Source organism: Choristoneura fumiferana, chromosome 12, assembly GCF_025370935.1.
Source record: "Choristoneura fumiferana chromosome 12, NRCan_CFum_1, whole genome shotgun sequence".
NCBI lineage: Eukaryota > Metazoa > Arthropoda > Insecta > Lepidoptera > Tortricidae > Choristoneura > Choristoneura fumiferana.
Window position 1 is genome coordinate 11,434,946 of NC_133483.1, and position 124,266 is coordinate 11,559,211.

A 124,266-nucleotide genomic window follows, 5' to 3' on the forward strand; every position below is an offset into this window, starting at 1 on the left:
CTGCCATCAGGTCCCTGGTCATTGCCGAACTTCAGTGTCTGTGCGTTAGCATCACCAGAAACCCTGGCGACATAGCGCGAGGGCGGTGCAACGGTGGTCACGGGGCGGTACACCTGGGATAGAAATAAAAGTTAAAAATCCTGGTTATAAGTCAGATTTTTATAGAACAGTACGAAGTTAATCTTTCAATGAGGTGGAGCAAAGGGGAGATAACAATTATATTATATACCTGGGGACGGTACGTGGTCCTCGGGAAACCAGGGAAGCCGGCGAAGGTACTGGCTCGGTTGAAGCTGGCTATCTGCGCATGGGCAGCTGCCAGCATGCAGGCTAGAGCGACAAGCTGTGAATAGGCATATAAAATATGGGTAAGTGTACTATTTTGAATGAAAATTTTAAGGTCCATAGGACGTATAACGTGTGACTTGCCGAAAGCGAAATTGCTAAGGTAAGCTTAAGGATTACCTGAATTGATGGCATGTGGTCACCATGGACACTTATCAAAAGAATCAAAAGGTTCTATACACACAGTCCCCAAAAACACCAGGTATAACAATTTTTTTAATTAATATCCATCTTTTGTTTAGTTTATGGTTAGCTTACTAGGTTTTTTTTCATTTGCTATAGATTTTCTTATTTTTGTAGAATATAAATTGTTTTCTTTTCATTTTAAAATTACTATATCTACTAGAAAAGGTCTGCTTTACATTTTACTTATTTGCAAATAAGGAAAACTGATCGATTTTTATGTCTTCATTAATTTATCGAATGATCGATGCGAAACCTTATACTCAGTGGATGTTTTTAAATTTTATTCCAAGAAATGCATACTTACAGCAAATTTCATTTTGATTTGAATAGTTTGTCTGTCTTCTTTGAACTAGTTTGTTTGAGTGTCGATAAAAAATCGCAGCGGGCATTTATATATCAGAGTGAGATCCACCCACTTCGTACTCTAAATTGCAATAACATTTAAATATTTGATGCGAGACCGAGAAATTGCTTTATTAAATATTACTTGTATAAAGCTATATTATAATTATGTTGATGGTCATTAAAAAAAGCACCAAAAACTAAAGGCGTCAATTTAATTATCTACGAGTATCTATTTTAAGCGGACTGAAAAATCATCAATAAATTATGAAACACATATAACTTGGTCATGTTTCTAATGAATTCAAATATGTGTGGAAGGTGCTCAATGCCATTGACATATAAATCTAGAACCAATAACTGTCGTCTTTGACAGTTTAATGATGTTTTGACACCAAAAAAGTGTCTCGGGCTTTTTAGGCTTTTACAGCAATTAGAATTGTATAATGCAGCGGCAAAGTCGGTTAATGGACTTTGTCAAATATCGTACAATAACAAAACGGTATTTACTTAAGAATAAGCTTATGTTGTTTATCTAACTTAAAGAAGACCAGCAGTTATGTTCTAAATCAATTTGTTAAAACATATGAAAACAGTTTTTTTTTTCGAATATTATGACAAACAATTTCTGCATTTCTTTTTTATTGAAAAATACTTTTACAAAATAAGTAACAGCAACTAAGAAGTCACTTACATACTTACAATTTATACATACAGAAATACTTAATTGAAGCCTAAAAACAATAGGTAGCTATGCTCTTTTTCTTTGGGCAGTCGTGTTTCACCACATACTGGTAATTACTTTGAAAAAACATTTTTCAATTAGTAGACGTATAAAATTTATCTTATTTCTACATATTTCCAAATAAAGAAACATGAACGAAGCCTTTAAAATTCAATGCTTTTTGAACAGCTTCTTTCTGTATTTAGGTACTCTCTTATTCTTATTCCTGTATTTAACTTCCTTTCTTACTGTATTGTAGGTTACTCTGAATCCCATTATTCACCAACGGTTTTTTTAGTGTAAATGTTGGGATATGGAGCTTAGAAAAAACTTCCGCTGAAACTATATCTTTTGTACATATAAGTACAATAGACTGGTTATGCAATTTCCAGATAAAAAAAATAACGAAGGAAAAATAAGTTCGGTGCATCGATATCCTTACTTAAGTCGACAGAAGTTATCTTATAGTTGGCTGATCAACTTGTCTTCCTTATGTTAAACACAAACAGCTGGTTTTACATTGTGAAGTATTTTACAATAATTATGGAGATTATAAGCCCTTTTTTTTGGATATATATGTAAACTATGCCGGCAAAATGGTGCAATACTTTTTTTTTAAATCCTCCATAATCTCCCATAGACGTAAAGTGGGGGGTGATTTTTTTTCTCATCCATCCCTAAATAATAAATAAATATCATGGGACATTTGACACCAATTGACCTAGTCCCAAACTAAACAAAACTTGTACTATGGATACTAGGCAACGGATAAACATAGGTACTTATAGATAAATACAAACTTAAATACATATTAAACATCCAAGACCCGAGAACAAACATTCGTGTTATTCACACAAATATCTGCCCCGGCCGGGATTCGAACCCAGGACCTCAAACTTCGTAGTCAGGTTCTCTAACCACTTAGCCATCCGGTCGCCCTATAGTGTGGGATATCGTTGGATAGGTATTTTAAAACCATCAGGGGTTTGCTAGGACAATTTGTAGATTCATTGATTTTTTTGCGAAATACTCAACTTTAAAGTGCAAATTGTCATTAAAATCGAGCGTCCCCCCCCTCTAAAATCTAAACCGGTGGGTGGAAAAATTTGGAAAAATTCAGGATGGTAGTAAGTATATCAAACTTTCAAAGAAAACTATAACGGCTGAGTTTGGTTCAGAATTATTAGTAGTTTTACTCTTATAAGTCTTAGGTATAAAATATACCTAAGTTTGTAAGATTCCGTATAAAATACGAAATCCTTAGAAGAATATTACTTAATTTTTTCGTAATGGCTACGAAACCCTACTTTGGGCGTGTCCGACACGCTCTTGGCCGGTTTAATTTAATTGACTGGGAGTATAATCAAATTTGTAGCTCCAGGTTCTGCTAAGTCATTTACGTTGTATAAATAATTAGACTGCTCAAATTAAATTACGTCTTATCAAGTAATACCTAGTAATATTTAAAAAGCAAATATTGAACTTTGCTAAAATTATTTGTTCTTTTATCAGGATCATCTACCGATACAGGGTAGAACATAACAAGCAACTTTTAGCAAATAAATTATGTAGGTACTTACAATCAATTTGTAATGACGGAAGCATGGTTAGAGAATCTGACTATAAAGATTGAGGTCCCGGGTTCTCTCCCCGGACAGATATTTTTGTAATGTAATGAATGTCCTATTCTCGAGTCTTGGATACCTACTTATAATATTATCATCTTATAATTACTTATAATTATTATCTTGTTTTAATAATTTTATCAATATTATAAGTAGATTACAATATTATAATTTTATAAGTATTAAAATATAAATACAATAAACTAAACTAACATAATCATCATCCCAGCCTATATACGTCCCACTGCTGGGCACAGGCCTCCTCTCAGAGCAAGAGGGCTATCTAATCAACATATATTTAAGTAATTTATTTATTTATTTATACATTTATTAAGTTTTTAAGTCAGGTAGGTAGTAAGTTTATAGTTAAGTTTTATTTGTGGTTATTTTTTCTTAATATGTGTTTTCTCTTTAATAAATTACATTATTTGAGTATGAATTTATATATTTATCTAAGTTTTAGCCATTACCTAGTACCCATAAAACAAGCTTTGCTCACTGGGATTAGATCAATTGTTATGAATTTTCCCGTGATAGAATGACAGGCACGTGTTACAACCCAAAAACTAACAACGTCAGAAAACATGTGGATGTCTCACCATTTAAAAAAACATCAGTTTCAAAATGCTTTTATTCATTGTTTCACTAGTAACTAACAATTTAATTATTTTTCATCACACTTGCTCGTAAACAGTGTTGACACATGCAGACTACCTTGGTTGCAACCCCCCAAATAAAACCCTCGACCTTAATGTGCTTGTCATGAAACCCGTGGTCGGTAAATGAGTCATTGCCCGTACTAATTTTCATGCCATGAAGCCCAAGGTCGGTAAATGAGTTTGTTACTGCATGGCGTGCTGCTCGTGCTGGCGTGCAGGAGCGCGGCGCGCGCACGTGGGGCACATGCACATGCTGTGGGGGAAGGGGGGCGCGGAGCTGGCGCTGCCAAGAGCGTAGACAACGGTATCGGCAATTATTGAAAAAATATTAGTTTTTCTTTTACAAATATACAATTTTACTCGCAAATGTGATGAAAAACTTTGTATGTCGCACGGGTGGTACTAGAATTACGAACATCGACTCATTAAAGCCCTCAGTCTTCGACTTCGGGCTTCTAATAGACTCTCGTTCGTAATTCCTTGTTTACCGCCCTTAAGACACAATGTACTATTAAGCCGTAAAAGAACAACAGCTTATTGCAGATGGCTGGATGGATGGATTGTAAATTTCGGCAAATGTCATTCAATGTAGAGGTTTTAACCTTCTTGCTAATATTTGATGTTTTTATACGATTACCTCAGGGCTTGTCTATATCAGCGTTGCGAAACTTGTTCTATTTTGCTTATTTATATTCAAGGCCATGAAAATTGTTTTTTACAATAAACTCGCTTAGTTTTAAAAATAAAATAAAACTTTGTATCCACTGCGGCATTGTAAATTATGCCTGAAACTATGTATACGTTGAACTGTTTAAAAGATAGAGCCTGAGTACGCTATATTATCACAATACTCATTTTTAATGCCTATCCCGCGGGATACCTAGTTAAAAAGATAAAGCTACCTTAAAAGTAAAATATCCCTTTTATTCTGTGTACCGTGGCAATTTCGGAAAATCTTTTCGTAGTACTTCGTAACTATCACCCTCAAGAAGTCTGTTTACCCAATTCTAAGGGGCTGTTTCACCATCCACTGATTAGTCTTAACTGGCGGTTAGGTGTAATGCCGTCTCTATTTGTTTTGTTCGAATAGACGGAGATGGCATCACATTTAACCGTCGCTTAACGATAATCAATGGATGGTGAAACAGCCCCTTAATCTCCAACTTTAGTGGTTTAGGCTGTTTGCGTTGTAACGGACTCACTGTTGACTCTTAAGTTTATGCTATACGTACATATATGGCTCTATCCCAAAAAAGTTTAAAGTATCAAAAAATGTTCAGAAAAATCATAGCTAATTGTACTTAGCCAATTACCCTGCCTCAGGGAGGTCACTGAACCTATGAGTGTTTTTTTTTCGACTGGATGGCAAACGAGTAAGTGGGTCTCCTGATGGTAAGAGATCACCACCGCCCCGTGTTCCTGCTAATGTTGAATTTTATTTAAGGGGTGAAGTTCAAAGTCATGTGATTGGAGTTATTTCTCTAAGCTCAACATACAACTACTGATTTCGCATGACATAACATCGTCTTAATTCGTTACTAACTTAAATTTAATTATCAATGCAATCATTTTGCTGCATGCTTACAGCAAGAGCATCAATTTAAGTATAATTCCATGTTGAATGCAAGACTATCGTTATTGGTTTCGGTGAATAATCAGATTAATCTAATGAGTTATTAATTATCTTTAATCCTGTTATGAGAAGATGATTAGAGTAATGTGTCGACAAAGGAAAATAATTTATTCATGTTTTATAATGGGTTTTTTATTAAGGAGTTTAAGATAAATGTTTTTAAATTTATTTATTAACATATTAAATACTAATATTATATTTGTTTTTAAAAAGGTAGCTTATTAGAGTCATGGAAACACACGCACACACACGCACAAACATCACGCCTGTATTCCCAAATGGGGTAGGCAGAGCACACGAAACGTCATGGAAAACCAAAATTAATTTCAAATTTTGTGGAATAGGTACATCTAATGAGAAATTTAATGAGTTATTCTTGTTCACTGATTTCAAAAACAAAGATACAACAAGCTGGCCTTTGAAAATGATTACTAACCTTTCAACACTGAGCAGAACCTACTCGTTTTTAACTTTAGCAACAGCTATAACATTTATGTGAACTAACCTGTCGTAAAGTTTTGATAAGCTATAACCCTCGATTTTTTTTATAGTTCAATATCAATTTAACGTATCATTTATGGATTTTGCTAATCATTGAACTCGTTCCATACAGAGCATTACGATCCAACAGCGAAATAAAATGGTTGTTTCTAATGGGACTCCATGTCTTTTCTAAGAGTCAGATATCTTATAAGTTAGCGAGAAGAGATATCTTTTTAGAGATAAGTTCACCTTCGTAATACTCCCTGTCTATGGTTCCGCGCTAAGTTTGAGGCTATAAGTATCTTTCTATTTTTATTTTTATTTGTAAATTTGCTCGTATAAAACTCATATCCTTCCCAGGCTTCCAAACCTTTGATAGAATACTTTAATCATGAAAGAGTAGCAAACAAACAAATAAACATACTCACTTTCACTATCTCCATGCTATCCTACTATCTATCTCATGCTATACTATCCTACTATCTCTATCCCAAACCACCTACACCATAGCTTAAAATTATTAGGCATAAAATCACACGTTTACACAATTTTACAAAAAGCAAAAAGCTGCAATACATGCAGAATAGTGAGAAAGTTCATGCAACTAGACCCTGAAAATAGCCCTCAGCAATCTTCTTAAAAAATATTTATTCTACAACTCTTGCTACATTTACTTGGTGGATAACCCGTAAATGTAGTAAATACCGGCCTAGAGCTGAGAAAAACAAATCCTTCGAAAATAATAATTCTTTATTTCCATAAAAAGGCACAAGTATCTTAGACTAATATATGTAGTAACTAGACAAAATCGTAAATGAAGTGGGCCACAGCTGCCAAACTAGGTGTGAACCTGTATTTCAGCAGTCGGAGCTCTTCCATGAGGTCAAATATATGTGCTGAAATCTAGCAACAACATAATCCCACAACACTTGTCAAAAGGATTAGAATAGAGAGAACATCATATGTATAACTTAACAGAACTAAAAATAAGAAATAAGAAATAGCAACCCTTATCATTATGTATGTATGTGTGTGTGTGTGTGTGTGTGTGTGTGTGTGTCGAGTGTGTCCGTGTGTCCGTGTGTAGTGTGGGATGACCCCATAGTGAGTACGTTTTGCTCAGGAGTACATACAAATTTGTCCGACTGCCACTTGATTGTTTTTTTTATGTAGCTCTGTCCATCAGAGGACAATTTTTCTAATTTTTAGTGTATTTTTAGAGTATTAATGGTAGAGGAACTATAAAAACGCCATCCGCCTGTAACTCTCATTCGCCAAGTGTCTGGTCTGGAATGAAAATGCGGTAAGGAACTTCGTCTCAAAAAATACTAAATGTATTGTTACATCAAGGTATAATTATATCGTAAACTTTAGTCGTTATATCGTCAAGCATTATTGATATATCTACTTAATGTCAGTTTTAATGCTCAGTCCAAGGATGTTATTTAGGAAGAACTTGGACCGACTAAAACACGTATGATTATAAAACTAACTCAGCTGGTTGGGTTCCGTCAGTAAAATCATCCTACTAATAAAAAATATGAAATTTTGTGTATCTTTGCTATTCTTTCAGGCTAAAACAGTTGAACGGATATGGATGGAATTCAGTGTGTAAGTGGATGTCAGGAATAACAAATAGGCTACTTTTATTTCAAAGCTCTCACGGGAACGGGATTACACATGAAATTCTCGAAATGTCTATCGCTAAGTCCTGAAACTTAAAATTTTGCTCGGGTATGCTTTTTACATCAAAAATGTAGACCGAGGTGTAATTCTTGAGAATAACTTGGAATCTATCAGCTGTCTCAAAGAGAATGAAATACCTTGAAGATGACTGCTTTTATTTGCTCCAAACATGGCTAAAAACCATCTATAATTAAATCAGCTACCGAAAAGCCATCAAAATCAGTTCTTTCGTTTAGCAGCTACAATGGCGCAGATAGATCGATACATAGATAAGCAGTTACCATATAATGACTCTCTTTTTGCGTCGGGGGAAAAAAATCTTGACATAAAATGAAATGGTTCCGTTTTTCTGAAACCCTAAAAATAATGATCTACTTTGACAAATATGAATATTTCATGAGATGTGTTCTACAGTGGACACATTAATTTGATTTGTCAATTTTATGTTGTGAGGGAGGAGTCGTGATTGGTTTTAGTGTCATATTTTAAGCGGGTTAAGTGTTGTTGAATTAATTAAATAGTGACGATGTTATTGTGCACTGCTGTTCTTGTAGGATATTGACTGACATAAAAATCTTAGTCCAAATTTTTCATCAAAAAAGAAAATAGTTATTTGTGCAACAAGAGAGAAAAGTTTTTTTTTGTTGCGAGTGTTGAATTAGCGGGAGCTCCCATTCCAAATAAGCGAAGGATTTTATAATTGAATCACGAGCGTTAGCGAGTGATTCTAGGTTAGAATCCTGAAAACAGCAAGGGATTCAAACACACGAGATGCAAAAAACTTTGGTTTCGTGTGACACATGCAATTTTTCACCTCAGGAGCGAGAACATAATTTAAATGTAACATAGGAATAAAACCACATATACCTACATGTTTACAAAACAACCACATTTTTTTAAATATAATCCGATTATTAAGAAACAAATATAATAATCACAGTTAAAACTCTTACTCAAAAATGATAACTACAGTCGCGATTATATCTATAAAAAGTCACCAGAAAGTTAAGAACAATACAAATTTCATAGGTACTCATAACATGCATTGTAATTTGAACCTAGAACTTCTTGTAGTTCTTGTAAAATATGTCATACCTACTTACTTATTTTTTAATACCGCAATAAGCCTCATCTTTGGGTCATTAAAAAGGTTGAACAATAAACTTATAATCCATACTTCCATACTAATATTATAAATGCGAAAGTAACTCTGTCTGTCTCTCTGGTACGCTTTCACGCCTAAACCGCTAAACCGATTTTGATGAAATTTGGTACAGAGATAGAACAGACCTTGGGAAAGAACATAGGCTGTCTTTTATTGCAAAAAAGAGGGTTTAAGGGGTTAAAATACGTTTATATGGTGGAAGTTTGTCGCTGTCGAAGATGAAACCATGAAACTTGGCATTTAGGCACTTAATAAGAAATAAATCGATATTTGTATGAGCTTTTTTGAAAATTCGACCTGTGAGGGGGTGAAATAGGGAATGAAAATTTATATGGAAGGTCGTCATTGTCGAAGATAAATCGATGGTTCTTTATGAAACTTGGCATTTGAGCACGTGATAAGAGATAAATAGATATTTGTTCAAGAGTTTTTGATAATTTTACCTGTGAGGTGATATTAGCAGAGGGGATGATGCATTGTTAGCAGAGCCTCTAAGCTCAATCGAAATGTACGCAATGTGGGGTCATTTTAGGTGGCTTATTGACATAGGCAGTCAGACAGGAAAAATTATAATTTCCAGATTTTTCTTATTTATTGTGCTATAAGAGCTACCTTTATGCAAAATTCCAAATTTCCAGGACAGCCGGAAGTACCCTATTACTTTTTCTCTTAAGGAGATTTACATGGAAACACCTTTTTAATGACTGTAGCTTTTGATTGCCTTGACTTAGAAGTTTGATTTTTTCACAGCTTTCAGGACTATTGACCTGAGTTTAGGGTTTCAATTTCAACTCGATACCGATACTCCGCGCGTTGACGAGATAAAGGGTATTGACAGACAGACGGACAGACGGACAGCAAAGTGATCCTATCACTTCTTTAATTTTTTCCTTTTGAGCTACGGAACCCTAAAAAACATTTATTCCGGCGCTTTCAAATTTCGACCTACGTACTTGAAAATATGGGGATGAAAGTTCTTAAGGAATTCAAAACAACTTACTATAAGTACATTTATCGGAAATATGTGTAGCTATGCTTAGAAAAATGCAATCTTAATTATAATCCTACCCTCCTAACTTACAATAAAGGACGTAAGGTGTCAAGAGTTCACTATGAAGAATTAAGTAGTCCTTCCAACCAACTGTCCTTCTCAGCCTCGGCATTCATAAAAAACAACCTAATGCTGACTGTTTTTTCAACAGAGAGATAGGAGAAAAGTGGTCTAATTACCTTACCATATTTACCGATGCTTCAAAACTATCAGAAGGAGGCCCGGTAGGTGCCGCTGTGTGGATCCCAAAATACAAAATATTATTAAATTTTAAGCTCCCTTCCGGTAGCTCAGTTTTTTCCGGAGAAGCCGTGGCTTTGCTTGAAGCCATCCTTTTTGTCCAGTCTCACAAAATAAAAAAATCCCTCATTCTTACAGACTCTTTAAGCTGCTTGCAGGATATCCTGAAGCGACCATTCCGTGCTAAAGATAACTTCTGCATCACTTTAAAAATCAAGGAAACCCTTCACAAAACCCACCTCCAAAACCTTGACATAGTACTGGCTTGGATCCCCGGTCATTGTGGCATAAAAGGTAACGAGGCTGCGGATATGTGTGCTAAGGAGGCCATTGAATTAGGTTGTGATAAGTATAAGCAGTGCTTTCCACGCGACGTAAGAGCACTCGCACTTCCTGGGATACCTGGAACACCGACTGGCAGTCTACTCGTCTTCGCGTTGGCAAACATTATGGGAAACTCCAACCTGAGCTTCCCACAAAGTCGTGGTTCTTTATATCTAGAGCGATCCCCAAAAACATCACCTCCACTATCACTCGCCTCCGTCTGGGACATGTATGCACTCCAGTCTTCCTCGCCAAAATACGGGTCCGAGACAATTCTTTATGTGAATGTGGCATGGACGAGGGCACCCTCGAACACATGTTCTTTCACTGCACCAAAATCGTTACTCCCTTATGACCTCCTCCCTCCTGAAATCCCTCGCCCTGTCAATTTAAACTTCCTTCTTGCAATAGCACACACCCCCCTTATAACTGTACTATGTAAATTTATTAAAACTAACAAATTATTTTTGTAGGTAGTTTAACAAATTTCATGTTTGTGTTGTCTTATTTTAGGTTCTCATCCGATTACCGCACACTGAATCTACCGAACAACGACTAAACTGATAGTGTCTTTTCCAACCTCGACATTGGCGGAATCATCGATAGTATCGATGGAGCTATACTTTCAAGAATTGAATTGAATTGAAGTACCTAGTCCTTTTATGTTGGCAGGATAGAATACACGTCGTATTGCTAAAATGTGGCTTCCCGCAAAATATTTATGTTTTACTAAAGAACATGGATGGATGGCTGGATGAAAGAACAAAAAAAATAGTTTATATTTATACTAATGTTTTAAAATAGATTATTTTCAGTAAACCGTAGAAGTTTCTATGTGCTATTATTGGCAAAATAGGTTACATAAAATACATACTTCCCAAAGTTACTATTCCACGTTCCACGCGGACGAAGTCGCGGGCAAAAGCTAGTTTATTATAAATGTTATGAAACATTTTAAATATGTTTTTATTAAGATTTAGATTTCTATTATATAAACATAAATAGATTTGTTACAAATTCATTCAATTTGACAAATATTTATTCCAACTTTAGAGGCAGCATATGGAATTCTTTTATAAAAAAAAAACAAGAGAAGCGGCTTTCATGCAACGAGATTGCATTCTTTATTAAAATATCGGGAAAATTTACATTTTGTAAATATTTCGTTGTCATGTAATTTTTTTCGGTATTGATATATTTTTAATACCATAAATTTTATTTAAGTTTGTAATCAACACATTTGATCCTATCTCTCGCTTTTTTCGTGTTGAAGTGAAAGTGACAGATCAAAGTGAAGTTCAAATATTTGGAATTCAGTGAGTAGACCCAACACTGCACTCAGCATTTACAAAAAAAATTACTTTGTCTCACTGAGTGAGCAAAATGCGATTTTGCTCAGTGATTTCTCATAGCGAAACCTGCCTGTTTGAGGTGCTGAGGTGAAAAATATATAATAATTATTTATATATATATAATTGAATTTTATATTAGAAAAGAACATTGAGTTTAAGATATCATTTTCAGACCTTTCTTTTTTTAAATAATAATAATATCTATAAATATTGATAATATTTAATGCATTTCAATGATTCAGATAAAAAACACTTACCTATTAATTAATAAATATGAAAATAAGTAGTAATAAACAAAATTTGTATGATTAACGACATTAATCAATCATATCAATGATTCGCAATTGCAATCGTTTTGTAACGAATACTAGTAAAATAGTACCTATTCATGATAATTATGATGTAAATTGAATGAAAGACATTTTGAGACTTCTAATAATTAAATTTAAAAAGTTACGTTACGTAAAGTTACGTGGGAAAAAGCACATAATATAAGCATAAGCGATAGTAATGTAAGTTTACTTATAATATAAGCATAAGCGATAGTAATGTAAGTTTACTTATATTAGCTTAGTACTACTTATTAGTGTTTATGACCAGGGACTTATCAGCAGAGTGACAAGTAACCGTTCATACATTATTGTAACAATTAAATCTTACATTAATGACTGTACAAACGGTTCTGCAGTTATAAATCTTTACTTGGCGTGACCGTTCACACCACTGGCAAAATATAAGTAATATTTTATATTTTTTGCATTTGCACTAATACGAAGCATTATTACAATAGTACCTATGAGAAAAATTTAAGTGACAAGTAGCATTATAGTCTTTAATCTCATATAAACCTATCATAAGAGTAAGAGTGAACGATTCTAGGTCGATTCGTGTAGCAATTTTACTTGCATGCAGCTTGGCTAAAAAGATACTTCAGTTAAGACTTATTGCGGTTGATGTTGGTGACACCTCCTGTAGAATGGCCGTTTGATGTGATTGTCATTTTAATATCATGTCAAAAATATTACGGTGCTAGTGTAAATGTATAGTAGATTTTATTAAGTAGCCTCTGTTAGTTTTTCGTTATTAACCGTCTTACGACATAAACTAAGATAATAATTGAACATGTGTTTAATACATCGTTGCTTAAATACTGTTTAAAATTCGATTTTCGCATTAACGGGACTTTTGACTTTTTTGATTTGTGTCGCTTTGGAATTTAAGCAGGGACATGTCAGTTCATAAAAAACTCTCATTTTAGGTAGACATAGTTTATCGTCTAAACTGTCATTTTAGATGAGTAGTCGACCGTAATTCGGTACTTATTCCATAATTTATTAAATGCACAAATCACCATTTTACTCAAAATATTTTCTTCAGGGAATCCAATAAACAGAACGATTCCACGTCTACAACTATTTTATTGCATAAAACGAGTTTTGGAGATGATAATTACAAATGGGAACTTTTCAAAAGGTAAACTCATGCTTTTGGCAAATGGGCACCAGTGGGTTGGAATCCGTTTTCATCAGCCGTGTAATCCACTCGGTATTTCACACCATCGTCGCCTACGTACTCATAGAATCCCTTGGCTCTAGTACCACCCCCATTGACAGCAGGGTCTACTTTCCCAGCTTCTTCTGCAGCGATTCCGTTTTCGGTTTCAAACAAGTAATGATAACTGTCTACGTCAGCTTCGTTCTCCTGTCTGACTATTTTGGCATTTGGTTCGTATCCTGCCCTGGAGTATATTGGGACGGGAGCGTACGCTGCCAAAGGTTTAGGTGTCACTGAGTAGACAAGAGAACGAGCAGTTGGCAGCACGGGAACAGGAACAACAGATGGACGGGCAGTCACCGCAGCCAATGATGAAGCGAAGGGTTCCACTTCAAGTCTGTTAATCGAAAAAAAGTATGGTTTAAAACAGTAAACCTGTGTGTGGAATATATGGACTAAAACCGGAACAAAATACGATTAGAAGATATGAATGTAGACAATGTTATTAATTCATTTTATTAAATTTAGAGAATCAAAGCCGTTCAAAGGTCTTGGATCAAATTGACTGAACGAATCTGTAATGTAGAGCAATAAAAGTTGCCGCTCAATCATGCATTTGGTTGACTGGAAATTACAAGAAACAAGATCATATTTTCCTCTACACCATACTCAATTTTCAGAGGTCAGTAAAAAATTCTCACAAATTGACTTGTTAGTTAAAAATAAATGTGGTCACTGAGGAACAAAATTTTATTGGGACTATCTATTTTACTATTTTACCACCTATTTATAAAACTTACCCATTCTGATCACCGTAGTTAACCACAGGCGTAAACAATGGCTGGTATTGATACGGATTGTATGCCTTAACGTAGAATGGTTGGTACGCGGCGTAGATTGAGTCGTATTTGCCGTTTCTTCCGAACAAATTCCTGTAATTGTTGTCTAGGGCAGTATACACTCTATACTTGTTGCCCGGAGTGCCGTAGTACCGGCCTTCGTCTCCTGGGCGGTACTGCCCGTCGTCACCTCCGTATACCCCTGGCTTGTACTGGCCGTCGTCATCAGCTAAACTGACGCCGAGGACAGCTAATGCGAGGATGGACTATATAGAAGAAAGTTCGGAGATTGTTAAGCCCAGTTTAAAGTTGCATTACATTGCGCCTCTCGATTGACCACCGACAAGTCGTTGGTTTTACGGCCTCGCAATGTAATGCGACATGCACGATTTTTCTTGCAAGTCTAAACCGGGCTTTATGTTTTTACTCGTATCTGGCAACGCTAAATATCAAATTGACAGTTAAAGGCAAAGAAATATATAAAGACAACATAATTTTAATAAATCTTCCACTTTCGCTATATTTAATCATATTTTAGTGGTATATAACGGTATATTACACAAAGAACTAATCCAATTGTTAAATTGAAAGCCAAATCCTTAATTACGTATCATAATCATCACTTCATCACACTTAGAGACGTCGTTTAATAATATAAGTATGTGATAACGATGATTTTCCATTCAGTTTTTTTTCTATTATCAACTTCTACTGTTACTTTTTTAACAACTCATGTTAATTAAAAATTTCACTAATACTTTTTAAAAGTATTTTCTTCTTGCGATTTTAACACATTTTTAACTTACCAAAATCAACTTCATGATAAGAATGTAACGCTTGTAGTGAGCGAAATAATCCGAATGATACACTTTAACCGACCATCGGTTCTTTTATACATAGACCAAATTCAAAAATGGTTAGCAGGAGACATCCGTCTAAATTGCAGAAAATGTAAATTTTATTTGTTATGTTGGCATTCAGCGCGACGTATTTGGGTTGATGTGTGATATATTAAAGCGCCGACCACGTCCATGGCCAACAATTGGATCATTCTCAGGAGGCCTTGTGCCCCCTATTAATTTGATTCAGGTTTATAAAAAAAATCAAAGTAGATACGTCTAAAGCAAAGCCATCGAGACGAGTTATATTTCATCTTTGTCTGACACGTCATTATTAGTACTCATTATTTTTCTCTCTCATGCCATAATTTATCTCTAGTCGTTAGCCCTACTTTAGGTAAACGCATGTAAAATATCAAAAGTTCAGATGAAATGCGCTTGCTTGATAAAAATCAAATAAAAGTTAAGGGGGTCATACAAGAAACGTATTACTTTAAATTTTATTTACAAAGTTCAAATGTTTTGCCTAAGAGCGCGATTCACGTTTGAACGGTTTTTATTTTTTGATATGCAGTATGTTTATCATTCGAGTTTGAGGTTGTACATTTGACCGTTACTGAGATAGAATAAAAACAAAAAAAAACAAGGGGGGAGTAGCGGCGTTAGGGTGGGGTGTTTTGTTATTGTTTACAGTGATACTTTGTGAGCTTAAACAACCTAGGCCTAGTAAATTCAATTTTTCAGAGTTGTACTGTGCAGAACCCTTAGTGCGCGATTCCGACCCACGCTTGGCTGGTTTAATGGATGATTTATATATTTAAATGTGTATTTACCTATGTAAGTAAGGGTACTTGATGTTCAGTAACCATCTCGACTAAATTGCTTATTCGTTTTTGTCTCCGTGAGCTTGTATCTAGTAGGTACTAATAAAACAACACCAATCCAGTAAAAATGCCTCTTTATTTTCAGATTACTTAGATAATTAAAATAATAATTGATTCAATAAATAAAGTATCTAAAGTAGTTCTTATTAATTGCTTACATCGTTCACAATTCTAACATATACTTCGTATTCCAGTTTAAGTTTGTTAGTAAGGGAATTCTCGATTGTGCTAAGGACTTTAGTGCCTTTGAAACTATAGTACGAACCAGGCTTGTCTCCAAGAGCGGCGTTCATTCGTGGTGGATATCTGAAATAATTAAAAGACATAATCTTTAAATATCATATAAGAAAAATTCTTTATTCTAGTGAAAACAATTTATAAATTAACAAGTTTGTTAAAATTATTACTACGAACTAGATTTTTTTTAATGGATCCCCCGCGGTATATGGACCCAAAGATGCTGGCAGCATTTTGTATAGCAATGTTGATACGAGTACGTTGTGCAAAGAAGCTATTTATGTTGTTATTATCATAATTATTTACAATAACTTTGACTGAATAATATTTTTTTTATATCTCATTAAGTCAGCTTGCTAAGAACTTACTCCATTTACGAGTTTTCCTGTTAAATGGTTTTAAAGTTAATTCATCGCGAGCCATAAACGTCCTACTGTTAAATAGATACAAGCGGATTGGGAACTTTAAACTACACCGATGAATTTGTAGATGTGGACAGGTTTTGATACGATGTTTTCCTTCACCATAAAACTCGTGACAAGTTTCAAATGTGATCTCGCACGTAAATTCCGAAAAAACTCAGAGGTATAGAGCCCGGGTTTGAACCTACAATCCTCTGCTTAAGAAGCTATAGCTAAAACCACTAGGCATCCACGGCGTTTTACTTAAACTTCCATAACCTTTATAGAAACTGCAGAAATGAGTATTTGAGTCATTTTGAATTTAGTCTTTTAATTCCCCTGTGAATCATCTAATACCTTTAAACGAGCAATTCCTGTTTATACCATTACAACTTTAATTGTGGTTTACTAATGTTTCGGCGAATAACGTTTGTCAACCTGTTTCATTTCGCAACTTTTCATTTCCCAACTGTTTAATATTTCTGTAACTGTAAATATTTCAAGATTTTTCTAAAACTAGTCTAACCTAAAGGGTTCTACACGATGGCCCTGAAATATTTACAGTTTTAGAGTTTGCGAAATGAAAAGTTGCGAAATGAAACAGTTTACGTTACGTTGCGAAAAGGCAGTACTCGTTTAATTGTATATTAGGGTTCTCATTTGAAAAATAAATAATAGGTATGAAGAAGGTGAATAGGTGTACTATTTTGTGATGGAGATTTATATTAAAGTTTAACTTTAACTTAAAGTTTGCTTGATCGTACTAAAAACGCCCAAGAATAAAAAAAGCTGTGCCTTTTATTTATTCAACAAAGAAATGAGATGGAAAAATGAGCAAATAAACAGATGTGATAACGTCAAATATTGGATATACGAAATAATAAACTCGTAAATACATATACCACTCTGTCAAGATGTCCTGATTTCCAATTTTTTGTGATAATCTTATTTTTATCGTCGACGTCAACTATGAAAATGTTATTTAACACTTTGACTTTTGGATTACGAGCGGTAAAGGTGAACCGATCACTTAATGCCTAATTTACCTGATCTCAATATTTATTGCATTGCGTGGGCTGATCTGTAGGAGTTATTGTTAAGTTAATCAATCTATCGACATACGATTATTGAATGGAAAAAAATGACTTTAGATATAAATAAATTTGGACCAGCAGTTGGCGAGTTTGTTCTGTTTCACAGCGAGGAGCTTATTTACTGTGTCTACAATAAAATACAATACAATACATTAACTGTTTATTGCACACTAACACATAGTAAACAGTACAGAAAACAGTTATATACATAGAGATTTTCTAAGGTAAGCAATAGGCGGCCTACTTATATATTTAAGATTTATTTTCATTCAGTAAGCCTTAAGGTCTCTACTCACTACATCCTATTATATACCATGACCGTAATAGGAACTTATCAAGCAAAAAATATAATATATAAAAATATATATTCTTCGTATTGAAAAGTATGAGATATGTCGCCGTCGCATGCCATGTACAGAGCGTCAAAAACGATGCCGATACACTTCTTATGGGTATGACACGCCGTTGATATCCGTAGTCCGTGTCGCGTTACGGAATTGTGCCCGGTACGCTCCTATTACGGTCGTGGTATGATACGGTGTATTGGATAGAGACCTTCAACCTGCATAAGCATCTAAGCCAGATAACAGCTCAAAAATATCTAATATTCTAACGGGTTCCAGCATACGAGTACATGCGCGTGCTAAGTCGTCGTTTAGCCTATACACGTCCCACTGCTGGGCACAGGCCTCCTCTCAGAACAAGAGGGCTAAGTACTTAAAGAGATAATGTTAAATTATTATTTTAATTGTCCACAATATACATCAAAATTAATTTTGGCTGATTAATGAAGAGCATCCTAAGTTTAAAAAATTGTAAGTTACTAGCTTTTGCCCGCGGCTTCGCTCGCGTTATATTTGGGGTACCATAGATTTCATTTCTACGAATCTTTTTTTCGTGTTTTGATTGATTTTTCGGAAAATTACCTATATGGAAATAAATACAGACAGACGTTTCAGGCAGATGGTGCAAATTTTCGAATTAAAAAATCAACCTACATAATCATAATTCATTCCAACTTTGAACTCCAGCTGTTTCACATATTCAGGAGTAGAATTTCGAAAAACGTTCAAGTGCCTACGCTTTTCTTTTGACCGCAACTTCTTACACGATATAGTTATTAGAAGATTCCCGCGAGATAAGAATTAGTAAATACTATAGAAAGATACACTGTTTTTTTATCTATATAGCTATTTCAGTCTTTCATTAACCCTTAACCAGGCAACGAGGGTTTTATCGAGTAAAGATTATGAAATTCAGGAATTAGTTTATATATGGCTATTAAAGAAAAAATATTTATTATTAAAGAAAAAAACCTCGTGGTCCCTGGGAGTACCTTGTATGGGCAAGTAAAAAACATGTGGTCCATATGAGTACCTTGTCCAACATTTGAAGCATTTGAAGAAATGTGACAGCTTCATTTAGTGGGTGAGATGGTGGTGCAATTGGTGAACATGGTGGTATAATTGAACAAGATGGTGGTGTAATTGAGGTAGATGGTGGTGGAGCAACTGGAAGCGAGGAATTTATGTCAGATGGTGGATCATTTGCTTTATTTTCCAATATTGGAATGTTTGCGTTGCTCAGTGGTGAAACTGGAGCAGTAGAAATGATATCCGCTGGCAGCTTAAGTGTGTTCCCTTCAAAACCAAAGTCCTGAGGTTGTATAAGTTGACTTCTTTGATCAGTTTAGTCACAGGCTCAAGAGAAAATACGTCGAGTAAGTCATCTTTAGGACTACTTTGTAATTCATCTAGCCTGTGGTTGATATTGTCAAAAAATCTATTTGAAAATCATCATCGTCGGTATCTTCATCTTTTGATAAGACCATTCTTTGCAATAGTCCTTCGATATCCCTGTCTTTCAGAGTTCAAGGCCACTAAACAAAAAACCTCATCAATATACCTCCCGACAAATCTGAATGCGTATCGGACAATGATCGTATATGGACCACATAATTCAAATTATCATTACAAGTACAAAAACATTAGTTATGAAACATAAAATGCATTCAGAAAACGTAGAAACTCTCATTATATGCTTAAAAACAACAACCAATACTCACCGGATTATTTTTGGGCATTTTTGGCAATTAACTGCAGAGTGCACTACAAAAACAGCCGTTGTTTAAGGAAAAGTTTCAAATATCGAAACTTTTTTTTTCTTGTGTTTCACGCAAATACTGATCAATCACTAGAAATATTTCTTTTCTATGAGTTTTTGACATATTGTGGTCCTCAGGGACACATTGCTCGATAAAAAAAAAACTAACATAATGTTGTCTTATTAGTACATTGCCTGGTAAAGGGTTAAGTTGTCTGTATTATCAAAATTGAATGTATGTACATAACGGTAAAATTACGTACCAGGTGGTGTCTAGCATATAAATTGTCATTGAAAGAAATTGAATAATTATGATTGGTTATTTGGAGTCTTTTTGTATTTTTTATTTCAACTCCAAATTTGTTACTTTTACGGGTATCCCGTGAAACCATATCGAAAATACAAACTGAGACATGGATGCACAGAAAAACCAGAAAAAGAGACCAGCGCTGGGAATCGAACCCAGGTCCTCAGCAATCCGTGCTGCGTGCTATAACCCCTACACCACCGCTGGACAGGAATTTAGACACGAATTTTTCCTATGCATACATATCTCAGGTTGCTTATTTCTACTACGCTACTTATGCAGCAGCACTAGCGACATCTATGTTTTCGCTCTCATCGAGAGACGTCACATTCTATCGGAACCAACCGCTCACCCAGACAAGAGATGTCGCTACTAAGCAATCAAATTATGATTGGTTATTTGGAGTCTTTTTGTATTTTTTATTTCAACTCCAAAATTGTTACTTTTACGGGTATCCCGTGAAACCATAACCTAACCAACCATAACCTGGGTTCGATTCCCAGCGCTGGTCTCTTTTTCTGGTTTTTCTGTGCATCCATGTCTCAGTTTGTATTTTCGATATGGTTTCACGGGATACCCGTAAAAGTAACAAATTTGGAGTTGAAATAAAAAATACAAAAAGACTCCAAATAACCAATCATAATTTGATTGCTTAATAGCGACATCTCTTGTCTGGGTGAGCGGTTGGTTCCGAAAGAATGTTGACGTCTCTCGATGAGAGCGAAACATAGATGTCGCTAGTGCTGCTGCATAAGTAGCGTAGTAGAAATAAGCAACCTGAGATATGTATGCATAGGAAAAATTCGTGTCTAAATTCCTGTCCAGCGGTGGTGTAGGGGTTATAGCACGCAGCACGGATTGCTGAGGACCTGGGTTCGATTCCCAGCGCTGGTCTCTTTTTCTGGTTTTTCTGTGCATCCATGTCTCAGTTTGTATTTTCGAAATTGAATAATCTTGCAAAGTTTCTTGTGTGTGCCATTAACTTTTGACGAGTTCGTTCCTGCGGAGACGATCCTGGCCGGACTACCTGATGTCACTGCCAGATTATTGTATTGTCACCAGATTTACATAAGTATGCCAAATGTACAGTCTTTAGGTTAATTAGTTTAGCTTGTGCGTTTTATGATTCAGTTAGTTAATCCTCTTTAAACGTTTTATCCCGTGAGAATTTTGGGAAATCATGAAACAGTTTTTAACTGTTAGTGTTATCTACCTGCATACCAAATTTAAGGTCTCATATTTATAATTACGGATTTAGGGCCACTTTGAAGCAAAAATATAAATCCTATTTATTCCCTATCCCGTGGGAATTTCGAAAAATCCTGAAAATGGTTTTTAGCAGTTAGTATTACCTACTTGCATGCCAAATTTGAAGTCTCTTATTATTATAGTTACGGAAATAGAGCCATTTGAAAGTGAAAATGTAAATCCTATTTATTCCCTATCCCGTGGGAATTTCGTAAAATCCTTAAAACGGTTTTTTTATCAGTTAGTATTACCACAGAGTACGTATTACCTACTTGCGTGCGAAATTTGAAGTCTCTTATAATTATAGTTTCGGGAATAGAGCCATTTCAAAGTGAAAATATTAACCTGTCCTCTCCCAGAGGCACAAATTTGTGCCCAAATTCCTTTGATCCTGTTATCCTGGGAGATGATAGATTAATCCCATTTATTCCCTATCGCGTGGGAATTTCGAAAAATCCCTTCTTAGTGTAACTCTATTTCAGTTAAGGTATATATATATGCCAAATTTCAAGCGTTTAGCTTCAGCGGTTTGGGCTGTGCGTTGATATATCAGTCAGTCGGTCTGTCAGTCAGGACTGAATTTTATATATGTAGATTTTAATTTTTAAAATTTATAAGAAAAAATCATAAAATAATTAATTTGGAAACAGAATTGCAATTTTGTTTTACGATAGGGTATAGATCAGTGCTGCAATTGAACCCTAAAGCATCAAAATCTTACTAATATTATAAACGCGAAAGTTTGTATGGATGGATGTTTGGATGTTTGTTACTCTTTCACGCAAAGCTTCTGAACGGATTTGCGTGAAATTAAGCATACAGATAATATATAGGTACCCTATATTAACATATTATAGGCTACTTTTTATCTCGAAATAATGTATGGTTCCTGTGGAATCAAAAAAGGTTTAAGCTACATACCAATTCTGCGCGGTTAAAGCCGCTGGCAAATGCTAGTACACAATAAAATAGAGCTTTAATTACGAAAACAACAATACACACGAATAGGTAAGCCCTTGATTTTTCTTTGATTGTTTTGACCCTTTCAGAGTTTATATGTATATTCATATTATTTTAAATTTGATGTAGTAAAAATCCACCATTTTTAGGGTTCCGTCGTCAACTACGAACCCTTTTAGTTTCGCCATGTCTGTCCGTCTGTCTGTCTGTCTGTTCGCGAGACCGTCAGTACTAGAAAGCTGTAGTTTGGCATGAATATTCATATCAGTCACGCCGACAAAATGGTAGGTGGGCCAATCACCTTTTTTACCGACACTAATCTGTCAGCGAAATTTTTCAAACAATTGCAGATTTTTGAATGAATACATGCCATCCTACGTAAGTTCAACCTATCAAACCGTGAAATATATTGTTAGATGTACGATTTTTTGGTAACGCCAGAGACAATATTGGTAACGCAGGGGACGCCGAAGGTGTCGGTAAAAAAGTTGATTGGCCCAGGTACCTAATATAAAAAAAAATATAAACATAACCTCATATCTTTTTTAATTTCCAAAATAATTTTAATTAATCTTAACAATCAAACGTCCGACCCGTGAAACTCAGAAACCAGCCTCTTCATAGCACCTGGACTAATAAGAGACTCCGGTTGAGCTAAAACTCGAAAACACGCGTTTTCCCGACTTAACTAAGTACATCGATTGTTCGGTCCCAAAAACCCCACATAGCAAATTTCATCGTTAAGCCGTTTCCGTGATTCTCAAAATAAATATACAAAAATTGCTCGTTTACAGGTATTATTAGTATATAATATGCTAACCAAACCTCAAAATGTATAGAGCTGTCAACCTAAACCCATGTTTAACGATTTCATTTTTGAACCCGGGACAGCACATAAGAAGCTGTAGGAAAAAAAAAATTGCACTTACTGAGAACAATGTAATAATGAATCATTTGGAAAAGATTTCAAGTACCAGTAATAAAATGTGGGCGTTTAAACCGGGAATTTCATAACAACCTCACAGGACGATGACCGCTGAGATTTACTTTTATTACCCACTAAAAGCACTCGAAACCAAAATCAAAGAATTCATATAGGTTCTTTACCAAATTAACAGCATTTCATGCATTTTTTAAACGATTATAAGTCTTTCAAACATCCCGGTGTTTGTAGAAATAATTTATGATCTTATCTTTTATTTTATGTTATTTTTTTACTGCATTGACTGTTTTAATAGTTTTTAATATACCGGGTATAGATTATAACAGGAATAATAAATTACAGTACAAGATTTTTATTTCATTACTAAACGTGTCCATATTAATCGCACCAGGAATGTACGAGTAAAGTACAGCAAATTCAAGGCAAAACAAAAACGAAACACCTAACGATTTTTTATTGTCAGTAAACTATATCGCGACTTCCTGTGAAGTTTCACTAGAATGATTAATTTCTCCAAGTCTTAGGAAGAACGTTTTAAGCGAGATGTGGGAACTTTTTCTGCTTTGAGACACATAAGATGCGCTGCTAGGCAGACTTGACATGACACCCCACACTTCAGTCTACTCGTGACCACGGCCACTGTAATGTGGTCGAAACGTCGAGGTAAATATTACTCGTGTGTTTTAGCGTGATAAGTCCTGGGCCCAATTGCATAATAAAGTATAATATTTGTGAATTTCAATACAAATACGCTAATACTTAGCTTGTATTTTGTTATGCAATCGGGCCCTGTTTGTGGTATTTTGCTATAAGTGAAAAATCACGAAAGTTTAAAACGTTACATAAAGAAGTTTATTTAAGAATAAATGTATTTGTTGGTTTGTATTTGTATTATTTAATGTAATTGTGAGACGCATAAGCGACTCAATCGTTATGGCATGAAAATAACTTGAGACCCTGGAAATAACATAGAATAGTTTTATCCCGGAAAATTGCATAGTTCCCGCGAGATCAACAGCTAATTTTGTAAGAATATCATAGTAATTAGGATACTTTCAAAACAAATATCTATTGATCTTTCTCTCCTGAGTTCTTAAAAAGTACGTAATGTTACGTCTGTTATACCTACACTTTTAAATCTATGTAATACAATAAAAATGTTAATAGAAAAATCATTACTTACTGCGTAACGAAATCCGATCCGTTAGTTTGGGGCGTAAGGTAGTGACATTTTACTGCAATTTCTTTGTCAGCATGCACTTTGTTATAATGTGAGGTGCTTCCTTGCGATTCATCCCCAAAGTTAATATAGTCTGTTGAAACGTATTGGTTGACGAGGGCCTTTATAATCTTGTATATGTATGGGTATCTTTCAGCGTAGATCTTGTGTCCTATGTACTCTATTTTGTTTGGTTTGTACGATGCATCTCCATTGCCACTTCCATCACCGTATCTATCGTTTTGGTCTCCATTGTCATCTCTGTTCCCAACCCCATTCCCTCCCCCTTCTCCCCTTCTCCCTTCGTCATCACCTCCACTATTTCCATCACCTTTCCCGTTACCACCATATCCACCATTGCCGCCAAATCCACCATTCCCGCCAAATCCACCATTTCCACCAAATCCACCATTTCCTCCAAATCCACCATTTCCTCCAAATCCACCATTTCCCCCAAATCCGCCATTACCACCGAAGCCTCCATTGGGCCCGACCTGGTGGATATATCTATAATCTCCGTCATCGTCAGGGTATAAACCTTGTCTGTATATATACGTGTATTTGCCTTCATCTCCTCTAATGTATTTACCTTCGCCTGAAGGCCTGTAATACCGTCCGTCATCATAGACACGATACTTTTTCGGGTTATACTTGCCGTCATCAAATTTTAATGACGTGCTGCCAATTGTAGATATAATAGAGAAAAGAAAAACCTGAAATTGAGAAAAAAACGTTGTTACAAGGTCCTGTTGTTCTTCACCTATAGTAGGAATAATATCATTAAAACTGTATCGAAACGACTGGAATACCACCGCTTCGTTTTTAATTAAAATACAAAATGTAGCTTTTGTTAATCGGTTCCCCTTGTTAACGCATATTTTTTGTATCATAATTCTATTTTGCATAATCTGTTTACGCAAAATAGTATATTATGCCGAAACTGTTTTCGCATAACAGTTTACGCAGAATTCTCTTACGCATAACCAATGTAAGCCGAATGGGCTTTACGCATAATTTGTGAATTCCGAATATTGTTTAGGCAGAAAATTACTTACGCATAAATTAGTTACGCAGAAAGTTACTTTCGCATACTTAAAATAACTTTTAACGACTTATTTAATGACCCTGTGGCGAAGTCGATGGAGCTCCGCTTCGCGGAGCTCCTATTCGCCTAGTTAAGGCACTTTGCGCCTTGACAAAATACTAACCTAACCTAACCTACAGTTGAGCAATCACGTTACCTGGGTTTTCTTTATTGCGGGGGGCTTCCCCCCCCCCCCCCCCCCCCCTTTACTGTTTCGCCTATCCAAGTATCAAATATTCATTTTTTTTTCAAAAACCTTCGTAGGATTATGTTTGTTTTTTACATGCGGGGAGCTCCCTTGCGGGGGGCTTCGCCCCTCGTCCGCCTTCTTTATGCCCGTGCCTCTTTTACTGGTGGCTGTTCGATCCATTACAAATACAATTCTTACCTTAATAACCTTTTTTTTTCTAATCATCAATAGTAATTAGGTAATTTATTTTCGGATATAGATTTGGACAGGATTTCGGCCTATCAAAATTCGGCAAATTACATATATGCTAAACAAGATTATGCATAATAAAATTCGGCCATGTCTATATTATGCTAAAATAAATTCGGGTAAACCATTATTCAGCTTATACAGAATTATGCCGCACTAAATTTCGGTAAGCTTAAGATTCGGCGTAAATAAATTATGCTAAACCTGTTATACGTAATCAGTTTTGGACATTAAAAAGTATGCCAAATAGATGGCACCCTTGTTAATCGGTATAAGCAATGGGTAATGTAAAAGCGCACTTGATTTTACGTTACAAAAACACCTTAGATAAGTGTAAAAAAAATCTTTCACGAAATACTGATAAATGTTTTTTTTTCGAAGACACAAAAAACTAATTGAATTCAAGTAGATTCAAACAGGCATCATTAAAAACGACAATCAACGACTTTGAATACTTATACACCACTTAATATTGCACTTATTCAACTTTACACAAAATAACACTTCTAAATAATCAAGTTTTTTAGTTAAATTGTTCAATGTTACTTACGCATTTAACGTGTTGCATCATCTTTTATTTTCACGTGATAAATCACACTTCACACCCGAATTCTGCTATATCCTGAGTTGATCCTGCACGCGAGAGGCTGTTTACTCCGCAGATTTTGCTTTAAATCTGAAACTGGACTGGCCATTACGTCATAAGCAAAAATAAATATTTTAATGAGTTTGATCTTTATTTCCCGAACATCGTATAAGTTTTCATTGTAATTTGATTAACATTTAGATGCGTTATCTTGATTAAAATTTATCATCAAAACGTACCGAAAATTGGAACAGACTTGTCACAATACGTTACGAGGTCAGTTAGTGGCATTAGCATAGGTTAAGGCATTAGGTTTCCGTCGCAACTCTTTTAATGTGTCATTAATTAATAAATCACTCGAGGCACAGGGTTAACTGAACTGTTTTTTAATACTTGCAATTCACAAATTGATTTCAAGACGAGACGACCGACTTACTTGAGTGCGGTTACTCTTGAATGGGGTGAGCGTGGACTTACTTCGCAGGTCGACTTGCATAAAGATGCCACCGCGGTGAGAGCAACAATGAACCTACTGCATTCCTTAGACCTAATTTTATTAAGATTCACGCGGATTCCTGACGCCAATCGATGACACGATATGGAATTCCCTGAATCGGATTCAAATACCGATGCCATGACTATGTTCATTGTGTCGTCAACAGAAGCGTTCAACGGCAACTTATTATTAATAAGTTATTATATGTATTTGACGACCAGATGGCCTAGTTGTTAGAGAACCTGACTACGAAGCTTGAGGTCCCGGGTTCGATTCCCGTGTCGGGGCAGATATTTGTATGAAAAATACGAATGTTTGTTCTCGGGTCTGGGGTGTTTAATATGTATTTTAAATATGTATCTATAATATTTATCCGTTGCTTAGTACCCATAACACAAGCTTTGCTAAGCTTACTTTGGGACTAGGTCAATTGGTGTGAATTGTCCCGTGATATTTATTTATTTATTTATATTGTTATCTAAGTAATAAAAACATGAGAATATTATTCTAGTTTTCATCATAGCATAAGTAACGGAAGTTACTAATCCGTTTCTAACTTTCAAGTACTAAAAGTGCATTGTATATATTGCGGAAAAGCAATCAATATGGACCTCCGCAAAGCAACAACGTCAGAATCAATTGTTTTATATCATTATTAAAGCTAAAACTAATCATTCTTGTATTTTTCAGCAAATACTTGCACAGATTTTTTCAGAAGAGTTAAGTACAGTCCCCCTCCCTACTGCTTGACACGTTAACTAAATAAAATTAAACGGTTTGCAATTTGTGTAGGTACAGATCAACACAAGTACAGTCAATTGCAAGTAAAACTAACCTGCGGTGTTAGTTGACCGTAGGGGGAAGGTTACTTTTCTATGCGGCTCATTAAACTAATTTTTAGTTAAAATTGGCTGTTACTAACCTCAATTACTACAACTGATTTAATGAAGACCTAACGAATCTAATATATAAAATTCTCGGGTCAAAATGTTTGTGACCAAACTCCTTCGAAACGGCCTCCTCCTTCGAAAATTTTTTTTGTATATTCGGTAGGTCTGAGAATGGGATGTAAACTATTTTTCATACTTCTACGCGGACGGAGTCGCGGGCAACGGCTAGTAAATTTATAAATTTCATGATCATAAAAATATATTCTTAGACCAGGTATACAATATAATACATAACTATTTATTGTAGACATCGTAATAAACAGTTTAGAATAATAGTACATAAAAAAATTACCACGGTAAGCAATAGGCGCCCTTATCACTCCAGAGCGATCTGGTCCAGGCAACCTTTGAAAACAGAAAGAAGAAAGAAATATATTTACAAACGACAAGACCGAAGATGATAGACAGTAGTTCATAAGCATGGGTTTAAAAATAGGCAGGGACTTTGCCGTAGATTTTGGTAAAGAGTTCTCGATAAAAAGCCTGGACAGTAATCATAAAATTTATAGTTGAAAACGGGCAATAGACGGGCGGATGGACAGGGGTAAGGAGAAAGTTTTAAGATCATCTTATAGGAATGCCGTGACTATATCGCTCTTTGAGGTAGCATGGAAGTAAAGAGGTAGGTATGTTATTCCCCGTACAATCCCTTTCTATGAAATTTAATAACTGCCAGTCCGTAATCTATAGGTACTAATATTGTAAAGAGGAAAGATTTGAATGTTTGTTTTGTTTGCATTGAATAGGATCCGAAACTACTGGACCGATTAAAAAAAAACTTTCACCGTTGGAAAGCTACTTACACTAACTCCGAGTGACATAGGCTATATTATATTTAAAAAAATGAGGGATCCGTACTAAAACTTCAATAATGTAGCCCAAGGTGTAAAAAAAAATAGTCATAAAATGTCTTTCATCATAAAATATTAAAGATAGAACAAAAAAATGTTCTACAATATTAAAGAATATATCAATATCTACAAAAACTTTGCGATACCATATGTCCAACTATTGTAGTTATGTCACTATTATTACTTTTTTACATTTTAAAAGTTTTATTCATACCTTCGTATTAATCCTTATCTAAATAAATCATTTAATATTCAAGACTGTTTCAATACCTGTGGATTACTTTTGAATTATTCAGATCGGACGTTCCATTCAAAAGATATTATGAATTTAAAAATATCAATCTAACCAAAAAATGCATTTACGTCGACGCGCACCGGTTTCGCGCGGGTCGGGTGTAGTTTTTGAGAAATTAAGCTGAAAAACGTGTGTAAGATGCCCTTAATTAGAGACCTTTTTAGAGTTCCGTACCTAAAGGGTAAAAACGGGACCATATTAAAAAGACTCCACTGTCCGTCTGTCTATCACCAGTCTGGATCTCATGAAACGTGATTATCGTATCGCTATAACAATAAATATTAATAACAGAATAAAATAAATATTTAATTGGGGCTCCCTACAATGAACGATTTTTTTTGCAGCTTTGAAAATAAAGGTTGGGGGCTAACAATTTTGTTTATTTCTGCGCAGGCTAGGTCACGGGAAAAAGCTAGCTTGCTCTAAAATGCAATCTCCCTGGCGAAACGAAACTCGGAGTGGTAAGGCACATTATATACAGACTGCATTCCAACTGCAACGTGACTGCTTACTGCCGACTGCTCATACATTTTCCATGGCAGCCCATAATACCTACCTACTGCACGCAAATTCCACGCTAGCTACAGCTACAACTGAAATGTATCAGTAGCAGTTACGTTGCAGTTTTAATGCAGTCCTTCTGTACAATAACGGGGCCTTACTTGTACTGAATTATTGTCTATTCTGTGATACAGGGCTGATTAATTAAACCTTTTTCTGGGTTTGTTGACTTTTCCCTATTTGTAGTTGAGTATTTTTTTTCTGAACTACTTAACTACTGCAAAATAACTAGAAAACTCGATCGACTACCTCTGAGTTTTGTGATTTTCGTCACTGGGTATATCATGAAGAAAATCTAGACAAAAATCATGTTGTGTCCACACCTTACGGCAAATGCCAACTATAAATTACAACTGACATGCAGAATTTCGTCACTCTGATCACGTGTACAACGTGCATCTGCCCTGATCTTTTTCTTAAAATTATATTAAGGTTTAGTATTTTCCAAAAATTAATTAGTCAGCATTATTTTTATGCAATTGGGAGCTTTTCGTTCCCTTACTTACCTTAACTTTAAAGACTACTGAAGAAACATTTTTTTAGAAAATTAGTCGCTCAAATAAAAAACAATAATGGTCAAATTTATTTCTACTTAGGTACTATATGGTGACAAGATATATGGTAACACCACAGCATGATTTACTGTTGATTAGGTATCTAACTTAGACAAACTTTAGATTACGAGTACTTAGGTACATAAGTAAGTACAATAAGTAGCCTACATTATGAAGCTTCTTAACAGTTTCCAAACACTTTCAGTTAATTTTTTCTGCGTACATATTATCAAATAATATTTACCTAATATGTATTATGTTTGCTATCAATGTCGACCTAATTGGGTTAACATGGGCTTTTCTGTCAAAAGAGTGCTGGCCGTTTTTCTCCTGTCATGTTGTGCAGTATATTTGGTTACAAGGCATGGTTATTTTGGGCGAGGATCTGGTGGATTAATCGGTGAGTGAGACCGCAAGGCACAGCTAGTAAGTTTATTGCCGTCTTTGGTTGAAGCCTCTCATAAAAAGTTGTTCTTATACGACTGAGAGCGACGCGTCCTTGTGAGATGTGGGTCAAAAGAGGACATGTGCCGTGACACTGCCTTATCTGCATCTGGACAAAAATAAACAGCCTTTGTGTCCAGTTAATGTACAGTCGACAGAAAAGTATTCCACAGCAGTAAGGCTTTTTCTATTCCACAAGTTTTTATCTAACTATTTATGTTAGTATGTTTGACTGTGTGGGTCAAATCTTGGGATGGAAGTCGAAATTATTTAACCCACCTGTCAGTGGTTGGGTTGATTTAAAATTTGGTACACTATTATTCGAGGCTGAATGACAATGCAAATATGTACAAAGTCAACAAAAAAATGCATCAATATGCAAACTGTATACCTAGTAGACGGTGTAGTTTGTCAATTGTGGTTTGTTTCTTTTCTTTTGTACAATAAAGAGTTTACATACATACATACTGTATAGGCATTATTTATATTACACGAAAAAGTAAATCTAGTTAATACACAAAAAAAACAATTTCAATATATTATTATGTTATCAGACATATATGACTTACTAGTGAAAATAAACATGTTCATCACTAAAAAAATACAGACTTTATACGCAGTAATAACTTCCATAAGGTAAAATTGACGAACGTACCTAATTTATTTTATTTTCGGGAAACACCTTATGACCTAAAGGTTTCTAGAAGTGCCCCGTCTGTGCTAGCGATTTCTCATAAGTATGACTGGCTCAAAGAATTCTCTGTGCTTTACCTCCTCATACGTTTTTGAATACGTTATAATATGAAATTTTATCAACACTAAGTACCTACTTTAGCGTTCGATCTAAGTGTGTCTTAATCGTGACCAATTTTTAATTATCCATCTTTTTGTTGGTGGGAAAAAGGAAAAATAAAATAAAATAATAACAGTCGCAATCTTTATTCATAGCTGGTTCACTTTCACTGCTTTCGCCAATGCAGAGTACCAAGTCTTTTCTGTTTGCCAAGATCTACTATTAACATTCCTTTACACACTTCGATTTCAGAGTTTGGCAAATACTTGTACGGTCTAACAAAAGCAAATACTTTGTTTGAGATTTTACACAAATAATTGTCCTTTTAACATTTCGTAAACTAATTAGTTTATTATTATTATCAGACTCATCTAGCGACTAGATTCTAGTAGACTTAGAATTACTTGGGGATGTGCGCTCCTGAAGGAACGAAGCCGTTCTCATCAGCGGTGTAGTCTACTCTGTAGGTAATGCCATCAGGGGCAACGTATTCATAGAATCCCTTAACTTTCAAGCCATCGGTTTCAGCGTCGATTTTCTCGACGGCACCAGCCTCTTCTGCGAGAATTTTATTCTCAGTTTCGTATAAGTAACGGTAACCATCAGACTTAACGTCTTCTTCTTGGCGGATGATACCGTGTTTGTATTCGTAGTCTCCGTAGTTGTTCTTGCCTGCGCTAGCGCTGGCGTAAGCGTTTCCTTTGCCGCTGCTGACACCGCTGCCGACTCTAGCGCCACTCCCGGAGCCGAAACCAGCACCAGAACCGAGACCAGCGCCGGAGTTCAAGCCAGAACTGGCGCCAAAACCGCTTCCTGAAGAAGCCGAAGCTGAGGCGGAGGCACCGCTGGCACCAGCACCGCTGCCACCGGAACCGCTACAATAAAACAAAATCCATCATTATAATTTTGAGTTTTAGCAATATAAGTAATTGAATCCTCATTCCTGCAGTATTCAAGTAGATGTACTCGTTATATTATTGGATGGCTGCATAGTAATTAAAACTTAGTAAAACTGTTTTCGAACAGGTTACAGAAAGCTTGTACAGTTTTTCAGACGGACAGCCTGGAAGCGTGATATACTATTATAAAACTTGTGAAACTTACAATCCAGCGTTGCCATCGGGCTTGTATTTGTCGTTGTCACCGGTGTATTGCCCGCCGGGGCCTCCGCGGTCGCCGTTGTCGCTGGAGCCAGAGTAGAAGCCTCCTGGGCCGCCACGGTCGCTGCTTCCGGAGTAGAAGCCACCAGCACCGCCACGGTCACCTCGGTCACCGCTACGGAACCACAAAATTGTTACTTGCTTAAAATTAAAAGCGAAAAAAAAAATTAAACCCTGAGCGGAATATTTGAAGCAAGTTTGAGCATGTAAGGAAAGTCGAAACAACAAATTTTCTAAGCTATTTTTATTTATTAATAAAGTATTTATTTAAAAACCGCATTATTGTCATGGTAATAAAATATATAGAAGACGTATGCAATTTTTGCAGCAGCAGTAAATTTACGTTGACATGTCAAAATTTTAAATTTAAAACTTGTAAACCAACAAAGGGTTATCTCGCAACAGCGTAGGTATGTATCAAGTACTTTATTATTCATTGAGTAATTTAAAAACTCCTCGTTGACATTTCAAAATGCATTATTATCATTTAAATATTGATTTTACTCATCGGAAAAGATTTGTATTTCACTTGTAAATTTAAGAATATGAATTGTGAAAACTACAGTCATCAACCATAAATTACGTGTAAACTATGTTGGACACCCTGTCCTATCGGTACGATCAGAACGGCGTTATAATTGCTAACGAACTTATGTATCCACGATATAATTTTACAACTATCTCTTTCAAAAATTGGACAGATTATTTCTAATTAAGTATTCATAATTTTTACTTATCCATGATACCTTGATAACGCTTTAATTCCGCGAGAGAGCAAAGTGGTAAGGAACATAGTTAATACACTTTTTATTTTAAAGTAAATAAAAAAAATTGTGGAATATAATTTAAATCTTCAGTTCTTACTTGTATTTGCCAGCGTCATCAGGAACGTAACGTCCCGAGTTGTCTGCAGCGGGGTTGTAACGACCCGAGCCGTCGCTATTGCCACCCCTGTACCGGCCGGAGGCGTCGTATGACCCAGCGTTGTACCGGCCGTTGAAAGCGCCAGAGTTGTAGGCACGGTTAGCATTGTAAGCGCCGTTGTACGCGCCGTTGGTGGAGGCAAACGCCGAGGCACTCACGCCGGAGTTGTAGCGGCGGGCATTCGAGTTAAACGCGAAAGGCCTAGAATAAAAGAAAACTTAGAACTCTGCTCAAATCGTCGTGTTGAACATTTTCATCAACTTCGCAATTGACTTACTTCGCCGGGAAATCAGCCGCGAGGGCTGCGCCCACACACAGGCAAACCACCTAGAATAAATTTGATGTTAGTACTCTTGTAATTAATATAAACTACTATTTCCAAGTTACGATCTTTCTCAAACTGAACTAAATGACAAAAAAACACTTACGAAAAATCCGCGCATTTTCGTTATCACCCTCTGGGTTTATCCAACTGAATGTGGCATTTGAACGACGAAAGCCTATTTATACCATTTTATCTTATATCTTATTTTAAGTAGACGATCTTCTTGTCCACTCCGTCTCATTTGCTATGTGTAGCTTGCTGTTTATACATTAGCACAGCGTTTCTCAAACTTGCGTTACCTGTCCGGCTGATTTATTCACTCGCTACTACAGACAATTAATAAAAAAAATATCACGTAACCTCATGACATTTCGCAAGCTAAACGATTAATTACTGTAAACTCTTTGTGAAATTAGGAAATTACTTTGTATGGAGTGTGGAGTCTAAAGCCCAATTTATACCGCGAGCTGAGCGGACTCCGTATGGACTCAGTTTTATGTACAACAATCGGCTGCATGAAAATACTTACGACGAATCTCTATAAAATTGATCGATGTTAGTTGACTAAGTCATTATTGAGTCCGCTCCGTTCGCGGTGCAAACCATGCTTAAAGGTGGACAATCTCCGTGTATGCAAAAATGTCACTCGAAAGGTGTTACATACAAGCGCTACAGTAACAGTAGCAGTGGATACATTTTAAAAGAAGACTGATTTAGATAGCATTTGGCATGGAGATTGTTTGATACCCTGGGATGGACCTTAGGGTAGTTTCATTTGGAATTTTCTCAACAGATGAAGTCCCGGGCATAAGTGTATGAGTAGGAACACCTACAACACTTTACTTATCATCTTTTTTAATTCAAGACATCGTCAAAATCTTACATTTCGCGGAAAATTCGCGGAATTTTGCGTGTAAGGGTAATGCACGTATAAGATGTTTTTAGTACGCTAATGTTTAGTATACCACAAAAACATTAAGTTTACACACGCACACAACACAAAAACATTACGCCTGTATTCCCAAATGGGGTAAGCAGTTACCGCTTCGGAGCCACTTTTAGCAATTTTAGGTTTTAAGTTTGACAAAAACGGTACAATAGTGACACGTTGCTAGCATTTCGCCTAAGGTATACCTTAACTAATATCCTCAGTTGCCTCTTACTACATCCACAGAAGAAATAGAGAGGTGTAATTCTAACCCGACACCACACGACCACACACTACACCACATTGTAAAATTTCAAGTGCAGATTTGATGCTCGAGCGACCTGACGTTTTCTATTTTCTTGTTAGTACGTTTGACCATTTGTTGTATTTCGTTTATTTACAAGTCAGTAAACACTTTCGTAAAAATATAACAGCAGGCATAAGACATTTTAGGGGCTGTTTCACCATCCATTGATTAGCGTGAACCGACGGTTAAATGTGATGCCGTCTCCGTCTATTAGAACAAAACAAATACAGACGGCATCACACCTAACCGCCAGTTAACACTAATCAATGGATGGTGAAACAGCCCCTTAGACTTTGACTTTCTGCGCATCTTAGCGCTTTATTTTGGAATACATATTCTACTTAGATTATGTTACAAAATTTTACACGTTATAAGAATATAAATACAACGGACCCCTAAATAATGAGTAACATGATCACTCATGTGACGTAAATTATGTTAACTATATTTTTAAATGAACCGTAAAGTTTGAGAGCCATATTTAAACTATTAATTAATTATCACCATCATAATACTAGTTCCTACCAAATTCACCAAAGTAGATGATGGAATCGAAAAATTCATCTCCGTCTCGCTGTCACCAAGGTCGATATTTCCACAAGTAGATTCATAGCTATTTTATGATAATCAACAAAATGTGTGTTGTTTTGATACAATAACGTTAAAAGCGTGATTTATGACTAACAAGAATACCTTGCTGAGTTTGATGGGTAGTTTGCGTTAGAGTCCATATCCTGTTTGCAAATTAGTAAGCTAAAAAAAGAGAGTTCAATAGCACCACCAGACGGTTCCTAAAACTCATATGTACCTGTCAGGCGTGCGTAATGTGATAGTGGCTTTGTCTCTAGAGTTCTGTACCTCAGTAGGATAGAACGGAACCCTTATGAATTCTCTTGTTGTGTGACCACACTTAAACTTACTGCAAGTAAATTGAATGAATAATATAATTCTTAGGTATACGGTGTGCGGGAAACTCGGTTACTAGTAAAATACCAGGATTCGAACCGGATGGGGTAACAAAATGAAGTCACACTTTTTGTAAATAAAAAAATAAGGTGGGTCAATCTCATGAAAATTTATTCGTATTACTACTAAATTATTATAATGATAAAAACGTTGCATCGTAAATAATGTATTATTAATGCATGATAGGGCATTTCGAAGGCTGAACCCATTTATGTACGACTACCTTATGCACGCGGTTTTGTCTTCGTTGCTATGCCGCGGGAATTATGTGAAATCCATTATTTCCTTATCTAAGTCACAAAAAGAATATTTATGCTGAATTTCAGCTTCTTATATTCAGGAACCACAAAATTCCGCCAGAACTCTTTTTTAAAGTGTCTTCAAATTATTCCGTAACACTTCAACAGATGATTGGATTAGTTGACTGACCATCACTGCATAATAATATGTTTTCAGGATTTTTTTATCAAGATTGACAAATCATGTCATTTACACTTACTTGTATTAAGGAACTGATGTATATTTATTAGGTGACAGATCTATTATTTTGGTGATTGAATTTTGATGATCAAACTATAATTTAAGATACATGTTTACATTATTCTGATGACTCATACTTAGAGACACTTTTGATTAATATGATGACTGATACATTTCTTAGGGTCAAATATTATAATTAGGCTATTGTCGACTAATGTCACATCTAAACTTACATGACAGAAAATATAGTTCCATATTTAACTAACCAAAAATTAAAAACACCACTAGGTACTTACGTCCCATACGAAAAATTTTACTACGTCATTTTTGGAACAAAAAAAGACAAGGAAAATAATTTCGAATCATAATTTATTTTATTTTACATCTGATATCAAAACATTAATCCATAATATTTTTCATCCAGTGGTGGGCGAGTCCAAATAAACACCTCTGTAAATATTTTCTACTTGAAGTTTTAATTACTTACCTTGTGTTATCCTTATTGCAAAGGAAGCATGTGCCCAGTGTCCAGTGGGATGTAAATAGGTAGGCTTATTAATATAACTTTTATATTAATTTACGAGTATACTTGTTTAAAATGCTACCAACATATTCGCAAAATATGCGAACAGTAACAACAAAACAATTTTGCAATTTTAATGTTAGCCTGTGCCTAATTATTTAAAGCATATAAAATACATAAATTTACATATACATACATTGGTATAAAAAGTGAAGCTTTTTTTTCATATCCGTAAACGGGCCTTTCTATCTACCGTTGTACCCTGAGTTTATCTCTCCGATTTCAACAAAATTTGGGAGGTAGACTCAGTCCATGATTCCGAGCTGGACATCCAGAACACGGAAAAACATGGTCTCCAGTTATGTCAACGTTCAAAATATTGTGTGGATGTGTCAGTTTTGTTACAATTTTTTCTTAATTATTCGTAACAAAACGGAAACATCCATACAATATTTAATCCCTATAAAAATAATCGAAAATGTCATCAAGTGAAAGAAAGAAAGAAAGAAAAAAAACATTTATTGCCCATAAAAAAATACATATTCGTGATAAGGTACATACATTCAGCTACCTATATCGATGGGTCCTATGTATAAGGGCCAAAGTGATTTTTTTCATAGCGTATTAAAAAAGCACTGTTTTTTAATTATTTTTCGAGTTTTCATGGCCAAACTAGATGCAATTTTAACGTAAAAGGGCTAAACGTACGTTTGATACTTTTACGCGGTAAATCCCGGGGCGGTTTTTTTTCTGTGGGCATAACTGCCATTTAGGTCCTTGTACGTCAAGCGGAACGCCGCTACCCCGATGCTACATCGTAATGTGATTGTATTACTTTTTTAAATAACTCCAAATATCTTGGGTAACGTAGTTTTTACCAAAGATTTTAAAGTTGAACGCGTATATGAGCCAAAGTACCACATAGATATTTTTACTGTCTTTTTGAACAGAGTTTATTTCCCGGAAATTCACGTATATGGGCGTATGTACAATAACTTTTAATGATAAAATATTTTATTAAAATTCATTCGTTGTGGTTGAAGGACAGAGTACTATTAGCTAGTGTGCCAAATTTTATAAGTCTCGGATACACCATCTCTGAGTTACGACAGTTTTTGACATTGAAAGCCTGTCCTGTAAAGTAAGGATTTTACACTTAAGCCCTTGTACGTAAGACCCATCGATATATGGCAGAAGGTTCAGGCTCAGTCAGCATGTGCGGTGTGACTATGCTTCACCGCGCTGATTTTCAGCCTGCACAATAAAATTGTGCCCATTCAATGTGATCACAAAAATTGAAAAGGTTGAAAAGCTCCAATAATGAATGACCCTTTATCGTTATTATCCATTAACAGAAAAATCAAACCAGAGTTCCATACGTTTTGTGGTTAATGAAATGATTTGAAGATCGATATAAATTTTACGACGTCTTATTTTATTCCGAATCACGCACTAAAATAAAGTTGTTTTATTGTTCTGGTTGTGATGAAGCTATTATACGATTATTAAATTATTTAACTAGGCGTTTAATATCTTTTGAATAATTTCAAAGCTGAACTGAACTCTTAAGATTATGGGGTCTGTAGATCTTTTGTAAATATCTGGACCATTACTTAATCTCACACCTTAATAGTATAAAAAATATAATATATCGATTATTAATGAACGGACATAAGCCTTGATGTTATTATATATGTATCATCTATATTAACGCTAATGTCATAAATGAGGTGTGGTTAACATTTGCAAGACATCCTGCGGCTAATTTGTGATTTGTAGGTGCTAATCAAGCATGTTTAAAGTTAAATGAAATGGTTAGGTACAGTTTTGTGCTATTAGAATAAAACAAAAAGTGGATATCTCATGGTTTAAATAGCTATCATTTATTGGCCTCTGCGCTGGTAATCAAATTCATTTTTCTTTTCAATGGAAGATGTTTTGACTTATATGAAATCAAATAGAACTACGTTACAATTGATTTTACAAGAAGTTTATAAAACCGGCCTTAACCTAATGGATGCCCCGGTTCTCACTTGAGGACATAATATTATACTAATTTTAATTTCCCCACATTAAGTACCCGAGTTGTTTAATTTTATAAAAAAAAATTTTATACCTACTCCACTTTTAACTTCAATAGCGAGAACTTTTTACTTCAATAGAAATTAAACAGCAATATTAGATATAAATGTTCAATAAGACAAATTTGATTATATTTCGGCGGCAATATCTACTCAACGACTTTTTTGTATTGTAATACAAAGGAAATTTTAAATATTATAGAAAAATCATCTTATAAGCTTGTAAAATGCAAGAATGCTAGGCGGTTGTGTATGAATCTAGCATTTAAATTTTATGACTTAGGTACTAACCCTATTTACATGCAAATCCTATCCTATTATCATAATCCTATTATATCATAGTATTATACATAATCATCCTATTATAAATACAAAAGCTACTGTCTGTGTGACTCTTTCACGCTAAATCGGCTTGACGGATCGTATAATATAATATGAGTGAGTTTGTGAATACGAAGATGGAATTTGTAAAGTTTTTAAAAGAATTTAGTGAATTTACTAGTATATTCCCGGAAATATAAGTCAACTACTAGACCTAAGGGTTCAACCGAACTAAATCACGAGAAAAACGCTAGTTATAAATTATACCCACGCCGATATATACCTTGTTTTAGCAGATAAAGTCGCAGACTTCAAAAGTTTTAACAAAGAGATTTATTTTATAAAAAAAATCGGCCAAGAGCGTGTCGGACACGCCCAAAATAGGGTTCCGTAGCCATTACGAAAAAAATAAGTAATATTTTTCTAAGGATATCGTATTTTATACGCAATCTTTCAAGTTTAGGTTAATTTTATACCTTAGGCTGCTATTTACTTTTAAACTACTAATATTTTTTTCTCATCCAACCCTATAGTGTCGAAAATCGAGTGTCCCCCCCCCTCTAAAATCTAAACCGGTGGGTGGATTAATTTTTTCTTTTTTTCGGCATATTACGATGTGCCCGGTATAGAGCTAGGAATATCGACGAATGCGTTGCTCTAATGATCTGCCATATTGTTTCTCAGGCACATCGTGAACTCGTGATATGCCTGGGCAACTTTTAGGCATATCATGAAATGGCGGCATTTCACGATATATACCTAGGAATTTCGTGATTTGGCGGATTTTACGATCGGCCGTCGACATATATATGGTACTTAAGCCAACAAATGCCTAATTTTTTTTTTATAGTCAGTAAAGATCAAAAACCATCAAAGTACGTTCAATGTAGAGGTGTCAATAAAATGCCTCCGTTGTTGTTAATGCTGCGTCTACATAACATTAATATTATGCTGGTTATGGTTTTGTGTACTACACGTTTAATTGTTTGCGTGTCTTCACTGATGTGTTAATTATTGCTGTACTTGATATTTGCGATGCCTGAATTATTTATCAATCATAAACTATCTATGAAATTACTACAATCATACCTAGTTGCTTGCAAAACGTACAATTTGTAAGCATCCAACATATTTAATATTTTTTATGGATATGACAGCAGATATCCTCGACTAGATCATTGAAATTATCTTTTATAACTCTATACTAGAAGATGGAAATAATCCGTGTCGTCTTCATACATTTTAAATAATGCAGATGACAATCTAAATGAACTGGAGCTGTAAATTCTTTGCCATTATATCAAAGCTATCATTATTATTATTATTGTTTTTTTTCTTACAACATACTTTGTTGACAACGTTGACATTTTATATTTTGTTTCCGAAATCTTTAGGAGTGGGTTAAGTGATGCATGACGCATGACAAAAGCAAAAATATTGAAATTGTAGATAATGCACTGCAATAGCACTATTCACTGCACTATGGCTTTGTCATTTGAAATGTCAAATCCTAAGCTAATGCGGGCTATCGCCGCTAGAGGCGCTAGTGTAGCGAGAGGTCTCCGAAATGTAAAATTTCACTGTATTTGGCTGAGCTACGGGGGTTTATTTATAATTAGAATAATTTTGTGAATATTTTGCAATACCTGATATTAATTATGGCAAATTTGCGTTACGATGCAATGAATGCCTGTGTTTTGAGACAGTTTTGTCGTTCGAAAACCTTTGTCCTCCCTTTTTTTTCGAACAAAACTCAATATTTTTATTGTACGGTTTTAAGGTGTTAAATATGATTGTTTTTTTTTAGAATCTTCTTTTTGTATTTTTTATTTCAATTCCAAATTTTTACTTTTACGGTCATCCCGTAAAACCTAAATTGAAAATACAAACTGAAGTATAGATGCACAGAAAAACCAAAAAAATAAGACGAGCACTGGGAATCGAACCCAGGTCCTCGGCATTCCGTGCCGCGTGCTATACCGCTACACCACTGCACGACAACGGTACAGACACGAATTTCCCCTATGCACCACATAATATCTCAGCTTCAAATAAAATATGATTTAAATGTAAATTTTGTTTTCACGCCCGTAATAACAAACTAACCACTATACTTCAGGAAGGACCTTTGTCTACAGTGGCGCCAACTGGTGAGTTCGAAAACGGTAGCCCTCATTTGTTTAGGTTTCGTTGTTTAAATACCTACAATCAAAAAGGTTTCTTTCCCAGAAATGGTATGAAATGTTGCCATCAAAGACGTCATAGAAAGTAAACCTTTTCGAATTAAAATGTACTTTCTTTTTTTTTTTTTTTGGATAAAATATGGTTTTTCCTACTCCGAATCAAGAGCACAATCGATTCCGATAGTTTAAAAAAAATGTCCCAAAAAAAATATCAGTTTTGCGACGTTTTTTTTCATACACTTAGTATGGGCGTGACAAAACTGACTCATAAAATTTAGTATGGAAAAATGGGGTCATTTTTTTAAACGACCGGAGTCGATTGTGCTCTTGATTCTGAGTAGGAAAAACAATATTTTTTTCCAAAATTTCAAAAAAAAAGAAAGAGTACACTTTTTTTTAAAACGCCCGCATTGCTAATGTCCAGCAAGTAAACTCGAACTGTCCAGGAAGTAAGTATTAAGTTTACTTCTTGGATTGTAACGAGTCCCTTTAAAAATTTGGAACGACCCGTCACAAACAGCGCGTGGGCCAAGCGGCAGTGCTGGGTGTATTAATATTTCGAAATGGGAATGGGAAAAAAAATCGTCATCGTCATTATCACTACCAACCATTATTATCACCATCACTAACAATCATCATCATCATCATCATCACCATCAACCATCACCATCATCATCATCAATATAAAAAAAAATATTAAAATATTAAAAAATAATATCACGGGACAACTCACACCAATTGGCCTAGTCACAAAGTAAGCTTATCAAAGCTTGTGTTATGGGTACTAAGCAACGGATAAATATAATTATATAGATAGATACATACTTAAATACATATTAAACACCCAAGACCCGAGAACAAACACTCGTATTTTTCATACAAATATCTGCCCCGACACGGGAATCGAACCCGGGACCTCAAGCTTCGTAGTCAGGTTCTCTAACCACTAGGCCATCTGGTCGTTAAAAACTATAATATAATATAATATATTCACCACCATCGTCATCATCCTCACCATCATCATCATTCTCACCATCATCATCATTTTTGAGAAAAGCACTATACAATAAGCTTCGACCAGTAATCGCCCTCCTGGCCTCGGATCATTGATGGGCTCACCTGGCGGTTCGGCCATCTAACTTCTACTCGTCCAGAATGGCTTACTTACTGGTCTCTGCAGTAATGTACTATTTCCTGGTGTATCGATTATGTAGAAAAAATGTCTCTCTCTCTTTCTGTCTTTATTAAAATTACAATACAATACAAAAACTCTTATGTCTGTTTATGTAGTAATCTCGCAATACCTTCGAAGTTATGTATGGCATAATATGGTATGGTATAGTTTTTCTTTTATGTTTAATTTAATTTCGAACTTAACTGAAAATCAATGCTGGAGAGCTGAGAGCTTCGTTTCTCTGTGTAACAAACAGGCTTCCTGCTGAGTTTATTTTGTTTAAGCTTAATTATTCAGAATTGCATTTTTAATTCCCAATGCAACTAGTTCCCACACAGGCCCAGTGCTTTTTGAGGAAATATAGATAAGGTTGAAAATAGCCTGAACGGCTTCTTTTTGTTTTGCTCGACTTGGCGGGGGCACTACTGTGCCCCCAGCTATACGTATGTAAATACTTGATTTGTAATAAACAAGGGGACCCGCATGCTCGTTTGCCCATACCTATATTTATTATATACGACAAGCATGTCGGCTCATTATACCTTCAACCTAGTGTTTACTTAGTACCTAAAATTACCCTGCAATAACTGACATTTTAATCTGTATATGCTTAAAAGCGCCTGATTTATTAGTGTGCGAAATACTACTGTGGTATATTTTGCAGAGTTCTTAGTAAAAGGAGTCTGAAATTTATCACTGGTAGTTAATCAAAAGCCTTTGTAATATTATATTTTTAATGTAAATATGAGTACGAATTATACACCTGTGCCCGTACTCGTAGATATTGGCTAACAAACATTGAAAAGACGCGAGTTTTGAAGACAATAAATATTTCAACTCAATAAAATAAATACTGTCTCCATATGAATCATGTTTGAGCCTAAGTAGGCAGGTACCTATATACCCAGGTAGGTTAGGTATATACCTAAGTAGGCATTTCAGGATAAGCTTTGAGCCATGATTTAATCTGGTTTCTGGAAACCCTTAATTAAAATACTGTCTAGTACTTATCAACATTTTTGAGACTAAGAAATAAGAATTAATTTATGCTTTAAGAATTTAAAGACGGAAAACTGTAATAGATACGCGGTAGTGCGTCAAGCCAAGTTCAAAAAAGAAGACTCTGCACCAGTGTTAATATTAGGGATCCCTTTCGTTCGTATATTTTTTTGACCTATTATCATTTGGCATAATTCATTTCGAATAATTTGTATTAGCATAATAGTACTGTCGCATAGTAATACTTTGGCCACTACTTTGTTTGGCATATTACGGTTTTAGAATAATTTTAGTTGGGCTAATTATATATTGGACTAATGTTTATTATATAGGTATATTATTATTTAGGCTAAGTAATCATTATTTGTCATATTTTTCAGAAACCATAAGTTCAGTTCCAACATTTTTATTAAACATAAATTAGGTTTATGTTTATATTCTGTTGTACATAGCTTTTTATAGAATATGCCTACTCTGTGCATACCACTTTACGGGGCTGACATTGTCAATATGTGACAAAAGCCCTTTTAATTAAATAAAGATAAAAAAAGTTAGGTTAGGTTAGAATGTTGTCCAGGCGCGAAACACCTATTCTACGCAGAATAGACCTCCTCCTTCGATCTCGCTTTTGTTAAAATGAATTAATGACTTTTGCTATAGCATTTTTTATTGCCATACTAGAGTTTACCCTCGGCTTCGCACGCGTAGGTGAGCGTGTTCGCGTAAGGTTGTGTTAAGAACAACTGTACAAAACTTCAAGACTATAAATCCAGCGGTTGAAATTTCAAGACTTCTTCCCTATCCCGTGGGAATATCGGGATAAAAGTAGCTTATATGGTGTTCCAGACGGTTAGCTAACCGTCTGGTGTAGGTAGCTACCTACATACCAAATTTCATGACTAAGCCCAGCGGTTGTTATTTCGAGATTCTATCCCTATCCCGTGGGTATACCGGAATAAAAAGTATTCTATGTCCAGCCGTTTCAGCGTGAAGAAGTAAGAAACATACTCACTCACAAACTTTCGCATTGATAATATACTAGCTTTTGCCCGCTATTTCGTCCGCGTGTACTTTAGTTATATATATGTTTTAATTAACCCCCGTTATAATTGTGACATTTGTATCTGTGTGTATAGTGAAGTACTGCCGTAGACGATAGGTAACAGCTTACTAAAGTCTTCGCTATAAACAACATTTTATACCAGTTTTCAAGCTAGTTTATGAAAAGTTTTATGCAAAGCACGAGAGTAAATTAATTATCTCGTGTGCTTCCGGCGAGAACCGAATCTTACTCTAGAACCCGAAGTATATATATTCGAATTTGCACTGTACATAATATTTTGTAAATTAGGTAAAAGATAAATAACAAAGAATATCACACGAAAATTACGCTTATTATAATATTATTGATTTTATTATGCACAACCCGATGAGTAATTTTAAAGTAAGGTACCTACTGCATAATTATTTGTAAATTTATTTCACACATCATTTTAAATATCAATTTAATTTCCACATTTTATGTCTACAGTTTGTATGAAAAACCCCCCTATTTAATTCGCCAACACCATACGGATCATTTTAAATTGTGACCAGCCATATTTTTAGTCTAGAAATAAGGAAGTCTCATAGAAACTCCCCCCTAATAAGTCGAAAGCTACTTCTACTTTCTTTATCTTTGCCTACGCAGATCATTTTTATTTTTAATCAGGACCCTGTAAGAATACAAATTTTCATAATGCTAAGTCCAGAAATGAGAAAATTTCCATAAAAACCACATGGAACCACTTCTGTCTGACTCCATAGATAACTCAAAATCCATCTCGTATTTAGTTTTATACATGCAATCTGTTTCGTCTATGGTTCAGACCGCACTACGGCTAAACCGCCGCGGTTTTTAACCGCGTGACTTGTGAATCAAATAAACTTAAAACCGCCAGTGCGGCCGCTTGCATTAGTTTACTTGATTCACTAAGTCAGTCACTCGGTTAAAAACCGCGGCGGCTTAGCCGTAGTGCGGCCTAGGCCTATTAGAACTCAGTCAGTCAGGGTCCTCTGCCTGTACCTACCCTGCTGCGGGGGAAGGGGGTCTGCTGGTGCTTTCATAATCCAACAACGATAACAATTTCCATCCCCCAAATGTTGTACATACTTTAATTATATTTGTTACAGAATGTGACTCCCGATATTTTGATTCGCCTTAATCGCATGCATCATGACCAAGGGTCCACTGATAAGATTGCGGGTACCATGCCGGTCTACCCTCATTCTATAATATCGGGAGTGCAACAAAGGTATTAAAACGCGACGTCACGCCACGCTTGCAACACGCCATCCGACGCGTGTCAGTACTAATTAGTCCCATATATTTATTATGGTCAGTTGCACATAGAAACACGCGTCGGATTACGTGACGTGGCATCGCGTTTTAGTAGTGTGTCAGCGCCTCAAAGGTAATCACAGTCTACATCCCACAACAGTATCTAATTTAATTAACGTGATTAATTCGTAATTAACCGTGCATCTGTCATTTTATATATGCCTCCATATAATCATATTCAGCTATCTGACATAATACGTATTTTCCTGTTCAGAAGAGAGCTTAAGGGGCTGTTTCACCATCCATTGATTAGTGTTAACTAACGGTTAAGTGTGATGCCGTCTCTATTTGTTTTGTCCGAATAGACGGAGACGGCATCATATTTAACCGTCAGTTAACACTAATCAATGGATGGTGAAACAGCCCCTAAATCTAATATTCTCTACTCTCTCCCTGAACTTATATATATGTTGGTACCGTGGGGACCGTAACTTGGTTTGAGCTAGGTATAGGGGTCTACGCGCGTGACTTTAAACTCAGTTTAAATAAAAAATGTAATTCTTCTGTACGTAGCTTTATTGCTGTTAAAACGAATACTTTTACAGAGTTTCAGCCGCTCAGGCTGTCGGGAGCAATCTGTGCTCCCGGCATGTATACCGCTGTCAATCGTCTTTTAAAATCAAATTCTAGAATCATACAATAAAAAAATACTATCATTATACATAATAAAGTCAATCTAGCGTGCCAGGTGGTCAGTTTTACCACCTGCCAGCGGTATAGGTACAGCCTAGTCCCTACAGTACTTAAATAAGGAAGTTAGTGAGTTCTCCTAGAACATTGTTACAAGAAATTCATTTACACTGCATTGAAAAACAAGTGTTCTTAATACTTGAATATTCAATTACATAGACGACACGTAAAATTCTGGAAAACATACTCATTAATAGCAAGATTAGCATAAAATAGCACCGGCTTTTGACTGGTGACCTCTAAGAACTAGTTTTCTACGTCTAAATGTCAACGGCTATTATTACCTCCTCGTTCGGGTCAACGGGGTCAGACTGTGTGGGCACAAATCTTGCAATACTTCAACATATCTACATTTTTGTTTGTTCATTAGGAAACCTAAGTAATGGATTAAAATGTTTGTTAAGTGTTCAGAGATTTTGTCAATATTAAAAACTGCACTGCCTTGAAAAATATGTTGTTTATATTTTTTGAGTATTTGTATGTGTGTGCATATTTATATGATGGTACGGCGGTTAATTTAGGTAAGTACTATGTATAACTAAGCTCCATTTATTTTAACATTTGAAACTTAACGGTAAAATTTGCACACCTTTTTAAATGAAACAACAAAAATATTTAAAATTGTGTTAACATCTATATTAAAAGCATAATAAATACCTACCGCTAATAAATGTACATGTAGGTATTTTTAGTCCATTTGTGTTCGAAATACCGAGAAACGTGTCTTACAATTTGTCCGTTAATTCAAACCTAAAATTAAATGGAGTATACATAAAGTAATCTAATGTTCTTAATAACATGACTGTAATCTGTGACTCACAGCGCCATCTCCCTAATTGTGCGTGAATGTATAGATCTTGATGTGTGGTCATTTCTTGTCTTGTCCTGAGATGAGTCAACATCGACTTTAACTTGATAACAAACTGCTTTGCCGCTAGATGGAGTATGATAAATAGGCTTGCGAGCTTTGTCTTTCATGAGGTGCACCGTGGACGCTTGGAACTAACCATAGCCCTAATAAGATAAAGATATAGGACATGCCCATAGTGAATTTGGTCAGGTCATACAATAGATACTGTTACTAACATATTTTTTGTGTTTTTGAGATGAACTACAATAAAATTTAAGAATATATTATAATAATAATAATAATAATCCCAGCCTATATACGTCCCACTGCTGGGCACAAGCCTCCTCTCAGAATGAGAGGGCTTGGGCCGTAGTTCCCACGCGGGCCCAGTGCGGATTGGGAACTTCACACACACCATTGAATTGCTTCGCAGGTTTGTGCAGGTTTCCTCACGATGTTTTTCCTTCACCGTAAAGCTCGTGGTAAATTTCAAATGTAATTTCGCACATGAATTCCGAAAAACTCAGAGGTGCGAGCCGGGGTTTGAACCCACGATCCTCTGCTTGAGAGGCCATAGGTCAAACCACTCGGCCACCACGGCTTCCTTAAAAGAATATATTATAAAGTTGAATAATTTATAAATCGATGCAAACGTGTTTGGGGATCCTTAATTTAACCGCAGAGGTATGTAAGAGGTGATAAAAAAAGACTTCCATGTTCAGAATTATTTTCTTTTAAAAAAGTAATAAAAAAATACAAAACGTCGTGGTATTAAAAAAAAACACTAAACAATTGTGCCAGCACAAATCGATTGTTTGAATCGACTAATATGTACTTATGTGTACCTACTTATCGCGCTGAATATGGCACTGCGCTGGCTTGATGATTTGAGATCTAAAGGCTCTACACATAGACAGCGACATCGCTCTTAAGTTAGAAGACATGTACAGTTAATCCCTCAAACTTATAATAGCGCCTCGCATGCTGGTCAGCGTTGGCACAACATGTGGAATAGCCCTAATGTTTTAATTTATCGCCTTTGCTGAGGTTGGGGCGGCGCGGTGGCGAGGAAATCGAGAGATCGCTGGATAGCTGCAGGGATCGGAGGAGGCGTGGGCAGATGAGCTCCTTGGGGCTGGAAACCGTTCTCGTTAGCGATGTAGGTTAGCTGGATGGGTTGACCATCTTCGCTCGTCCAAGACGATTGACCTTCGACTTGAAGGGCGGGCTCTTCCGCGCCAATGTTCTTCAAAGCTCCCTTTTCTTGGGTGTTGATGCCATTGCCGGTTTGGAAAGCATACTGATATGAACCGTCAGGGTTGATCTCACTGCTCTGGCTAACAATAGGAATTACATCTTGAGCCTGGGGCGCTGCCACGGCCACCGCGACGAGGGCAAAGAAAACCTGAAAGTAACCAAGTAGTTAGTTGTTAATGTTTTTTTCTGCAACGCTCCAATTAGTCAGAACGGAAACAATCAAATACCCAACAAACAAATAGACTTTCCCACTGTGACCTTCACACTCTGCCCTAATAATCGTATAAAGAAGTTACTGGAAATTGATAAAGATATTAAGTGAATGATTGGATATAAATAATATAATTGCTATCTTAATCATTAAATTTGCATTAAAATCGAAAGTATTAATATCTATCGCTCATCACAATTCACTTGCACTTACAATGGATTTCATGTTTATATTTGTCGGGTGGAAGCACTAGACAACGATGATCTAACTGTGCTTGATCGGTTTATATACTTGTCTGGGCAATATGCCTTCCACCACGGGCGGGTATTGCACCACTAGGCATGTCAGAGTAAATTCGACGAAATATGTTTGAGACTACTGCAGTCATTCATGCGTGAGCTTGCGTGTCCACAGCAGCCTAGGTTAATTATCAAGATGGTTAAAGCGTGAGTATTGTATTCCGACTTATATTTTTCATACTATAAATGCAAAAGTGAATAGGAGTTTGTTTGTTATGCTTTCACGCCTAACGTTCTCAACCGATCGTAATGAAAATTGGTATGGAGATAGGTAGAGACCCTAAGGACATAGGATAGTTTTTATCCTGGGAAGTTGTGTAGCTTCTGAGGGCGCGCGATAATGGAACTCTTCACATACGATGTTGCTGGCAACTGATTTGGTATGGAGTTAGTGTTGAGACTCTGGGAAGGACACAAGATAGTTTCAACCCGGAACATTGTACAGTTCCGCGGGCGCGTGATGAAACAATTCGCAGGCAAAGTCGCGGGCAACAGCTAGTAGTTTGATAAGTAGGAGAAACGGGATATCGTAAGGCAAAAATAATTTAATTTGTTTTTGCAGGTTGAATTCCGCAAAAGTAAACAAATTCAATTTGGTTTTGAGAGTGTGCGATGTCTTGCTGTTTGGTGTAGTATTTATGCTAGTCTACTAGCGGATTCGTGACCACTTTATGTCTGTTATTTTCTTGTGTTGCCAAAAATGTTTTATAGAATAAGCGAACGCAATCCAGATCAGTATTTCTTCGTCCGTTCAGCGATTTAGATTTTCCGCAGAAAAATTTAATCCTTTATTTCACTCCTTTAGGGGTCAATAAAGACGATTAAGGTTATACATTTGTTTTGCCATGGGTCGCTAAATCTGGTTTGACGTCTGGAGCTTTAGTCATTTTGATTTTCCATACAGCACTTCATCCCTTATTCCGCTACTTTAGGGGATGAATTTCCAAAAACCTGTCGTAAGTGCTCGCCTGCATGATGAAAGGAAGTTTGGTTGAAGATTTCAAGTTGCTAGTCCCAGTAGCTTAGGTTGTATTGATATATATATCAATCAGTTAGTTAGTCATTCATACGGCTTCTTTTATAGCTACATAAATAGGTAATGTAATGTCTATGTAAATGTTCCTGAAAGTTATTCGTTTATAAAATCGTTTGCTAGGAGAGGCACTGCTATACCTACCTTTGTAAACTTTTGGCTTGACTACATTTTGCCCGATGAAACCGAAGATGCTTTTAAACCGGAGGCCCGAAAGCTTTGGCCAATCTCAGATTTTTGGTCAAAAAGAAAGATACACGGAAAACGATATTGGTCGCTTTGGACTTAATTCTGTAAATTTTAGAGCAATTAGGTCTTATACGACCCTGTATAATGGACAAGTCTGCTAGATAGCTTCTTCGTTATCTGCATTTGGCCATCATTTTGGATAAGTAGGCTGTCTCTAGAAAAGCATCAAGTATGTTGCTCTTTAGCTTTCCGTCCCTTAAAACTAAATAATTTGTCAAGTTTAGGTTGATAAATAATCAATTTTAACAAACTCGCCAAAATCTGATTTGACTTTTGAAACAAATACTTAATTTCAATGTTTGTCAACGCGATGAGAATATTAAAATGTAATAATTTATGCAATAGTTTCTATAATCGTGTTGCCTAAAAATGTAAAACACAATAGTTTAACACGTTACCTACAGCAACCGGTCAGGCGAGGATGTGTGGTCTCCGCATTGATTAACACTCAAAATTAAAAATTTATTACATAAAGGATAGTCTCAATTGACTGACTGACCGGCTCAATGCCGCCCAACTGTGAACGCTTGGACAATTAATAAGAATGGCCTTTGTGAAATTGACAGGTGGAGTACGAAGCTGCGCAACAGGAGGATTCGTCTGGTTGTCTGTACTCATTTATTGACTGAAAACTATGGAATAAAACTCAGTAGGTTGTCCACACTTTATTGTCACGAGTGTAAACTAAAATTCTCCAGTAATTCGCAGTACTAACAAAGGGACGCATACTAAGTAAGAATAGGCAAGCCGGCAAACTAAAAAAAACACTGCGCTCGGTTGTTTTATGCGATAAACGCAAAGCGTTTGACGCAGATCAATTTGCATCAGATAATTTAATTACCAAATATTGCCTTACGCGGTGAGCGCAGCGGCAAGCGCATGCATTGCGTTAAACGCAGTTTATCGCATGAAACAACCGAGCCCTTAATGAATCCTGGTGGAATGTACTGAGGTAGGTGGTAAAGTGAGATGAGAGCTATTATAAATAAATATAAATACACAAGTCCTAAGTATTATTTTAAAAGCTCAATAAGACGCTTGTGAAATATTGTAAAAATTTGTGTGCGTCAAACGCATTGCGTTTATCGCATAAAACAACCGAACCCTTAATATATCCTGGTGGAATGTACTGAGGTTGGCGGTAAGGTGAGACGAGAGCTATTATAAATAAAGATCCTTAAGTCCTTAGTATTAATTATTGGTTATTTGGAGTCTTTTTGTATTTTTCTTTTAAACAATACCCCTGGTGTTGCAGATGTTTATGAGCGGTGGTGATCTCTTAACATCAGGAGACCCACTTGCTCGTTTGCCATCCAGTCGAATAAAAAAACTCCAAATTTGTTACTTTTACTTCCTTACTTTTGTCCCTTAGTATTCTTTTAAAAGCTCAAAATAAAACGCTTGTGAAATATTGTAAAAATTTGCTTATTCTCTTTTTTTCTTGGATGTATCCTCAAAGTGTAGGTACATTGAATCCAACATTTTGGTGAGTTTTATAAATACAATATCAAAAAATTCACTAACTTGTTTTTTTAACAGGCATTATACCAAATCAATTGATTCAATATGTTGATTGTGTATAAATATTTGCAAGGTGCTTTATAAATATTGGTACACTCAATTTAGTAGCTTGTGAAGGCTTTTGCCGTTTTTTAAGAGAAAGGAAGGCGGTTATGAGTTATAGGCAATTTTGGATGCCTACATGTTAAAATTAGCACGTTTCAATATACAAAAAAGCATGGATTTCTCAAGGAAAACTTGTGCAAAAATCGTTGACTTGGCAACAGCTGTAAATTTTAAATATTGATGAGTTTATTTCATCAATATCCCCAGTAAAAACAGTCAGCTACTAACCTAACCAACAGAAAGTTTGAAAACCCCCGATATTGCCACTTCAAAGTTCAATACCTCAAAAACGGCTAAACCGATTTTGATGACATATTTCAAAACCATCGCTAGAAAACCTGTTTTAAAAATTAAAAAAACGCGTTCCAATCTGGTCACCCGTTTAAGAGCTACGGTGCCACAGACAGACACACATAACGGTCAAACTTATAACACCCCTCTTTTTGCTTCGGGGGTTAAAAACCGAGATTAACAATTACAGCACATCTTTATAATAATGATTATTGGCTTTTATTTAACTTGGCCTGTTTGTTTTTGGGTCAAATCCTGCAAGTTCATTTGAACCTACCCACATATACAGGGTGTAATCGTTAAGTGTAGCCAGGCAATTAAAGTTTAAACTGATATCGAAAGTACGTTACCCAATGAGTAAAATGACATCAATAACTTTTTCTTAAAACCAGCAATATCCCAATATTAACTTCGAACCCTCCCATACATTTAGTACGCCGTTAATTGAAAGGCTTTATTTTAAAAGGCCAAGTCATTTATCCACCACCATTATCATATTTATGTTTCATGATTATTTTATTTCATGCACTCATGTAGGTATCCATAATATATCAATCAATTATCGTTTTAAAATTTTAAGCAAAGTTCATTTAAAAACATTGAACAAGGGTAAATAGGTATAAAAAATAAATGTCATATTTATTATTTCATGAAAGATAGTTTTAGTATTTTGTTACTGTTTATTCTTGTAAATAATGAATCCTAAACAGTTTTATCTCTTACGGTAGGCAAACAAACAGCCTGAACGAACGTCGTAGGTACTATAAATATATGGGAGCGTTCAAATTTAATATCCTGAATACTTTAATTTTAAAAAGTTATTAATGTGCTTTTACTCATTGAGGGAATTACTTTTGATATCAATTTAAAGTTTTCGAATATCTGTTATATTTGGTTACCTCATGATTCTCTGACTATTTTTAGGCAGATTATTGATTGGCAGACAACGTTTCGCCGAGTAACGGTACGCGCCGATGAATTTGTACGCAGATGTATTGTTTCGCAGACTAACGTTTCGTAACTCAACCTTTAGCAGACTATTTACTTTGCATAAGAGTCAGTAAGCCGAACAACTGTTCACAGAAATTACACTACACATTTTGCACGTTTGGTCGAACAACCTTTCGCTTTTGTAACGGTTGAAGTGCGCATATCAACTTTTCGCATCTTTTCGTTTCGCATGGGGAGTGGCATTCAATATCGCGAATATGACATGTGTTGATTACACTATGGCCTCATTGGCATTTTTACACGCCGTGCTGACCGCGCATTTTTTATGATTTTCTTATGTACCCTCACAAGTTTTAAACGTATAACGCAAGTAATACCTTAAAATTATTTTTGACCATCATTTGTATTTATTTTATATTGGAGTCTAAACAAACCAAGTCGCGATGCTAGTTCGCAGTCAGCTCGGTTCTGGCACTTCGCCGGCCGCTGCCGCGGCACGCTCGCTTCGCTCGCTCGGCTCGTGCGTTGTTGGTGGCAATTCTACCTAACACTCCTCCTCGATAAACGCTCGTCGTCGCACCTAACTACATTTTGATAACGGCTAGTATATAATAGTCAACTCAGTAAAATCCTACCTGTCGTTTGGCGGCAACAAACCGATTTAACAAAAATCAACTGAACATTAAATCTGCTTTACAATATGAATGCTATGTGATAACTCTGCTTATCGTGTCTCCACGAACAGTTAAATCGACTGAACATTAAATCTACTTATCAATATGAATGCCATGTGATAACTCTGCTTATCGTGTTTCAACGAACAGTTGTTCGGTTAACTGAATCAATTACGAAACAAACAGTCTACTAAACGTAAATCTGCTTATCGCTATTCTTCCTACCGACTACTCGGCGAAACGAATAATAGGGGTAATGACGACAGGTCACCGTTATATTTAAGGTAAGATGACAATGTACAAAGCTTGTTTTAAAAATTAAATTAATAACATATTTAAAAATACTAGTCTCTAAAAGTAGTCAGTAAGGAACTAAGAAAAAACTTTGTCACCTATATCTACATAGCTATTACATTTGTTACGCATACGCTGCAGCTAAGTAATAAACAGAATATTAATACTTTAACTAAACTAAACGATTTTATATTGGCAGCTATTGCGGCAGCTTAGTTATAAAAACTTTAATATAGTAAACGAGCTGTGGTACACATTGACACTAATACTGTGAAGTACGATGGGTGGTGCAAAATAACCCAACAGATTGTTTTCCACCCTATTTCATAAAAAGTAGAACGAAAACTACTTAGTAGTCAGCTATTTTTACGCTGACTATACTAGAAGATCCAGCCGCGTTAAACTTATTTGTTATCTACAACTAGGTACGAATAAATAAACTGTCAAGTCTATTTTATTTAAGTGAATATGTACAGCTCGTGGCACGTAAGTGTAGCGCTGACCGTTATTTTCTGCGCTTGTGACAGCCCCGCCCGCCCCGCGCATCGCTCAGTCCCGTGTGATAGATACATCATAAAATCGCCAAAATGTATAAAATGCTGCTATATGTACCAGGTCAGAGATTTTCAGAAGAATCTTAATATCATACGATAAATTTATAGTTGTAGCTGACACAAAACAAAATTTTACTATGGCTTCAAGTACATTAAAAATAATTTGAACAATCACTATAATCATAATATTATTATGAATGCAGCCATCACTTTAAATCTTGCGCTTTATAATATTAGTGACGGCAAGGCCGCCGTTTGGCGCTAAGCAAGTAATGGGCAGTGACGGAGAAGACAATTATGTTCGATCTTAAGCGTAAGTGGCTTGTTTCTCGGTTTTTTAGGTTACATTTTGGAGAATGTGCGTCGGAGCTACACGGTCTTATTCCACCAGCTCCTTTCTTTCACTAGTCGACCAGAAGTAGGCGGGGAATTCACCCTTATGTTGTCAGCATCCCTAAAATTCACACAAAGCGTTTTCGCTCGTCCTTTTAATAAAGGACAACACAAGGGTACTGACAAAGAATTCCTCTCCTTAGCTGTCCGGATAATTCCAGAGTAGCTGAAAAAGTATAGTTCAAAAAGAACAATTATTTTCAAATTATATTTGGTATATTTGTGGCTTGTATAAAAATATAAAATTAAATCACAAACTGATAATGAGTATTATGTTGGAACGCCCAAAAACTACTGTTGGCTGTTTTCAGGTTGAGGCGGGGCGGTGGCAATGTAGGCGAGGGCGCGCTGGATGGCCTCGGGTACCGGCGGGGCGGTGGGGAGGTGAGCACCTTGCGGCTGGAAGCCGTTCTCGTCAGCGGTGTAAGTCAGTTGGATATTGCCGTTTTCACCCGGGTACTGGAACTGGCCTTGGACCTCCAATGCTTCGCCATCTCCAACCTTCTTTAAGTCGCCTTTCTGGTCAGCACTGATCCCGTTGCCGGTCTCGAAAGAGTACGAGTATGAGCCGTCACCGTTGACCTGGCTGTCCTGGCGCACGATCGGGATGGGCTCCGTGGGGGCTTGGGGAGCGGCGAACGCCACCGCGACCAGCATCGACACCAAAATCTGTAAAAACACGAACGAGTTAGTTCTCAGTGCACACGTTTCACTGACACTTTAAATTATATTTTTTGCATCCTAATCGGATGACAATCACGGAACTGAACTGGTATTGTTCTTTTTTCATAATGTTAATCACCAACACGAAAAAATCCATGCGAATATCTACCACTTGGTAACTTACAATGGACTTCATCTTGTTTTATTAGAAGAGTTGAAGGGAAGACGAATGTGTCTCGACTGGTACCGATACATCCTGACAATTTGGCTATTTATAGTGAGCTTCAGTGACCACCTCCTTGCATTTCTAATTTCACAATTCCTTGGTGTGGCGCAAATTGTACGAAATAAGTAAACATTAGATACATTACCTCGAGCCGTGTATGTCAACTTAGCGGGCCAACGTATGTAATGGTTGTTAACAAATCTAACGGAATTCTCATTCGTGTAGTACTGGGCCCTGTTTCTCAAACCAAATTAGTCTAATAATATTAGTGTTTTGTCTCAAAAATTGTATGGAAAAATGAGACAAAACACTAATATTATTAGACTAATATGCTTCGAGAAACTGGGCCCTGGCCGACTGGCCTTAGTGCTTGAGGTAGTGTTTGCAGCACGGCTTGTTAGCGTTACCAAATTCACATTAGAAGTAACGTGACGTAACGGTAAAATCGTAAAAATACCTTATACCTGTAATAATTATAACGTTACTTGATAAATTAACATTACGGTAACGTTACTTAATAACGGTAAAATTTCTTTACACAGTAGCTAATAATTGGACTCGTTAACGTTACCCAATTAAAATTATTATAACGTTAAAAGAGTAACACTATTTCAATCGGTAATGTTTGTTTTAAGTTTTTCCGTCACCATGAAACTAGAAATGGACTCAAAACGTCGGGATCACAATTATAATCGTGAATGCATGATATAATCCGTAAAGTAGTTTAATTTACCATGTAAAAATAGCAATTCTTAATTATTTTTTGATAGGAATTACATAGAAGCACATACATATCGTTGTTCAGTAGATTTAATAGCATAATCAAATGTTCTGATATAGCAGAATGATGACCAGGGACGCCGCTATAATGTTAAAGTGAGAAGTAATCATTTAACGATACTTTTGAATTAACGTTAACAGCTTATAACGTTACCATTTGTATACCGGTAATAAATAGTAAAAGTAACGGTACATCGTTAATTACGATTTAACGTTAAATCTGTTTAACAGAAGTAACGATACCAACTTTTTAACGGTATTTGAAGCCCTGGTTTGCAGTTGCATTCACACGCCGAGAAGTGTTGCCGTGTTCAGTGATCCAGCCAGCTCACAATTAAACTACGCATGAGCGCTCCACGTGCTCCTCGAAGTTCCACGCTTAGCGTAAGACAACATTAACGACACGACGCAATTCACACAACATCCTTCACTATTCCGTCTCAAACTCCCCTACCTCCAAAATCGAAGACGAGTTCCATTAATAAAAATTACTTAACGATTATGGAATTTTCAGTCCAAAATCTTGAAGTTCACAGAACTTATTACCTCATAACGTAACCATTAAATTTATTACCAGTATCTCATCTTATTTAACGGCGTTCAAGTAGGTTAAGTTCGCATTGTAATTTCATGGTTAACATAATTTTGATAATGTATTACGGCTGCTTGTTTCAAATATGGTCTGTCAGCACTCTCTTGTGTAGACAAGTAAGTTGTCAGATAATTTAGTAAGCTTTGTGCGTGTATTAAGATTCAAAATGTGAAAGCAGTTACGCCGTCTCATGTCTCGGCATCTCAAGATGGGATGACGCACCACTGTCTAGAGGTCGGTTTGCTTACCCAATGCCCCAAAGCACAGAATAACTAATAGTACTACCGTACTACTAAAGTAGGTCTAAAATAAGCGTTTCTAATATATCATTTATGACTTTTAAATTTATGTTTTATTTACCCCTGTGACAACTCTAAAATATTACTTTAAAACTTAAAACATACGTAACAAATAACGAACTTTCTTCTCCTTTATTTATTATCCATCTTCATCATCATCATTATCATCTCTTACCAATATACGTCCTCTTGCTCGACGCATGTCGTCATAATGAGAGTGTAAATCAAGGAACAGTGTCTTCCAAATTCCAAGTCCTAACTCCAGTGGTTTATGCTGTACATTGTTTGTCAATCAGTCATTTAGTAACGTTCCTCTAATGTATGTGCATATTTAGTTTTTAGGTTAAAAGTTACTATAGGTACCTATCCTATAAATGGTGGTGGTGGAGTAGAAATGAATATTTTTATTTTACCAGAACATGCATTCTTGCAGGATTCCTATGCAAGTTATAACTAATAAGCAGACATAAAACTAATAATAGTTTTGACTGTCTACGCTTTTTAGTCTAATGTCACTACGAGTGTACAAATAATCCTAACATGCAAGAAATCGTAATTCAAGTATCATCTCACATAATATTAAAAGTTAGCCTATCAGGCACAGACATTGTGCAACCGTGTCGAATAGTTATTCAGATAACAAAAGGATTTCATCCATATGACTTATGTAAAAATGCGTAAAGTGAGAGGCATGTGGAGACTGTGTGGGTTCCGTCTACATATCACACATCACCATAATGCATGTCAGTTGACAACCTTTTAACTCCTTAATAAATAATATTTAAGTTTAACTCAAATCTTATTAGCAGCTTGTATTAGATAATTCCGTTTTACAGAGGTTAGCTTCATAAACATCGGTAGAAAATATGATTTTATAGTAAACAAACGACATTGATCACTCACCCTTTAATATGAAACAATCGTCTTGAGATGATCTTGATAGATCTGGTTCAGTTTCTTATCCGTCGCATGTATCTGCCCATAATTATAAATTATGACCCGAAAATATGTACCTAATTAAGTTTTAAATAATATAATATGTTTTCTATTCACGCCGAAAATTCACTTTTGGTTTTATGTATGTAGATATGTGTGGCATAATAATACAATAGAAACTATAGGTAATAATTATAAATATCGCTCATCCAACAGAATATTGACACAATTGCTTTTTAACGAGTATACTAAAAAGTAACTTAAATATATCAAACCGTAAATTCAAAGTCTAAAATTTGTGCTTTTGTAAATAAGTCATTATTCTATTGGATGAGCGATATGTTATTATAATGAATTGTCTGTTGCCATGTTTTGTTTTGATGGAATAATTACAAAATTGACCTCGTGTCAAGGGAACAAGAATAAACTGAATAGAACAGCCGCTAGCAAGGTGATTTTCGTGCATTGTTATTTATTTCCCTACTTTTCTTAGAATAAAAAGACTGTCAGTAAAATTTACAATCAACTGACATCTGAAATGACCTGTAATATATTCCATAAGACTACTACGGTAGCTTTAAAATATATCTTCGATCATTAGTCGGGTAGGTATAGCAACTAAATTAAAAATAAATTATTTTATAACGATAACTCCTTTACCTTATCTTGAAGTTTTAATTAAGATACGTGACATTTCTCTCTGTTCGTTTTCACAAAACAAAACAGTATCGGTGAGATGCGATAGTAAAATCGCCTTAAAAGAAGAAAAAGAAAGTTCCACTGGCCTAATATTAAGTACATAAATAATTGTATGCATGTTATGGACCAAGTGATAAATAAGGGCGTTATGTACTCGTATAATGCCCGGGCAAAATGATAATTATTATCTAAACTTCATTATTTATCACATTATCCGGGCATTATGAATATTGCTACATGATCGTTGGGCAACTTGATTACAACTGAATCTTGACTAGCTGGAGTCTGATTCATTCAATCTGAAAGTTAGGTGCGACGACGAGCGCAGCAAGGAGGAGCGTGTTAGGTTCAACTGTGACCAAGACCCAAAACAAGCACGAGCCGAGCGAGTGAAGCGAGCGTGCCAGAATATAAGTCTACCATTAAGATAACTTACTACAGGTTTTGATAGATGTTTAAATTAAATTAAATTTCACGTAAAAATAAAAATAAATAGTAATGAATACAATACCCGGGCAATGTAATTAATTGAATAGTTTTATCAAATTGTTATCTCATATTGGTAATTTTTCATAATGCCCGGGCTCTATGAAAAATTACCAATTTATCACTTAGTCAACAACATGCATAAACTAAACAACATAGTACTTACGTGCAACTATCCTGTTATATAAATTTGTTACTCGTACAACTCGTAACTGATAATTGCAACTCATACTAAAACTGAACCCTTTGACTTTTTGACATCTTCAAATTCATTTTGGGTGCTGAATTAATTCTATTTGTTGGGAGTGGCACGTGAGTGACTGTTGTGTGGTTATGATAATTCTATGAAGTAATTTGACATTTTATAACTGCCGACTGTAAAACACAACCTGGCAATACTGCTCAAGGTAAATAATGAACCGAAATTAATTAAATTTTATGCAATTCTTGCATCGAGCGAGTATTTACGATACTATATTTGAGATTTAACAGTGTTGGGTGTTGGTATTAATATTGAAATGTAAATATTGTATAATCCTGACCACTATTATTATCATGTTAGTAATATGATGATATCATGATTTTTTAAATTATTTATTTAATTAAGTATGTATTTTCATAATCAGTAAATTAACTTAAGCTGCCTTATTGTTGTTTTATTCATGATACGTTTTGTACAGCATCAATGTACCAATAAATATATCTAGGAATATGTTGAAAAAAAAATGCTGTTATAATTATACTTCGGTTTATACAATATTTATTTCTCATAAAAAAATTGACACTCATATAAGAAACTTAATATCTAAGGTAGTATTTTTAGTTAACAGTATAGTAGAGAAATACTTACTTAACTTACATTTACAAAATAATCAACAAAGTATACCTACCTAATTATAAAGTGCAGAGTCGTGCAATTTGGCTGACATATTTTTGTGGGTCATAAAGGTGCATCAAAAAGGTTTTTTTCACTTCTCATGCTCGCAAGTTCGTGTTTATGCTGAATCTAGGCGACATTAAAAGATTTTTATATTCTAGTTCATATAGTAAAATCTTCGTTTACGATCAAGGCAATCGGGCCTAAACAGTCACAAACAAAAAAGTTTCAATGTATTTTATTCTAAATTTTTAATTTGTACAAAACTAAAAATCAATCATATAAATCACAAGAAATAAAAAAACTAAATATTTATAATTATATTAGCAATGCATGAAAAATAAAAGGTTCCCAGTAAGTCATCAATGTTTCCTCTGTTGTTATTTCATCTCCTCGCAATCGAAGTGAAAAGCAGTGTGTGGCTATAGAAACGTCTCGGGTAAAATGGCTCGTTTTATGCCCTTGTTGTACAATCTACTATTTTTAGCACCCTTGGGATAGGGAATAGAAGGATTTTTTAACCCCTTGGAAATTTGAAAACAAGTCTACTGAATGCAGGCCTCGTTGCACTCTTGTAGAGCTAACAAAAATAACTTTAAAAAAATGTATAAGATGGTCTAAAATTACGTATCATAAATGTGATACAATGATACAATACCAATTAAGCGTTAATACTAACTAACTATAGCTAATATAGAAAACGTAATATTTGGCACATAAAACTTTATTGATAGTCAATGAGGTGCACTAATAAGGTTTTTGAAATTCTCACGAGAAAGAGAATAAAAGAGATATTTTAATACGAACTGACTAGCTGGTATAGCTTGATATTTGAGTCATAAAGAAGCAAAATCAGCAACATCCACTTCAACTGAAAAGCGTACAGAAGTTTTTTTTTTAATTTACACTTCATGCAGCATTTTCAGGTTTCCTCCTCAAGTAAAAAATTGGATGTTGCTGATTTTGCTTCTACATGACTCATTTGACACATCTATTCTTTCCAAGAAATTTGAACCCCAGGTCATAGAGGTGCAATCTTCTAAGCAAGCAAAGCCCCGCGTACCTAACAGATAATATTATAATGCCTCAGTCTATTTGTTTGTTTGTTTGCCCAGCTAATCCACTTGGCTAATTTAATGAAATTTGAAATGTAATCATTGTACGCTACTTTCAACGAGGACGCGAAGTCGCGGATGGAACGTATGTATAGACTGAAGACTGAGTGTAAAAATAAAATAATATTTAAAGCTACCAAAACATTTCAATAAGTTAAGATTGTTTTTTTTTAATCTTTTTGTATTTTTTATTTCAATTCCAATTTTTTTTTGGAGTGCCGAATAGTTTCTCGATTAGGGCATAGATGTCGCTAGTGTCGCTGCTTATGTGGCTAAATAAGAAACAACACAAGCTGAGATATGAGGTGCATAGGAGAAATTCGTGTCTGTATCGTTGTCCAGCGGTGGTGTAGCGGTATAGCACACGGCATGGAATGCCGAGGACCTGGGTTCGATTCCCAGCGCTGGTCTTATTTTTCTGGTTTTTCTGTGCATCTATATTTCAGTTTGTATTTTCGATATTTCAATAAGTACCTACTCGTACAATATAATTAATGACCGTAATCACAAAATCCAATCAGTAATTGTACCCGTATAAAGATAGAATCTTCATTCAGTAAAAGTCGTTTTCTCTGAACACAATCATTAGGTAATTCGCGAGACGTCTCACGTTATAAAAGTTTAAAAACCGAAACAGAACCTGACATTCCAATTTATTTAACAAATTGAGTTATTTGAATATGACCCAACTGATTTTACAGTATAAAATAAAGCTTACTTGTTTATTCTCGATTTTTATGAACAATAATTAATAATTTAATTTAATAATTGTACACATTCATAATTCATTAATGTTATTATGGGCACAGTTTTACAATCCATTCATAGTACCTAGTAGAGTAATGACGGATCTCGCAGGGAGGCGGGCGGCTCGGATCAAGACCCCCGATCTCGTTTAGTTGTACGAGTATGCACTCGAAATAAAAGGACATTTGCAACGACTTTTTCGAGACTCGAAATTAGAAAACTATTTCAGACCATTTCCATTTTGTAAAAAAAACGTTTAATGTATAAATAGGCCGCAAAGGGTTCTTTTACATATCACTTTATAGTTGCGCCATGTCTGTCTGTCCGTCCGTCCTAGAAAAATGATAATGTTGTATGATATATGTAGCAATTTGCCGAGAAAGTGGTAAAATATAATGTCGGAAGAAAATATTTTCAGGGTAAGGTTCGAAACGTGATTTTAGTTTGCGAAATATTTTACTTTAATTTTTTTTTTTGTTTAAATCGAGCATCCGTTCACGGCCCCATTAATAATTTATTTGTATTGTATTTGTACTGCTGCAGCCAGGGTCGTCAATGGTTGATAGCACGGACATGAAATCTTGCATTACGTTCAATTTTGACGTCATTGTGCTAATATTCTAGATACGACCTGATGCTGCAGCCTGCAGCTAGAGCCTTCTTTCTCCTCATGAGGGAACGCCTCAAGAATCCTCTTCCTTAGACCACATTTATGCTCACGATCAATCGCGATGGCGGCTAAATTTGTGCCTTTGATGCATAAAAACGTTGCAAAAGTGATTGAAAATAATTATTCATACATCATAATAATATAAAAATCTATGCGAGAGATTATCCGCTACTGGCGGCTTGTAATATAAATTAAGTACGTGTTTTAAGCTGCTGGTGCCAACTGTACGGGTCGAGAGGTCGTTTTAAGTGAAGTTTATAGTGATGTGCGAAGCGACCTTGACACGAGGAACAGGGAAAGTGATAGGACTGGTTCTTGAGCAAGCCGAGACTCCCCCGTTCCGAGCTCTTCGAGAACAACTGAAACACGCGTAAATATACCCATCCCTGTCTCAAACTCACATCTTTTAAAGACAGAGCTATTAATTACAGTTACTGACCGATTGGAAGTTAATGTTCTGGGTCGAGAGCAAATATTGACCAGCTTTATTTGTAGTTTTTGTAAATCAGTTTGACAACGCGCAACAAAGATCTAATTGCATCGGTGCAATTACCACTACTTTTCGTGGTTGTAGGCAATTATATTGATAAAGACAATCAGAAATAAATGATGGCATTCATATTATTTCTTATTAAATCGGAACGAATATAAAATAGTACCAAAAACAAATATAACTCGTTTTTTACTATTTTTTTCACGTTAGATTAGGATGTTGTTGATGAAAAGGTTTGTGTTTTACATAAACAATTGTATTAATTTAAGTCACATTATTCAATTAAATATAAATATAAAAACAACAACGTAAAGCTACTTTCATTTTTAGTTATTTTTATTATATAAACAAAATAAACAACTATCGTAACAATTTTAAGTTTTTCATACATTTCTAATTCTAATTCATAATAAGTATTGGAGCCTCTGTTTCAGTTAATCGCAAAAACTTTTAGTCTATTTAGTTCTGTAGTCCCTGGCTTCGGGAGTCTGAGGTGGCAGGGTAGCAAGGTAGTCCAGTGCTTTTTGGATCTCAGCTGGAATTGGAGGAGGGGTGGGGAGATGAGCTCCCTGTGGCTGGAACCCATTCTCATCGGCGATATACTGCAGCTGAATTACCTGCACAGAAAAGCACATAGATCTTAGAGGTATTTATGATTGCTACTTTTTTTTATCAAGCAATACCAACAACTCATGTCGGAAATGAACGAGCAACATTGATAATAAGCCCAGAAACTTTTTAATAATACAATTTTGTGAACAATTTGCCGAAGTCATCGACCAGACAGCCCGAGACACCTTATGTCATCAGATATACCTCATCATATACGCTATTGCCTGACGACGTCCGGTCAGTTCTGACCACTTCTGTGAACCTTTACATCAATGTCCTATCTCAGACGGTTACTCAAACAGAACTGGCTGTTTTGTTGATAGCTTGATTATAAATGTTTCTAATGGAATATAAATTAAATATTACTCTAAAGTAAGTGAATCGCAGAAGCCCAGTGGTTTGATTTATGCCCTCTCAAGCAGAGGGTCGTGGTTTCGAATCTGGGACCTCTGGACTGTGGAGATCTGCGTTTCTTGAAATTTATGATGGAAATACATTTGAAATTTGCTGTGAACTTTATGGTTAAGGAATACATCGTGAGGAAACCTGAATAGTTACACCTGTGTAGAAATTTAATGGCGTGTGTGAAGTTCCTAAATACGCACTGAGCCCGAGTGGAAAGTTCGGCACAAGGCCTCTCATTCTGAAAGGAAGCCTGTGCCTTAAATGGGGGCGTAGGTATAGAGACCGAGCTAATGTTGATAATATTTTACTCTTTGTTGTTACCAACTTAACTGATAGTTGATTGTTTTAACGTGTGTCCATTCGAACATACTCAAAGTAGGTACTAACAACTAACTATTTCTGGTACGTATTATTGTTCTCATTCTTAAAATGTTCACCTGTAGCTTTGTAATAACCAATAACCAGTTTGATTCAAAGCTTTCTACTTCTATTGAAGTCCTGCTTATGTAATTCTCAGAAAGATGGCATCTATTTGAATTGAATCCATACACCGACTCGAAAGTTTGATATTGAATAGCATAGGCCACCCATTGTGCTATTGTAATTATATTAATATGTAAGCGGATCAGAGTCAGTAGTACCTACAACGTGTTTCATTATTATAGCGTTTATGTATCATTACCAGTACAACAGCAAGTGGACCGACGACTTGGTTAAAATATATTTTTTTTACCATCCGATTTTTTATTATTATTTAAAACTCTCACATTTTGTTAAGAAAAAGAGTTACCTAAATCATTTCTTATGCCTTTCCATTGCAATTTAGGACTCAAGAATATGAATAGGAGTTTCTGTAGATATAATTCTGTATATACTAGTGGCACATAATACTAGCAATCAAGATAATTCGAGTAAATCGGTAAAAGATGATTTGATAAAATTAGGTTTAACACGATCGGCACGGTTAGTTACATGGATAGTAGACAAGGATTTAAAACCAGACTGTCGTTTTCCAAAAAATCTCAGTTAATATCATCAAAAACTAGCAGTTGACTCAGGGTGCGTACAACAGTTTCAGGGCGATCAAGTTTCCATTTGAAGCTTGCAAATCACAAGACATTAAGGCTGCCGTGGAATTAAATTTACGTATTAAATAAATGAACCTCTCATTCTGAGAGGAGGCCTGTGCCCAGCAGTGGGACGTATATAGGTTTGGATGATGATGATGATGATTAAATAACTGCCAGAATAGAGCCGAAAATGGAATATCAGTGGCGCGACATTAAAAGATTCTATAGGCAATACTGAGCAACAAATACAGTATCTTAAAAATTGCAAGTGAAGAAAGTGTAAATGTGGAGAATTACGCGAGTGATTAAAGTGTAGGCAACCTGGTAGGAATCGAGTTCCAGCGCCACGCTGTTGACAAGCGATGAGTAAAGTTGTGTGGGGGGTTGGAGGTACCTGGCCATCAGGAGCTGTGTACTGGAATTGCCCTTGCGCGGTCTGAGCCTCCTGCTCCGGAACACCAAGATTCTTGACGTAGCCTTGCTCTTCAGCTGCAATGCCATTACCAGTCTCGTAACTAAAAAACAAATATTCATCAGTTAATTGCAGTAATACTCGCTAGTGTTTATTAAACATCGCCTAAGTAGGAATTGAATAGTCGACAATTTAAGTTAGAATTAATAATTAATGGACAGTGTTAGAAATATTTGATTCCAGACATTTTACAATTAATTTAACAGTTTTGATTGATTCACAGTTAGGAAAGGTACTAATGCCCAATAGGTGACACCCTAATTAAATATTGTAAATAAAGATGACAACTACTTGGAGAATGACCAGCAAATTGAATGTCTATCTTGCTATAGGATGTTTTATATTCAAGCCATAAAGGTATTTGTGGTCTATCAGCGGTAGTTCAAGCAAGATTCAATTAATTTGATACTATAATAAATATCCTAGTAAGTATTTTTAATAAATATTCGACTCATAACGCTCGTTTATAATTATTCAAGGTTAATTGTCATGTTTGCATTAATATCTAAATATTTGCTGCGACAAGGTGACTATGAAATACTTTTGATGTCATAATAAACATCATAATCAAGCTAAACAAGTATAATAGGCTTAGAGGCTATCCGTTTGATTACATTTCACAGCGGATTTACGTGCTCTTGGATGCTCTCTTGTTTTTTCTGCGTTTGTTTTCGTAGCTAACAGTACACATGGGGGTCATCGTTTTAATATACTCTGTTCCAACGGCAGGCGAAAAAACTTACTATGGACAACCTTTCGCATGTATCTCTCAACGTAATTGTAAGACATGATACAATAAGTTTTATTGTTTTGAGTGACCACTCAGCCCATACTTATAAAGTTTGTACTAAAAGCAAATTATAAATAAGTGCGTCGGACAAAATATATACTTCTTCAATGTTCGTTTTTTCGACTGCCGTTGAAATAGAGTATAGTTTTAATTTATATCACTTGATTTCAGAACAGCTAGCCCAATAAGGTAACGTGTGGCTGGACTGGAGATCGATTTAACTTTGCGTTTTAATTGTTTTATTTTTCTTCATTGGTCTTCATTATTATCTTATTTAATTTAATATATTAATATTTCATCACACTCAACCCACTCTTTTGGCCTGGGTTTAAAACATAGTAATACGATTAGATCGGTAATTATAAGAGACAGACCACATACTATACGTTATGGCGAGAGAGATAGACGAAACTATTTTTTTACACCGTAGCGTGCGTGCAGGTTATGTGTGGACATAGTAACAATTTATAAAAATTTACTAGATATAAAATATCGGTATCAATTAAAAAAAAGCTAAATCAAAAAAGGTGTATGATTAACGGTTAATTAGGTAGGTACATTAGATTTTTTTACTTTTATCGGTAACTCATTAAAGGTAATTGCGATAGGTAAGGTAAACGTCCGAGTGCTCGACACGCTAATGCCCAATAGACGACACCCTACTGTCACCTCTATTGCTAATGACATAAGATTCAAGATGCCACCTATTGGGACAGTGTACCGTACAACGGCCAACCGATAGTGTTTTTTTCAACCTCGACATTGGCGGAATCATCGATAGTTTCGATAGAGCTATATTTTTTTTATTTAATTGAATTGGGACAGTGATGAGTACTCGTACGTTTGCCTTATACATCTCATTAAACATATGTTGTTACGTTGATGATGGCTATAAAAGTTGACGATGTATAAAAATGTTCCCGTTAAATCTTTTTTGGCCGATTCTGCGACATAGTATTTCTCCTACGTTTCGCCTTACTGGCCCAAAAACATAAGCCATGACATTTTCATAATACCTAAAGATGCTTTTATAATGAACAGTCAATAGACGAAAGGCATTGCAATACAAAAACTTCGTGGTTGCATGTTGTATCCAATGTCAATGTAGTAACGATAATCCTACTTATTCATATTACATAGTAAGTAATACAAGGTGTCTTCAGATTCTTTCGGATTATTTCAGCAAGTTGTTGGATTTTTTTACTGTACACCCCTTACATTTATTATTATTAAATGAAAATGTTTTTCTGGTATAGTTTTTAATTATGATAAATGAATGTATTCTTATAGTTAGTTCTTTTAGTGAAATGTTGCGATGAAAGCTGGGCCGGGGGCATCGTTACATGGGCGTTCAATCGACTAACCTAATAACCTCCTAAACTATTCCGAAAGTTTGAAGACACCTGAATATCTAAGTAAATAATTAGTAATATTATTTATTAGTTTTACCTCCACTTATAAGATCCATCCGGGTTGATGACCTGTTCCTGTCGTATGATAGGAATAGGCTCTGTAGTGTATTGTTGCTGTTGTTGTTGTTGTGGCTGTTGTGATTGGTAGGGTTGGAAACTGCTGACGTCAGCGCTCACCGCTGCCACGGCTAGTACAAGAACAATCTGTGGGAAAAAAAAATAGCCCAAAATTTACCTAGGTAAATGGCGAAATTTTTGACAAATTTTAAGTTTTGCAAAACAGCATTAAAGAGAAACACTAATTATGGATCCTAAGATTTTATTTAAACTTTGCAAATTTATTTATATCTACCTATTATGTATGTACATAGGTAAGTTGTCTTCAACTCTTAAAAACATTAAAATCTGAATTTTTAACAAAAACTTATGATGAATAAAAATCCATACTAATATTATAAATGCGAAAGTGTGTGTGTTTGTGTAACGGAGCCACGGATCAACGTGATTTTTGGCATAGAGATAGTTTATGGGTCCGAGAGTGACATAGGCTACTTTTTATCGCGAAAAAATGCACAGTTCCCGAGGGAACAGCGCACCATAACCGAATACCACGCGGGCGAAGCCGCGGGCAAAATCTAGTATTATAATAAATTTTATTTTAACTAATTATGCCAGAGAATACAATAATTTAATATTAAAAACCTGATACTTCGAAAGAAATATTTCATGTTGTCTGCATTAAAGGGCGATAAAACAACTATGAGACATAATGGAATTCCATTAATAAAAAGTCTCATTCCATCGCTTTTGCAAGCACGCAAGAGGCCGATGCGAAACTCACGAATTCGGAATTATACAGATTGCCCATAAGTTACCAGAAGTACCCGTGACTCGATAAATAAATTTTAACGCTAATATTACTATTACTTACACGTGTGTGTTGTGATATTTCTAAGATTTTTGGAACACAATAGCTCTCATTACATTTGTAACAAACTATTTTATATGCAACTTGCGTTTATAGACGCTTTTTTAAATGCTGCTGACCTAACACATTTTAGGTAATATGTACAAAACATAAAAGTTTTTTTTATAGACATACGTTTATTAAATTTTTTTGGAATCCAATTAGTCACATTAAATTTTTCATTGACATATGACTGCTAAAGAATAAAAAAACATAAATAATAATAAAAACATCATACATTCTATTACATAATTTGAAACACCCTTCACATCTAAAATATCACTTAAATTGTAATCTTTTACCACATCATGCAATATAAAAGAATCTCACGATACTTACAAAACGCATTATGTCGCTGTTAATTTTTCGGTTGCAATGTTGCAAGTTGGATGACAAAAGTTGGAATGATGCACTCCGAATGCACCCCAAGTATTTATACGCAAAATTTTGCTGCAATTGCGCATCGTGGCGGATAAGATGTACAATTTAGCATATTTTATGGTTCAGCAAAGTACCACACGTGTCCTTTTACCGATGGGAAAAGAGTTTAAAAAATGTTAGGTACCTACTTACTTTATTTGGTAGGTAATATAACATTTATAATAACGCACCTACACCTGCTCCGCAAGTAGGTTATCTATACTTTTTAACTGTGTTACCTAAAGACTAAAATTCTGTTATTACTATAAATGCGAAAATTGGTGTGTGTGTGTGTGTGTGTGTGTGTGTGTGTGTGTGTGTGTGTGTGTGTGTTCGTTCCTCTTTATCATAACGTAGGTACGTACGTATGTAAAACCCCAAAATCTCAACTTATAAGTTTATTAATTCCACTCAAATAAAAACCATAATGTATTTTTTTTATTTCCCTTTAGTAAAATCCCAGAATATTTGTTTCAAAGCAACCAAAATAGCAAATTAATCCAATTTTCAGGTCTAAAATAAAGCGTATTTTTACAAAAGTCGCGTCTTGCTTTTTTTTATTTTGTTTGCTTAAGCCCTGTTTAGCTAATAAGTAGGTACTCGTGTGAAGTTGATAAGCGAAAACGGAGGTAACGGACTGAGGACACCGAAAAACAAGCTTATGTCTTCTTAAACGTTCAGAGGAAGCACATCTATGCAGTTTATCATTGCGTGTTAAACGGAATCGGTACGGCGTCCGGCCCGCTTGCAATGAAAAGTGGGCATTGTGGTTCAAGCGAACGAAGCCGCGGGTTAGACTCATTGTTCAAGCGTTTCAACCGCCTCCATTTTTTTTTAGACACAGGACGTCTTGACTTGACTTTTGCTAGATAACCTGGAAACTGTAACAGAATCTTCTACCAATGTCAACAAAAATATGCCCACTTAATCAAATAAAATAAACGTTCGAAGCCCGTAATCGCCATTAATAAATAAGATAATAAAATAAATTCTCATTCAAATGAGAAAAAATATTTAACCATATCGGCAAGAATTACCTTTAATTTGCCGTCTTTGTATTGATGCAACCATTTTATAATTTTATATTACTATTATAGATATAAAAGTACCTTAGTTAACAAAATATGGAATCGTCGTTTTAATAGCCAACGAAGACTCACGCCAGTTCTCTCACAAGCTTAACTAGAGTTAGTACTCTATTGTTTTGGCGTTATATTATAATCGTAATACACCATTAAACGACAAGAAAACTCCTTCTCATGGTGTTAACTGTTGATCAAAGTCTTTTTATAGATTATTTACGTTCATATTGTTGCCTGTTTGCTTTGTTAGGAATGTTTTAATGGTAGGTACGTAATGGTCTACATATTATATTGCTTGCTCTACGTAATATAATTTCAAGAACTGGAAAATGTAAGAGTATGCCACATTAAAACTTTTTAGTGCTCTAAGAAAAATAACCGTTAAATATTCTTTAAAATTAATTTCTATTTTTCGACGTATACTTTTGTGAGAACAAGCTTAGACTAACTTAGACTTTACAAAAGAGGGTAGACCAGCCGGTGGCATAGTTCCCAAAAAATTTGCCACGTTTCCTGTTTCTCGGTTCTCATTTTTAGGGTTCGGTAGGTAACCTTATAGTTTCACCATGTCTGTCCGTCTTTCTGTCTGTCCGTCCGCGGCTAAGCTCAGATACCGTCAGTACTAGAAAGCTATAATTTGGCATGAATATACATATCAGTCACGCCGATAAATTGTTAAAAAAATAATAATAATAAAATATTTTAGGGTACGTCCCATAGACGTAAAGTGCAGGTAATTTTTTTTTTCGACTAACTCGTTAGTGTGGGGTATCGTTACAGAGGTCTTTTAAAACCATTGGGGGGTTGCTCAGACGATTTTTCTATTTAATTATCTGTTTGCGAAATATTCAATTAAATTCAAGAATGGTAGCAAATAATTGGGTGGTGCGTCTATGTATGGAGAAAAAAATGAGCTGTTTAATCAGTCTCGAATACCTCTAAAAACTTGTATATGGACAAGTTGTATATGGACAATTTTGGCAGTTGTTTAATTTTACTTAGAATAAGGTATAAGATGACAACATAATTTTAGGTAAAAACACAATATTTTACGGAATTTAACATAACAGTTTTTTCAAATCTTTGAATGACAGTAGAGGGCTCGAAGAAGGTTTGACTATTTTTATTTTTATTTTTCTCAAAAACCTTTGAACAAATCGCAACTTTTTAGCACTATTCAGCATTCAAAGTCCGACTCGCACTTGGCCGGTTTTTTCATTTCTTTGTAATGGGTTCGGAACCCTATCCTGGGCGTGTCCAACACGCTCTTGGCCGGTATTTTTTTTTAAATTAGATACTGGGTCAAGAATGACAATTTAGATAATACTATTGTCTGTTGCTTGTTCCCCAAATATAGGGAGAGTTCGTATTTATTTACGTGTATTTTGTCTACTCTGGGAAAACTATGTATTTTAAAAACACTGCTGTTTTCATGTTAAATAAAACTAATTACTTAGATACGACGGAAGCTAATATAGAAAACTATCAATTCAAGCTTAACAAGCAAATTATTACATGCTTGCAATGTAGATCCAATGTCTACCTATAGCCTATTTTTTTAAATTTTTATTAATTTGTTATATTGATTTGTATTGTATAATAAAGAATATTTATATTGTGTTTTTCAGTAGCTGTGCTAGATTGTTTAGGTCAAACCTTCGAACGATTTTCATCCACCTCTAGTGATCAGATTGACATGAATTTTGGTACTTATACATGTGGTTTGTTTGGATGGCAACGCCAGTACAGTTGATAAAATTACAATCAGAAAAAAAATTGTACTGAAAATGATTATTTTACCAAAACTTTTCGTTCGCCGGTTAGACTAAACACCAGCATTTGTTACAAAAAAGGAAACTTTTGCTCAGAAACAAAGAAGATTCAAGTTTCGGATTCGAAGAAGCGAAACATTTATTATCCAAGCACATCGTAAAGTACAAAATATGAAAAGAAACGTTTTGAAGTAAACGCGAGTCGTACAATACGTCATGTAAGAAATTAGCGGAAAGTTAACCTTAACACAATGGAAGATCGCACGCGCAGCAGCAAACCAGTTGTCAAGATTACGGGCGTACTCGAGTGACATGCTTTAAGTAGCACTGCTCTTTGGGGATCCGTGTGAAGCATAACTATCGACTATGATGAGTTCCGGGAATAATTTAGATTAGAACATATTGCTTCAATAACTCCTGCTGGCTCGTGCTTGCGACTTCAGACTGGTAGAAAAATATTTTCATGTTTTTTTTTGTAGTCGGTTCTATATTTTAATATATTTTTTTTTTACGGTTTTTAGTGTAAAAGATCTAAGATACAATAGTTTAATGTCCACTGCTCGTCACCTTTTACGAAATATTGCTTTTTCCGATGCAGAGACGTTCATTATTGAGGAGTGCTGGTGCTTCATCACCCGTTCCATTTCACCATATGAATTACGATGTTAATAACCTCCTCCTTTTTTTGAAGTCGGTTAAAAAATCAAAAGGAACCATGAAAATTGGTTCACTAACAAGAGTTTTCTATTATTATGGCAGAAATATTTTTGCTCTAAATGGCATTTAAATGTGTTAATATCGACTACTTGGCATTGCCAATAACTTTGATAAAAGGCGATTCCCCGTTTTTATTTTTTTATGATAATAATATGGAACTGGGCCATAGCGGAATCGGCATAGGCTATCTCAGCATCGGCTAGGAGCCCTGCGCCAGCGCTGAAAAAAATCCGCAGAGAAAAAATAATTGAAAAATGTGTAAGTATCGTCAATGACTATAGGATATTTAATGAATTAAGTTCGGGCTTTTTTTCCGAATTTATTTCATAAAATATAAAATTAGTAATGACCGCGATAGTCTAAAATATTAGGACTATAGGATAGATATTGCGTTTTTTGGCGCATGCAAGTTGAAAATTAAAAGAGATGATGCTCTTCAAATGGTTAAGAAGGATTTTGTTTTTCAATGCTATAAACTAATTTTCACAGTTAATTGAAAAAAAAAACTGTCTGTTTTTCCGAATTACAATTAAATGTTTTTTTACTCGTATTGAAGCCCATGTCTTGGCATCTATTTAGTCATAGATAATTATCTAGATTTTACAAATACGGAACTCGCGATACAAGGGTACCTTTTCGACTTTACCGTTTTTGCTTATTTATTGAAATTACTCCACCAAGGCTTCATATAAAATAACATTATTTTGCTATTGACTTTAATTGCTGTCAAAACCTGTTTTGCATTAAATGTGCAGGCCGCTACAAATTGAGTACATGCATGAAATTTTACGATTATGATGTCCTGATGGATTGAACCATAGTAATGCGGACTCGGTATAAAGGTCACGTGAGAGGCTTAAGAGAAATATTTAACTCTGGCAAGTTCAGTGGCTGTTTTCGTAACGTCGTGACATGTAGTTGGTAGCTTTAAAATAATTTTATTTATACTAAGGGCCTGATCCACCATTTGTCGACTAACTTTAAGTGACGGATATCAGTGATGCCGTCTCTGTTTGTTTTGTCCGAATAAACAAAGACGGCATTACTTTTATCTGACACTTAAAGTTAGTCCACAGGTGGTGAAACAGGCCCTAATTCAAGAATCGGCAAATTTGTTAATAACATTTTGCTTTTTAACCGACTTCAAAAAATGAGGAGGTTCTATGTTCCAATGTTTGTATTTTTTTTTTTTGTTTGTTCACCGATCACTCAGTCAATTGTAGACCGATTTTCAAATTTTTTTTTTTGTTTGAAAGAGTACTTTTGAAGTGGTCCCATTGTCACCAAGTCAAGATCTGACGATGGGATCCTAGGGAAATCGATGGCAAACCTCAAATTTTATAGGCACACCTATGGTGATTTTGGCAATTTTAGCATTGAAATAAGCATTTACATTCAGAAAGTATCATTTGGTAAACTGGACCTGATGAAGAAGATCCCAAATGACCAATGGAACTCGTCGAAGCTAAGTAATGCTCGCTCGTCTATAAACGATCACGATATATTACTTAGATAAGCGACTAAAAAGAAGCTTTATTAATGATTCTTTCGAACTGTTCTGATGCTGAAGCCGGAAGGTAGGCAACGGAACTCTGTTATAAAACAACGTAACTAAGCCCTGTTCGGGCTTAATGGTATCGTTGTGAGATGTACTTTGGCTATGAATCACTAAAAAGTGAGAAATAAAGAACATTTTTAACAAAAAAGTACAACCGACTCCAAAAAAGTAAAAAATAACAATAAATGGAACCGACTACAAAATCCTTGAAAATATTGTTCTAGGTACCTATACTAGCTCGAAGTCGGTGACTCAGCACGACCCAGTAGGAGAGATTGAAACCCATAGTATGTAGGTGAGGTAGACGATTATTGGCTCGGGCTGAGGCACCGACTTCGAGCTAGTAGTTACCTAGAAAAATATTTTCAAGGGTTTTGTAGTCGGTTCCATTTATTGTTTTTTTTTTAGTTGGTTTTAAGTTACACTAAAAGGACAGCAGCTGGCACCTTTAACAAAAGATTATTTTTTCTGATGCAGAGACTTTAATTGTGGAGAATCCTTCCTGGTGCTTCACTATCCGGTCACTTGTAACGAACATAAATTGCTTAGCAACTTTGTTAAAGTAATCGAATACCAACCGGTGAAAAATACTTGTTACTTGGTGACAAAGGTATTAAAAAAATTAAGTTTTTTTTATCGAACTGATATCCGCTCCTTTTTTGAAGTCGATTAAAAGTCACCGTGGCGGCAGTAATAGGAGCTAGCGCCAGAAATGTTTTTGGAAGCCTCGTTTAGAAAACTTCATGAGATCTTTAGACTGTTTCTGATATTTCCTTCTATCTCATTGAAGAAACCGCAATGCTTTAAGTTTTACCTTATCCGTTTATCTGATTCCGAGTAGCATGTCGTCACCGTTTAAGTGTTTCTGCTATTTATCTCAGCGTCGTATTGATTAATGCGAACCCCGTGGCTATAGGACGTTTGCGTAACATTGCACCGTCAGTGTCAAAAAGCACCCGTCCCTGTCACGCTTACTTGGTTAAACAGGGATATTGCGTAAATCCAGGTCCACTAATCAACTCTTCGCAACAATAGCGATAATAATGAGTCATTGTGCAGAGGCTGCGCCGGCGCACTATTCGTTTCGTTTTTAATGTTAAATTAACTTATGTTCCGTCTATCCCACTAGTCCCATTGAGTTGTTGAAGTAACATTCGTCAATTACCATTCACAGATTTGAAATGGCACGTTGCGTCGTACAATTTAATTGGTCTCGCGCGTGATTAAATTGTAGTTTTTCTATTCGTTATTAATCTGCGAATTAAACATAATTTCACTAACAATATCACAAAATCGCTATTTTTAGTACAGAACCAGGCCCGAAGACAAATCGGGTTTAAATAATAAGAACTCAGTTAGACACCAAAAAATATATTTTATTAATGCCACTATAACTAATAATTCGTGTGTTCCTTAGGCTTTTTTCTCAGGCTCCTCTTTCTTGGCCTGATTGTTGGCGATCTGGTTGTTGTTGTTCAACCAATTGGGGCGGTAGGGGTTGTTGAAGTTGTTATAAGGGTTGTAGGCAGCTGGGTTGTAAGGGTATCGGCTGTCGTAAGGCCGGTTAAACCTGTTGAAGTTTCCACGGTAACCGTTGTTGTAGGGGCCGTTGAAGCGGTTGTAAGGATTGTAAGGGTCGTTGAAGGCGCGGTCGTATATCGGTTTGCCGTCTCTGTCCAAGATGGCCGGGGGCACTAATCCTTTGCCATTTGCCGGAATATGGACGCCTGATGGTCTAAATCCTGTGAACATTTTTTATGTACATGAGAAAATTTAAATTTGATTAGATCTCAGTGTCTATTATTTATGTACATGTCATCTATACTTCTATACTAATATTATAAAGAGGAAAACTTTGGATTTTTAGATGGTTGTTACGAATTAACTTAAAAACTACTGGACCGATTTAAAAAATTCTTTCAATCGTTCGTTTTCGTTTAATAGAATGCTAAATTATTCCATAGTGTTTCGTAGTGATTTAGCATTCTATATTTATTAACAGAAAAAATTAGGGTTCCGCACTAAAACTACTATACTATTAATATTCAAAAACCGACTCCAAAAAATAAATAAAATAACAAAACATGCAACCGACTACAAAACCCTTGAAAATATTTTTCTAGGTACCTACTAGCTCGAAGTCGGTGCCTCAGCACGATTCCATCCATTTTTAGTTATTTTTTTTATTTTTTGTAGTCGGTTTTACTTTTTTGTTCAAAAATTTCTTTATTTCTCAGTTTTAAGTGATTCTTAGCCAAAGTACATCTCACAACGATTCCATTAAGCCCAAACACGGCTTAGTTACGTTGTTTTATAACAGAGTTCCGTTGCCTACCTTCCGGCTTCAGCATCAGATCAGTTCGAAAGAATCATTAACTTAAAGCTTCTTCTTAGTCGCTCACTAGGTATATTAACTATATTAACTAGGTATATTGTTTATAATTTATTGAATCAGGCGTTACTTTGCGGAGGTCCATATCAATGAACTAAAATAATTTCCTTGCTCACCCGCGACCTTACGATAGCTAAGCTTATGCAAAATATGCGTGTTCATGCAGTTCCTCCACCTCCACACTGTAAGAACACACACAAATCACACAAACCCATCTATCACCACCACCACACTACACTGACGCGTTTCGAACTCAAACAGAGCAGAGCAACATCTTCAGAGTGACACAACCGTACACCATGCTATCAGTGTTAGACAACAACTGATAGCATGGTGTACGGTTGTGTCACTCTGAAGATGAGATGTTAGACAACAACTGATAGCATGGTGTACGGTTGTGTCACTCTGAAGATGAGCTCTGTTTGAGTTCAAAACGCGTCAGTGTAGTGTGGTGGTGGTGATAGATGGGTTTGTGTGATTTGTGTGTGTTCTTACAGTGTGGAGGTGGAGGAACTGCATGAACACGCATATTTTGCATAAGCTTAGCTATCGTAAGGTCGCGGGTGAGCAAGGAAATTATTTTAGTTCATTGATATTGTTTATAGACGCGCGAGCATTACTTAGCTTTAACGATTTCCATTGGCCATCTACGGTCTTCTTCATCAGATCCAGTTTACCAAATGATACTCTCTGAATGTAAATGCTCGTCTTAATGCTAAAATTGCCAAAATCGCCATAGATGTGCCTATAAAATTTGAGGTTTGCCCTCGATTTCCCTAGGATCCCATCATCAGATCTTGACTTGGTGACAATGGGACCACTTCAGAAGTACTCTTTCAAACAAAAAAAAATTTGAAAATCGGTCTACAATTGACTGAGTAATCGGCGAACATACATAAAAAAAATAAAAAACAAGCATTGTAACATAGAACCTCCTCCTTTTTTTAAGTCGGTTAAAAAGAGGAAAACTTTGGCTTTTTGGATGTTTGTTACGAATTAACTCAAAAATTACTGGACCGATTTTAAAAATTCTTTCACTGTTAGAATGTTACATTATTCCAAAGTGCCATTGGCTATATTTATTAACAGAAAAAAAATTGAGTTCTGTGGTAAAACTACAATAATGTAACTCAACTGTAAAAAAAAGTTGCCATAAAACATCTTTCATCGCAATGCGCTGTAGAAACTATTGATTATAGAACAAAAAATTGTTTTACGATATTAAAGAATACATCAAGATCTACAAAAAATTTCGCGATACCATATGTCCAACTATTGTAGTTATGTCACTATAACTACTTTTTACATTTTAAAAGTTGACAGAAATGACGACTAAAATCAGATCATGTTATCCATACCTTTGTATTAATCCTTATCCAAATAACTAATTTTATGTTCAAGACGGTTTCAATACATGTAGATTACTTTTTGAATTATTCAGACATTCCATTCAAAAGATATTACGAAATTAAAAATATCAATCTAACCAAAAATGCATTTACTCTACGTTGACGCGCCCCGGCTTCGTGCGTGTCGGGTGTAGTTTTTGGGAAATTGAGCTGAAAAATGTGTCTGAAGTGCCCTTGATTAGAGGCCTTTTTGGAGTTCTGTGCCCAAAGGGTAGTCAAAACGGGACCCTATTAAAAATACTCCACTGTCCGTCTGTCTGTCTGTCACTAGGCAGAATCTCATGAATCGTGATAGCTAGACAGTTGAAGCTTTCACAGATGATGTATTTCTATTGCAGCTATAACAACAAATACTAAAAACAGAACAAAATTAAGGGAGGCTACCATACAACAAACGTGATTTTTTTTGCTCGATATTAATTACGGCAACAGGTACTTGCTTGGAATATTCACAGAATATTTATTTGTATAAATGTACCTAAGCACTTTAAAAATAAATAATTAAATTAAAATAAAATAAATATATAAGGTGGGCTCCCATACAGCAAACGTGTTTTTTTTTGCCGTTTAATGCTAATGTCTAATATTGTATAGGTAGGTACGGAACCCTTCGTAGGAAAGTCCGACTTGGGCGTTTTTTTTTTACTTTGCCCGTGCGAAGCCGGGGCGGGTCGCTAGTCTGATAATAAAGCAAGAAGAATATTAATATTTATCAAACATGTTTTTTTAAGGTGCATAACTTAGGTAATTAGAGTTGAACAAAAGTAAATACTTAATGGCTGACCTAAATAAAATTAATCTTTTAGGATTAAATGTAGATGTGGGTACGATTTAAAATAAATTACCTAGTCTTTTCTACATCACCACACGTATTGTGCAATTACTTATGAACTAGCCACCTGCCTATGACTTACTCTAAGTAAATAGGTAGGTATATTGTCAAAAATGTTCAGAACTTCCTAATTTGTTTTAATAAAATGTAAATTAAAACAAATTTACCATTTTCGTCGGCGATGTAGCTCACTTGGATCGGGGTGCCGTCTGGCGCCACGTACGCGTAGCTTCCTTGGACAACCTGTTAATTGACAAATTGATGATAAAGCCCTGTTCAATCAGATGAGAATTCGCGTCCGAATCTGCTAGTAAGTTACCGAGCTATACCAACCATAGCCTATAAAGGGATGGAATTCATAAATATTAACGCCTTAATTCAATAACCTAACCAACAAAAAGTAGGAAAACCTGCGACTTTGTCACTTCAAAGTTCAATATCTTAAAAACGGCTGAACCGATTTCGATAAAACATGTCTAAGAACCATCGCTAGAAAACCTGGTTTCAAATCGGTCCACCCGTTTAAGGGCTACGGTGCCACAGACAGACAGACACACACGCAGACACACAGTGGTCAAACTTATAGCACCCCTCTTTTTGCATCGAAGCTAAAAATAATATCAATATGTCCGTTGTGCGACTTTAATCGTGTCAAAAAGGATATTTTCCGGTTTTCGTATGGTTCCAACTACCAGTGGGTAAACGTAGTCCAAATTTTTGATCTCTATCCAAATAAGGTTTTGCCCATCCGGAAATTGTAAATATTTGTGTCATGCAATCCATTTTAATTGAGCAGTACAAAAAGTAACGATTGAACTAACTACTGACTAGTCGTTGTAGCTGTACTTACAATAATTAATATATATTTATTGCATTGAATTTACTCTTATGCCACCATATTTGAATAATCTAAACATAAGTACTGTTGCGTATTTTACAAACTTTTGACTGGCAACGTTATTTGTCAGATTTGGTTTCAAATTTACAAACAATTTTTCGACCTCTTCCTGATATTCATTTGAAACTCTTTATCTTTTAATGATAACGACTTTTAACTTGTTACGAGTACGTAATATGGATGACAAAATGAAGCACGCTCCACAAAAATAACAGTTAGCAAAAGAAGTTTTTATTAAAAAAAAAAAATCTTTATTGTTTGACGGAATGAAAAATGAGTTCTAGCTCGATGTAACAGATTTATAGCCATACACAACACGCATCGCAAACTCTTGCAGTCGTATCGGTTTCCACAAGGTGCCCTTTCTGTGTCTGTGAGTAATTGGAAATGCGTGCTCTCGCATTAACCAATTTCAATGGAAACTTAATAATACGATGTCAACAAAAAGAAGTTCACCTTTGATTGCCAAAGAGGACACTCATTAAAAACCACCTTTTCATCAACTCCACAGAGGAACACGGAGGTGTTTTAAATTAATCTGGATCATTTCCCCAGATTTTTTAGAATATTTTTCAGGATTGAAGAAAGTGTCTCCGAAGCGGTAACGTTTTGTGTGGTCTGCCTACCCATTTGGGAGTACAGGCGTGATGTTTGTGTGTGTATTGTGTGTTTTTCAGGATTTATTAATTTGGATTGACAACAAACTCTACCGCGTCAAAAGTGTGTGTTTTTTTTTAAATATCATTTACGGGCCTAAAAGTTATGTAATTGATATTTTTAATACGCTTTGTTTACGAGGTCAGGAAAGTTCTACCTATATACATGACTTGCCATAGCGCCAGCCCTATTCTTTGTTTGGGATAGCACTAGGTTGTTTTTTTCGCGCATAGAATTACAGACTTGGCCAAAAGTATTGAGCACCTATAATTTGATTCGATTTTGCTAGCGTATCTATGCAAAATTTAAATAAAAACTTAGTTGGCCCTCCATGTGACCTTTTACAAGCAGGAACTCTTTCAGGCACAGAGGCGATAAGTATTTTTACACACATCGCTGCTAATCATCTGCCATTCTTGAAGACACTTATTCAAGTCTTGCTTTAAAGTTATTACATGACCATGGATCTTAAGCTTACGATGCTTCCATAAATGTTAAATGGGGTTCAAGTCTGGAGACAGTGCAGGCCAATCAAGGATGTCCACTTGATTTTCATCAAACCACGTGGCTATTCGACGAGATTTATGACACGGGGCGCTTTACTGGAATTTAATGTCATCAAGGTTTTTATCACCAAAAAGCTGTGACAACGACGGCATAAATGTAGTTTCGAGCACATTTATTTAGTTTTTCGCAAAAACAATGCAGGCAAATTATCGTTGCTTTTGGACGGTAGTTAGTTTAAAATTCAACTTACTTGAGTCCCCTGAGGCTCTCCTGCGTTGTCGATGTAAGCGTCCTTTAAGTAGCCGCTTTCTTGTACTTGCTTCCCGTCAGTCGTCGAAAAACTGCATTTAAGTGCAAGATGTTAATTATTGAAGATAAGTAAAATGTTAATTGTAAATTTATTATGGCACTGACAATCGAATTGTTATTGTTGAAAAGAATTTATAATTTTGTTTTAATTGATCTTAAAAAATATTTATTATATAAAATAATTATATACAGTCTCGCAGAACAGTAGCAAATCTCTGTAAATTGTGTAAACACAAAACCTGTTAAATTTTAACACAACCAGAAAAAAAAGAGTTATTATTATCCGTTTTGCTAAACAATTTATTCCATATTCGACTTCTGCAAGTTCAAGCAAATTTAATAAATGCAAAGTGATAAGTATAATAAAGTATATATACTTATTTAGAGGTAAACGAACCTGTATGAATAAGTACCGTCAGCACCGTGTTCGTTGGAGTAGGTCAGGATTGGAATAGCAGGGCCAGCGTTTGGATTATAGTAGGGGTTGGTATACCCGGGAAGGGCGGGTCTAGGAGTAGGGCTGAAGGGGAATATGGTGGGAGCTACGGGGGGTATTCCAGGAGTAAAGGGAGGGAGGGAGCCGTAGGTCACTGGCGGGGTTACTCTGAAAGGCAACGGCGGTGGCACCGTCTGCCCTCGAGCTAGCACGCAGTAAAGAAATACGCAGATTAAACGCAGCATCTGAAGCAAGAGTTGATGTCACAGGCGCAGTTGGGATTGTGATGCAAATGTAGGCCACAGAATTTACTAAGGAAATGAAATAAATTAATGTGGATATTAGCATCAATAAATTTGATCTCAAAGAAAATTAATGTAAGGGGCAAAAATTAAAAACAATTATATACCTACCCATTTTGTTAATAAAAATTACATAATAAGTTTTTGTTCATTTGCAGTTTTCTTTAACTAAATTTAATTAACTGCAACATTATCGCACTAAATATTTAAGAAAACGGAATTATTAGAATTATATGGCGCTTATATTTTAAACTTTCTCAATTACATAAAAAAAATAGATAGGTACCTACTGCTTTCTTTAAGTACGGCCGATTATACCGTCATAGTCTGTATCTAGTAATAGGTGCTTTGAAAAGTTTAGATATTATGAATAATTGAAATAAATTAAAAAGGCTTAAAGAACTCGCGTCGATAGAGTTCCGTACGATTAAATATTATAATATAATAATATGTTATTCTTATTTTGCCTATTTGTGCCGTATGTATATCATATTTATTTTTTAGTTTTCCTGTATTTACATATTATTATTGAAATAATACACTAGCAGCTCTTATAGCTAATGCGTGTACATCACTGCACTTGTGTTTTTAGTCTTTCCTTTTTTAAGTGTTTGTCTAATCTATTTTTAAAACTGTTCACTGAAGGTGCACTTATCACAAGATAGGTATTGATCGACAATCTTCTGCATTATTAAATTCAATTTACGTCTATTTTCGAAAATAATTTAAGAAATGTTTATCTTGAAATTATAAAATACCTACCTATGTCTTTCATTTCATATGACACAATATAGTTTGTGTTTTCAATTCTCTATTTTACCCCCGAAAAGTTTCCCCATTGATTTATTTTCGTTACAGATACTAACGGACAGACTGACAGGCACACGAGCATAGGCGTATATAAAGGGGGGGCTTGGTGGGCCGCGCCCACCCCGCTATGGTCTAGTGATCACCCCATAATTCTGGGCTACCGATTAAAAATTCTAAAATACCGATATCTTCACACGAAAATCCAGGCCAGGTCTCCCCTGAAAAATAACCCAGATACGCCAATGCACACGAGTAATCCTATAAGGGTTCCGTTTTTCCTTTTAAGGTACGGAACCCTGTAAATTGCACGCGTCTTGGTTTCAGTTTTTTGCTATCCCTATCTCTATTTTATCATACAAAATTATTAAAATGCAAAGTTTATCAAAATTAATATCATATATCCAATAAATTTTGGTACGTGTTTCCCACTAACTTTCCAAACTGGACTCTTACGCAGCTGAACTAGTTATATATGCTCTTGGGAGATAATAATCCTTTCGTGCACTCACTTTACATTTAACATTTCTTTCTACTTAAATAGGTCTACTTTTTACTCCAATCTCACACCTATATTGAACGTATATATTTAAATAATCAAAAAATATTTTCGCACGCGTATGACGTTAACCCACTAACTAGACGTTTAATTAGTATATTTTGACGCTGTCAGTCACAATTAACAATTATTATACCTCGGTGAACTCGTTCTTCAAATCCGACTGCACACGTTGTACTCAGTTTGCTACTGTTAGCGTGGGATCCGAATATTCCATTTATAGGTGCAGGGTTGCTTTGTACTGATATTTTTTGTTATGCCATCGTTCAAACGTGAGGCTCACACACGTCTCTGTAACCTACCAGCTGTTTAGACGTTACAATGTTCAGCTAAGCTCCTGCAGCACGAACAACTCGAGTCATTTACCAATTTTAACCGAAAATTACGATAAATGGTACCAACTGCGGTATCTACGCAGAAATTATCCACTCATATGTTGCACAAATAACCGTCGGTGGTCTATTACAGTTAAGAAGTACACCGGATCCCCTGTTTTGCATTATTGTTTATCACGAACTGGCATTTTCGAGTTTCAATTGTGTACATGGTTACACTGAAAATTATAGAGTAGTCCTAACGTCGACAAGTACTGATACAAACAGTAACGTCATTGTTAGGTTCCTTTAACATGCTTATATTTACGTCAACGGTTTTCAAAAAAAAACAGAATTCATCTTTAAATATGAGATCAGAAAACAAGTTCAAGAATTTCTGGTAGTTAGTTCATATCCAAAAATTGACAGTATAGGTACTTAAGCATCATTCGCATACTTAAATTTAATTATACGGAGGTTAAGGGATATAGGCAGTTATAATAAGTGTAACTATAAATAAAAACTTGACGTCATCATCTCGCCGTCACAGATTTAAAGAAAAATATTTTTTCGAATGTACCTTCCTACTATTGACTGTAAAATATATTCAGTCTTAAATGTTATGTTCTTATGTTCCGTCGTCCTTTAAGGAACCCTTAGTTTCACCATGTCCATCTATCCGTCCGCCTTCTTCACTTCTATGGAGCTTATACCTTTTACTCGAAGAACACGCATCCCGGATTGATGAAGACCTGGGTTCGATTTTCGGCTTCAGCATTCCTTTTCTGGTTTTTTAATGATTTCTAAAAAAGCGCAAGACACACCTGCCCCCTATACCATTAAAGTTACAAGTAAATAGTACAATTCTGCATAATTGTTAAGTTTCTCATAGAAAAAACAAACAAACATCACGCCTGTATTCCCAAATGGGGTAGGCAGAGCACACGAAACGTTACCGCTTCGGAGCCACTTTTAGCAATTAAATAAATAAATAGAAATTATTTACCAAATTTTCTTATAGAAAAAAGTGAAAATTATTTTGAATTGTAACACCTGTAACTTTTGTGATAATTATATAGGGACCTGTTGTTTATCCTCCATATTTAACCTAAGAGGCGTAGAGACTTAGGGTCATATCGATGTAAATTTCAAATGTTATTATGCACATGAATTTTGAAAAACTCAGATGTGCAAGCCCGGGCTTGAACCCACGTCAAATAGAGGGACTTGAGAGGCCATAAGTCAAACCACTAGGTCACCACGCACGGCTTATTGATAGGTGATAGGTAGATAACGGATAGGTTAATTTAACATCGACGTGGTAGTTACTGTAATGGTCTAATCTCTTTAGTGCAATTTTTTAGTATTAAAGGTAAATTAAAGTTGCTGTAGGTACCTAACCATCATTAAAAAACCAGTAACTTTTATTACATTTTCTTATTATAACACAAGATAAGTAAGATTAGATGTCCAAAATACTGCGTAAAAGTAAAAGTTTCCAAGCTTAACTTAGGTAATATTTTGTTTAATGCTCCTTGCTAATAACCTATTATAAGTTATTATAAGACTTCAAGCGTTAATTCTACGTTGCTTAATTAAATAACAGAGAACCATTATGTTTTTACAAACTTGTAGGTTAATTAATATATTTAAAAAAACAATCTTTATTGTGTCACTACTTCTGAAAATTTGAAATTAATTTAATTAATCAAAATTTTAACATTATAATGTCTAAGAACATAATTTTCAGGCGGCTAAAATAGCACATTGATATATGGATAATATATGAGTTGGTACCTCTCATTGTTAAATAAAATCTAGTCATCATAGATTCCAGCAATACTTAAGAATCTAAAGTTTAGATATTGCAAATGAGTTACCAACAAAGATAAAGGGCTAAGATGAAATTTCTTCCCGTAATTTCACCAGCTGTTTTACTCTCTACTCCAACTAAATAAGAATTATCATCGTCATCATCATCATCATGTGTATGATAAACGCGAATTGGAGTTTTTTAACTGTCATTGCGAATTGACCTTGCATCCTGTCATCGCTAAAGTTTTTTTATACGGATTGACTATAGCTGTTAGCCTCGGACAGGCCGCTCTACAAATAGCCTCAAATTAGGTATACAAACTTACCATGCCACGGGAACATACGTAATTATTTCTAACTAATAAACGCTATACTCTACAGTGATAAATATATTTATATTTGCATAATTATATAATTCTTCATAACGTCAACCAACCGTGGCATACACGGCATACATCCGATTAACTAGTCTCATTAAAAGAAGTTTAAAATTGTTTTCATCAGACTCGTCAGTTCTGCCGCCGAGATAACGATCATCTTGTACGTTGAAATCCACAGTATCATACATTTGTAGCTAATACAACAATACATAAGTAGGAAGTTTGTACGTTTTTGCATTTTAATTTTAAGTGCCAAAACAATAATAATATGTTTGTCAGATAACGTCATCTTGAAATTGATATTTTAGTAAAGCTCGTTGATACTCGTATCCTCATAAAAATGATATTTATGTGGAAGTACCTATTAAACCATATTTATTATGTTTTCATGGTTATTATTTTGAATATCATGGAACATCAAGCAATCGCGACAGATTTTTTTTTGCTTCTTTATATTTTACTCGAATTTCGTAATTACATTTAGTAAAGTAAGAGTAATTATGCTGATTTGGAGCCATTTTGTGAACGAGATACGTATTTTTCTCCTTGTCCTCGTATTTAACGAATAAATGTTTTCTTTCTTTCAATATTGTAATTTATTTCCATAATTTATTTGTCATAAGATGACCTTTCATAACATCATGCATGATCATCAAAAAAATATTTCATTTTTTTTTTTATAAAACGAGGGGGCAAACGAGCAGACGGGTCACCTGATGGAGAGCGATCACCGTCGCCCATGGACACCCGCAACACGAGGGGAATCACAGGTGCGTTGCCGACCCTTTAAGGAATTGATAGGCTCGTTTTTTAAAGATCCCTAAGTTGTAACGCTCCGGGAATGTTGCCGCTGTAAGCTGATTCCAAATCTTCGTCGTGCGAGGAAAGAAGTTTCGCTTAAAACGCACGGTACTAGACTGCCAATCATCAAGATGGTGAGGATGGAAAGACAGACGGTTCCTCGAAGTGCGGTAGTGGAATTTAGCCGCAGGCAGCAATTCGAAAAGTTCGTCAGAACACTCCCCATGGTAGATGCGATATAATATGCAGAGAGACGCCACATCTCTCCGCAAAGCCAAAGGATCGAGTAGGCCAGAGAGCGCCTGACTATCGACAAATCGAGCAGCTCTACGTTGGATGCGGTCAAATGGAAGAATTTGGTACTTGGGTGCCCCAGCCCAGAGATGAGAACAGTACTCCATGTGCGGCCTAACCTGCGCCTTATAGAGTTGCAAGCGATGGGCTGGCGAGAAGTACTGTCCCGCTCTATTAAGCACCCCCAATTTTTTTGAAGCTAACTTAGCTTTGCCTTCCAAATGACCACGAAACTGAACATCACTCGAAATGTCGACACCCAGGATCCCAATAGACGATTTGGCATCAAGGGGAGTACCTTCAAAACAAGGTGAGACAACAAAGGGATCCCTTTTAGTGGAGAACGCGCATACTTGTGTCTTCTGGGGATTAAACTGAACTAAGTTTAGTCTACCCCAATCCGCGACATGCTTCAGCATGATCTCAATTTGAGACACAAGTATATTCCGGCTTTCAATGACGTGTTCCCTGGATATATTAGCACGACCGGAATAATGCGTGTCCCCAGTACTGTCATCTGCATAGCAATGAATATTGGTATCATGCAACATGTCATTGATATGCAGAAGAAACAACGTGGGGGATAAAACGCAACCTTGCGGGACACCAGAGTTTACAGGTTTCAAGTCAGAACATGAGCCGTCGACTACAACTTTGATGCTCCGACCCGAAAGAAAACTTGCAACCCAAGAGCACAACTTTCCAGGTATTCCGTACACCGGAAGCTTAGAGAGCAGAGCTCCGTGCCAAACCCTATCAAAGGCTTTCGCTATGTCCAAACTAACTGCCAAGGCTTCCCCTTTGCTCTCAATCGCCATAGCCCAACGGTGTGTCAGGTAAGCCAAAAGATCACCAGCTGAGCGACCACGACGAAAACCGTATTGGTGGTCACTAATCAGCATGGGAGACAATATGTTATGACAAATAATTACATACGATATAACGGAAAACGAGGTTACTTTTTTTAATTCTTGGTAGTTTCTAACAAAAAAAGTGATCTTTAATACGTTTATTTAATTCAGCAATATTAAGAAAAATTAAAATAATAAACATTAACGATATAACATTAATTAAAAATGGAACAAGGGTATATCGATATTAGAGAAAAAAAAAGTCCAAATATCTCAAAAATGGTGGCACTTCTACTAAACACTTTTTAGAATGTTTTAAGTAAGAGCATGTAGCAGTTCAAAAAGTAGTTAGGTATCCACAATTATTTACGTGTAAGATAAATAATATTGTATATATTGGTATGTATGTAAGCTCGTTATTGTACAAAAATAAGAAACAAACACAAACATGTACAAGGGCGAATAAAGGGATGAATAAGAAAAGTATCCAGTTGTAATATAAGCCAATACTTAATAAGTTTTGATGTCGAGTAAAATTGGTTTCCATATTGACGATCAATTTCTAAGATATGAACATTTCGTCTTTAAATACGTCATGTTCTGTGCAAGAGACGTATTCAATTATCTTAACAAAACAAATAATTATTTATATAAAAAATAAAACACCTAAAATTAATTAAGGCAATATTGGTAATTAGGTAAATATTATCGTGACCTATCGTTTCACCGAGTTTAATTACGCATATTTTCGTTTCGCAGACAACTATTGGCATATTTTTCTATTGGCCGAATAACGTTTTGTATAATTTCGTTATGCCTATCATTCGTTTCCCCAAGTAATCGGTAGGAAGAATAGCGATATGCAGATTTACGTTTAGTCGTTTGTTTCTTTCGTAATTGGTTCAGTTCATCGAACAACTGTACGCCGAAACACGATAATCAGAGTTATCGCATGACATCAAGATGTAAGTACTTAGTTAGGTGCGACGACGAGCATCAGCGAAGAGGAGTGTTAGGTAGAATTGCGACCAACGACGCACGAGCCGAGCGAGAACTTTAATATAGGTAAAATAAACACAATTCAATGCAATGGTGTGCAATTCAATGGTGTGTGTGAAGTTCCCAATTCGCACTGGACCTACTACCGGAACTACTGCCCAAGCCCTCTCATTGTGATGGGAGGCCTGTGCCCTGCAGTGGGACGTATATAGGCTGGGATGATGATGATGAAAATAAACACAAATTCGAAAGCGAAAAGTTTTTCGAGCAAACGTTCAAAATGTGTAGTGATTAATCGGCTAAACGAATTTCTGTTAATAGCTGTTCGGCTTACTGACTCATAATAACTATAAGCCAACTGAATAGTCTACCAAAGGTTGAGTTAGGAAACATTAGTCTGCGAAACAATATTTATACATAATGCGTACAAATTTATCGGCGGACGAAATGTGGTCTGCCAATCAATAATCTGCGTAAAAATTGTTGGCGAATCAATAGGTAACCCAATATTAGGTACATGGATTTGCACAACAGGCTTATACAATGATCATCTTTTTAATCGGATACCGTAATAAGTCGCCGGTTCAGTTACGTATAAGGTTTAATGAGGTACTTGTTTATATCATGAGAACTTTACTATGATTTCGGCTGTCTAATGAACATTGTGGCCGTAATGACCTGCCGTGAGAGACAAGTGTAACTGATACACGTATCTACGTCCGATTTAATTGCATGACACTAATGGTTACACTTTTTGGTGACTTTGGCATGATTTATTATGTCTTATGATTTATTATTTTATTTATTATGTTTAATGGAATGGCGCACGCCTTTAAAATTTAATTTGAATGTTACCTCCTTTGCCTGACTGTACTTTTATTGATCATAAAATAATACTCTGCTAACTAAATTCACTACGAAGGTGTCGTCTGGAGGACATTATAGGTATTCGCAGCAAGCTTCGTAATATCTGAACGAATAAAATCTGCAATAGGGTCTCCCTTAATTGGCAAAAAATATTATTAATTATTAAATGGCAAGTTAAAATAAAGCGTCTTTATAGAAGCTTTGAAAAAATTCTGACGACCTACCTATTCAAAAATACAAATTGAAACGTAGATGCACAGAAGAAACCGAAACAGAGACCAGCGCTGGGAATAAAACCCAGGTCCTCAGCATTCCGTGCTGCGTGCCATACCCCTACACTACCACTGGTCCACTGTCAGGGTGAGCGGTTAGTTCCAATGGAACATTTGAAAGTTTCTCGTTGAGGGCTAAAACACATAGATGTCGCTTGTGTCGCTGCTTAAGTGACTAAATAAGAAACAAAGAAGCTGAGACCCTGAGATATGTGGTGCATAGGAGAAATTCTTGTCTGTACTCCTGACCAGTGGTAGTGTAAGGAGGGAGGGGTATGGCACGCAGCACGGAATGCTGAGGACCTGGGTTCGATTCCCAGCGCTAGTCTCTTTTTCTGGTTTTTCTGTGCATCTACGTTTCAGTTTGTATTTTCGATATGGATTTTACGGGAAGACCGTAGAAGTAACAAAATTTGGAGTTGAAATAAAAAATACAAAAAGACTCAAACCAATCTTGACCTACTATTATAACAGACGTCAAGTCTGTAAAATATGGCTCTAATAACCACTACCCGCGACTCCGTCCGCGTAGAATACGTGCATTGCTATCCCGCGGGAACTATGCAATTTTCCGGGATAAAAGCTATCCTCTGTCCGTCTCCGGGAATCAGACTCTGTCACCGAATTTTATCTAAATTGGTTCAATGGTTTAGACGTGATGAAGTAACAAACAAACAAACAGACTTACAAACTTTCGCATTTATAATATAAAGTGAGAAAAGTGAGAAGTGAGATAAACGTTAATGACCTAAGTAAATCTTATGACAGTTAAATAGTTGGTACCGTTCAATTATCCTGTTTTTCTGTGGTGTCCAATAAAAAGTTATTGCATTGTATTGTATTGTCATGTTAAAATGACTCAAATTTTATATACGATGCCTATTTTAGAAACTACCTAGGAAGCCATAATTTAGGATAGCTATCCCGCTAGAGACGCTTTTAATTAAGTTTGCGTATAGATTCCTACGACAAAGGTCATAAAATATATCTGCGGTCAAGATAATATTGAAATAATGGTATTGAAGTAATGGTATACCATCATTAGCAATTACAAATACAAATACAAATATCTTTATTTTGCGTAAAAATGTGGTACAAAAGCTGGTATACAACAATATCCCACTTCCCACTAATATTATGAATGCGAAAGTTTGTAAGTCAGTAACTGTTTGTTTGTTTGTTTGTAACTCGCTGAACCGATTTAGATTAAATTCGGTATACAGGCAGTTTGAGCCCCGGGGAAGGACATGGGATAGTTTTTACCCCGGTAAATTGCATAGTTTCCGCGGGATAGCGATAAAATAAACAAATAGTACTCGGACGGAGTCGCGGGCAAAAGCTAGTATGCTACTAGTTTAGACGCTTGGCTTTAATTCGGACGGATAATTGGCTGTAATTTTTTGGAGAAAATCCTAAATTACAGTTGCAATAAAACAAACAACCAATAAGCTTTTGCTCCATCATTAAATCATCAAAAATTACTGGTTTTGGTGTTGTTTTATTAAAATATCTTTAGTTATCTTCAATCAAGTTTATTCACAGTATATGTCAACAAAAAATACAAAACGTAAAAAAATATGGCAGTGAGCATCAAAATACTTAACAAGACACTGAGGAAATGTAAGGCACATGCCGCGCTTAACTATCTGACTTTGCCGACTGCACTATGAGTACAGAGTTGTCGGTGGCTCGAGTTGGGTGGTCGTTGGGTTAGGCCTAGGGCTTGGGGATGTCATCACTTTGAGGTTGGAATCCGTTTTCATCAGCGACGTATTCGACTGAATGGGTGTGGCCCTCGGTGTCGACGAAGGAGTAGGAGCCGCGAACTAAGATAACATTATGGGGCTTGTTCTCCGCGTCGTTGACTTGCTTCACCTCTCCGTTCTCGTTGCGGGATGTGCCGTCATCGGTCTCGAAGCTGAAAATTTGTAAACGTTAATTACTACAGTCTACCTTGGAGCCGAAACAGCAAGTTTGCAGTTTGTCACTATAATTGATACCGACAAATATAATTGATGTCAAACAACAATTACAGTAACTACATTCTTCGAAGTTTATAGATCATGTCAAATCAAATCATAATCAAAATAAAAAGGATGCCTGTATTTGGTAAATGCAAAATTAAAGTTTAATGCATGAAAAAGGGTGGGGTTTTAGTAAATTAACCTACCTACCTAATTTAGTTTGAAACTTTTTTTAGTATCATTAATTATTATTATTATTACTAATTTGTTCCAATGCTTTTGCAATTATAAACTATGCTATTATAATCAGTCTTTTTGTACACAGGTGTACCTACCTAAAAGGTCACTAAATGTCGTAAGAAATGTACATTTATTTTATAAGAAATCATTCTATGTATAGGCAATGGTCTCAAAGTTACAGTCAATGTCAAAATAATGTTTATTCAATTTACTTTGGCTGTATCAAGCACTTATGAATGTCAAAAGTCTACCACAACTAAGAAGAATTCGGCAAGAAACTCAAGGTGGTATTATTTATTTCCGATAGTCCTACGACAGTGTTATTTAATGACTGTGATGCGCTATTTGAAGTTAGGGATAGCTACTGCTAATTTCCAAATATCCATCTCCATAATCTAATCATTAATAATAATATTAAGCATTAAGCTAATCATTCATTTAATTTTAGGTATTAATGTCTTCTTGACAATGTATTTGAATTTTGTATTCTATTTGATCGGATGATTTTGAAACTTTGTTATAAAAATGTAGTTTATGCAATTTCTCATAAACGACTTTTGTTTTAGCCAGTCTGTAACATGGAACTTTAACTTTTCGTGTGTTTCTAGTAGTCTGGCTTATCAATGCTTTCTTTTGTAAATATAAAAGTACTAATCAAATAAATAAATAAATAACACGGGACACCTTGACACCGCAATTGACCTAGTCCCAAAGTAAGCAAAGGTTGTGTTATGGGCAACGAATAAACGTACCTACTCAAATAGATAAATATATAATTAACAACCCCAACCCAACCCAAGATTCGAGAACAAACATTCGTACCCATGTTTCATACAAAAATCTGCCCCGACCGGGAATCGAAACCGGGACCTCAAGCTTCGTAGTCCGATTGTCTAGCGACAGGGCTATGCGGCCGTCTAAAGTACTGATATACAGAAAAAAATGGTACTTACTTGAAGATGTATCCACCATCAGGAGAATGTTCGTACCCTGAGCGCACGATGCTGGCCACTTTGCCAGGCTGCTCGGCCGGGGCGGCCACGACCACTGCTACCAGAGCAAGGGCGGCGATCACAATCTGCATACAACAACAGTATTATAAAAAATCGCCGACATATATCACTCAACCAAATAATTCAATTCAAATTACGCACCAGTTTCATTTTTGATAGTTTTTAGACTAGTATATATCGATTGGAACCTAATGAGCGACTGATGCATTAGTGCTTGTGGCAAAATCTTTTATACTTACATTTCTATCGGCAATCTAACGCATACTTTAAATGTCAAAACGGCGCAAACAAATGATGTCGATATCGGCTACCCGGATTTTAGTCATCGGTGACCACACGCGCACGCGCATCTCGTCCGTACCTGCCTGTAGTATACCCACTGTAAACGGAGTAGTAAATTAAATATTACATAAAATTAGATTTTTTTAATTAAAAGCAGGTTTTCTAGCGTTGGTTCTTAGATATGTTTTATTAAAATCGGTTCAGCCGTTTTTGAGATATTGAACTTTGAAGTGACAAACTCGGAGGTTTTCCAACTTTTTGTTAGTTAGGTTTTAGTTTCACCATGTCCGTCCGCGCTTTAGCTTAAATATTGCTAGTGCTAATTAGCGTAATTTTGCATGAATATATTAATGTTTAAAAAAATAATGTTAACCACGTCGACAAAGTGGTACAATATAGTAGATTTTTCAACAAGGGACTAAACTGGTTGTTTATTTAGTCTCGCATTAAACACTCTACTTTTCACTTTGAAGGCGGGGAAAGAAAACGTCGTTCTATACAAAATTATAATATTACTTTTTTACAACGAACGCTCATACAAGTAATGGACATCTGTTTAAAATTCAAATAGAAAAAAAAATTGCTCCGCGGTGTTTTATTTTCTTTTTTTTTGTAAAGTGACGCTTTAAATGCTTGTTGGACTATGCATAATAAAATTAATTCATCCTTAATATAATTAAATAGATTTATGTTCGTAATCATAAATCGTGTTTCACGAAATTAAATCGTTCACAAACACCGTGATTGGTTGTTCAGGGGTTTTCAAAGTTAATATAAAAAATAATACTTTAGATCCTAAAGAAAGATAAATAAGGAGCTTTATTCCCGATATGCAGAGACTAAAAGTAGATAACATTTTAAGAGCATGAGAAGAGAGAAAGATATTACAAAAAATTGTTAGGATCTCTTGTAGGTCCCTGCTTGCTCGTAGAGATGGTTTTTTGCTGTCTAAATGTATAACATGGTAACTTTGTGCAGGTCTTTCAAAATCATTTTAGGTTTGCTAAGGCCCTGGTTTCTCTGACTAGCCGTCGGCGACCGGTGACCGACGCGTGTCCGAGACCGAATGTTTTTTCGGGAATGTTTGAGGGTGGTTTCTCTAAAACGTCACCGGCGGCGGGTAGGCACCGTTAATTCGTGTAGTGCGACGCACATCCAGACGCCGCCGGTCGCGTGTCACGGCCCAGAGAAACCAGGGGCCTCAGACCAGCTTTCAATGTAGGGATCCGTTTACAAAATACTAAGCGTTAAAATGCCAATGGTTATTGATTGAGTTAAGTTTCTTGCGGCTTGCTATGTTCGTATAATTCTGGATATAACTAGAAACGAGAAACTCGTAGGCACATGTGTGTAGTGAATGTTTGTATATAGGTAAACTCTTTACTGTACAAAATAAAAGAATAGCCAAACGTTGGAATATATGTAGAAAGGCGAACAAGTGTTAAAAAACCTGTCAACTTACCTACATAATAAATAAATAAATAAATAAATTATTATTATAATTTTATGCATTGTTCAGGCAAACAGTAAATTTAGGATTACATGCGCAAAATAAATGCATAATATGAGTAAAAGTTTCCAAACATAACTTGGGTAAGATTTTATTTAATGTTCCTTGCTGCTAAAACCCTATTGTAAGTTATAATATAATATAGACTTCAAGCGTTAATTCTGGGTTGCCAATTTAAGGAGCGGCTACACCGCTGCTTAAAAAACGGTGACGGTATGGAATCGCACTGACGTCACATAATAAGTAATAGTACAAGTAATAGTACAAGTAGTCGGTTCGAAAGTCCTGACGTTTAAGGCACGTCACTGCGATTTCGTATTTTAAGCAGCGGTGTGGAAATCATGCGATAAAAACGGTGCGCATACGATGCGTCTCTGCGATTCCGTACCGTCACCGCTCCTTTAAATGATAGAGCATTAAGGCGCGGCCCCATGCAGCGATAAATCTGGTCACGTGACCCCATTTTGAATTTCCCGCGACTCAAATCGGTAATAAATAGCTAGTCGCTCGTTTGCAATCGCTCGTCGCTCGTTTGTAGCGACCAATCTCGTCACGTGATCCTATTGCGAATTTCCCGCAACTCGAAAAAGTAGCGTCAAGTCGCCGCGTCAACATGGCGGCTGCTTGATAAAAAAAAATGTCAGTGTTTGTTTGGAAATTGACGAAATGTCGTTTGTTTACAAGTACCAAAAATGGGTTTATTAGTGTCAACACAGTTTGTCGCTATATATCACGTGACCACGTGTACGTGTACGCGTTGTAGCGACGAGCGATTGCATACAGCAGTAGCTCAACATCTTCAGCTTTAGCGCTATATGTCACGTGACCAGATTTGTAGCGACGAGCGATTACATACAGCAGTAACTCAAAATTTTCAGCTTTATCGCTATATGTCACGTGACCAGATTTCTCGCTGGAAACGAGCGTCGAGCGACTTGCATGAGGCCGCGCCTTTAGTATATTTTTTAAACTTCCATCTTTTTCCTGCGAGTTCGTCTACTACCAAACTATCTTTATACCAAATTTCATCTAAATCAGTTCAACAGTTGAAGCTTGAAGATGTAACAGACAGATGGACAATTAGCAGTACTTTCGCATTTATAATATTAGTAAGGAGGTATAATATAATTAAAAATGTACAAAAGTGAGTTTGAAATACACTTTTACAAAAATAGAGCCTTTCGTGGAATGAAAAATATAGGGAAATTTTATAATAATTGGCACTATTCACTGTCTACTCTGTAGCTCTATGCGTCGTGGTTTAGCTTTATGGTTGTTAATATTATTATTGACTTATTTTATAAGAATGTGTCTGTCTGTTCTCTTTCCCTGTTCGCCACCGCATCTAGAACATTAAGCGTGTCCTGTCTCCAAGAGCTTTGTTTCATTGCCAGCCAGCTCCGCTCCGTCCGGACTCCTCCAGCCCCTTTAATATTTACAGTGTCGCACTCGAGCTAGGCATGGGAAACTTGGATATTATGCAGATTAGATGTTGTTGCGTATTTGAGAAAAAAAGTGGTGATACAGGAATGAAGTTGCCATTGTTATACAGCGTGTTTCTTTTTTAAATTGATTTTTTTTTTCGAAAAAATATATGATAAGGGGCCCTATTTTTTGTAACGATTGTTATTGGTTACAAAAATATTTGTACAAAATTTGAAATCCGTCAGTGGAATAGTTTAGGAGAAAGAAAATAAAGCAGTTTTAGGGCTAATTGGGTACCGTAACCTCCCTGGGAGCAGTAGATGGTTAAAATGTTGTGCGTAGTGTCATGTCCTTAAAAAAAATCGTTTGACTATAGTTTCAAACTAGAAACTTTGGGGGTAATTTTTCAAAGGTTATCCTGCTTAATAATGAAGTTTTTCGTCCATGAACGAACACTTTATGCACAATATAGGTAGATAGGTATTGGGTTAATATTACATGCCTACACAACAGTCCTCATACAATGCATTACCGCATATTTTAGATTTTATGACAGAAATTTTAACCAGTTTTACCTACGTATACCTAATTATATTCTTTATCATTTACCGTTTTCATATTTGCCATTAATAACACTAATCAAGAAATAGTGCTTAATTAATTGGTTCGGGCGTAAATTCGGGAAGGATTTCGGACTATCAAAATTAAAATACTTATGCTAAACAACATTATGCATCTATTACCGATTTTTAAAACTCCCGGAAAACTTGAATAGTATATTACTGTAGAGACCGGAAAGGAGGGGGTTGCCGGCCAAGCAGATATAGACGGCCGAGCGTAGCGAGGCGGATAGGGATGCGAGGCCGGCAACCCCACGTTCCGGCCGAGGCTTGTATAATGCTTTTCTCAAACATGACATGAAATAAAATAAATTAAACTGGAAATCAAGCATGGCGGGACGCAGCAGACTAGCTGTTGCGTGCGCGCGTGTCGCGCTGGCTGCTGGCACAACGTCAATATTTCATGTCATGTTTGAGACAACACTTTTTTTCGAACCAAATAGTTAATGTAACATGGACCTGACTCTTATTGCAGTTCAATCTGGAATAAAGTAGGGTTCTTTGAGCTGACCTATCTCTGACATGGTAGTTCTGAGACAACCTGTATGTATATTCTAAACCTATGTTTAAACAATACTTATTTTCATGTTCATATAAGACAAAAAGTGGGTATCGAAAATTAAATCATAATTTATTGATTAGTAGGTACCATACAATTACTGTCATGTTTGAGTAACCCAAATTTTTAAATGTAATGTCTATATCAAAAGCTGAGAAGCCATAATTTAGGAGAGCCAGCCCACTAGACACACTTTTAATTAAATTCGCGTAAAGATTCCCACGCCAAGGGTCATAAAATATATGTACCTACAGCCAAGATAATATCGCAATAATAAAATTGTTAAGTCATGTTATTACAAATTGTAACAACAATAATTTATGCTACTAATTTACCCGCTTGTCTTTAATTGAGACGCATAATTGGCTGGCATTTTTTCATCAAAATCCTAAATTATAGTTGCAATAATGCGAATAACCAAGCTTTTGCTCATAACATCATTAAATCACCTAAAATGACTGGGTTTAGTGCTTTTTTATTAAAATATCTTTTGTTCTCTTCAATCAAGTTTATTCTCAGTACATGTCAACAAAAAATACAAAACGTAAAAAAATATGGCAGTGAGCATCAAAATAACAAGTAACTGGGGAGATTGAGGCGGATGCCGCGCCTTACTCCGTCAATGTAATGGCTGACTGCGCCACGACTACAGAGTTGTTGGTGGCTCGAGTTGGGTGGTTGTTGGTTTAGGACTGAGTCTTGGAGAGGTCATTACTTTCAGCATGGAATCCAGTCTCGTCAGCGACGTAGGTGACGGAATGGGAGTGGCCCTCGGGGTCGACGTAGCTGTAGGAGCCGCGGACAGTGAGAACCTGCTGGGGCTTGTTCTCCGCGTCGTTGACAACCTTCAACTCTCCGTTCTCATTGCGGGATGTACCATCCTCGGTCTCGAAGCTGAAAATGTGTAAATGTTGTATAGTCTAATAGGTACTACATTCTACCTAAGACCCTAGCATGCTGAACTAACAGCTCACTGTGACTATTTTAATGATGGCATTACCTACTCTATGTGCCTGTCATCTATGTATTAGTATCACAAATCTATAGGTGAAGTCTAATTAGTTAGGCCTCTAGGTTGGCAACGCATCTGCAATACCCCTGGTGTTGCAGATGTTTATGGGCGGTGGTGATCTCTTTCCATCAGGAGACCCACTTGTTCGTTTGCCATCCAGTCGAATAAAAAAAATTATCCTATGTTAATGAATAGGTAATGTAATGAATATGTACACATAGTGTAGTGTCTCTGGTAAACGCATAAGTTTTATACAAAAAGGTAGCAATCTCTAGAGTAGGTACCTAATAAGAAGTGAATAACAGGATTTTCAAATTATTCAAACTTGAAGGGTTAAGGGATTTGCCAAAGTTTCTTATTATTATCAATTATTCCATAAATAACGCATAATAACACTTAATAATATATATTTTATGTCAAAATACGTTCAGATGCTTTTGTGATTATTAAAATATAAATAATTTTGTAACCACGTGAACTTAACAGGGCGCCAAAAACATAAGAAAAAACTTTTATAAGACATTAATCAATAGACAACTCTTTGCGGGTGCTTACTTGTAGTGGTATGCACCATCAGGTTGCAGGTCGTGCTCTGAGCGCAAGATGTTGACCACCTTAGCGGGCTGCTCGGCCGGGGCGGCCACAACCACTGCTACCAGAGCAAGAGCGGCGATCACAATCTGCATACAACAACAATATTATTAAAAATCACCCACATATATCACTCAACCAAATAACTCAATTCAAACTACCCACCAGTTTCATTATTGTTGATGTTTAGATTAGTTTATACTGATCGGAAACTGATGAACGACTGATGCAGTTACGCTCGTGACAAAATCTTTTATACATTTCTCCCGGCAATCTAACGTATGTACTTCATGTCAAAACGGCGCAAACACATGATGTCGATACCGGCTACCCGGATTCGGTCATCAGTGATCACACGCGCACGCGCATCTCGTCCGTACCTGTATTGTACCTACTTATGTGTGTGTAATATGTTTAACAGCAATTTGAAGGTTCTATTCACAACTATTTACTTTATAATTTGTCACTTAATATGAAATGTGACAAAGGATATTGGGTCAAGGGTTATGTTTACTAAATAAGCTGGTAACTCTTGGTTTGCGTAACGTATTGTCAGATAATTAATTCAATATTAAAAACATATATAATATTCGAATATCATTAAAACTATTTCCCATCTATTTATTGTGATTTTACAACTAGGTACCGTATGTGCTACTACGTACTACGTATCTAATGAGGGCTATCGCGTGTGAATTCGCCACTAGAGGCGCTAGTGTAGCGTGAGGTCTCCGAAATGTCAAATCTCATAGTTTTTGGGTGAGCAACGCGGGTTTATTTATAATAAGAAAAAATTTGTGAATATTTTGCAATATCTGAAATTAATTATAGCAAATATGCGTTCCGGGGCAATGAATGTCTGTGTTCTGAGACAGTTTTGTCTTTCGGAAACCTTTGTCCTCCCTTTTTTCCGAACAAAACGGGGACTATGCAACACTGTGGCATGCTCGATATTTTTATGGTACGATTTTAAGGTGTATTAAATATGATTTTAATCTAAACTTTGTTTTGACGCCCGTAATAACAGACTTTGAAAGCCATACTTAAAAACCTCACGCGACAGTGCGCCATCTAGTGAGACAAAAAACGATAGCCCTCATTGGTTCATTATTTTGTACATTTCAAATAGTAGGTACTTACTTCTTGGAAATACCTATTACAAAATAACGCTTGTATTTTAGGTACTTACTAAATAAATATATGTAAATAACACAATTGAAACTAAGAACAGTTAGGAACGTAACCTACTTAAATTCTTCCAAATTATTTAAGGAGGTTATTGGTTTAGTTTACTGAACGCCCCTATAAAAGTATATAATATTACACTTTTAACATCGATCAATGTATGGAAACATTTGTTAACCGCAGTAAAAACTCCCGAAAAACTTTTAGAGAGTTTTCCAATTAAACCTACACAACCAAATGCTAAAATGTTCCGGAATATTCGAAGATGTTTTGTATATTTTATAGCACAAATACGAGTATAGTCGGCTTTAACTGGCGGGACGTTGAAGCCACATCACAGGACTGTGACAAATGTAGTCCCTTCCTTAGGATCAATAAGACCTATAACTACCTGTTGAGAAACCACAGACGGATGTAATTAGTTAGATAGATTTTGAACTATGTGGGCCACTAAGAGCTTATCTATTGTTACCGTGATTGTTACAGTGACTGCTTCTAACCAGTGAGCTTGAACGTAGAGGTTTTTTATTTTAAGTGTGCCCTTTTTTTTAGGATTCCTTAGCCAAAATGGCAAAAACGGAACCCTTATAGTTTCGCCATGTCTGTCTGTCCGTCCGTCCGCGGCTTTGCTCAGGGACTATCAATGCTAGAAAGCTGTAATTTTGCACGGATTTATATGTAAACTATGCCGACAAAATGGTACAATAAAAAACTAAAAAAAAATTTTTTATGGTACCTCCCATAGACGTAAAGTGGGGGTGATTTTTTTTTCTCATCCAACCCTATAGTGTGGGGTATTGTTGGATAGGTCTTAAAAATATATAGGTAATATATCGATATCAAAAAAGATCATTGTCCTACGTATTATAGTTACGAAGATATCATTTTTTTAAAAATGTATTGGGAAATGTGTAATTTCAGGAAACAGACTATTTAAGTTTAGTTGCCTCAAAAAAATATATTTATGTTACATAGTGGACTACGAAATATGATTTATTGGGCTTCTATCCATCAAAATATATAATACAAGTTCTATAATTGCAAATCAAAACTTGTATATAGACCAATTAATATGATCGCTGACTTATTTCTAGGAATATTTTCTGCATTTTTTCGCAGTAGGTAGTCATGATTTTTAAATGTCTGTATTAGAAAACAATCCCAAAAGAAAATAAAGAAGAAAAGCAAAAATTAGAAATCAAAATTATTATTTTTTAATATTTTCATGCAAAATCACAAAAATGACAGAATTTAGTTCCAATGTAACAATCAAGATAATTTAACGTTTTAAACTTTCGTGATTCTCACTCATAGTCAAAATACCACAAACGGGACTTATCACGCTATTATTGCACAAGTAATATTTACCTCGACGTTTCGGCAACGTTACAGTTGCCGTGCCTGTTCCTGTTATTAATAAGTGTCGGCGTCGGGATGAATGTTCGGAGGGACGATCGGACGTTGTTAGTGTTGTGTGTCGGTGTGATAGGGTGACTAATAAAAGTGAACAAGTGCGGGTAGTTCGTGATACGAGTGCCGGCACTATTAGTGATCAAGTGCGGGTAGTTCGAAGAACTCGCGCTGCTAGGCAGACTTGACACCCCACACTTCAGTCTACTCGTGACCACGGCAACTGTAACGTTGCCGAAACGTCGAGGTAAATATTACTTGTGAAATAGTCCCGTTTGTGGTATGACAATCAAGATAATTATTTTCGCATAAATAAACAAAATCCTGTCGTTACAATCAAATATAACCATTAACTTCATTATCAGACATGAATTTTTAACTTTTTAGGTCACTTAAAGTTACATCACATTTATAGTCTTTGTGTCATACATTTTTAAAAAGGTACGTGTCCGACACGCTCTTGGTCGTTTTTTTTTTTACAGAAATAGACACCACCGCGAACTTGATTTCTGAGACTCACTTCACCACCAATATGTGCATGTACTTAGGCATTTGCGTTTTATAATCGGTAATGGCTGAATACCACTGGACCTACTTATAAATAGACTGAGGCTGAGTAGGTAGCAAGTCGGGAAGACTTTCTAAGGGGTTATTATCTTGAGATTCTGCCAGTTGGGGACTTGGGCAAAGTATGTCTTGGGATTCAGATGGTACAAATTGTCAATTTTTTTCAAGTAGAGACAGAGAGGGAACGATGCGTAAATGTTAGTGCGTTTAGTGCAGATGCGAGCCAGCAAAGTCAAACTATAGACGGAGCTACCTAACATATTAGTAATCTGTGGCTACCTAGGAGTAGAAATGACAAAAGCGATGGTCATAAGGTACCTTTTCTACTAAACTTGAGAGCCATAACTAAGTGGCTTTAAGCTTACTTATAATGAATATAAAAACAGGTAAAGAATTCTGAGATCTTATATTTTCTGAAATAGTAATAAAAAAACGATATTTTTAAGCCACTTTTACGAAACATTTAATATCTCCGAAACTAAAAACTGCCATAAGGTACCTTTTACCGCGGAACGTCACATATATGTTCGTGCAAAATTACAGCTTTCTAGCATTGATAGTCCCTAAGCAAAGTCGCGGACGGACAGACAGACAGACATGGCGAAATAATAAGGGTTCCGTTTTTGCCATTTTACTAAAAACAGATGTTCCGTTGCGGCTGCTAAATAAAACTTTAGTCGCTGTAGGTACTCATTATTTTCCCTTTTAATCATACAGTTGCGTCAAAAAATGGATACAAAAATTGTGTGGATTTTTATTCTTTGTCAAAATCAATAGTAATTCTGTGCGAGTAAGAAAGACCCCATAATTACCGAATTCAGAAAGAAAAAGTAAAGGGCACATTTAAAATTAAAACCCTTAAGAAACGCATGCTTTATTAGTATCTAGTTAGAGTCAATAAGTCCCACAGGCGCAATCACGGGAATAAACTAAGTACATACCTTTACTAAGATAACATTTAAAGCGTACCTACTCGTATGTCGTAGCTAATTTATTTTTGACAAATAAATAGTGATAGGTATATCTCTACTTCCTTCACTAAGACAATCCATCAAGTCCAGCCTTAATCAATCATACAAATGTTTATCAACTGACAATCCAATTAAAAAAACTTAGTTGTAGCATGTTATGTTTAGCTCCTCGTAAAATACCACACCGCGTAGGTATAATAATACCTTTGAACTTTGATAATAACACGCTTAAATATCAAGATGGAATGTCATAATTGCTTAACAGAAGTAAGCAAATAATATAAAGCTAAATCAACATTCGGCCATATTTAAATCCACTTGAGTGATTTAGAGGTAAAGGCACCTTCGTTATTTTTGAATTAAGTATATAACAGGTTGAAATGTATAACTCCATTTTTAGGGTTCCGTGTTACTTATTTACATATTTCTTGTTGGTCTTACATATATCTCGTTTTATGTTATGAGTAAAGGGTTCAGTGGCTAAAAAGTACGGTTAAAAATTTCAAAACATTCAAGAAAAACCTTTTTAGCCGACTCAAAAAAAGGAAGAGGATCAATTTGGTTGAATATCTTTTTATTGTTCTGAGATTTTTTAATTTATTTCTGTCTATGATGACCGCTAAGGATGCCAAGTTAAAATTAAACATTAGAAATAAAAAGTTTCATCATTCCAAAATTCTTATCCTTACGAATATTATAAATGCGAACGTAACTATGTCCGTCTGCCTGTTACCTTTTCTCATTATATTGAAATTTGGCATGGATAGTTTAAGACCCTGGAAAGTAAAGGAATGGAATGTATAGCTTCTTTGGCGATGGAGTCACGGACACGGATACCTAAAAGTTTGGCAAACATATGTATTACTTAGAAGCTTTAAATATATTGTATTAATCTTTACCAGTAAAATTACTACACTAACAGAACTCATCCGAATACTAGGTACTCAAAAACTTGATAAGACAAGCCTATAGATATGTTATCCTAGGGCGCACATCCCAATATATAAGTTACTCTATGGCGCACATGTTCAGACTTACTAACAATAAAAGTGAAATGAGTAAAAATATCAACGAAGCACACAAGAAATTTCCTCTGGGACTCCTATGTTTATTTTCAGGATTGAATTTAATTAAAAAAAATATCCAAGTTCAAACCTTCGTTATGTAGGTAAACCGGGGTTAAAGCTCCTAAGTATGTATATTTTTGAGTTTTACAGTTTTCCGTCTTCGAATACTTACGAAACCCTGAAAACTAGTCAGACGTCGCTATGACATTAAAAAAAGACTGTCAAAAGGTCGCGGCATAGGTATTCTTCATTTGAAGAAATTATCAATTCAAGGTCGTTTTTTACAACATACCTAGGTATTTAGGCACACGGTGCATTACATCATCGGCCTATGCGAACGATGAGACTGTTTTTTTAAGTGCGTCTAATTGAAATCATGTCATTGAGTTATGCCCACTCACTTCATTCTTACACTAATATATTTTTCCCGCGGCTTTGCTTTTAAGTTCTCAGTTATAAGTGTTATAACAGTTATAATGTTTCGTAATACTTACACACAACAATGGATAATGAAGATGTTTGTGTCAATTGTACGATTTCGCTTTACCTAGTTTAAAATAGCAGAAGAATGAAAAACTAGATTTAAATTTAAATAAATTACGCTGAGTTAGAATTCCGCAACAAAGATTAAAATTGTTAAAAACCCAATCAAAGTTTTTCTTATCATAGTGTTGTCATGTCATACCTATTCAAGCATTTTAAATTTTAATGGCAAAAATGTGGCAGTTAAGAACAACAAAAAACTCTATACTCTAACTGGGTACAGTCACCAGCATTAATATCTGCCACAGCAGAGCGCGCAAAAATATCTGACACGTCCTTCCGGCCCTAGAAATAGAGTCGTATCAGATATTTATGCACGTTTGTTGTGTCAGATATTGGTGCTGGTGACTGTACCTAGTACCTACCTACTGTAAAATTGACATAACGTATCATTTTTATTCGACTATTTGAACTGTATTGTAATTTCTCAGATAATCAAAGCTTGATGCAAAGATATTTTTTGTCGCACGAAAGCCTAAAGGTCAGTTGTTTATTACATACACACCACAGTATATCACTTTGCTGAATAGTTTGTAAGTTTTGTACTGTCAAGTATTGCCTACCTACCTATTTGTGTGGGTTTCGTCAACGCGTTTTCGCACCACGCAAGTCACATACCTAGCTAAAGACAATTGAAAAAAAAACCGGCCAAGAGCGTGTCGGAGACGCCCAAAACAGGGTTATTTTTCTAAGGATTTCGTATGTAAGGAATATTCCAAGTTTAGGTATATATTATACCTTTATTTATTTTCTAAGGGATTCGTAGTATTGTAAGTAATTTTCAATCTACACTTATTAGTATTATGGTATATATTTTAGGCTGCTATTTACTCTTAAAGTACTAATAATTCTCAAGAAAACTTAACCGTTATAGTTTTCCTTGTAATTTTGATATACTTACAACCATCCTGAATTTTTTCTTATTTTTCCACCCACCGGTTTAGATTTTAGAGGAGGGGACGCTCGATTATAACGAAAATTTTCACTTTAAAGTTGTATATTCTGCAAACACATCACTGAATCCAAAAATTGTTTGAGCAACCCCCTAATGGTTTTAAAAGACCTATCCAACGATACCCTACACTACAAAGGTTGGATGACAAGAAAAAATCACCCCCACTTTACGTCTATGGGAGGGTCTAAAATTTTATTTTTATTTTTTTATTGTATCATTTTATCGGCATAGTTTACATACCCTGAGCAAAGCCGCGGACGGACGGACAGACAGACAGACAGACATGGCGAAACTATAAGGGTTCCGTTTTTGCCATGTTGGCTACGGAACCCTAAAAATACAATGACCGCTGGCAATTTCCATCCACCCGTCTATGAATTATTCTCGGATTTCTAAATGTTACTTTTTATAATAAATATCAAATCCTCATTTGACTTATTCCCACGGAACCTGAAACTCTGCCAATAAACTAAACACTTTTCGGTTACCTACCTACTGTGTTTTTAAGATACATAATTTAATTATATATAGAGAGGTCATAAATTGGCTAGACAGACAGGTATAAAATTAGCAGGTGCGTCTGATTATGCGAACATTACCGGGTTTCTCTTGGTATCAAATTATCTTTTGAGATTATTATATTAAGGTTAGGTGGTGATAAGGGGATAACGAATCGGTAGTTTGAGAATCAAGAATTATACCTACTGCCTACACTGCAGTGCAATGGTTAGTTGCATGAATTAATTAATCAAAGTTACCGTCTATACGGCGTGTATTTTGCTACAACCTTAAACTGTAACAGACGAAGATTTGAGTGCTGTGAACCGATATCAAAACACATTGTTAATTTAGAATTAACTACCAGAGCGTACGAGTAATTAAATTTTGAAATATTTTCAAGCAGCAATGTAATACTTACGATAATTTGATACGAGAGGTATAATAAGCGTTCTGTGACAGCTGTCACGTCAACAAGTGCGACGTTTTGAATAAAATCAAAGTAGTATTGCGTATGATGATGATAGTGATACATTGCGTGCTAATTAATTTTGTAAGGAAAATAATATTAAGTCTAATTTTTTTATTAAAACATAATAAAATGTGATTATTAGAGCCTTCACTAACCGCCCTTAAAGTTTACGGTAGTATGAAAAATACACACTAGTACTAGTTTACAAACAGGTACCTACCACCGAACAATAAAAAAGATTTTTTATTGTTCTGTGGTACAGTCACCAGCATTAATATCTGCCTCAGTGGAGCGTGCAAAAATATCTGACAAGTCCTTCCGGCCATAGAAATAAGAGTTGTATCAGATATTTATGCACGCTTGTTGTGTCAGATATTGGTGCTGGTGACTGTACCTACCTACGTAGTAAAGAAAAAGTCATTACGATTTTCATTGTAAATTAATGCGATGTCTGACGTTTACTGTGAAGTGGTTCTATGGTGGCTCATGAATTAAAGTCCTTGACCGTAGGTACTTACCTTTCCCCATAGTACCTCTTTCCACCTAACCTTAGTAGGGGAAACTGTTGTACCTTGGCTGTAGTTGTACCTCGGACAGTCGTCGAAATTTAAATGTTCCCGCATTATTTTAATGTCTTGTAATATGCCATTTGAACCATCGGCGGGAAGTATCGAAGTAAAGTTAGTAACGAAACGCAACGCTGAATGTGATGTGTGAGAAAATCATGAAAATAAAAATCCCTGTACAAAAAGTATTTTTTGCCTGCCTGTTTCAATTCAATCACGGACATTGTAGCTTTCTGTATAGAATAGACTTATTCTTATCCCACAGGAATTATCCTATATCGCGTACGAAACCGCGGGCAAAAGAAACACGTAGGTTTTCTAAAATTTCACCCCTGAAGATGTGAAGCAGGGGTTCAAAGTTTGTACGAATTATAATTGAAGTTGATTTTTGCATTCGAAAATTTGCACTATCTGTCTAAAATAACGTCTGTCTGTATCTGTATTTCCATAATAATCCTCCAAAAAATCAATCAAATCACGAAACTGGATCGTAGAAAGTAAATCTATGTTATCCCAATTTAACGCGAGTGAAGCCGCAGGCAAAAGCTAGTATAATAATAAGAACAAAAGACTAATGGACTTACCTACGTTCAGATAATGACCGTCCATCGCTCGACATTATAAAAACTAAAAGTCAAAAGCCAAAGGATAGTAAACTAAAACAAAAAACTTGTTTTAAAGTTTATTTTAATAGGTACCTATTGAATAAATTAAAAGCGAATAGATCAGACGGCTAACGAGTCACCAAGTTAGACGCAAGACGTGGTCGGTCTTTCTCTTTGATGATTTTATAAAGCCGAGAAACTGGAGTTCAGCCACGGCTCGAGTAAATCGGATCCTGAAACAGAAATATATACATAAGGTCTATACGACGTGAAGGACTCACTGACTGACAGAGAACGTAACCCACAACCTTAGCCAGCTAAAAGCAGAGTTTAGACTTGCTAGAAAAATCATTCAAGTTGCATTACATTGCGGCGCTCGATTGACCACTACTCAGTGAGGGAGGCTCCCAATGTAATGCAACTTGCACAAATTTTCTTGCAAGTCTGTACATTCAATAAATAAATCACTTTCTATGGTGGGCCAGGAATCATATTGATTGGCTATACCTACCTAAACTACATAAAGTATCACAAAGGTGCACTAAGGGGCCTACGCTTAACTGTTTTTACTCACGCCGCGGGCGCAAGCAAATATAATAAAAATGTGATCGCATCGAAAGTTTGAGCCTTTCTGTTAAAGACCCCATTTATTTCCGTTAACTTTATGGGAAACTTTTTGAAAATTATACGTAGAAAATGAGCACTTAAATTTAAGTAAAGATCTGTTCACTCACGAAGGAGCGCCCTTCCACATTTTGTAATTGTAGTTGTACGACAAGTCTATTTTATGTGTGCGTAGCTTGAACGTGGCATTTATTTGGTGTCCGTACCGTCAGTCACGCAGACTAAGACAACGTGTAAGTACGAGGTTTACTCGTACTATTGCACATTGAAAAGCTGATGAGGGGCGCTCCTTCGTGAGTGAACAGATCTCTGCAATGAGGGTTTTTAATTTTTTAATATTTTTAATTTCTTGTCACACCTATTCCATCTATCCCTATCCCTACCAATAGAGATACCAGGTAGGGAGGGATAGGTACGCCCTAGACGTGGTTCACCAGCTTTGTTATTTTGGATATTATTTCAAAATTCTTAAGATTCTATTTTCAATGAACGATTACTTTATGATATGAAGTACGCGACCTTTATAAAATACGCGAGGGCCCACGAGGATACAGCACCTTATGCTAATGATGACATAGCCGAGGAAGGACTGATTTTGCAAAATTTCATAAAGTTGCGAAATGGGGGATCAGTGGCGTAGCTACCAAGGGGCTAGGCGGGGCAGTGCCCCGGGGCCCTCAAGCTCAGGGGGCCCTCGAAATTCTGCTTTATAGCTGATGATAAAGTTGCTTAGAAAGTATTTGTATATATAATGATTTTACTTCAAAAAAACCTTACCAGTTTTGATAGCAGTGGGCCCCATTTTTTTATTTGCCCCAGGGCCCTAGGTTACCTAGCTACGCCACTGTGGGGGATGATGACGAATCGATGAAGCTAATCTTACTGTATAGTGGCATCCTGGTCTCTTTCCTCGTCATCTCCAGGCTGGAGGACTGCTGCGAAGGCTTGCAGCCAGTCGTACAAGTTGATGTGTTTGCCGCATTCGCGGTGCAGCTTATACGCCAGACACACGTCGGGGAGAGAGTCCGCTGCGCTTTCCGCTGACGCCAGGTGGCAGCACGAGCACTGGGTAAAAGGTTGTATGGTAAAATATAAGTTAATCCAGTCTCTAATATATATATAATTCTCGTGTCAGTGTTTGTGACCAAACTTCTCCGAAACGGCTTGACCGTTTTTATGAAATTTTTGTATATTCGGTGAATCTGAGAATACCATTGACGTAATAGTACATTGTGTCTTAAGGGCGGTAAATAAGGAATTACGAACGAGAGTCTATTAGAAGCCCGAAGTCGAAGACTGAGGGCTTTAAGGAGTCGATGTTCGTAATTCTAGTACCGCCCGTGCGACATACAATGTTTTTCATCACATTTGCGAGTTTTTTTTTTATTTCTAAAAGAAAAATTATAATTGTTCCAAATATTGGCGATACCTTGGGCTGCGCTCTTGGCAGCGCTGCCCTCCGCCTCCCGCACCATGCGCCTGACGTGCGTGTGCGTGTGGTCCTGCAGCAGCGCGCGCAGCGCCATCAGTACGGGCACGGACTCATTTACCGACCTTGGGCTTCATGACAAGAAAATTTGTACGCGCAACGACTCATTTACCGACCACGGGCTTCATGACAAGCACATTAAGGTCGAGGGTTTTATTTGGGGGGTTGCAAGCAAGGTAGCCTGCATGTTACGACCCTGTTTACGAGCAAGTGTGATGAAAACTATTTTTCATACTTCTACGCGGACGAAGTCGCGGGCAACAACTAGTATTTCTATAAAATTTGATTCCACTTCACCATCAACGTATCATCACCATTTTAATTGGTAGAATTACAGTTAAATAACTGGGCGACCGAGCTTTGCTTTGCTCGGGCCAAAACTCAAACACGCGTTTTGGGACTAATAAATTAAGCAGGCATAGGTCGATTTACAAGAGCTGGCACGAATGAATTGAAAGAAAGTAAGATTACTTGTTACTGTGTGAGTGCCGTTTTTATACAGGAAAGCCCCCTAATATTTTGTACGCAAGTAGACCTACAAGTAGGACCTACAAGTAGGCCAATCAACTATTTTACCGACACTTTGGGCGTCTCCTGCGTTACCAAAATTGTCTCTGGCGTTACCAAAAAATCGTACTTCCAACAAGATATTTCACGGTTTAATAGGTTGGACTTATGTAGGATGGCATGTATTCATGTACACCATCTATTAAATTACAGAAAAAACATGTTTACTTACAAAAATCTGCAACTGTTTGAAAAATGTCGCGGACAGATTAGTGTCGGTAAAAAAGTTGATTGGCCCAGGTAACACACAAACAAATAAAACTTCTTAATTTTTCAAGAAAATAAAATATATAATCTCCACATTATTACGACTTAGTAGGTAAAACTATGATAGAAAGGTAATTTGACGGTTCGCTACAAATATTTTACTGCCATGGAGTTTATATTTAATATTTTCTACTTCACTTATTCAATTCATTCGTGCCATCTCTTGCAAATCAACCTGTAGTATTTGATTTTTCCCATATGGGAAATTAAGTTCCTAAAATCTCACTTACTAACTTATTAGTTTAAAAGGAATGATAATTAATTATAATATGAAACCTAACTCCTACGGTAAAAAAATAGCAATATCACAAGAACAAAATTGCAGAAGTATGTACCTGTAAATATTGAACAGGATTGCTCAAAGCAGTGTGCACAGCCCCTCGCGGCGCGCCCACTATCTGCTTCTTAACGCTTGCTACATCACTGAAGAACAGTATTTCGTGGAATGTCTGCGTGAACGGTGGCTGCAGACCCTCGGCGAACATTTCTTCTAGGTAACTCACGAACCGAGCGCGTATCATCTCGAATTCGGACTGCACTTTGTCGACTCTTGTGGCTCTTAGAAGTTGCTGAAAAAAAAAGCTTGATTGAAAATATAACTTCTTCCGATATATATACTGGCGTAGAATTGTTTGACGTGTAGAAGAAGAAAAGTATAACGGAGTGGAGCTTTTGTAAGATTGCCCAATGGCAGCGATCTGGGTGATACATATTTATAAATATAGGTTTTTAGGTATTTTTGGTATCTAAACCTAAAAACCTATAGTAGTTAGTTTTACTTTTCCCTGTTTTTGTAATAACGTATTTGTTATTTGCTGTATATATTTTGTGAAATTAAAAGCACAACTTTTAATAATTTAAAATAGCTTTTAATAAATTGTTCCCAAAGGGCACAATATGAACGAAATAAGAAGTCTTCACTTTACCTCTTTTAATTTATACCTATTTCCAGGCACTACCTCCATATCATATTCAGCCTCATCAGCTGTTTGTGTGAGAATAGTCGCCTCGGTGCTAGCATTCTGGAGCTGTCCCAAAAACGTAAGTAAATGTATTCTGACAGTCTTAGTAAAGTTCTCTCCAATATTATCATCAAATGCCGTTTTAGTGGTATTTTTCTTTGTCGGGCTAGACGCAAACTCGGTGCCGATAACCTTCAGAGCACCCTTTATACTATCTATTAGTTTCACTTGTGATTGAAAGTTTATTAGCTGCATACATTCTTTGAAAGTGAGTGACTGACAAATAAACTCGCCCACGCATTTGGTGTAGATTTCACGAACCTGCAAAATGGATGTTGCAAGGTCTACATGTTAAATCTCACGAACTTCGTGTATAAAGTTTACACACTCTTGTTCTGAGAGGAGGCCTGTGCCCAGCAGTGGGACGTATATAGGCTGGGATGATGATGATGATGACTCTTATCGGAACTCTTATCGATCGGTTTACACTCTAACTGTGTACACAAACATACAAGGGTTACGAGGCCGTAATAACCAATAGGCTTTAGAACTGACATGCTCATTATCTTTTGATCAAAGTTCCATAATAAATTTTATTAAGATTTAAAAAAAAACAATAGGCAAAGTAAGCCACTGTCTAGGGGCCCCGCATCAGCCCGCACCCAAAAGACATCGAAAATGTTTCATACAGTGAAAAATTTATTGAAAGTTTTGTATTTCAATTACAATAGCTATTATTGTTTTTTGTTTCGATTGACAGAATCAGTTGATTTTATTAATATTGAACTTGAAAAGAAATGATGATTGGCTGAAAAAAGTCCCGAAAATTGTATTGCCTGGGGGCCCGACATGGTAAACCCGGCCCTGGTTACGACTGTCAAATCCTCAAGTGAGGACCACGACCAACATGTGTAGTGACTTAGAAGAAGAAATGCATTGCCGTTTGCCGGGTCTTAATATATTTTTTTAAACTGCCGTAGAGAACAGAACTACTATGGGAACTAGCGACGAGGAAAGCAGTCTATTGTGTTATTATACTTCTTTCGAAAACATAGACCTTGATGATGTCTCCGGCAGGTAAACAATTATTGTGTGATACAATTATAGGTACCTAAGTACTTACAGTTTTTCCAATCACATTTTTAGGCAAATCTTTTAGAAACGCTGCCAACACTCGTACAGACAAATAAAAGCTCTGCAGGTAATTATGGCGCCTGTTCAGTTCAGTGCAAAGAACGTCTTTGAAGAAATCATCGTTTTCGAAAAGACTAATTTTAGTTTGAAAAGGTTGAGATTCCAAGTACGGTCGGAAGGATGGCAATTGCCTGATAGCCTCTAAATCTTCTGCACACAATTTAAAAACTGCATTTTCAATGTTACTTCGTTCGCAGCAAAGTGATTTCACATTATCACAATAGTAGTGCTCCATCATACAGTACTGGCAAAAAAAAGAAAGACATTCTAATAATTAAAACATTACTAAGATACTTAATCCATAGCCTAATCAAATCATAAAAAATAAAATCTATCTGTCACACAGTGGTGTTAAGAACCTGATTTCTTATAATAGCGAGTAGCAGTTACGGTTTTTAAAACACACACAACTTGTGTCTGCTTTTAGTGTCTGTGTATATGATGTCAGAGTTTTACTTCTCGAAGTTATTGTTTCCTCATAAGACACCACGGCAGTTTTTGAATAACAGAATTTATGTTAAAAAATTTGGACGTTTTGATGGATGGTCCTTAGGAGGTTAAGCTTAAACGGTCCTTGAGTTTAGGTTACCAACAAATCATTACCTTAATACTCTGTATCAGTCCAGTGACAGAGAAGTCATAGAATAAGAATACATCAGTTAGTAGTTCAAAAGCCTTTCCTGATAGATGAAGCGGACTTGTGTAGTTCAAAAATATATCTTCAAGGACCTGAAAATAAACTGATGTTAAAACCAAACACTCAGAAATTAAGGTAGAAAGTAATCATTACATCAGTTCTAAAGTTTCAGAATTTCACAAAATAAAATACTGACCTGATTCATGTAGACAGGGGAAGAATGCGAATGGAATACTTTTATAAGTAGTTTTGAAGAGACATGGTATGGAAAAGATTTATGAAGCGCTGATACTGAAGTAGCAACTCCAAATACAAACACTATTGGAAGCGATGACAGATATGAACTGCAAATGAAATTACCGCACATTTTTATTTATAAAAATAATGTAACTTATTCCAATACGTATTTGACAACTCCTGAATTTGCCATGAATGATATATTATTATGAAAATATAGATATACAGACAGTGTTTAGCGAAGAGAAAACTTAAATTGATTGAAAATTTAATTTATAGTGATTTTTTGAGAAATCTTTATACCTGTCTCTTTTTCAAACGCACTCTCTCTATGCAGCAAGTATCGCGCTACTTGCGTGTGACGTCACATGCAAGTATGTCTTTCTCTGTCTAATCTTGAATTTCAAACCTTTATAACTTTGTTATTTGTAAAGGTAGCTTAATTTTTTTTTTCTATTTGATAACAGACATTGTAAAGTTTTCATTTATAAAACATATAAAAATAGTCAAATACCGTATTGAACCGATCCTTTGCATGCCATCGACGATATACGAAAGTTGTCACTTATATCCAACTACATGCCAAACAGAAGCTATTGTCCTAATGTCGGTATACATAGGTAAGGTATACATTAGGTACAGTCGCGAACAGGGATTGTTGAGCCACTTGCCACCGACCGTAATTTAGCCATGTAATGTTATTCTGGTTTATTGATGACAATATTAACTTCGAGTATGTTTAACTCGGCTAAATTATAAACAGTGGCGAGAGGCTCAACAATCTCGGTTCGCAATGGTATAACAGCTCTTGATGACTTTACCTTTAACTAAACAACTTTTCATTTTATTACAATCAAATTTGTCTGTTGGGATGTGTCCGGAGCATTCAAATGTTAACAATAGCATTATTTTGCATATAGCATAATTTACCTTATAATCATTACAAAATCCTGTAAGACATTACAGTTAAAGCTCTCAAAGTCTGGTATAATAATAACCAGAGATCGCATGGAGACTGTGTGTTTCTTCTTGGGTGAACTATTTAAATATTTGCTGCGGTACCAATTCTGTAGAGTCGTCATTGTGCATTGGTTCTTCTTTAATTTTTTTGTTGGTGTTGTTTCATCCTCTGATTCTATAGCACTAGCATCCTGGAAAGAAAAATACCTTGTTAGGAATTGTGATTTTTGAATTGTACTAAAGCATTACCACCAATAAATTAAGTACAACAAAAACCAGTCAAGTGAGAATCAACTCCCGCTCTGAGGGTTCCGTCCAAATTTGTAGGCCTCTCAAAAAAGAAAATGCTCTAAACAGCAATTTGCATAAATATCCAGTAATAGCAGAACCCTGCTTCTAAGCAAAATGAACACAGTGGAAAGTCATTTTATATTGGTTGTTTAAGATAAGACCCCCTTCAATTTTCAATTTTATTTTTATTATTTTGTTCTTATAGGTAGTAGCTGCAATATTATAGAAATAAACATTATGTTTAAATTGCAGCTATCCGTCTATTATGGTTCTAGAGAAGCAGCCAAGTGATGGACGGACAGGTAGATACATTCTGAGAGGAGGCCTGTGCAGGAGGCAGTGGGACATATATAGACTGGAATAAAAAAAAAATTCACCCTTCACACATTAAAACTTTCAAAATTTTAAATACTTTATTTGCATTTAAACGCAGTTAGTGCTAAGTTACTAATGACGAAATACTTAAAAAATACTGTTACACTGTCTACAAGGTGTTTCGCAAATCCATCTGAAATAATATTATGAGTTAATAATAGTAAGTATACAAACATCACGTCTGTATTCCCAAATGGGGTACGCAGAGCACACGAAACGTCACGACTTCGGAGCCACTTTTGGCAATTTTAGGTTTTAAGTTTGACAAAAACGATACAATAGTGACAGGTTGCTATCCTGTCGCCTATGGTATACCTTAACCTATATCCTTTGTCGCCTCTTACGACATCCCGGGAAGAAATGGAGTGGTGTAATTCTAACCCAACACCACACGGGTCCACGGGTACCAGTGCCAGTTTTAGCACTTCCAGCGCCCTGGCCGAGATTTCCACGGCGCCCTCAACTTTTGGGAATTTTCTAAAAGGTATAGGCTTCAGGCGCCCCTTTAAGTCCGGTGCCCTGGGCGGTTGCCCCACTGCGCCCTACTCTAACGTTGCTACTGACGGGTACATGGGGTATACTAATCACAGATGTAGTGAATAATGTTTTTCCATCGTATTTTGTCGGAAAAGTTCGTATTTATCTTGCTCTCTCAACAAGCTTACTGAAGTTTACTGAAGCTGATTTATGAAAGCAAGATAAAAACGAACTTATCCAACCAAATACGATGGAAAACATTATTCAATAGATCTGTACAGCACTTTATGCCAATCACAATACAATAACCTTATCCATGACTTACAATTTGAAATATTATTTCCTTACCAAAATTTCATGATCATTTATTAACTGCCATACTGTATTCTCTACCAAATGCTTGATAGTAGACGCGTCTTGAGAGTTCACCATGGCAGTGTGTGGTGTCACTTCATCTCTGAAATAATACAAAATAACTTTCGGTTAAATTTTTCATTTTTAATACAAGCTTTTTTGCTGACAGTACTTTTTGTTGACAATACTGGCATTTTCCTGCAACTTGCATATGAATACCAAATTTCAAGTCAATCTGACCACAGAAAGTGGTTCAAAATGAGCTTGCAAGATTTGACCCAACAAAAACTAACATAGCAAGGTAAATAAAAGCTTATAAAATGGAGACTGAATTAAAACAAAGTAACAAGAGCTAAATGCGGCAACAGAATTATTAAACTCTTGTATTAAAATTGTTAGGACACTGATAAAATAAGCTTTCGATTGCTGCCCCCAAAGTTAGCTCACATGCACTCATTTCCTGCTTTGAACACAAAACAGTATTAGGGCAAGTATTGCTTCTGTGAATTCATAACGACGTTTGAAAGGCTAATTAATCTGAGCAACATTTTTTTAAATATTTTGTTATGTACATGTTGCGAATTAGTGAATAATTTTTTGTTGTTTGAGCTGTATCAAATTTTTCAGAAAAATGGCACTTAGGTCAATTGGGTGGATCAACTATTTCTTGTTGTTATTCTGTCCCGTCTGCGAGGGACAAAAGTAGTACAGTTTAATAGAAGAAATATGTTGTGTCACATTATACTAACATGCATATTAGATGACCAATTATAGAAGGGGCTTAAAACTACCACAAAAATGCATGTTCGGCAAATTTTAATCCTATAAACTTACGGTTTAAAGAGTGACTTGGGAGACCGTAACTATAGCAACGAGTGATAAGAAAAAGTTGATCAACCCAATTAGCCTTTCAACCGTCTATATGCAGATATAGCCATTGCAAAATAACTGATTAAAAATTACCTTATTTTATGAATAAGTGCTTCAAACTGTGACACATGGTCTGGCTGATTCACTCCAGTCAGCAAAGTAGCACTTGGGATAATTCCTTCCAAAGTGAGAGATTCATTGCAGCCATAAAATGATTTTATGTAATTCACAATGTCATTTAACAATACATCATAGGTTTTTTGATGCAGATCCTGGAAAATCCAAAAGAAAAATAGAATTTTATAATATTAGTACTAAGTACTATTAATATCTAGGGATAGTGCTTACCCAGACTCCTGATGTGGCATTTGAAAAAGAAAAACAGAATCACAAACTTATTCAGAAAAGAATTTAAAACTCTGTTATTGACTTTCTTCCACACATATCATGCCAATTACATTTATATAGGAATAATTTCAAAAGTTATCAGAAAGAAAGGTACTACTCACCATAATCCTAGTCTCAATTGCTTCCCAGTTTTTCTTATAAGCCTTATACCATGGTTCCTTTTTGAATTGTTTTTCAAACAAAGAATTTGTTTTATGTTTAGCATTTTTTGGTTTCTTAAATGTGCTTGGAAACAAGAACACACCCTGTGAACAAAATTAAATCTAGTGCTCATGTTAAGTAGTAAGACATTTATAATATAAACATTGAATTGAAATTGAAAAAATAATCATTGTACTTACCTTGGAGACCGATACCGTAGACTCCATAGTAAAATCTAGTTACGATACTAAAATGTGCTTTTCGAAGCGAAGTTAACTTTTTGATTATTTAGCATCAAAATCAACACAAATAAATAACAAAAGCCACGGTATAACCAAAGGGAGCAAGTCAGTCCAGCTGCTAAAGCACGTAGCTGCTAAATCGTAGTGGTTATATTCTCTTTGTGCTAAAGTACAACAAACCACTATTAAAATACTACTGTTTATGTAACTAAAACCTAACTAAAATAATAATAAAACCTAATGTAAATAAAGATTTCGTTATTTTACGTTTTAAAGTGCAGTTTGACTAGGAATACTTCACTATTTTTAATTATTAACAGTCTGTAATTTCGCGGTTACCAAAACGCCGGGTGTATTTTGTAAGCATTGCAAGTGTCATCTGATTGACATTGTCATCGTGACAGAAAATAAGGGATGGCGATCTGAGATTATTAATGAAATAATCGATATTTTCAACGGAAAAAATCGATTTTTAACATCGATTCAGAGTATTAAATAGATTTAGGGGCTGTTTCACCATCCATTGATTAGTGTTAACTGAAGGCTAAATGTGATGCCGTCTCTATCTGTTTTGTTCGAATAGACGGAGACGGCATCACATTTAACCGTCAGTTAACACTAATCAATGGATGGTGAAACAGCCCCTTAGTGAATCGATATTTCGGGATTGAAGATGGAGAATACCGAACCGGATTTTTTTCTCAAAATTCGTAATTCTTATCGTGCCGCTCCGCTTACAATAGTATTTGACAGGAGAATAAGAGGTACGGTAATTTCTTCCATAATTGGATTAACATATTGAAAATACGAACTAGAAAAGCAAATCAAGAAAAGATCGGTTTTTAAAGAATCGATCTTTTTGACTACGATTTTTTTGTGAATCGATTTTTCAGGCCTCGATTTGGATCGATTCGAGAATCGATCTTTTCAGGAAAGAATATCCCTAGCTCTAGAGAAAATCAAGGAGCGGCCACATGCAACATGCAAGTCGCTCGACACTCGTTTCCAACGTCAAATCTGCAGGGCTACTACGAAACTCGATACTCGAAGTTTGTGTCGTGCGGTCCCTCTGACACTTATACTATTTAATACGAGAGCGAAAGGGACGGTATGATACGAACTTCGAGTTTTGTAGTAGCCCTGCAGATCTGGTCACTAGTTTCATTCACCTTTAGTTACTTACGCACAATCGCATCAAGCTGCTAAGATCGTTCCGTCTGCTTTATATCGACTGAGACTGATACTGGTTGTAGTAGCAGTGTTAGTTTCATTCTTTAGTTAGGCTGAATGCGACTAAGAGCTTTCAGACTGATCTGTTGGTGCAGTGTTTATCTTTGTAGGCTGTGCACGAGTTTGGATTCGACCATCGACACCCCACGTTTATTTCCGTGAACATTTGTAAGCAGCTGGGTAGGTCGGTACAATGTACCTACTGTAACTACACATGTTTGCATGCTTGTGAGTGCCCCCAGTTACGTATTTGTGACAAATATTTATTTAATTAACTAAAATAGATAAATATTTATTTAGAAGAAAAGTCTATTTGTAAAATGTGTACCTAGCTCATCCTATTTTTTTTTAATTGCTGTGTAATGTCAAATGTGTTTTTTAGTGCTTGTCCAGGGGGCTACTACGAAATTCGAAATATGGATTCGATATGTATTGTCTTACTATTTTGTATTGTCTGTATGTTTGTGTACGTCTATTTAGGGTTCGCAACAAGCACTCTACTGCCACCACCGTTTTAAAACTGCTTGAAAAACTGGTCAAACACAAAAATACACTTTTCTCAAACATGACATAAAATATTGACGTTGTGTTACAAATAATAGGTCGAGAAGTATCGCGCTGCAGGCGCTGCGGGTCGCCTACCTGCTCGCGGTCACTCTAGCGGCCTGCAAAGAGATTTCATACAACTTTGCAGGCCGCTGGCGGCAATGCGACCGTCTTTTGTTTCAACGCGCGCTCTCCGGCTCGGCTTACGCCAACAGCACCTGCTCCGCAGCCGCTGCGCCAGCAGCCAGCGTGTCACGCGCGCACGTAACAGGGCGACCAGACTAGCGCCCCGCCATGCTTGATTTCTTGTTTTTTTATTTTATTCCATGTCATGTTTGAGAAAAGCATTATACAAGCCTCGGCCGGAACGTGGGGTTGCCGGCCTCGCATCCCTATCCGGCCTCGCTAGGCTCGGCCGTCTCTATCTGCTTGGCCGGCAACCCCCTACTTCTCGGCCTCTACAGTAATGTACTATTGCTGCTGTCAGGATCAGTGCCCTTAGTGTAAGTTTTCGGTTACAAAATACGTCTCGATCGCGTTCGCAATAAAATCTCAATTTGTATGCAAACACGAACAGCGCCTCTAGCGGAACGCGATCGAGACGTATTTTGTAACCGAAAACTTACACTAAGGGCACAGGAGTCATTGGTAGTAGTGGTTGCTAGCCTAGATATAGCGACGTCCATAAAAACAAAAACCGGCCAAGAGCGTGTCGGACACGCCCAAAATAGGGTTCCGTAGCCATTACGAAAAAATTATGTAATATTTTTCTAAGGATTTCGTATTTTGTACGGAATATTCCAAGTTTAGGTATATTATACCTTATAGGCTGCTATTTACTCTTACTACTAATAATTCTCAAGCGATCTTAGCCGCTATAATTTTCCTTGTAAATTTGATATATTATATTTATAGGTACTACCATTCTGAATTTTTTCAAATTTTTCCACCCAACAGTTTATATTTTAGTGGGGGGACGCTCGATTTCAATGAAAATTTGCACTTTAAAGTCGAGTATTTTCAAACAGATCACTGAATAGAAAAATTGTCTTAGCAACCAAAAAAAAAATGGTTTTAAAAGACCTATCCAACGATACCCCGCAATAATTATAGGATTAGTCGAGAGAAAAAACATCCCCACTTTACGTCTATGGGAGGTACCCTAAAAAACTTTTATTTACTTTTTTTATTATTTACTTTTTTTATTGTACCACTTTGTTGGCGTGACTGATATGTATAAATTCATGTCAAATTACAGCTTTCTAGTACTAACGGTCTCTGAGCTTAGCCGCGGACAGACAGACGGACAGACATAGCGAATCTTTAAGGGTTCCTAGTTGACTACGGAACCCTAAAAATTCAAGGTACCTACCTAGTTCTATGTGACGATTTAAGTTTATTAATTTTTGTAGGTAGTTTGTTCAAGAAAAATAAAGTGGGTACTTAGGGAGTTACATTGCCAAATTAAAATGTTTGTTTGCCTCGCAACAAATGCCATATCAACAATAGTTATTTGTGCAACAAGAGAGCAAAGTTGTTTTTTGTTGCGAGTGTTGATTTTGAATCCCGAGTAAGCGAAGGATTCACGAGCGTCAGCGAGTGATTCTAGGTTAGAATTCTGAGAGCAGCAATGGATTCAAATACACGAGATGCAAAAAACTTTGGTCTCGTGTGACACATACAATTTTTCACCTCAGCAGCGAGAACATAATTTAAATGTAACATAATAATAAAACCACATATTCCTACCTGTTTACAAAACAAACACTTTTTTTTAATATAATCCGATTATTAAGAAACAAATATAATAATCACATTTAAAACCATAAAAAAAGTGTGCAGTAGATACAATACAAATCTCATACTCATAACATGCATTGTAATTTGAACTTAGAACTTCTTGTACTAATGTCACACTTATTTTTTAATACTGCAAAAAGCCTCATCTTGGGGTCATTAAAAAGGTTGAACAATAAACGTATAATTTATTATAAATGTTATTAAACCTTTAAATATTAATTTTATTAAGATTTCTATTACATAAAAATAAATAGATTTGTTAAAAATTCATTCAATTTAACAAATATTTATTCCAACTGTAGAGGCAGTATATGGAATTCTTTTATAAAAAAAAAACAAGGGAAGTGGCTTTCGTGCAACGAGGTTGTACCTATACTTTATTAAAAGATCGGGAAAATTTACATTTTGGAAATATTTCGTTGTCATGTAATTTATTAGGTATAGATATATTTTTAATACCAAAAATTTAATTTAAGATTGTAATCAACACATTTCATTTGATCCTATCTCTCGCTTTTTTCGTGTTGAAGTGAAATGACAAATCAAAGTAAAGTTCAAATACATATTTGGAATTCAGTGAGTAGAGCCAACACTGTACTCAGCATTTAAAAAAAAAAAAGTTACTATGTCTCACGGATTGAGCAAAATGCGATTTTTTTAAAGATATCGACACAGCCAAAGTTACAAAAATATTATGTATACACGACCTTAATGTTAAGTGCATAAAGTCTTGTGTACATATGTTTGCAACTTTGGCCGTGTCGATATCTTTGCACTTGACTGTACCAGCAAGATCGGGTCGGTGTTTCCATGTCGGTATTATCCGGGCCGGTAAAGAATGTCACACGGCGGGAGCCGCGGGAGCAACAGCAACGCAGTCATCGGATTCTTATTGTTTGTTTTGTGATAAATATTTTTTATTTCCTCGCAGTGATCGTGAAAAGCACAATTTTTAGTCTCGGCCAAAAGTGCAATAAATGAACTCATATTATCGAATTACAAACTAACTCGTTCATCTATTGCTTACTTTCGAGCCTCTAGAACTGTGGCTGTGGCTACACTGCACTGTGCGACGGATTTTACCTGAGGCGTCACATTACTTGGATAAAATGCAAGAAATTAAATTATTTTGTGTTTCAACACTTCACAGCTTGGCAAAAGAAAGACGCTAATAAAAAACAACTGAATAAAATAATGGCTACCCGCCAATACAGGGGACTACAACAAAATTCGAAAATCGAAGTTCGTATCGCTCTCGTATTAAATAGTCTATAAGCACAGAATAGATGAGATAATATATAAGTGTCAGAGGGACGACAGAAACGACACGAACTAAGATTTTCGAATTTCGTAGTAGCCCTGCTGGCCCTATAATGCGAAGTGTAAAACTCAAACTTCGTATAGGCAAGTTCATAAACTT

At 35.9% G+C, this 124,266-nt stretch overlaps 10 protein-coding genes and 1 long non-coding RNA gene across 14 annotated transcripts in view; 1 reads left to right on the plus strand and 10 right to left on the minus strand.

The window, feature by feature from the left end:
• The window catches only part of LOC141433337 (larval cuticle protein LCP-22-like), a 2,593-nt gene extending 1,649 nt beyond the window's left edge, over window positions 1-944 (minus strand). Inside the window, exons 1-3 of the mRNA XM_074095328.1 lie at window positions 836-944; window positions 230-343; window positions 1-113 (exon numbers count right to left, since the gene is read on the minus strand). The exon at window positions 1-113 is cut by the window's left edge and continues 12 nt beyond it. Of these exons, the coding sequence (XP_073951429.1) occupies window positions 1-113; window positions 230-343; window positions 836-847 (239 nt within the window). The 5' untranslated portion in view covers window positions 848-944. The remainder of the gene's footprint in view (window positions 114-229; window positions 344-835) is intronic.
• A 12,269-nt stretch (window positions 945-13,213) lies between these two features.
• Window positions 13,214-34,033, minus strand: LOC141433633 (uncharacterized). Its single transcript, XM_074095737.1, has 9 exons — window positions 33,949-34,033; window positions 33,798-33,847; window positions 33,461-33,721; window positions 32,541-32,711; window positions 31,841-32,311; window positions 29,153-29,204; window positions 14,955-15,035; window positions 14,110-14,414; window positions 13,214-13,706 (listed from the first exon to the last, which is right to left on the minus strand). Exons 1-9 carry the CDS (start codon window positions 33,961-33,963, stop codon window positions 13,295-13,297), a joined length of 1,818 nt encoding a protein of 605 aa, XP_073951838.1. The 5' UTR covers window positions 33,964-34,033; the 3' UTR covers window positions 13,214-13,294.
• Window positions 15,929-27,057, minus strand: LOC141433324 (uncharacterized). 3 transcript variants are annotated; one of them, XM_074095312.1, is made up of 4 exons: window positions 26,970-27,057; window positions 26,457-26,588; window positions 24,348-25,096; window positions 15,929-16,177 (listed from the first exon to the last, which is right to left on the minus strand). In XM_074095312.1, exons 2-4 carry the CDS (start codon window positions 26,475-26,477, stop codon window positions 16,018-16,020), a joined length of 930 nt encoding a protein of 309 aa, XP_073951413.1. In that variant the 5' UTR covers window positions 26,478-26,588; window positions 26,970-27,057; the 3' UTR covers window positions 15,929-16,017. The 3 variants fall into 3 exon arrangements, with proteins under 3 accessions (XP_073951413.1, XP_073951411.1, XP_073951412.1); XM_074095310.1 differs by having other exon boundaries at window positions 26,929-27,008; XM_074095311.1 differs by lacking the exon at window positions 26,970-27,057 and adding an exon at window positions 26,732-26,919.
• A 14,409-nt stretch (window positions 34,034-48,442) lies between the features above and the next one.
• Window positions 48,443-49,490, minus strand: LOC141433326 (endocuticle structural glycoprotein SgAbd-2-like). Its single transcript, XM_074095315.1, has 2 exons — window positions 49,409-49,490; window positions 48,443-49,132 (listed from the first exon to the last, which is right to left on the minus strand). The coding sequence occupies exons 1-2, from the start codon at window positions 49,418-49,420 to the stop codon at window positions 48,758-48,760; spliced, it is 387 nt and encodes a 128-aa protein (XP_073951416.1). The 5' UTR covers window positions 49,421-49,490; the 3' UTR covers window positions 48,443-48,757.
• A 54-nt stretch (window positions 49,491-49,544) lies between these two features.
• LOC141433327 (uncharacterized) lies at window positions 49,545-52,295 on the plus strand. Its single transcript, XR_012451922.1, has 2 exons — window positions 49,545-49,641; window positions 51,343-52,295. It is a non-coding gene; the product is annotated as an uncharacterized lncRNA (long non-coding RNA).
• A 3,458-nt stretch (window positions 52,296-55,753) lies between these two features.
• Window positions 55,754-56,641, minus strand: LOC141433325 (cuticle protein CP14.6-like). Its single transcript, XM_074095314.1, has 2 exons — window positions 56,407-56,641; window positions 55,754-56,228 (listed from the first exon to the last, which is right to left on the minus strand). Exons 1-2 carry the CDS (start codon window positions 56,416-56,418, stop codon window positions 55,851-55,853), a joined length of 390 nt encoding a protein of 129 aa, XP_073951415.1. The 5' UTR covers window positions 56,419-56,641; the 3' UTR covers window positions 55,754-55,850.
• A 7,810-nt stretch (window positions 56,642-64,451) lies between these two features.
• LOC141433329 (endocuticle structural glycoprotein ABD-4-like) lies at window positions 64,452-70,288 on the minus strand. The gene is made up of 4 exons (XM_074095317.1): window positions 70,210-70,288; window positions 68,941-69,107; window positions 66,624-66,744; window positions 64,452-64,759 (listed from the first exon to the last, which is right to left on the minus strand). Exons 1-4 carry the CDS (start codon window positions 70,216-70,218, stop codon window positions 64,598-64,600), a joined length of 459 nt encoding a protein of 152 aa, XP_073951418.1. The 5' UTR covers window positions 70,219-70,288; the 3' UTR covers window positions 64,452-64,597.
• Window positions 70,289-76,774: 6,486 nt separating this feature from the next.
• Window positions 76,775-84,725, minus strand: LOC141433328 (uncharacterized). The gene is made up of 5 exons (XM_074095316.1): window positions 84,664-84,725; window positions 82,821-83,104; window positions 82,365-82,455; window positions 80,220-80,295; window positions 76,775-77,161 (listed from the first exon to the last, which is right to left on the minus strand). Exons 2-5 carry the CDS (start codon window positions 83,102-83,104, stop codon window positions 76,833-76,835), a joined length of 780 nt encoding a protein of 259 aa, XP_073951417.1. The 5' UTR covers window positions 84,664-84,725; the 3' UTR covers window positions 76,775-76,832.
• Window positions 84,726-92,175: 7,450 nt separating this feature from the next.
• LOC141433331 (larval cuticle protein 1-like) lies at window positions 92,176-94,586 on the minus strand. The gene is made up of 3 exons (XM_074095319.1): window positions 94,479-94,586; window positions 94,278-94,402; window positions 92,176-93,038 (listed from the first exon to the last, which is right to left on the minus strand). Exons 1-3 carry the CDS (start codon window positions 94,485-94,487, stop codon window positions 92,837-92,839), a joined length of 336 nt encoding a protein of 111 aa, XP_073951420.1. The 5' UTR covers window positions 94,488-94,586; the 3' UTR covers window positions 92,176-92,836.
• A 4,635-nt stretch (window positions 94,587-99,221) lies between these two features.
• On the minus strand, window positions 99,222-100,611 carry LOC141433330 (larval cuticle protein 1-like). The gene is made up of 3 exons (XM_074095318.1): window positions 100,502-100,611; window positions 100,301-100,425; window positions 99,222-99,627 (listed from the first exon to the last, which is right to left on the minus strand). Exons 1-3 carry the CDS (start codon window positions 100,508-100,510, stop codon window positions 99,420-99,422), a joined length of 342 nt encoding a protein of 113 aa, XP_073951419.1. The 5' UTR covers window positions 100,511-100,611; the 3' UTR covers window positions 99,222-99,419.
• Window positions 100,612-109,239: 8,628 nt separating this feature from the next.
• Window positions 109,240-119,786, minus strand: Orc3 (origin recognition complex subunit 3). Of its 2 annotated transcripts, XM_074095322.1 has the most exons (13): window positions 119,538-119,786; window positions 119,229-119,434; window positions 118,989-119,132; window positions 118,573-118,751; window positions 117,604-117,712; window positions 116,083-116,303; window positions 115,112-115,259; window positions 114,882-115,007; window positions 114,208-114,522; window positions 113,049-113,405; window positions 112,458-112,691; window positions 110,683-110,864; window positions 109,240-109,408 (listed from the first exon to the last, which is right to left on the minus strand). In XM_074095322.1, exons 2-13 carry the CDS (start codon window positions 119,253-119,255, stop codon window positions 109,312-109,314), a joined length of 2,139 nt encoding a protein of 712 aa, XP_073951423.1. In that variant the 5' UTR covers window positions 119,256-119,434; window positions 119,538-119,786; the 3' UTR covers window positions 109,240-109,311. The 2 variants fall into 2 exon arrangements, with proteins under 2 accessions (XP_073951423.1, XP_073951422.1); XM_074095321.1 differs by having other exon boundaries at window positions 119,229-119,786.
• Between the last annotated feature and the right edge of the window lie 4,480 nt (window positions 119,787-124,266).

Bases quoted from the DNA above. Each gene is read 5' to 3' on its own strand.
- LOC141433328 (XM_074095316.1), bottom strand. From the start codon at position 83,104: ATGCTGCGTTTAATCTGCGTATTTCTTTACTGCGTGCTAGCTCGAGGG. The intron at 80,296-82,364 runs GTAAGTTGAATT...GTCAATTAACAG, and splicing joins GAGAGCCTCAGGGGACTCAA to GTTGTCCAAGGAAGCTACGC. The intron at 77,162-80,219 runs GTAAATTTGTTT...AAATGTTCACAG, and splicing joins CTACATCGCCGACGAAAATG to GATTTAGACCATCAGGCGTC.
- LOC141433331 (XM_074095319.1), bottom strand. The intron at 93,039-94,277 runs GTAAGTACCATT...ACAAATTTTCAG, and splicing joins GATGGTGGATACATCTTCAA to CTTCGAGACCGATGACGGCA.
- LOC141433330 (XM_074095318.1), bottom strand. The intron at 99,628-100,300 runs GTAAGCACCCGC...ACACATTTTCAG, and splicing joins GATGGTGCATACCACTACAA to CTTCGAGACCGAGGATGGTA.
- Orc3 (XM_074095322.1), bottom strand. From the start codon at position 119,255: ATGGAGTCTACGGTATCGGTCTCCAAG. The intron at 118,752-118,988 runs GTGAGTAGTACC...TGGATTTTCCAG, and splicing joins CAATTGAGACTAGGATTATG to GATCTGCATCAAAAAACCTA. The intron at 116,304-117,603 runs GTAAGGAAATAA...TTTTCTTTCCAG, and splicing joins TAAATGATCATGAAATTTTG to GATGCTAGTGCTATAGAATC.
- LOC141433324 (XM_074095312.1), bottom strand. From the start codon at position 26,477: ATGATGCAACACGTTAAATGC. The intron at 25,097-26,456 runs GTAAGTAACATT...TCTCAATTTCAG, and splicing joins TGATGCAACACGTTAAATGC to GTTTTTCTTTTCTCTATTAT. The intron at 16,178-24,347 runs GTAAGTAATGAT...TAATTATTTCAG, and splicing joins GGATCGGATTTCGTTACGCA to ATATCCACCACGAATGAACG.
- LOC141433329 (XM_074095317.1), bottom strand. The intron at 66,745-68,940 runs GTAAAACTAATA...TTTGTTTTTTAG, and splicing joins GATGGATCTTATAAGTGGAG to TTACGAGACTGGTAATGGCA. The intron at 64,760-66,623 runs GTACCTCCAACC...TTTTCTGTGCAG, and splicing joins ACACAGCTCCTGATGGCCAG to GTAATTCAGCTGCAGTATAT.
- LOC141433633 (XM_074095737.1), bottom strand. The intron at 32,712-33,460 runs GTAAGAACTGAA...GTGGTTCCGTAG, and splicing joins GATGACGCTGGCAAATACAA to CGGTGACCGAGGTGACCGTG. The intron at 13,707-14,109 runs GTAAGTTTTATA...TTCGATTAACAG, and splicing joins AACTACGGTGATCAGAATGG to ACTTGAAGTGGAACCCTTCG.